This window comes from Lactuca sativa, chromosome 7 (assembly GCF_002870075.4).
Source record: "Lactuca sativa cultivar Salinas chromosome 7, Lsat_Salinas_v11, whole genome shotgun sequence".
NCBI lineage: Eukaryota > Viridiplantae > Streptophyta > Magnoliopsida > Asterales > Asteraceae > Lactuca > Lactuca sativa.
This window is the reverse complement of record NC_056629.2, coordinates 56,667,932-56,780,345: the sequence shown is the minus strand read 5'-3', so window position 1 is coordinate 56,780,345 and position 112,414 is coordinate 56,667,932. Positions and strand designations below refer to the sequence as shown.

At 34.7% G+C, this 112,414-nt stretch overlaps 5 protein-coding genes and 1 long non-coding RNA gene across 8 annotated transcripts; 3 read left to right on the top strand and 3 right to left on the bottom strand.

Moving 5' to 3' along the window:
* Positions 1-25,099: 25,099 nt before the first annotated feature.
* Positions 25,100-27,971, top strand: LOC111883853 (glucan endo-1,3-beta-glucosidase 13). Its single transcript, XM_023880183.3, has 4 exons — positions 25,100-25,476; positions 25,717-27,009; positions 27,519-27,549; positions 27,681-27,971. Exons 1-4 carry the CDS (start codon positions 25,422-25,424, stop codon positions 27,817-27,819), a joined length of 1,518 nt encoding a protein of 505 aa, XP_023735951.1. The 5' UTR covers positions 25,100-25,421; the 3' UTR covers positions 27,820-27,971.
* A 4,565-nt stretch (positions 27,972-32,536) lies between these two features.
* On the bottom strand, positions 32,537-34,192 carry LOC111883871 (profilin). The gene is made up of 4 exons (XM_023880199.3): positions 33,948-34,192; positions 33,047-33,184; positions 32,810-32,953; positions 32,537-32,708 (listed from the first exon to the last, which is right to left on the bottom strand). The coding sequence occupies exons 1-3, from the start codon at positions 34,068-34,070 to the stop codon at positions 32,819-32,821; spliced, it is 396 nt and encodes a 131-aa protein (XP_023735967.1). The 5' UTR covers positions 34,071-34,192; the 3' UTR covers positions 32,537-32,708; positions 32,810-32,818.
* A 10,594-nt stretch (positions 34,193-44,786) lies between these two features.
* LOC111883755 (uncharacterized) lies at positions 44,787-48,127 on the bottom strand. 3 transcript variants are annotated; one of them, XR_002847521.3, is made up of 8 exons: positions 47,824-48,127; positions 47,513-47,741; positions 47,369-47,410; positions 46,843-46,969; positions 46,417-46,576; positions 46,141-46,201; positions 45,026-45,197; positions 44,787-44,951 (listed from the first exon to the last, which is right to left on the bottom strand). It is a non-coding gene; the product is annotated as an uncharacterized LOC111883755 (long non-coding RNA). The 3 variants fall into 3 exon arrangements; XR_002847522.3 differs by having other exon boundaries at positions 46,417-46,969; positions 47,841-48,127; XR_002847520.3 differs by having other exon boundaries at positions 46,417-46,969; positions 47,824-48,126.
* A 362-nt stretch (positions 48,128-48,489) lies between these two features.
* On the bottom strand, positions 48,490-50,470 carry LOC111883917 (profilin-2). The gene is made up of 3 exons (XM_023880246.3): positions 50,123-50,470; positions 49,665-49,802; positions 48,490-48,821 (listed from the first exon to the last, which is right to left on the bottom strand). Exons 1-3 carry the CDS (start codon positions 50,399-50,401, stop codon positions 48,687-48,689), a joined length of 552 nt encoding a protein of 183 aa, XP_023736014.3. The 5' UTR covers positions 50,402-50,470; the 3' UTR covers positions 48,490-48,686.
* Positions 50,471-52,631: 2,161 nt separating this feature from the next.
* LOC111883812 (uncharacterized) lies at positions 52,632-54,126 on the top strand. The gene is made up of 4 exons (XM_052765698.1): positions 52,632-53,172; positions 53,278-53,442; positions 53,498-53,532; positions 53,785-54,126. The coding sequence occupies exons 1-4, from the start codon at positions 52,632-52,634 to the stop codon at positions 54,124-54,126; spliced, it is 1,083 nt and encodes a 360-aa protein (XP_052621658.1).
* A 14,302-nt stretch (positions 54,127-68,428) lies between these two features.
* Positions 68,429-70,709, top strand: LOC111883844 (phosphatidylglycerophosphate phosphatase PTPMT2). The gene is made up of 6 exons (XM_023880173.3): positions 68,429-69,142; positions 69,596-69,718; positions 69,810-69,903; positions 69,980-70,062; positions 70,148-70,237; positions 70,322-70,709. Exons 1-6 carry the CDS (start codon positions 68,933-68,935, stop codon positions 70,577-70,579), a joined length of 858 nt encoding a protein of 285 aa, XP_023735941.1. The 5' UTR covers positions 68,429-68,932; the 3' UTR covers positions 70,580-70,709.
* The last annotated feature ends 41,705 nt before the right edge of the window (positions 70,710-112,414 follow it).

Here is a 112,414-nt window from a genome sequence, read left to right as displayed (position 1 = left end):
AGATGCGCTTAAGAGTGAATGTCATAATCCTAGCAGATGCGCTTAATAGTAAATGTCATAATCCTGACAGATGCGCCTAAATGATAATATTTGCAGATGCGCCTAATAGATATCATTGGCAGTCGCACCTTAAGTAACAATGGAATTTGTGTATATTCCTTAAAGTCAATCTTTAGGAATGAATGAATGAAGGATAAGTGATTCTTAGGGTAAATCCTTAAGAAATAAAGGAGACAATGGGGGTGGGTAATTGGGTTGATGGTTTGATGATTAAATATAATATAATATTTTATTGTGGATTGAAAACCCTATATGTCCACCAGGCTCCCAAGCCTGACCCACTCAGTTTTCTTTGTATTACAGGTAATGGCACAAGAGTATAAGTCGGATGGCTTGACGAGAGATTTTGTATTATAGACCAGTAGTTATAAATAACTATTGTAAGGTCTGTATTGTACTGTTTATGCTTTTGGTCTGTATCGAAACATGACATCTCGAAATTTTGTTATTTAATGAAAAATACATTTCTTAAAGAAAAGTTTTGATAGATTCTTATCATATTTTGTTTTGGGAACAAATTCCGCAACTGTTTTCTTTAAAAATATTACTCTGATTTTAAAACAAAGCATAAACAAATTGGTCTTTTCTGGCCTTGAAGTTGATGTCACGGATAATGACGAGTTGGATATGAGTTTTGTTGATAGTTTGTACTCGTCTCCTGAAGATATGGAAACATTATTTCAAATTTTTGGTGATGATGTTCAAGAAACAATGCCTCTAGTGCTTAATTAGACTACCGGTACTTCAAATCCCATGGATACAACTTCAGGGCTTCCTCCCCCGAATGTTGAGATTCCTACATATATGGCGTCTGCGAGTGATCCGCTTGAGACTCATATCTTTGTGCCTTCATTGAAGAGAAGAAGATTAGATCCAAGGCTAGGGGTACTGATTCAGGATTTGGTGCAACCTATCCAACCTATACTGACCACCTCAACCACGACTTCAACACATGTTGTTGAACCTGAGCTTAATCAACCTAAAACAACTTTTGAAGCTGGAAGCTCTTCAGCCCCTGAGAATGTATCCCCTACAAGGCCTGAGCATGATATTGCCTCAGAAAGGTTTGTTAGGTTCGTGGCCGAAATCAAGCAGATCTTCCTTCTCGTGGTAAAGGTATATCCATAGAGGAAGGCAACTTGAAGGGGGATGATTCATCTAATCCAGAGCTTAGGAAAGAGATTGTTGTGCTCAAACAGCAACTGATCGAAAAAGATCTTCTAATTGAGGACCTTGATGCTCGTCTCTCGGTGCTTGAAGCTGAAAGTTCTTTAAAGACTGATCAAATTTCTGCTCTTCAACAAGAAAACACTCAAAAGTCCAAACAAATTTCTGATCTCCAGATTAACCTAGGTGCTCTTTCAGCCGGCTACTTTGATATGAAGAATAAACTTATCGTTGAATTTGGAGATAAGTTTCAATCGGTGGCGGAAGACCCTAGTGTTTCACAAATTCCTTCAACTGATCCATCCACTTCTCAAATCTTTGAGCAGATTGATAACAGACCAGTTAGAACCACAATGGTCGTTGACCGCTTTGAGAAGGAACCGGTTCAAGCTCCACCCATAATCACTATCAAGCGAGGAGGGAGAACGGTTACGTCTCAGAAAAGAGGATGACTGCTTTTCATGAAAATTACTGATCAGAATATTCACGGTGATCATCCTCAATTAACCGTGACCGACCTTGAAAAGAAAAAGTTCCAGTATAAATATGGAGATAGGTCAGGAGTCTGTATGTGAGGTTATCACGATAAAATCAATTGTTGGCTGGTCAAGAGGAAGAGCAAAACAGTGGAGTACTACAAACATCAAAATGACTTCTCTTCGCTTACCAAGGTGGATCTAACATAGTTGTATGTTGCTCCGTTCTACAATCTGTCACAACTAGGAAATTTGATGCTTCGTAAACATTGAACAATGATAACATGGTGATTAAAACTTGAAAGCATGTATGATGATTATTCAATGACAACAAAATTTCATCAAACAATCTATACAAATACTTCAAATAGTCAACAAAGAATTGGAAACCCTAGAAATCCCAGTTTAGGTCCATCATGGACTAGGATTTCCTTATTGGGCCTAATGGGCCAATAAGCTTCCAAATTGACTATTTTGGGCTTAGAACTCTTATGGGCCCTAATTGGACCCACATTCATGAAAATTAACATTTTGGACCATAAAGGATCTAAAATGGACTAGTTTATCTCTAATGGGCCTTATTGGGCCATAACAAATCTAATTAGCCCAAATGGGACATGAGACTCATACTTTAACTTATTTTGGGCCGTGAACCATCTCCAAAGACCTATTGGGCCGAAAAATCATCAAAATGGGCCATAATATGGATTTAAGCACAAAAAAGCTCAAATTCTTTCTTTCTTCTCCCTCTCTCGGCCCAACTACAAAAATAGGGGGAAAGAGTTGACTTTTATATGCCACCTCATATTTGTCCATTGGAAACCCATGCACAAATCCCATACTTCCATGCATGTCAACTCATTTTATCTCTTCTCCCCTCTCGTCTTCTATCCTCAGCCGAACACATAAACACACACACCTCTCCCTAAAAATCTCCTTAAACACTCTCAAAGAAACCAACTCTTCATCCTACATTAAAACCTTCGAAAATTCTAAGGGCTTAAAGAAGGATTTCATCCAAAGATCACTTCAAGTTCATACTAGTGGTAAGATCTTGCAGACATATTTCCTTCTACGCTCATTCACTCTTCTTACCACCTTAATTTCTTGATCATACTTACTAAAACTCATCAAATTCGAGATCCACCCCAGAAAGCTTGCTAGGGCCGAAAATAACATCAAACTTCTTCCATCTCTTCTTCAAAACCGAAACACCAAAGCTAAGGTGAGTTCATACCCCTCTATTTTCGGTTTTTACAAGATTTATGGGGGAGAATACAAGTCAAATGTGTAGATATATGTGTTTTGTACGATATGTGTGATTTCTTGAATTTGTTTGATAAATATGTGTGAAAAATCATGATCTAGCCGATATCCTTAACCATGATTAGGATATATATATATATATATATATATATGTGTGTGTGTGTGTGTGTGTTCTAAGGCATCTTAGAACATGTTATTATCAAGACCAAAGTATTATATAAGTTCAAAATAAACAAAACAAAACACAAACCAAATTATGAACCATTTTTGACAAATAAGCAAAAGAGGGGAAATAAATGTCATTTACGGTTTTATAAGGGTCAAAAAGGTCAAATAAGTTAAAATATGAGTTATTATAACAATCTTGATTTTTAAAGGACTAAAAGTGTAAATTTTAGCCAAATGGGCTAAACCTTGGGCTTTTCAGCCTTTAGGCCCAAAATTTCGAAAAAGGTGTTTTTCAAGGGGTTGAAATGGTAAAATTCTCAAAACAAGGGGAAAAAGAGTAAACAAAATTAATTCAGGGGATTAAAATGATATTTTTCCAAACAAGGATAAAAAATGTAAAGATTTTGGATTTTGGGCCAAAATTGTAAAAGTTGCAAAAAGTTTGGGCTTTAACCGAAAAACACTTTTCTGGAAGGTCTTAAACTACCAAAGAATAAGTTTTGAGCTAAAAATATCACTTGAACAAGTCTATGGGTCAAAAGTGTCAAGAAAATGGATTAAGGGCTTAAAATGTCTTTTTTTTTATAAAGGACTAAAACTGTCATTTTTACTAAAGAAGGGATGAAAGGGTTCAAACCAATATTTTTGAGTCAATTATTTTATTTTTAAGATATTGAGTCAAAAACATCAAACTACAACTTACGAAAATAGAAACACGAATATACATGTAATTCTAAATATCGTTATAAGTAACCGATCGGCTTTGTATTGTTACGAATCTAAAAATCAATCTTTCCGACAAATTATGCAATACCTAAAACAATTAAATATTCAAATATTTGGCTTGAAAGCTCCAATCATGCTTGTTGGGCCTTTGTGACCCATTAACATGACTTTTGGGCCCAAAGGATAATAATAAGTGTTATTGGGCCTTCTATGACCCAATTTCATATTTAAGGGACCCTCAATGGCTTTTAAGTACTATTGAGCCTTAGTGGCCCATTAGCATTGCTAGTAAGGTCCAAGTAAATCAAATGCGAAATGTGCCAACGTGCCCTTCGTATACCCAATAGCCATAAATAATATGTGGGATTAGTAGGACCTTGTAATCCTCTTCTCCTCGTTTATTAGGCCTACCTTCAATTCAGTAAACATATACAAGTCGTTAATCAATGGTAATCAAATCCATGTTAGATTTATTGAGTAATAGCGGGCGGCACCTCTATGGGTCGTCTGTAGTCTGTAGTTATAATCAAAGTCTCCTAAAGGGAGAGCGAGAGTTTGTGTATAGATCTATACGGGGGTGACTCCCCCACACCTCAGTTGTTCACTACAATTAGACTCGGACAGTCTAGGGTGACAAATTCTTAAGAACAATTTTGGCGTTCGTTCGAATGCCAAGACGGACGAACTAGTCATTATCATGCATGGTTATAACGACTCACATAAACAACTCTAACACTATCCGAGTAATCAGGGAAAAGTCATAATCATTCGTTGTGACGGTTTAACAATTTGAAACAATTATATCTTTTGATCGGAAAACATTGGGTTTTTCGAGGAAATCAGCACCATTCATTTGTACTTTTCAATAACTATAATGCAAAATTTTTTATTTATACACGCTTTGAAATCATTAATGCATAAACCTATGGATATTCACACTTTGGTATAAACAATTGTTTTTTTCAGAAAATATCAGATTTTCTGGGTTTTAAACTACACAAAACATTTTCATAACAACCATGCTTATGAACTCACCAACATTCCATATGTTGACGTTTTCAAAATAACTTGTATTCTCAGGTAACAGGTAAGCTGAGGAGTAATACCAAGTACGTTTGGGTGTTATGCTTTTGAAAACTATCAAACAATTTATGTTATGGATATGTAATGTTTAAACAATGTACATTATGCGAACAATGTAAGTTGTAATATATTGATGCATGGTGATGTTTATGTTATGATTCATGTATATTCATTATGATGATATTCAATTTAAGTCACGCGAGCCCTCAGACGTTTCCACCGTCTGGTTCAGGGTGTGATAGCAGTCCCTCCAATAATCCTCAGGCAACGACTTTCAAACTTTTTCTGGAAAATCAGGTGAAAAGAGGATTTGATGGTATGAAGACTGTTGAATCATTCCTGAAAACTTCTAAGCATGTGTTTGATCCTACCACCAAGAAGAAAATCAAAACCGTCATGTGGCCTCCTACAAGCAGTTGACAACGATTATTATCATTAAAACTTTTGTAATGGATCTTTGCGCAACATGCTATACTGGGTTTATGATGGAGCAACGGCCTCAACAGTCATCAAGTTCAAAAATGGTTCATTCCGTCTAATTGATAAGAGGGGTCTTCTGCAATTTGGTAAGGAGGACATTCACACGTTGGCTGGTCATCAAATCATTTGTGAGCAAGAAGTTTTGGAGCCAGCTGCTAAAGAATTTACTAGCATGATCTTTGAGATAATTAACAAGAGTATGTGGCTAGGTGCAATGGGGAGATCAGATGTGTTGGTCATTGAGAAGGATTGAACTTATGCTAGCCTCAAACTAAGGGGGAGATTGAAAGGCTATTATCTCGTGGTTTGGGCTAGGCATTCATTTGTATAAGTCATAAGGTTTCTGGTCAGTTTTAGATGTTTTTGTCGTGTTTACGGCTTCAATGTGTGTACGGCCGTAAACCTGTTTACGGCCAACCTTCCCCTATATACAATGCGTGTCAAATTCTTGTCAGGTTGTTGGCAAATCAGTGAATCTTTATAGTTTACGGTCCCCAAGGTGTATCAGACGTTTATTTGATTAATATAACGTGTGCATGTTTGGATTGATTCTATTCTTCTACTACATTCTTACTTGATTGATTGGTGTTTGTTTGATTACTGTTGGATTTATTGTTTTGGGACTTACACCAACGATCAACCCTCCTCAACACGACCTCTACGAGCCACTAGGGACATCGATACCGCGATCCAAAAGGTTGTCCAAGGTAAGCGATAGCTAACAAATGAAATTACCAAAAAGAATATTTTATAAATTACTAAATTATTTAAATTTAAAATATAAAACTTATTTCCCTTAAAAGCCATTTCTTATACCACTAACATCATTATGCAATTAAATTTAGAGAAGTTTAAAAAAATAACATTTATGAACAAAATTAACCGAAGAGAATAACTAAAATTTTAAAGGTTTAAAAAACAACTATGGAGTTTGGAACTCTGTTTTTTTTCTACTATGACATAAAGGTTTTTCAGTATATAAGGGATCCAAGACATTAGAAGTGGGGGCACATGTCCCCGATGGCTAAAAAATTTACATATAAATACTTCAGTTATTTAAAATTTTACTTTAAAACCCTTTATAGTTTTGCAAAAATTCAAAAAATGCCCCAACAAAAAAAATATTAGAATCACCCCTGTAACCTGTTATATGAATATTATGAATAATAGAGCAGGACATTCCAAATTGACTTCTCATACGTTTTGGATTGATCTTTATTCCGAATAGAGATTGCGAACAAGTAGACAACTGAATTCATATTTGTTTTCTTTATATAGTTTAAAGTTTTATTATTCTTGTTTTGTATTCACTGCACCATTATTATTAAAAATGAGTTCATATAATCAAATTTATAGAGTCCGTGTTTATAGTGATTAACCTATATTTTCACATATAATGATGTAGACTTAAACCCATCCCGAAAACTGATTAACCTGGATCTTTTCAAGGGTTTTGTCCCGTTGTTGAGGGGAGTTGAACGATGACAACCCTATCGAAGTTGGTTTTCTGGATGTGATAGAGGCGATTTCCAACACTTTTAAGGGGCAACGTACAATGGATATCTACAAGGAAATAAGTGGTTTGTGGTTTGTCGTGGGTGGAGTTTTGATCAGACTATATGGAGGTTCCAAACTTTCATCTACGGTTGTTCTAGCTAAAAAAAATAGTGACGGATAGTTATTCGGTAAACTTTAACGAACCTTGATGTTGCTCAAGAGACTTTCAATACTCATTCAAGAGGTTACCAACTAAAATAATAATAATAATAATAATAAGTTAAACTGAAAAAATAGCCGGTTGGTTTTTAGAACTTTTTATAAAGAAAAACATTAACTTGAAACTAAAATACATTTTAGACCAAAATTTTAAAAGTTTACTAAAATTTCTCCCTTTTATCATTATAATAAATTGTTGATCTTATCCCTTTTGTTAGGTTGTCCTTGTCATGTCACGTGCCTATCATCCACAGTATGGAGGTTTATCTCTTAATAAATACCAACAAACACCATCTTCAACCCCACATCTATTCAGTGTGACTGAGAGTAAGATTAAGAGTGAGATGAAGAACGACGGGAAAAGTCTCAGATCTGGTGGAAAGTACGGCCAAGAAGCACGCAAGGACAGGAAATCCGCCACCGGCATCAACGGATCTCCGAAGAAAGGAGGTCATGGAGGTAAGTTCACTTGGTCAGGCGATTCTAATTTCTCTCCGGCTGAATTAGGAGGATTTGATCGAGCTGTTAACGATGATGCCATCCATCCTAAGTCTAAATCTGATGATCTGGAGTAGATAGACAGCAGAGCTTTGATCGAGGAAGATTTCATCGCCACTTGTGAACGGATATGTAAATAGAGTATGGACGCTATTGGCTTACGAATAATAATTTTCCTTTTCTGTTATCGTATGATTTGATGATCTAGGGTTTATGTTCGAATCTATAGTTAATCGTCATCATGATCTGATCTGATCTGATCTGATCTTCATTTCGTTTCTAATTTGTAGACGTGATTCTGAAAATATCAGTTGATGAATTCCAGAATTCCTTCACTATTCATCTTCCTGTAAGCTTATAATCGGATATGAGAAGATAATTTCGGGAAAATTGAGCTAAAAAATACTGATGCTTAATCTTGTACGTTGATGATTGAGATCAGCGTACTTTTTTTTCTATTTTTAATTTGTAGCATGATTCTAAAATATACCACGTATCTATACAGAAACCAAAGGTATCAGCTATGTAACTTTATAAATATTTTAAAGAGAAAGATGGCTTAGATAAACATCACGATGTAATTTATTCAATAATCACAAAACTACCAAAATGGGTGGGTCCTAACTAATAAATTGATTGCATTTTCTGTTTTGTAGTTGATTTATAAAATGTCTTTTGATGATTTGATTGTCAAATTTCAAAAAACATGAAATTAACGGAAATTTAAAAAAAAAAAAAACTAAAAGATTCTTTTATGTTACAAGATAGTAACTTGTCGGCTTTAATGCTTTATTTTCAATTAAAACCATACACACATTTTAACAACCCTTGATGATTAATGAAATTTTCTGGTGGGTCAAAAAAAATTAAAAAATAAGATGATGGATCTAAAAAAGACTTTTCACTCCTTAACTTTGAGTTATTTGGACTCGGTTCTAACTGAAATGGACTTTGGAAAGAAATGGTGTTATGGATAAATGGAATTCTTAGATCCGGTTCTTTTTAGTTGATGGATCTCCTTGCATTTCACAATGAGTTAGATAAAGCGACTTTTTTTTTTTTTTTTTTTGTTTTTTTTTGTTATCTTTTCTTATTCATCATGGGGTATACATTGTTATGGAATTGGCCATGAAAAAACATATTTTAAAAGGTAAGAGACTTCCTAATAAGGCCCGACGTCATCACATTAGATGTACGTCAACGATGTTTTGTTTATTAGAGGATGGCCAATCTTGAACTTTAATTAATCTTAAGAGAATCCTTAGGTGTTCTTATTAACATCCGGTTTTAAAGGTTAATTTTATTAAAAAGCGAACTTTTTGGATTTGACATCGATAACTTGGAATTAACTCGAATGACAAATCTTTTTAATTGTGAATTTAGTTCTACTCCATTCACATGTCTTGGTGTCTCTATTATTGGGGCAAATATGAAGTTGATTAAAAGTTGGTCCACGATTGATCATCGTTTCAAGTCAAAAGACCGTATTTGGATCCCTCCATATATGAACCATACCAATTCTAGCTCCACATGTCATTAGGTCTCTGATCATGAATAAAACACTTCAAAACCCATTTATCAAGTTCATGCCTTAATAGGGGGAAAATGAAACATGCTGTAACTCTATATTTTTAGCCGTTTTTACAATATTAAGGTGATCTCAAGTAAATGCATCGTTAAAGATCTTTTACAATCCAAGGTGCAAGCTTTTTATAGATGTTAATTCATACAATGACTATATGTTCATTGATCTTTATAAACCGTTTTGTTTGTCTTCTCGTACAACAAGAATCCATAGAAAATTATATCACAAATTCACAAAATGACAACTTTAGGGATCTTTTTAAGTCGTATGTGCGTTCTCTACAACTAAATTAATATATATATATATATATATATATATATATATATATATATATATATATATATATATATATATATATATATATATATATATATAAGATATGTAAAATATGTAAAATCAACGATCATTTAATAAGTTAATCGGATATACAAGGTGGTTCAAGACGGTGGACAGAATGGGCTACCGCCCATGGCCCATCCTTCCAAAAGGCTTTAAAATTTTCGATTTTATACGTTAATAACTATGTAGAAAGAATTCTTTTTTCCTATTTACCAAGCTTAAAATTCGTGAAGTATGTTTTGAACGAAGAAGTAAATTATTGAAAGTCCAAAATTTAAAATAAGATGGAACGACACCAAAGCAAGGGAATAAAAAAATTTGGAAATAAATCATCTTTTGACCCTATAGAAGCAAACAATGGTGGTACATCATCTAATACTAAGTTACTACAAATATAAATAAATTGTTTTTGTTCTTAAATGTTGCCTTCAAAATTATATTCGATTATTTTTATTTTTGTTTTACATCTCCATTATGAATTAATAGATTAAATATAGTTCAATTTTTGGATAAGGTTAATCATTTGTGTAATGTTTGTTGGCATTTAATTTTACTTCTTATCTTTCTTTATTATGATATATTTCATTCTTATCAGAATATGTCATTGATATGTGGTGGTGTTTTTAAAGTTGTTTCAAATTTCATTAAGATTTGGATATGATAGTAGGACGATGAACTTATGGTCGTTGTTTCATTTCATACCTATTTTTTGGAGTCGCTTTATAAGCAAATGAGAGACTTAAGAACTAACAATTTCTTTTCATGTTTTTCAATAATAAAAGTAGTAGATGATTTATAACATTCTAACTTCTTTTTTGTTTTAAGCTTAAAGACCAAGCTCGTAATTTATGAATGGTTTATGTTCAAGAACAACACATATAACACATTGATAATATGTATTATTTATAGTTATATATTCTATGAGATCTAAATTTATCAATAAGCCTTCGTTTTTCGATTTCAACATGCTTTGTCATGATTCAAAACAAATAACTCAGATACTTATTAAGCCTTATAGATTGTTTATCAAAAGAAAAAAAAAATTGAAAATGTGTTGTAAGCGTCCAAATTTTATGTGATGATTAGTTTTGAGCTTAATATCATAAATTTTGTTTCTAGTTAGCGAGTCTTTGAGTTGAAAAAGATAAACAATTTATTTATTAAGGCATTTAGTGAAAGGGAAATATATAAGACGATGTCGAAGTAACTTTCTGTTTGGAATCGAAAATTACTCTAAAGTTGATATTTAATTCAAAATTTACTTGACTTTGTTGATGGTTTGACTTATTTAAAATTTAGTGAAGTATATATCAATAAATACTGGAATTTTATTAAGTTTCGTCTTCGAAGATTTATTTTCTCTCCCACCCTTAGCGCAAAATATATTTGCAACCGGGTATACTCAACAATATATGTTAATATATGTTAGATCATCATTGTCGTACACATTGTCTTCTTTAACAAACATTATTGTTGAATTTCTATGTCAAATGCTACTTTATTGTTGAATTTTTAGGTATTGGTGTAAAACATTTATCATGTAACTACAACTTACCGAATATCCTTTCACAATCGAACATCTCAGACAATAAAGGCTTATTAGAGGGTGTTATTTATAAATAAAACTTCATTATACATACTATGTGACCTAGAAATGCACTTCTTAGGATAAATTAATGTCTAATATTAGTAAAAAAAACCGTTTAACCTTTTATAGGTTTTGCACCCTCTTAGTTAATCACCATTGACACAAAAGCCCTCATATTTACATATTAACTGTAACACCGTAAAAATTAAAACAATTTTTCACATTTTCAAAACACATTTTCTATACACATCTATTAATAAAATCTCATTGTATCATATCTTTGTTCCACAAAACATTTCCCAAGATCGAAATACATAAAATCCCATGTGTGTGTACGAATCATGTCGGCGCCTTCCCGCGATCATCACTGGTACCTGAAACACATAACACATAACACTGTAAGCATAAAGTTTAGTGAGTTCCCAAAATACCACTCTAACACATATTAGCCACTCGAGGCTATAGCTCTGCTGACCCTCTGGTCAGTGTGTCCCAATGGGACCCTCCGGTCCCAACTCTCTGTGGGCTCTCTAGCCCTAACTCTATGGACCCACTGGTCCTATCTTTGGAAACTCTGAATCATGCATATCACATATCACAATAACACACATAAATAGCATACAAATACACTGGCACATAACTCAGCAGTATACTAGCACATAACTATGTTACCACTCTAGGTAAGTATAGTGAGAAGACTCACCTCGGATGTCTCGGTAAATCTCCGACTCGGTGGAAATATGGTCTAGCCTCCGCCTAATCACATAAAGTAAAATACTCTCATAAATATAACTCTCGAGACTAGACTCAACCCTCTCTTGACAAAAAGACCCCATTGTTGACCAAACCCTCAAAGTCAACAAAGTCAACAGTCAGACTTTGACCCGACTCGCCGAGTGCACTTGGGTGACTCGGCGAGTCTACGCATGTCCATTATCCCTCTAGTCTCGCATGACACGTCGAGTCTTTCCCCTGCTCGACGGGTTACACCTGGCATGAATCGCGGGGCCACCCCAACTCAACTCGCCGAGTCCCATTATGAACTCGGAGAGTTTCGCCTTGAGCTCCAGTCCTCTAATTCCCTTTGACTCACCAAGTCATTCCCCCCAACTCGGCAAGTACTCGCTGAGTGAGCTTATTGGAAACCCTAACCCTACTCGCCGAGTATGCTCTTGGTACTCGGTGAGTTCATGCCATGCTCGAGCTCAAATGACCTCCTGTGGTCAGATTCGTTCCTCTAACTCATAGATCTGGCCTCCTTAAGCAATATAAACACGTAAAGTTTGGATCTTGATGCCCATGCAAAGACCCAATGGCTCTATTTGAAAAAATGGCCTCAATATGTCACCCTAAGCTCATATTACCCAATGTCACCCCATAAAGATCAAGGGGCTTAGGTCTCTGGACCTCTTTGGATCCAGATCAGAAGCCTCAACACAAGAAGGGACCAATTGCACCATCATTCATACTCTAAATGGGCTAGAAACCCTAACTCTCAAGGATTAACACCCAAAACTGAAGAAGGATCGAATATATACCTCAGTATGAAGTCCTTAGGCTTTGAAATCCACATAATAGTACCTTCTTCAGTTTCCTCTTGCCTTGGTCACCTTCTTCTTGCAAAAACACCCACACAAGGATCAAAAATGGCCTCTTCTTCCTCACAAATGCTCTATATCGCTAGGGTTTCACTCAGGGGTCTGGTAGCCGCAAATGGTGGCTATAAGCCCCTTTAAATAGGCCTCAAACCCCGAGGATTAGGGTTTCATTAAACAGCGTGGACTTGCCGAGTCCACTAGCCGATTCGCCGAGTCTGGTCATTAACCCGGATGGAAAATCGCAACTCTACTAGGCGAGTCTAAGCGTCAACTCGCCGAGTCCCTCCCAAAATCTCCAAAAATAAATGAATAATTAATGTACCTGGAAATCTGGATGTTACATTAACATCACCACCACCTTTGCCACCAACAACAACATCTTCACCACAAAACACCAACAACCCCCGTCAACAACATCTTTGTAACACTCGATTCCATGTATGAAGTTACTTTCGTTTGTGTATGCTATTTTCTTTTGTAGGCTACAACGTGGTGAAGCCTCACCATGACGTGGCGATAAGCTTTTGGTCGCAAGGGTTTAATGACCCACCACGGCCTGCAGTACCTCGCTGGGTGTCCCCTTCGATTACAACTGGTGCACTGCAATTCCTTGCATTCTCCATTGTGATGGAAACCGCACTTGTTGCACTTGGGAAGATTACCGGAATAAGGTCTGGGAGCATTTGAAGCAGCTGAGGCTGGAGCATGTGGTGTGGCTGGAACCGGTGCGGTGACAGCATTAACTGCCACTGTCTGCTGCTTTTTAGAGGTCTCGGGGACCTGACGCCCCTTCCTCTTGTTGTTCTTCCCTTTCTTGCCATCACCTTCCTTCTTACCTTCAGTCTCCGCTGGCTTCTCACCCTTTTTGTTATTATGGTCATACAGCTTCTTCGCCAATATTTTTGCACTGTTAAAGGTTTCGGGGTTTGCAGCTATCACGTTTCCTTGGATTGGTGATGTTAGTCCCCAGATGAATCGCTCAATCTTCTTTCCTTCTTAGGTGATCATACCCGGGCATAACAGAGATAGTTCACTAAATCTCGATATGTAGGCATCGATATTCGCATTCTGCACAGTGAGGTTCCACAACTCTTGCTCCATTCTCTGAATCTCACCTCGTGGGTAGTATTCAGCCATCAACATTTCTTTCATTTCCGACCACGGCATGGAGTTGGCTACAGGGAGTGTCATGGATTCCACGTGTCCGTTCCACCAAGTGAGCGCTTGATCGACAAAAGTGCAGGCTGCGAACTTCACTTTCATCTCCTCAGGACAATCGCAAATCTCGAATACCGATTCCACCTTCTCGATCCATCGCTTCAGAGTGATCACTCCTCCAGTGCCATTAAAAGTTCGTGGTTTGGCATTTGTGAAGTCCTTGTAGGTACATGTTTTGGTGGGTCCTTGATTCATCCCGTTGTTCGAACTCCCGGCCCCTTGCCCGTTGCCTCCTCCGTTGTTCCCTTGGTGAATTTGTGCCATAGCTGCGGTGACCGCAACAGACACGGCCGCCTGGAATGCAGTGGAGTCAACTTCGGGTGGGGTTGGTCCAGGGTTTCCGCGAGTAGGTCGGCGAGGCATCTTTCTGTCATGAAACAGAAAGATGTTGAGTGTTTGGGGTTTCTGGGAGGTAGTGACCCTACTGACTAGGTGCAAGGTACGAACTTAAACACTCCATAGCATACAATTGTTGTCGCAGTGCGGCGATCTCAGCTTCGGGGGAACGGTTCTCCCTTGGGGGGTTCATTGGTGGAGCGAGGTGGTCTGGTTGCGCCTCGTCCACACACGACGTGACGTGATCCTTGTCCCGGTCTTGCCCTTCCTCGACGTCATCGTCGGTCTCTCCAAACTCGTAGTCGGTGTCTATGTATTCGTCAGGTCGGACGTCGTGTGCTTCCTCTGGATTCCCTTCTGGTTCATCTTCAAGCATCCTGTGAGCCACTAGGACTTGATGAAACTGGATACCCGGCTGATCTCCCTCCATGACGACTGGGGGAAAGTATAAACTATCGTCACCCCCGAACCAGACGGCGGAAACGTCCGAGGGCTATTGTGACTCAATTGAATACCATCACAATGAATATACATGAAACATAACATCATACATTACCAAGCATTGAAATGTTACAACTGGTAGCGTTTACATTCAGTACAATGATCCATAATATTACATGCCCAAAAGTAAATTGTTCGTTACTAATTAAAACAACAGCAAGACGTTACTGAGTACATTTTTCCTTTTCGATTTACCTGTTACCTGAGAATACAAGTATTTTGAAAAACGTCAACATATGAAATGTTGGTGAGTTCATTAGTAATGTTTGAAATATAGTGGTTTGTATTGTTTTGAAAATCACCAGAAAATCCGATATTTTCTAAAAAGAGCATAGTATAAAAAGTGTGAAGATCCGTAAGTATGCTTGTTTGTTTCTATAAATGTAAAAGTACAATTTGTAAAACTCGGTATGTAACTCGTAGGTGTATTAATTGAAAACCCTAGGAAAACCCGATGTTTTCCTAATACTTTGCATCAAATGATTTATATTTTGTTATTTTGTTGCGACGGGTGTATTCGTTGAGTTCCTGGTGACGTTGGATTAATTATGGATTGTGAATTGTTATAAACACACATTAATGAAAATGACTAGTTTACAACTATACAAACGATCCCTTAGGCATCGCTCGCACTATTCACTTAATCCAATCACCCAGACTTCTCATAGCCCCACAACCGAGGAGGAAAAGAGGGTGCGAAGCCCCCGATATTTTCCATAAGTCGTTAAAGGCTATCGTGAATGCGAAGGGCCCTTAGCCCGACTCGCATTTGGTGAATTCTCGACTTTACTAGCAGCACCAGAGGGCCCTTGGGGTCCAGCAGCACAAAGCCTGTAAAAGTCCTTTTACACGGAATTAGGTCATATAAGACCCAACTACATGTAAGCGAGTTTCCTTCGGGCCTAAAGATCATGTCATTGGGCTAGCTAGGCCCAACAAACACGATTTGAAACTTTCGGGCCCAAAGACGGTGTATCGACGTCTGGTGTATTCCCATGTGTGTATTGACTTCCCGAAATTTCCGCGTGTGTATTGAATTCCCGAGATTTCCGCGTGTGTATTGAAGTATCGTCGTGTTAGTAATTTCGGATTCATTATTGATTCGAGACCGAATCAATTCGTTTGATAACGATTTTTGGTGTTGAAGGTGTATTATATTTCGTCGATAGTCGAGGTACTAGTATTTCATCATGTCGGATTTATTGTTTAAAACATTAGAATTTTACATTTTTGCAGCCCCTTTCTTTTGGATAAATTTACACTTTTGACCCTTTGTATTCAAGAATTTCTATTTTAGTCCTTAAACCATTTTTCTTGACACTTTAGTATCAAAACTTGTAGAAAAGGTATTTTTCAGCTCAAAGTTATTTGAAAAACAGTTTTAGTCCCTCAAATGAAATTTTTCTCGGCTGAAACCCTTATTTTCGAAATTTTTACACTTTTGGCCCAAAGTAGAAAATTTTTGCATCTTTGGTCCCTTTTAAATATGAAAAGCATTTTTAACCCTTGAAATGGACTTGGAGCACTAGTAGTCCCCTGTTTTACAGAAAAATACAGTTTCAGCCCCTCTAATTTGAAAATCTCACAAATTGGGCTTTATTGGGCCGAAAAAATCATTTTTGGCCCATTATGCTTAAAATTTTCACATTTAATCCTTCAAAGAGAATATTTCCAGAAAAATACATTGTTGAAACTGTTTTGACTCATTTCATCCATCAGAATTTGTATTTTGTCATTTTGGGCTCTTTAACCTTATATTTTTAACATTTTGAGTCCAAAAATGGGATTTTTAGCCCAAGGAGTTCATATTAACCAACTTGGTTATTTTTCTAGAAATGATTTGTGTGTAATAATATGTTTAATACTTGTTTCATATATCCTAATGGAAATCTCGATTTTAAGGACTTTTTGACTAGTTTCAACACCATAATCACATAAGAACATGTAAATAAACATAGAAATCATACAAAACATACATATACTCATAGATCTACACATTTGCTTGTATTCCCCCCACAAAACTTATAAAAACCGAAAAATAGGGGGTATGAAGCTCACCTTTGGGTTGGGTTTCGGTTTTGGAGAAGATTGGAAGAAGTTTGATGTTGTTTTCGGCTCTAACAAGTCTTCCCTTGTTGATTTCGAACTTAGGGAGTTTCTAAGAGAGTGATCATGATTTTTGCATGGATTAGAAAGAGATTTTTGATAAAACAAAGAATCTAGATCATAGATCCAAGCATAATCTTACCTTAGATGAAGAATTTGTGGAAATATCTTCTTGAAAAACCTTCTAAAATTCGAGATCTTGATGAAGAGTGGAGGGAGTTTCCTTGAGAGATTTGTGGGAGAATTGTGTGTGTGTGTGTTTGGGATCGGCCGAGAATCAAGAAGAAAGGAGAGAAGAGAGAAGTGTGAAAGGATGGTGCATGGAAGTATGAGTCCTCTTGCATGGAAGTCCCTTGGATAATTGTGAGGTGTCACTCACAAAGTCAACTCCCCTCTTCTTTTGGGCTTGGGCCGAGCATGGGGAGGGTGAGAGGAGATTTTTGGGCTTTTTGCCCTTAAGCCCATGTTATAGCTAGGTTGGATGATTTTTGGCCTAAAAAAAATATAAATATGATTTTTATGACCCATTATGTTAGATTAGGTTAATTATGGTCCAAAATGGTTAATAAAATTAATCTATCTCATTCTAGGCCCAATATGACCCAAAATATTGAATTAAATGGAATTGGGTCCAATTAGAGCCCATTTAAAGGTTCTAATCCCATGATAGTCAAATTGGAAGCTTATTGGTCCATTGAGTCCAATAAGGAAGTCCTAGTCCAAAATGGACCTAAACAAGAACTTCTAGGGTTTCCAATTGCTTGTTGACTATTTGTAGTACTTGTATGGTGTATTGGATTGAAATTTTGTTGTCATAGAGTAAGCATCATACATGCTCTTAAGTTTTTGATTCTACATTTTACTTGAGTGTAGTGATTACAAGACACAAAATTTCTAGTTGTGACATAAGTGTTCAAGACATACATTGGATATGCATGTCTGGAAAGCACCGATTTTTCTGATATGTTTGGTGTTAGAAACTCTTTATGGGTCCTTTGAGCAAGTAATCTTAAGGATTGAGTGAATATTGCTTAAGCCATGTAGTGTTTTGGACCTTAAACTTGAGATCTATGCACTTTGGAGGGTTCTATTGGATAAAGTTGGAAACTTTATCCATTTAGACCTATTATGGATCAGATCTGAGTTGGAGACCTTTTAGAATCGAAGAAAATGGTTGAATGCGTTAAGCTGCTGAAAACCATGTTACCACGGCGTGGCAAGGCCACCACGACGTGGTGGCGGGATAGTCACGAATCTCTTATCGTTTTCGATACCACGACGTGGTAAAGGGCTACCACGACGTGGTAAAGGGCTACCACGACGTGGTGGTCAGCTGAATTGACTCTTCTTGAATTTTTGGCCGTTTGACCCAGTTTGACCCAAGGGGGTATTTTGGGTATTTTGGATTATGTTGAGAAATGGTCTTTTTAATGGTTAGGTGTCGGTTAGAGCTGAGATTCGGAGTCGGAGCCTCATCAGCTATTGGTTCAGATTCAGAGGTGAGTCTTACTCATTGTGTTTAGCGAGTTGTAAGCACCAATGTCGGGCCATGGTTTGTTATGTCAGGGTGCTAGATGTATGTGTGACTCTTGCATGTGTATGTATGCTTAGTGGGTGGGGCCTAATGGGTAACTTGTATGCCATTACTTGTTTTATTTGTATGTTTGTATGTTGGGCGGGGCTCGTTGTGAGAGTTAGGGCGAGGCCCGTTATACTTAGTGGGAGGGGCCCGTTATGCGAGTTAGGGCGAGGCCCGATATACTTAATGGGTGGGGCCCGTTATACAAGTTAGGGCGGGGCCCGTTACACTCATCGGGCGGGGCCCATTATATGTTGATATGTGTGGTATATGGTATTTAGGGGAAACTCACTAAGCTTCGTGCTTACGGTTTTCAATTTATGTTTCAGGTACTTCTTGTGCAAAAGGGAAGAGTTAGGGGTGATTGCAGTGCACACACGATATAGTTTTGCATTTTCATGAAAACTCTAATAATTTGTAATGTTTTGATACATTTGATCCTTTTAAAATTTATGTTGAAGTTTTGGGGTAACGTTTTTTTAACTGAAAAAATGAAAATTTTGGGTCTTATTATTGTGACGTTTCAATCTCGGACCCACCTTTTGCATTCTTCATCTCCGATCCACCATCATCACCATCGTTCACATACTGTTTTGTCTCTTCGCAACCTGATAAAAAGCCCAAAATGAAAAAACTTGCCTAAATTTTAGGCATTAATGAGTACATATTTAGACTTATGACATAATCATACATTTCATGTGAATATGAGGGCTTTTATAACAATAACCCTAATATAAGAAGTTATAAAAACACATGTTAAATATAATTAATATGACTTTTGTTGATTTGTTGCAATGAGTGCATTTGTAGACCATATATATCATGGAACTCTATTCATGAATTGTATTTTGATGACATCTTTATGATTGTAGTAATAATTTAAATTGAAGAGAATTACAAAAAATGCCAAAAATGATATATTATCATTATTGTTTTTTAATAAAAAATGAGTTTTTTTTAATGAAAGAGATATAGGTGGTATCTTTATTTTATGTTTTTTAACAAATAAATTTAAGATTTCTACAAATAAATTTAGTGTGTGTGTGTGTATATATATATATATATATATATATATATATATATATATATATATATATAATCTTCAGAAAAATACTTAAACTTTAACCTTATCAACGAATAAGTCCTCCATAATTATTTATTTATTTATTTATTTTATTTTTGCAATTTAACCCTTAAAATTGGCACTAACCGGATACAACGGTATTAGATTAAGGTGTCTAGCTCATATATAATTTATATACATTTGTAATTAGAAGCAAAGTCCTTTTTAGGTTGCCCTTATGACCAGATATCTACAAATGATATTAGGAGAGAGAAGTATGGTTTATTATATTATTATATGATTAATAAACTAATTGAAAATTATGGGAAAATAAGTTGTTAATATAGTATATGATTAATATATATTGATTGAAAATAGATAGTTGATTTATTATGTGATTAAATAAATCAATATGAGATCAATTGTTAAATAATTGATCTGTTAATTTATATGATTAATAAGTTAATGTGAAATACTTTAGAATTGATTAGTTATTAATCATAATTAATCTGGAATTAATTCATGATTAATTGAAATTTATTAGAGGTGCAAGGGTGAATTGTAATTGTTCAATGGTCGAACAAAACAGACAATTCTAGAATCATCCAAGCATGGATGGTTTTGGGAACTCTTCTAGGGTTTATGTAAGCTTCTTGGTTGCATAAAAGGAAATGGTTTGAATTATGATTAAATCTATTATTTAATCAATTCAAATCTTGTTTTGTCTGCAAGTTACCTATACTATAAATAAGACATCTTGGCTTCCAATTTCGTTCATGACATTACCTATAAACATATGAACATAATTTCTCTCATATCTCCTGTAACACCCGGTTATTTTAGGTAAAATCCATTCTTAAATTGGTAAGTTTTGTGGTGAGTTTTAAGTCTACGCAGGACATAGATAGACTCTACACGTTGCGCAGAAGGATAAAAGGTGGCAGGACTTTAATGAACTATGTAGGGAGTAGTTGAAAAGTACGCATGACGTACTCGGCTAGGGTGTAAACCCTAATATTGAGGGTTTGAGCCCTATTTAAACAACCTTAACTCTCATAAACCTTTCCAACTTCAGCCTCCATCCTCTCAAACGACCCCTTGTAAACCCCAATCTCCATTTGTGAAGTTTTGAGCCTTTTTAGTGTTTTGTGATCATCTTTGAAGGAAAGAAGCTCTTGGAAAGCACTTGAGTAGTTTCAAGCCTTGTGGATCTGGACCTTACATATCCTTAGCAACATCCAGAAGGTATAAAGTTATGAACTCGATGAATACTTTAGTAGATCTTGTTAGTTTTAATGTTTTTGTGCATTTTGGTCCCATAATCGTGGTGTAGTTGAGTATGAGCTACTCCAGACCTTATGAGTAGACTTTTCAGACATTTTGAAGTGCATGGAGTCAAAAATATGATCTTGATCCTTTCCATTCATTCATGCATGAGGCATGGGGCTTAAAATCTTGTGATAAGTTAGGGTTTTAGATTTGGACACTTTCTAGCCATGTAAAGTCATATAGTTGGAAACTTTATGATTATGGAGATTATTTGGGGTTAGATCTGAGATTTGGATGTAAGTCCTAAAGGGAATAAGCACTTAATGAGGAAATTGGGACTCGGCTGAGTACGCAAGGCGCACCTAGAGATACGTACCATTTTTGACCCCTGTAATTAGGGATGGGAATCTATGCCATGCATATAGATGGAGTACGTAGGGCGTACTCAGCCTCTGTGGATATTTGAGTTTTTGACCTTTGACTGGTTACCATTGACTTTGACCAAGTTCGACTTTAGGTCATGTAGGGTAATTTGGGTAGTAATTAGTTTGTGGATTGAGATGTGGTCCTTTCTTATAACATTCAAATTTAAGGCAATTCTCTTTTTCCCTCAAACTTAAAACCTTTTTGCATTTAGGTCCCTAGCCAGTATGTTGGGCATACCGGGCTGAAAAGATGGTCGTGGAGGCATCCACGTACGCCATGCGTATGTGGAGTACGTTGGGCATATAGCCACCTGGGACAAACCCTAATTTATAGGGTTTGAAACCTATTTAAACACCTTAAGTTGCTCTTATATCTTCATATGACCAACCTCTATCCCTCTGAACACTGAGAACGAAACCCTAGCCTCTATTTGAGTGTTTGTGAGCAATTGTTGTGATCGTGTGGTGTTTTGGGTACTTTAAAGAAGGTGAAGCTGGTTGGTGAAGCAGTGGTGGAGTTGGATCTAGAAGATCCAAAGTCTTCATCAACTTTGCAAGCTTTCTAAGGTATAGAGCTTCTACCTTCATAAATCCATTTGCTAAATCTAGTTTAGGGCTTTTTTTGGTATATTTTGGCCCCATGAGTCCTCCTTGTGAGTTTGAGCCACTTCAGGAGTTAGGAATGCTAGATATTAGCCTCTCTGATGTCCCTCGTGCATAAAAATGCCATCTTGGTGTGTTATATTGGACCATGCAAGAGATTGACCTCTTATTATGGGTCTTAATGGCCGAAAACGAGTATTGGGTCCCATTAAGCCATGCAAAATTGTAAAGTTGCCAAGTTTATGTGTTAAGACCTTAAAATGAGGTAGATATGAAGTTTAGACGTTAAGAGCTTAAGTGGTTAATTCAAAATTTGAGGATTGGCCCTCTGGCGAGTATGTTGGGCGTACTCTCTAGTACGCTGAGTGTATTAGCTCAAACGCCTATTTTCCGGGTCAACGCTCGTACGCTGCGCGTACGAGGAGTATGCAAGGCGTACGCTGTGAATTGGATTTTTAGTGTTTTGGGTCCTTTTCGGACTTGAACTTCTTTTGGGCTTTGGGCCTTAGTTGGATTTTAGGCTTTGTATCTGTTGGGACATAGTTGGACCTTAGGTTTATGGGTTGGGCCATTTTTGGGCCTTAGGGCACTATAAAGTTATTGAGCCAAACTAGTTGGGCCAAGTAAGGAAAAGGAAAATAGTATTTTACTCTAGAGGTTGAGGATGATGAGTTGGGACCCCGGTTATGAATTATGACATAATTATTAATTAGGGTTTTGTTTGAATACTTATTGGGGTGATTACCAGCTGCAACAACTTGTGTACTTTGTTATAAACAGATCGAGGTGATTTGCTCATTTTACTGTAGGATACTAGGATTGATGTGCTTGTTGTCTCTGTGACTTTTGTTGTATGCACGTATGCATGATTGCTTTATGCATGTGGGGTGAAATAGACCCGGTTTAGCTTTGAGCTGACATATGAGTTGAAATAGACCCGGTTCAACCTTGAGTTGGAATATGAGTTTAAATAGACTTGGGGGTGAAATTAATAGAACCGGTTCAACTTTATGCTGAATGCTATGTATGGCATGCAATATTTTGGGGAACTCAATAAGCTTTGTGTTTACGCTTTTCATTTTATATTTTAGGTACTTCCTGTTTGAGGGGGAAGAGATGAAGATGGTCGCATCGCACACACACTTGATGCTCCTCATTTGGTTGACTTGATGTATTTCGGATGAATATTGCCATACTATAATTTTCACTATGGTTCTGTATGAAACGTTAGGTTGATGGTTTTAATCAAATAAAAATGAAATTTTTATTTCTAATTTTTGGGACGTTACATTTCTTTTGATGTATAGGTGATCTATAGAGTTGATATTCAAAGTTTCGTTCTTTTCAACTATCATCTTGGTTTGAGGTGGGTTTCTCACTATGCATGCATGTCGAAGGCACCAAAGCTGACCTATTCGTTGTGTTATGTACTTGATGTAGGACCATTATATGATCAATTGTTACTTACATATGTCGACATATTCAGATGGTTGGGTTGAGGCTGGAAGCCAACTAACCCGAATGGTTGGGTTGAGGCACTGCTTCGTGCGGTGGACCTATAAACCCGAATGGTTGGGTTGAGACTATATGTCAACAAACCTGGATGGTTAGGTTAAGGTTATGGACAACAAACTCTATATGCATGCACTGTAATTGTATTTTCCAATATGTTGGGTATTTTGGGAAACTCATTAATCTTGGGATTACAGTTGTGGATTTCTTGTTTCAAGTACTAGAGATGATCAAGGAAAGGCAAAGGCTTGATCGTACAAATCCTCTGCAATTTTTGATTTCCACCTGTTTTGGATACTATGATTTTTGGGACATTTGTATTTGACGCTTATGATTGTGACTTAGGTTTTATGAAAATGATGATTTTATCTAAATGAAAATGAAAAAGTTTATCGTGATTTTTGGGACGTTACATATCCTCTCTCCTCCTCTTACAGGGTTTATGGTTTTGGGTGTGAGCCATTGGAGGTATCATCCTTTTGGTGCTAAGCTTTCCAAGACCAACAAACACAAGAGATTATAGTGATTTGTTTACTACAACAAATCAAAGGTATGTAACCCTAATTCTTGTATTTTTTTTATTATACTAAGGTATCATTAGGGTCCATGTTAGTTTTATCGTTCATTGTATGTTACATTCAAAGTGTATGACATAGATCATTTAGGTTGTATATGTCTTTAAGTGTTAAGTGAAATTTTGTAGTCATATAGTTTTGTAACTTATAAAACCCATCAAAGAGTTGTTTTGCAAGTGTTTACCGGTTTCAATAATTTAATAATAATAATAATAATAATCATAATAAGTGGTGGATTTTCTGTCAATAGAGCCGAAATATTGAGATTTTTTTTGTAGCTTCCCATTCTAAAATTGATTAAAAGCAAAACAGTTTTGTAACTGTTAATGTATCCCACATTGGGGCCACACGTTCTTATAATAACTATATACGTTGGAGTCACCATTATCTCCATAAAGACTCTTTTTGAGAGAATACTCTGGACTCCATATATATTTACATGATATCATAGTCGATGTCCCACATCCTTGTGACTCAACATATTGTTGTCTATCCTCATCGAACATCTCATTTTGAGGGATCACTGCAATACAATACTATAACTGATTATATCTTAGAGTCATTTCTCTCCATAAAAACTCTTTTGCTAAGATAATATTGGGCTTCATATATATTTATTGTAACAAATAAAATAAAGCTATTTTGGAAAAATAATATTAGACTCTACATATATTTATAATAGTATTTTAGAGAGGTAATTTTAGACTCCATATATATTTATCATAGCAAATAAAATAAAGCTATTTTAAAAAGATAATATTAGACCTCTACATATATTTACAATAAAAAAAATAAAATGTTACAAGATTGTTTTAGAAAGAAATTGATAAGGTTTTTATTTATAGTGAGCCTTTATATAACATTATAAAATCAAAAACTGAAATTTCTTTCCCTTCCCCAAAGGATGTTTATAATATGATTTGCAACTTCAAAAAATCCCTCCATGGATCTTTTGTCTCCATCTTTAAAAGATTGATCATGATGTTTTAAGTTTTTATTAAAAAAATATTATAGTCAATAATTAAAATTTGGTATATCTGTATTCGATTTTTATAAGCTGACAAATATATAAATTAAACGAGCATTACGTGGGGAACAGACATGCTTTTTCTGGGACAAATGCCGGAAACAAGACATTTCAATTGATTCCAATTTATAAAACCATTTGAAGTCCGATTCTTGATTTTATCTCACCAAAAAAAGAACTTGTAATCTATCGTTCGCTCGTACTGTTTGCTGACACAAATACACCAACACACTCATCCCTGGTACTTTCACTTCCTCTGTTTTGTCACCATTATCGTCTATCGAGCTCCGAAAAGCTTCAAACCCAGTGCGTATCTGTGTGTGAGAGAGAAATATAGACGTTACAACGTCTCAATAGAGGTTAAATTTATGTATTTGTAGAGACTACAGTTCAAACTTCAAAGGGTTTCGGTTTTCAAGCGAGTGAGAGAGCAGTGACATCGATATCTGGGTGTAGAATGGTAAGAGGGTTTAGATTGATCTTCGCGACTTCTCTGCTTCTCATGCTTCTGGGTATGTTTTCTTATGCACATTACTGTTTATGTACATGATTGATTTAAGTTGTTGTGGTGTTTTAAGCGTTTCGGATTCATTTTTGCTACTTCTGTTATGTTTCTGGTTATGTTTTCTTATGCACATTATGTGTTTGTGTTTATGTCTGTGCCAATTAAGCCTCTTTTGGAACAATGTGCTGTTTTGATTCGTATTTAGAATGCTAAGATTCTTCTTGTTTGTGTTTGTGTGATCTAAAAGGAATCTGCAATGGAAGCAAAATTGGGATTTGCTATGGAAGAAACGCCGACGATCTCCCGACACCGGATAAAGCCGTAGAACTCATCAAAAACCAAAACATCAATTCCGTCAGAATCTACGATTCCAACATTCAAGTCCTCAAAGCCTTCGCCAACACCGGAATCGATCTCATGATCGGAATCCCCAATTCCGACCTTCTCCCCTTCTCCCAATTCCAATCCAACGCCGACACCTGGCTAAAAAACAACATCCTCCCATACTACCCCGCCACCAAAATCACTTACATAACCGTCGGCGCCGAAGTCACCGAAGCCCCAAACAACGTCTCCGCCATGGTCGTCCCCGCCATGACAAACGTCTACACCGCCCTCCGGAAAGCCGGCTTACACCGCAAAATCAAAGTCTCCACCACTCATTCCCTCGGCGTTTTATCCCGATCCTACCCTCCATCCGCCGGCGCATTCAACAGCAAACACGCAGGTTTCCTAAAACCATTACTCGAATTTCTCGCAGAAAAGCAATCGCCTTTTTTAGTCAACACTTATCCATACTACGCATACCAAGATTCCTCCAACAACGTGTCATTAGACTACGCCCTTTTCGAATCATCCTCCGAAATCATCGACCCAAACACCGGTTTACTCTACACAAACATGTTCGACGCCCAAATCGATTCAATTTACTTCGCGTTGACCGGTCTAAACTTCAAAACAATCAAAATCACAGTAACCGAAACCGGTTGGCCTTCAAAAGGCTCCCCAAAAGAAACCGCCGCCACACCAGAAAACGCACAAACATACAACACAAATCTGATCCGCCACGTCATCAACAACACGGGTACGCCAGCTAAGCCAGGGGAGGCGGTTGATGTGTATGTGTTTTCATTGTTTAATGAAAACCGGAAACCAGGGTTGGAATCGGAACGGAATTGGGGATTGTATTATCCGGATCAAACAAGTGTTTATAATGTCGATTTTACGGGGAGGGGTAGTGTGGATGTGAATACGGGTGGGAATTTTACAAGTGGGAATGGAAATGGGAATGGGAATGGGAGTTTTTGGTGTGTGGCTTCGAGTAACGCGAGTGAGAAGGAATTGAGGGATGGATTGGATTGGGCGTGTGGGTCCGGGAATGTGGATTGCTCTCCGATTCAACCGAGTCAACCGTGTTTTCAACCGGATAGTTTAGTGTCACACGCGTCTTATGCTTTTAATACTTATTATCAACAAAACGGGGCTACGGACATTGCATGTAGCTTTGGAGGAACGGGTGTCAAAACCAACAAGAATCCAAGTAAGTTTTCTTAGGGCTATTTTTTATGATCAAGGGCATTTATGTCTTTTTGCATAGACGAGATCAGGAAAGAGACCATGATCTAGACCTATCTTGTTCCACCTTTTAATGTTTGGGGCGAAAAGTTGTAGGGTTATTTTTGATGATAAGGATGAGGAAGGGCATTTATGTCTTTTCGCACCCAGAGGAACTAGTCATTCATTGTCCTCTTTTGGTGGTTATTTGGACAATGGAGGACATTTATGTCTTTTTGCATAGACGAGAGATATATAACTGAGGAAGGGCATTTATGTCTTTTTGCACTCAAAAGAACTAGTCATTGTCCTCTTTTGGTGGTTATTTTGGACGATGGAGGACATTTATGTCTTTTTGTATAGACGAGAGATATATAACTAGGGCTAGTCGACAAAAAGAAAATCAAATTTTGTCCGACACAAATCTGTCTGTTCAATCCATGTCAAACACAGTAAAATAAATTATATAATTAACGTTGATTTTTGTGTGGACAGGTTACGACAGTTGCTTGTACATGACAGCCGGGTATGTAAAATCATCAAATCGCTATCAAACATCGATAATTTTTTGTTTTTTATTTACAACTTTATTTACACATCGGTTCTTTCTCTATTAAACACTGATATATAGCTTACCAGATTAAGTAACGTTTGCAGGGGTAAGAAAACGGCTGCAAGTAATGTGACCGCAAATGCGACTTCATGGGGGCAAAAAGGGTATTCGGTTCCTAGTCCTTATTATTATTATTGTCTACTTGTAATCCTTTTTGTGTTGACCAAATTAAGTGATGTCTAAATAGACATTGTGTTTGTGGTATGTATTGAGGAGATTCCCTAGTTTTGTATGATAAGGGGGTAGTAGAGGTAGTGTGGTGTATGGTTAAGTTAACCAAATGTTGTAAACATGTACTACTATCAAATGTATCAATGTCCATTTTGCCACGCCAACTATTTTCTGTATTTTGGTTGCTAGTATGATTTAATTGGATAAATTATAATTATGTTAGTATTGGAGTAATGTAAAACATATTTTAAATTTATTAAATTTGTTGATAGAAATTGTAGATCAAGGAGGGTGGATGGGGGGTCACATCTACAATTAATGGGATGCAAGATTTCTGTCGACTTGTATGTTGGCTAACAACTAGACTTGATAAATTAAGCATAATAGTATATTTTTTAATCTTACTAATTATTATACACAATGATAAGTTATGAAAGATTTCTGTTAGGATTTTACAGGAAAAACTTAGATTGATAGATTACTATTCTTGGGGTGTGTTCGGCGTCTAAGTTTTTAGGAGCTTCAACCTTTTAGTATTTAAGAAAAAAAATCGAAAAAAAGCTTCCCATTAGAAACATTTAGCTTTTAGATAGAACAAAAAAAAAGTTCAAATTCAAACTTTATAAATTTGTAAATTGACTTCATTCAAATTAAATAAAGTGTTTTAGATAAGTCATTTGATATGATTTTATATGTTTTAAAAGCCTCCAGTTTGTTTTTGCCGAATACTTATATACAAATAAAAACTACAGTTTTTGGTTAGTTTTGACGAACTTTATTTATTTGGTCATGCCAACCACAACTTTCTCATAAAACTTTAGGAATTGATGATAACAAGTTATTTTAAATAAATTCTTATTTTAGGTAGTATATTTTCCATAAATGATATCTGATGGTAATTTGTTTTGTTATCCCAAGTGAAACCATTTCTTCCAAATTCTAATGCTTTTCCATCTACTTTCGGATTTTGAAATGACCCAAAGTATATTGCCTATAATGAACAAAAAATAAATGGTTCTATGTTACATAATAAATACACCGCATAAGATAAAATGTTAGACCTAAAATATGTTGCTATTGTGTATAATCAAGCCTAATACAATTTTCCTTAGTCCTCAAAGAAAAAGAATAACCAGTTTAACGTTTGAAGAAGCCTTGTGAAAATTTGACATTTTCTTCGATTGACATCTGATGGTAATTTGTTTTGTTATCCCAAGTGAAACCATTTCTTCCAAATTCCAATGCATTTCAAGCTACTTTCGGATTTTCACTATCCATCGAATCCAACAAACTTGACCCTTTTCAGATTACGAGTCAAGATTCTCATTGTTTCAGCTTCATCCAACTTATTAGCCTAATTAGACATGAATTTTTCTTGGATTAAATACAACTTAATGGTCAAAATTTTCAGCCTTGAGCTCTTAGGCTTTTATTTACTGTATTAAAATATTTTTTAATCCACTTAATGACGGATTTTTTTTAATTGTTAAACTAACTTATTAGTTCTTAGTAAATGAATATGACAAGTTTTTAGAGAGTTATTTTCGGTATTGAAAATTGATAATTGTTACATGGAAAGACTTAAGTATCTCTTTTTAATAGACTTTGAGAGAGTCAGAAACATATACACCACACATATTCATGCAAGTCCGTTTTTTGGATCATAAAGGGAGCATAGCCATTTCGACAGAATAAAGAACTCTTGATTAGATTGTTGAATCCTTAAAGACAAGGGTTAGGACATTGCATTTGCAGCCTCGATATGTACCTATTTCATTCTGTAATATCCATATTTACCGATTTTGTTTGATAGTTTACTAAGTATTATTTTTTTACTGTTTTTGTAATAAGTTTGTTGAATTTATACTTCTTTAATAACAACATATATTTCCTACAATAATATCATAACAACCAATTTTACCTGCAAGCTCCGAAAACACTAGTTTGGAAAAGACATCTAAAAATCACAATGGTTGAGATATTTATAAAAACCTGGTTAACATCATGCTCTTGAACGTTGGATTTTTTTATTATTTTTTTCACTGTTGTAAAAATCTCGACTAGGTCTCGATTCATTTCCGATTAATCCCTAGGCGCTACTCGACCGATTATATTAATCTCCTCCTAGCCGATTAATCCTTTGACTCTAGCTCACTGACTAGTTAATGTCGAACGTTTTTTACAACCTTGATTTTTTTAACGACGAATATAATCTACTATTTAATTTCAATTATGTGCACAACGATGACTTGATTTTTTTAACGACGAATATAATCTGCTATTTAATTTCAATTATGTGCACAACGATGACTTGAACCCGCAACCTCAAGCAGAAGAGCAACACACCTGCTGCTACTGAGCTATAAATCTTTTGGTTCTTGAACGTTGGATATATTACAAAAGTTGAACCTTTAACAAAGTAGTATATAAAATTCAAATCCTCAAGGTTTTATTTAATTTAGTAAACCAGTCACATGAATCATCATTGGGTAATTCTAACACTATTCAACTGAAAGAAACCTAACTGCCTTCAAACTCTGAAAAAATAAGGCAATTTTAGAAGACGTTTGAACAAAAACAGTCTTTCATTCCTCCAACCTAAGGGAAAAACATCAAGTCAAATTGTTTGACATTTGCGTGAATCCAATGTCCTCTTGCCGACATATCATAGTAATATGATACCTTTTTATTTATTTATTTTATCATTTTACTAATTATGTTATTAAGGGTCGGACCGGTTCGGAACTGGAACCGGTTTTCGTATATTATAAAGAGTCGGGAACCGGACCGCTGGTTCTAGCGCCCGTTCCAGTTCCGGTCCCAGTTTTTCGGTTATTTTTCAAAATAGAACCGATTCAAAATATTATAGATGATATGTTATCTTCTGGAGCTTGTAAATGATTCAATATTTAACAAAATTATGATTTTTTACATTCTAAATTGAAGTACAAACACTAAATTACATGATGAAAAAAGAATCAAGTAATTTCAACTTCATATTTGTGAGTTATGGACATTTTAAAAGCGGGACAGATTTCAAAAAACAAATGCTGAAACAGAAAATACGCAACATTGATATGTTGTCTTCGGAGGTCTATAAATGATTCAATATCTAACCAAAATATGTGTTTTTATAGTTTAAAATTAAGTAATTCTGACGTCATATGAATGAGTTATGCTCATTTAAAAAAATATGACAGATTCAAAAAAAAAAAAAATGTTACGCAGCATCGATATTCTTTCTTTTGAGGCATGTGTCTGATTCAATATCTAACCAAAACATATGTTTGTACAGTAAAAAATGAACTACAAACTCCAAATTACATGTTGGAAAAAAGAATCAAATAATTCTGACTTCATATGAGTGAGTTATGCATATTTTAAAAAACGAAAAAAATGTCAAACCGGTTCCGATTTTTAGAACCGGGACCGGTTTTCATAAAAATTAAGAACCGGTAACCGGACCTTGTTACCAATTCCGGTTTCGGTTCCGGTTCGGTTCTAATGCTCATCCCTATCCACAACCAACCCCTTCCCTTTCGTCCCTCTTCTGGATCTGAAGTGAAACATAATTGATTTATCTATTTCTAATTACATTACATGTTTTTAGGGATGACAAAAAAACCCGAACCCGACGAGAAAACCCGAATCCCGAAGATTTTGGGGCGGGTCGGGTCACTCTTATCGGGTTTCGGGTCATTATCGGGTTTTTTGTTCGGGTTCGGGTCAAGGAGTGGGGTATGCATGCCCCGACCCGCCCCGACCCGAAAAATTATATATATATATATATATATATATATATATATATATATATATATATATATATATATATATATATATATATAAAATGAGATTTCATCCCTCTAACCCATTTCAGCCACCCGAAGACTCTAACCTTCAATCCCATCACGTATTCCCAATTTTTCACTATTGTGATGAATTTAGTTACGATATTAGACTTTAGTAATTTCTATTTGGTTCACTTATGTTAAGAACTTATTTGTATTTTAAGCATTTGTAAGGTTTTAATTTCTCAATTGTTTCATTGTAGTTTTCCTAATTTTTTTTTGCCACCATTTTCGGGTCGGGTTTCGGGTCTATATCGGGTTTCGGGTTTCGGGTCGGGTTCGGGGGATATTTTTAGCCCCGACGGGGCGCCCCGATAAGAAACCCGTCGGGTTTCAGGTCGGGTTCGGGGACAAATATAAATATCGGGTTCGGGTATGGGATATGCCGCCCCGCCCCGCCCCGAACCAGCCCCGTTGCCATTCCTACATGTTTTTGCCCATTTTCGAGTTTCGCATCATAGACAGTGCAATAGGCCCATATAAATGTAGGCCCACTTTAAAAGCCCAATACACTATATGCAATTTTCTTTATAAAAGAGATTCAAAAATAACTCAAAGACATCCAAAATAACTTCATCACTTTTTTCATAGTTCTTTGTTGAAGATTTACAGCAGACAATCAATAACGAAACTTAACACTTCAGACCTAAGATTTGGAACTATAGTTTATATTTAGCCTTAGATATAAAATTTTCTGGGTTTTCTTATTTGGTGTCAATAAAGATAGATTTGGAAGTTGATGCTAAGGTATGTTATATCTTTCCAAATGCAGATGGTTTGTTTAATGTTTATATCACCTTTTAAGACAAAGTATTTAACTAAATTGACTTGTGGAATGGTGAAAAAAATAATAATAAGGGGAATAAACTAATAAAAGCATAGAAAACAAACAAAAATATGAGATTATAATAATAGTACATTCAAAAAAAAAAAAAAAAAAAAAATCCACCAAAACAAGTATCACACTTAAATCATGATGAGGGTAACACCACTAGAAGTTTAATCAGTCTTCATATACTGTCACACCTTAGTTACTCACGTATCATTTCCCTCCTGTAATTACCATCGTTAGTCACATTAACAAAAAGCAATAATAATAATAAAATAAAAATAATCATCCTGAAGAAATTGAAATAATAAAAATTAAAACATACCAAAGCAATCTAGAAACCCTGATCCACAAGGTAATCACCAAGCCTTTCAACAATCAAGTTGCATTGACCTGGAGTCATTGGCTCATCATAGATCCCAATGATCAAAGCCATTCCGGTCTTCTTAATTGTAACCCCTCCTGGTCCCTGGAATCGGAATCAGAGTTGGAATCACAACCATTTAATAGAGACAAAAATTATGACCTAACATTTGTGACTCTATAAAAAAGATTTGATCACCTTTTTGCCTCGAATAACAACTCCTGATTCACCTTGAATCACCATATACTTGGTCCCACCAATGTGTAATCCAGTTGGAGCAAGTGTGCCAGGCTCATTGAAGTCATTGATGATACCAGTTACTTCCTCTGGCTTCACCTGTTTGTTTCATCATCCAAAGAGATAGATTATCAGTGATTCAGTTCAACAAACAAAGATCTGGAGTTAAAAAGGAAGAAATAAGCTTATGAATTGCACTCAAGATTCAAGAGTATTGGTTGATTTGGTAGACAAAAAGAAACAGTGAGTATTTTCTTTTTCATTAAAACTTACTCAGATCTAGAACCTTTATATCCTTCAGAGATCAATTGTTAAAGTCAGGTTTATATCTATCCATGGATCAGTGAATAAAAACTAGGTCCAAATTTAGTTATTCGAAAGCTCAAAAGAAGCTATCATGTACAAGTTGAGCAGTAGATTGCAAAGATCGACCATGTATGCCCTAACAGCAATGAACAACTTATAGTACTAGAAACTGAAACTACAAAGCGATTGCAGCCATCGCATCATGGATCGCGAAGCCAGATCAACAACTCAACTATTTGAAACAAATCGATTGAACTCGAAAAACTCGACGAATCTGAATGAAAGGACTTGAAACTTCAGAAATCGACACTATAAAACGATTGTAACCAACGCATCAACGATCGGTAAATCAGATAAATGAATTAGCCGCTCAAAACACAACGATTAAACACGGAAAACTCAACAAATCTAAATTCAGATTTAGGCAGTATCGATATGGATCAGATCCGCATAGTTTTTGTGATCGAGCAAATCAATTGAAGTAAAACTTATGTAATGAGCAAATGAATTGAAGAATAATGAAAATTATACATAAATTGGTGGATTGGAAATGAACCTGAGGGAAATTGGCGGATTGAGCCCAGATGCTGCCGTCATGGCCGAGGATAGCGGCAGCAGAGAGGTGGTTGCCTTCGATCTCGCACATCAAGTGGTCATCGACGTAAGCTTGCCACGACATGTTATCCGATTATCTCTCGATCTCTCTCGGTCGACTTCCGAATTTTTCTGTCGTTGAATGCGCTTCAGCAGAAATCGTTGGGACGGAGATAAATAATTAAATATAGCGTGGAAACAACGAAAATGTGGTGTGCAATTATGAATTTCCACATAAAAGCTGATCACCACCTATTGTGAATTGACATTCATACCCCTACCTTTTGATCGTTTATTTTTGAAAATTTTACAAAAATAGCCTATTTATTTATGACTTAGCAAAAATGGCAAAAAGTTACGATTTATCCAAAAATAGCCAACGAAAACAAAAAATCCAAAAATAGCCAACGAAAACATAGATGAGTCAAAAAATCTTAGATGACATATAGCTATCTACGGTTTTTTATCAAGTCGTCTGCAAATATACAAGTCATTGATGCACCATCTATGCATTAAAGACATGTACCATTACAGATGGTCATGTCATCTACGGTTTCGTTTTTTTTTATTTTGATTTTCGAAAAGTGCTTATACATTACTTCTAAATTTCAATGTATGATACAAAACTATCTATAAGATCACTCAAAATATTTATTTTTGGAACTTCTTCTTTCCGTCATCAAAGAAAGAATTCTCGTATCCTTAATGTGAAAAATGAGTTAGATTTTTTTAGGGTTTAAATATATTGGATTAGTGGACCAAGAAATGCGCACGTAGGCCATGATACTGCAACCCATGTGATGAAACCGTCGACAAGTTACCATGTCAAATGACAAAACCGCAGACGAGTTGATGAAACCACATATAAGTTAACGAAACTGTAGACGTTTTAGTTTCATCTATGGTTCTGATGACTATTTTTGGCTAAGTCATTAAAAAACTATGTTATTTTTCTAATTTTCTCTTTATTTTGATAAAATTACACAATTGGTTCGTTTGGTTCATGAGAACTAGCATGATGATAACAAATATTAAAACGTCTGGTGGTTTTATTTTCTTGCATAGTTGTCATTGTAGGTTTATTTTTTTTCAAAATTGACATGAAGTTACTCCTTTACCCTAATTTGATTATTTATTAATTTTTATTTCTTATTAATTTTACAATAAACTAATATTCATTAAAAATAACTCCGTCTCAGCCTCACCCTAACCCTAAAAGATACCACCTTTCCCTATTTCTCTCTAAATAAATTTATCTTTTCCTCCTCTTTCTCTGTAAAAAAACCTATCTGTAACACCCCGATGTCAAGAAAATTTCAATTTCAACCCTATGTTTGAATAATACTGCATTTTGGCCCTTAGGTTTGAGGAAAGTTACTAGATTGGCCCACAGTGGCAATATAATAATTTTGAACAGGATTCGTATGTTGAGCGCACGTTGTGTATGTTAGGCATACACCTTGTACGCGGGCGTACGTGAAGAAAGTGCAAACCCTAATTTTTAGGGTTTGTTCCATACATAAACACCATTATAGCCTCAATTCTCATTAATTCATCAGTCTCCCTATGTGAAAAACGACCCCAAGCAAAACCTAAGTGAGAAAAGTGCATTTGAGCCCATTGGAGTGTTTTGGATGTGTTCTTGAAGAAGAAGAAGGTAGTGAGAAGAGCTTGGAGCTTGGAAACATATTGGATCTGAGATTATCTTCTTGTTAAATCTTATAGATTTAGACATTTCTTCCTTTAAGACACTTTTTGTCCAAAATATGGTGATTCTTGAGCATGACATGTTCTTGACCCAATAAGTCGTCCTTTCAGACCTTCGGAGGGGTCTTAAGTCATAAAAATGTGGTCTTGATGGTTAGTTTTGCTCCATGCATGCTATAGAAGGTCTTAATGTATTAAGATGTTGAGATTTTGTGTATTAAGCACTTAATGGGCATGCAATGTCATAAAGTTGGAAATTTTATGACTCTTGAGGGTATTTTGGCTTTGGATCTGACTTGGGACGTAAAAATTTGGAGTATTAAGCTCTTAATAGGGAAAAGGGTTGAACATGGCGCGTACGCTAGGCGTACCAAGTGATATGTTGAGCATATGCAGTTAGTGTCCCATAGTTTGGTCTACCACCGAGTACACCCCACATACAGAGGAGTACGCCTAACATACTTGACTGGGTCGACTCGGTCGGGTTGGCTCGACTGGGTGACTCGACTAGGTGTTGACTTGACTTGTGACCGTTGACCAAGTTTGACCAAGGGCATTTTGGGGAAAATATTATTAATGGATAATGTTTTGAAATTTAGGATTTGGGTTGACCCGATGTGACATCCCCAAAATCACGGCCAGAAAAGACCGGTTTGTTTATGCTTTGTTTAAAAATCAGAGTAACATTTCAAATAAAAGTGTTGCGGAATTTGTCCCAAAACAAAATATGATAAAAATTTATCAAAAGCATTTCCATAGAAATGTATTTCATTAAAAGACTTGGGATGTCATGTTCGTACAGATTAAAAGCATAAACAGTACAATATAAGCCTTACTACATTATTTCATATCTACAGGCCTATATCCGTAATCCCTCGTCCAAACATCATAACTATGCTCAAGCGCCACTACCTGTAATACATAAAACTGAGTGGGTCAGGCTTGGGAGCCTGGTGAGCACATAGGGTTTTCAACCCACAATAAATAAGTTTATTAACTTCATTAAATTAAACAAACCCGATTACCCGTTCCCGTTATCCTCACATTACGTCCCTAAGCATCTATCATAAGGGACCTATCCTAAGGATTATCATCGGGACGGACACTACTGCTAAGGGGATTCCTTAGCAATAAATGTCCTTAAGGCAACCATGTGGGGGATGAAGTACATCTGGTGAGCACACAGTTCAAATAAACACACAGTTCGAATAAACACCTATACGTTGCGAGCTTGCTAGTGTTCCATTGGACTGTCTAGAATAGTCCGTGGTCATCATCTATAGTCTGCTAGATGACTGGATCATCAATAACATCTATAACGAGGCCTCTCATCGTTTTATCTTGTCACACAGCAACTATTACATCTACCCATGTTTTACCCAACACATTTTGTAGATATAAAATACATATACAGTTTAAATCATTGAAAACATGTATAAAACGTTCATCCAGCATAGATAGCAAGTATTCAGATAATATGCACACATAGCACGTAATTTATATAAAATGCTTCATATCTATGTGTAAGCTGAAAGTAACTATGCACTCACTTGTTAAAGTGATGATTCCAAAATCGGGCAGCGCTTGCTTCTAACGATTCTATTTTCCTTCGACGAAACCTAGCATTATTATCGCTAAATTTTAGTTTAATATTTACCGTGACCAACTATTAGTCTTAGTATTATTATTATTATTATTATTATTATTATTATTATTATTATTATTATTATTATATAAGCGTTAAACAATATTTTCCAACCATTATGTACAGACAGGGGCCAGACATAAAACACCGGAGGGCAGGACCATTTTGGCATATAACACTTCTGAAATCCAACAACCCTATGCGGCCCTTTAAACCAGATTCCCCGTACCGCGAGTAGTTAAAAAAAATATTATAACGACACTTATATAAGTTATAATAATAGCTCAAATATTTATTATAAGTTCATAATAACAATATTAATTTTAAATATAAGCTATATTAAAATAAGGTAAGCATAACTTACTTACAAGGGGGTTTTAGCTAGGAGTCGGGCTCTGCAGGGGCAGAACTTCGTCGCTGAATCTTTCTAAGAAAGATACGTGTAACGCTTCAGCGCTCACCTTACTATACTAAACTACAGAAAGAGAAGTCGAATCACGAGGGACCGAAATGCTCGGGGGATAAGCAGAGAAAAACTCTTGAATCAAGAGAATAGTGCAAGAAATATCAGAGCCCAAGACTCTTATTTATACTAATTGAATTTTCAAAAACTACCCTCCATAATTACTTAATGACCTTTTAGTTATATAAACAACTAAATACCCCTCTATAATACTATTTTAAATGGATTTAATGATATTTGTACTAAACTAACGTCGAAAGAACTCAACATTAGTCTTATAATGACCGCATCGTCGATACCTTTCTAATGATATATACATATGTATATATATGTGTACGTATACATGATTTATACTTTATTTTAATATGTAAATATGCTATTATAATTTGTAACTCGTTCATACGAACTCCGTTTTTGACGTTCTTTATATCCACGCGTAGGTGGAGACGTACTCTACAACTTTCGTTTAGACTCCGTCGGCTAATCTTGACTTTAGCTTTGAAGTTATATTTTTAACAGGCCGGGACATGATTGGTCCATTAAAATCTCATAACTTCTTTATTCGATGTCCATTTTCGTCTGTCTTTTTATCGTTACGCTACTAATAACGAGATCTTCGATTCTCGTTTAGGTTGTGTCGGCTAAAAATCACTCGATCTAATATTCGAATTTCGGGCTGTACACTGCTATTCCGAAACTTCGAAAAATCATAACTTCTTCATACGAAGTCAGATTTGGGCGTTCTTTTTATCGATGTTCTTAGTTTAACATATTCTATGACTTTAGTTTAGATCGCTAAGGCTAAATCTCGCTCTATCTTAAATTCACTATTTACGCTTCCCGGTATCGTGTCGGTTCTGTCGCAAAACTTCGACGGGTCATAACTTCTTCGTTATAACTCGGATTTCGGCGTTCCTTATATGTACGGAAACCTTGAGACATATTCTACAACTTTATGTAGAGATATCGGGCTAATCTCACACTTTAATTTTGACGCTTATTTTTATTCTCTATTAATTATACATTTATAATTAAATAATAAACACATAACATACATAATTCACATAATACTCAAATATTTCATTTTTATTATTTCAAAAAGAGTTACAATAGTTGACCTAGACTATTACATTGACAAAAATGCTTAGCCGTGAAACCCGGGCGTTACAATTAGGTGGGTTAGACCTGATCCCACATCGGCTTGGAAGGAGAACTAAACACTCCTTATAAGGGTGTGGATACCTTCCTTGTCACAACGCGTTTTAAAGCCGTGAGGACAACAGATCCCATAAGAACTCTGCAGTTAAGTGTGCTCGGGCGGGAGTAGTACCGGGATGGGTGACCCCGTGGGAAGTCCTCGTGCTGAGTGGCCCAAAGCGGACAATATTGTGATACGTGCCAGAGGGGGATGTTACAAATGGTATCAGAGCTAGGGCACGGGTCGATGTGTTCGACGGGGACGTCGAACCCTATAATGGGGGGTGAAGGTGGGTTAGACCTGATCCCACATCGGCTTGGAAGGAGAACTAAACACTCCTTATAAGGGTGTGGATACCTTCCTTGTCACAACGCGTTTGAAAGCCGTGAGGGCAGCAGATCCCATAAGAACTCTACAGTTAAGCGTGCTCGGGCGGGAGTAGTACCGGGATGGGTGACCCCCTTACGTGCCAGAGGGGGATGTTTTAAAGCCGTGAGGACAACAGATCCCATAAGAACTCTGCAGTTAAGCGTGCTCGGGCGGGAGTAGTACCGGGATGGGTGACCCCCTGGGAAGTCCTCGTGCTGAGTGGCCCAAAGCGGACAATATTGTGATACGTGCCAGAGGGGGATGTTACAAATGGTATCAGAGCTAGGGCACGGGTCGATGTGTTCGACGGGGACGTCGAACCCTATAATGGGGGGTGAAGGTGGGTTAGACCTGATCCCACATCGGCTTGGAAGGAGAACTAAACACTCCTTATAAGGGTGTGGATACCTTCCTTGTCACAACGCGTTTGAAAGCCGTGAGGGCAGCAGATCCCATAAGAACTCTGCAGTTAAGCGTGCTCGGGCGGGAGTAGTACCGGGATGGGTGACCCCCTTACGTGCCAGAGGGGGATGTTACACCCGATATTTGGGAGTAGAGTATTGATAAGCTATTCGTCAGATTGTGAGGTGAGTTTTTCTCATTGTACTTACGGGTCGAAGGCACCAAGACCGACCTATTGGATTGATATCCTGCTATACCTTGATCTATGATATGTTGAGTATGAGATAGATCTGTATGATTATATGATAGTTGTTGATATGCATAAACCGGTATATATGTAGCACTACCTGTGATTTATGGCTGCATGATTGTTTGTTTGTTGAATATGTTTGTTTTTTGTTATATGTTGACATATTGTGTTGGGTTGAGACTTTACTGCTATGTGGGTGAGTCAACAGACCAGGGGTATTCCAGTCCGATAACTGAGTGGAGCTGAGGGTATTCTAGTCTGATGACTGAATGCACCCGTTGTATATTGGTATTCCAGTCTGATGATTGAGTGGACCTGTTGTATGTTGGCATTCCAGTTCGATGACAAATTGGGCCAGGGCTAATCCAGCCTGACGACTGTAGACCTGTGGGTACTCCAGTCCGATGACTGATTGGACCCATAATGCTTGTTTGTATATGATATGTGCATTGTGTGGTGGTACTTTGGGGAACTCACTGTCACACCCCAAAACCGGAACGGCGGAAACGTTCTAGGGTGGATGACGTCATGTCAAGTATCACAACACATGCATTATAGTAATCAAAGTACAACAAAACATTGCATTATTAGTAATAGTTTTACATGGTTTACATTACAATACATCAAAGTAATACAAGTAAATATAAGTAAGTACAACATGGTACTAAGCTATCTTCATCAACAGCTTCGGGGATGTACCTGTCTAATGCTGACCTGAGAATACAAGTTATTTGAAAAGCGAGTATCAACATTTTTACAAATGCTGGTGAGTTCATAAGCATTTAGTGACATTTTATTCAAATAACTTTATATAAGTAGTAGTTTTCAAGTATACAGTGAAATAGTGTCCTTTCCAGAAAATCCTATATTTTCTATTTAAAATGCAGTCCTCTACCAAGACTGGTTAGAGTTATGTGGTAAAAAGTAGTTTTCCCTTATACATTTTCATTTTCAAAATACGTGATTTGCTTTTTAAGAAAGTCCGAGAATATCAGGGAAAATAACATATGCCTCAGCAGTGAGGACTGCTGACTAAGGCAAAAGGAATCATAGACTCCAGGAGAGTATCGAATGAACGACACGCCTGACTCAGTCTAACAGAAAGACACACAGACCCCAGGCGGTACCAAATGGAAGGTACAGCTAGTAAGGTTTAAAATAGTGAACACAGACCCCAGACAGTATCAACTGAATGATACGTCTAGCAAGGTCTAAAACAGTGTGACTCCGAGAGTGGGTTCCAGCATACAGTGTAAATTGCTGGCGAAAAACCATTACCTTAAGGCCATGAATTATAAGGTAACCTGGGATACTCGTAACCATACTAACCGACACTAGAGTACCTGACGCCCTACAAGCGTCTAGAGAATATGGCATTTGTCACCCCTTGGCTTGGTAGGCCGTGGACTGTAGCTAGCAGTCAGGGTGCGGGGGTGTCAATCCCGTATAGATCTATACACACAATGTCCGCTCTCCCTATAGGAGACTCTGGTTACCAACTAGACGACGGAGAAGGCCGTGTCCCGAAGATGCATCCCAAATAGTAGGTAGTGTGTTTCCAATACAGTGTTGAACTAGGGGTAGAGACTCATAACTGAACTGACTAAAGTAAACCCATATGTCTATGCTTGTGTACATAATATATAACTAATGAATCAAACGACCTTCAGATGGACATCCGATCCCACCAGACCACATCTCAACGAAGAAAAGGAAATAGGGCGGACCAGCCTTCCTAAGTCCTTCAATCATTACTTATATGCATCTAAACAAGCACAGGCATACATCTAACTACGCTTGAGTGTGTAACAAGTGGAATCATATCGTGAAGTATAACCGAATCGTATGGAATAACCGGATCGTGAAGTATACGTGTACAGTGTGGATTAATCGTATCGTGATAAATAACCGAACAGTGTGAAATAACCAAATCGTGATGTATAACCGTACAGTGTGGAATAACCAGATCGTGAAGTATAAGCGTTAACTGATATAAGTGTATCACGAAGTGGAAGTGACAACAAGTGAAGTAAGAGCGTCTAACATGTATAAGCTATCACAAGTATAAGCGAAGTATAGGTAATAACAGGTATAAACGCATCACAAAGTGAAAGCGTTATCAAGTAGGAACTTTAACTAAGAAGGAGTATTAAAACATGGAAGAAAACCTTTATTCTTGAGAAAATCACGACAGGGTATTCTGTTGTAAAATAAGTTTGAAAACCTTTGGAAATCCTTTGGAAAACTCTCATAAATCAGTTTTAAATGAAACATTGATAAAGCAATATAAGTAAGAGATCTGAATAAGTGGAAACATTTTAGAAAGCCATTTATAGCATCATACTCGGTAAAACAGTTAACAGTGTGGTAAATCCTTGTGCATGCGGGTTATCAATCACATGTGATTGATATGATAACTGGCATGTTTAACTTGTATTCCCCCTATAAAACATGTAAAAACATTTAAAAGGTTTATTCAGGGGTATGAACTCACCTGATGTAAGTGGATCCGACAAAGGTGCCGGTTGGGTGCTCGGTGTCAAGTAAAGACTTGGACACACTTAGTGACCTATTTAACATATGATAACATATGTTCACATACAATTAATACATTTAATACTAATTAAACAAGTATACGCTTCCTAAGTGCGAAAACACTTTTAATTAAGCGTTAGGGGTGTCCCGAGTAACTTTTAAGGGTGTGTAATGATGCGTGGGACTTGGGAATTGAGTTTACTCTTCTCCTTAGGGAGTTTTCGGCCTTAAACACCCCATACCCATGAGTTTACGGCCGTAAACTCATGGAGGAGGTTTTTGAGTGTTAAATGGCTTACTACAAATTAAGGGATGATGCTAGGTTTTGTTCTTGGGCAATAGAAAGGGACTAATTCAAACATATGGGTTATTTGATGAGTTCACGGCAGTAAACTATGAGTTTACGGCCGTAAACTCTCACCCACACAATCATAAATTGTTTTGAAGGGAAAAGGTAAAGCATAATTGGTTCAACTCATTTTTACAAGTCATGGGGTGAGTTTGGGGCACCTTTTAACCCCTTTGTAGGAGTTTACGGCCCAGGTACCCTTCCATGAGGGGTTTACGGCCGTAAGCTCCTTATGGAGTTGTTTTAATTAAGTTTAAAGTCCCAACTTGTTGGTGGTTGATTCTAGGATTTAATCCAAGGCCATTGGGGGTGTTGAGGGCATTTCTAACACTCAAACATGAGTTTACTCCCCATGAAGAGGAGTTTACGGCCCAAGCATGTTCTTGGGCAGTAAACTCATGTTTACTCTTCAAAAACTCGTTTCAAGGTGTTCTAAGACCGAATATGTAAGCCTAAAAGTCATATCTAAGCCTTAGGGGCAATTTGGAGGGGTTTTGGGGCTTAAAAACCCCATTAAATGGTGTTTACGGTCCAAAAGTGTTATTGGGCCGTAAACACATGATTTTGTCCCTATTTTATGTTTTAAACTCGAATTTGTAGGCTAGATAAGTTATACAACGAGTTAGGATAGTTTACCTACTCGTTTGGGGCTCGAAACGGACGATTTTTAGCTCGAATTTAAGTTGTAGAGAGAGAGAGTGGGGAGAGTGTAAAAAGTCTCTAATGGACTCCACTCACCCTTATATAGGGGTTGAAGTTGGGGCTCAGTGGGATTCTACCCGATACTGCCGTTATACGGGGCTTTTGGTCGCACCCGATTTAGTGGTCGTAATAATAAAAACTAACTTTTTCTAAATTAGTATGGAAATGTAATTTAAGTGTTTTCTTTTACTTTATTACGACTATCACGAAATAAAACATAAATAAATAAAACATTTATTTATATGACGACCTCTTATTAACGGAACTTTTATACAGTGGAATATTCCGTTAACGGTAACGGGGTAATGTAACGGAATAACTTTGGGTTGTCACACTCACTAAGCTTTGACTTATAGTTTTTGGTTATGGTTTCAGACACTTAAGAGGATCGTGGCAAGGCTACATATATTTTAATAAAAAAAATCAATGTTTAACAAACCATAGCAAAAAAAACATGAGATTAATTATTGCATTAGGACGCTATGTCACAATCAAAACTTCACTAGATTCCATATATCTCACATGTTTTTGGATGATTTATAAAGAATTATTTTTGTTAACATAAAAGACAATATTTTTATATATTAGTTCCACAAAATACATAAAATACTTTATCAAATAATTCAATGTTTTATTCAAACTTGGATGTGCACTTCAGTTCTTCCTCGGTCTCTCAAATCCAAAATTAACCATACCTCCATCTATAGAGAATCATTCTGAGTTTGTTGAAAACCATTGACGTGAGAATGAAATTGATGAATCTTTGAGACCTTTTGAGAGCAAAAGAGGTGAGAAGGATGAAAATATTCAATCGATGTTAAAGCTTTTTCTTGTGGAATAATGAAATTGAAAGACAGAGGCAGTAGAAGATTTGTGGAAAGCATCTATCGGTGTGAATGGGGCAAGCGGATGAGTATATATATATATATATATATATATATATATATATATATATATATATATATATATATATATATATATATATATATATATATATATATAACTAGCCGTTTACCCGCGCTAAGCGCTGGGCGGAAAAGAGTTTCTTTCGGAAGATAGTTTTAATGTGATGATTAGTTTCCTTTAGACGTGGGCTTTTCATTGCGGCCTTTTAGTAGACTATTTTCTGTCGAATACTTCATTTCAACGGATAGTTTCTTGCTGGCGGCATAGTCATACAATACGACAATAGTTGAGTCTACATTTGGAATTTCATCTAATAGTTCATACTTGATTTTACAATATATAAGTAACAGCAATCTGCAATCATGTAGTTTTGTATATTTATAACATGTCCAATATATAAAATACATCAATCTGCAATCATGTTGTTTCATCTATTAGCCCTGCATTAAACATCAAATGAGCATCTAAGATACATATTTGAAGAAATTGTAAAATAATAAGTTGTTGATTGTACCTTGTTAGTCACATAAAACTTCTTTGTACACAACGTTTGATGTGTAGATTCCATCATTATCAAACGTTTTTTTCCGGCTTTACTAATACATTGATATTGACACGTGATATTCCTTTGGACAACGCCACATAAAGTTGGCCATGTGAGAATATCGATTCTGGTAGATAAACACCTACATTTGGAATTCTTTGTCCTTAAGCTTTATTGATTGTCATAGACAAAGTAAGTTGTATTGGAAACAAAATAAATATATATAAAAGGAATATAGAGTTGACAGCAGAAACAATAATGGCTGGGATCTCACATTCAAGCTTTTGTGAAATAGTTTATATGTGATATTTTGGTAGACTTTATTTGGTTTGTGTATATAGTTCCCCTATCCATAGTACGAGTATATATTTTTATTTTTTGAAACTTTTTGTTTTACATATTTCAAGTTAGGATTTAATCTAAAAACATTAATTTTTCCAGTAGTTTGTATCTTAGATTAAAAAATAACATATAAAATAATATTATACTTTTATAACATCAATATATATTTTAACTTGTCCTTGAAATGACCAAAACTTTAAAATTATATGGTAATCTTTTGAAATATTACACTGTATATTAAATATATATTAAGCTAAATTTGAAAAATATAAATCTATTTTATAATATGAATCTATTCAAATAATTAGATAAAGACCATATATGTTGGTCCATTATTCCAACACCAAACGCCTTTTCTCATTTATATATTACAATTTAATCATCAATTTATATTTATAACATTTATAATTAATGCGATTAGTATATAATATTTATATCACCAATTTATTTTTGGAGGCCACTTTCTTTTTCAAATATGAGATAATATTGCAATTTGTAACAATAGGCTTTTTTTGGTTTAAATCTATTTTTCTGGAATGTTTAAATAATTAAATATAACGTTTTTTTATTATTAATATATCAAATTAATTAATAATTATTAACTTAGACAGATTTTAACTTGCTATTAGTTTATGTATTGTACATAGCAAACGAAAAGGCGACAAAGAAATTTTCAAAAATACCCTTGGGATTTCATTTTTATAATCAAATGCTGAAAAAAAAATATTTAAAATGGAGCGTACCTGGAGTAATGAAACTGCAATCATTGGGATCCATTTAAACCTCTTAAACCTCTAAACATATCTGTGCATGAAAAAAAAATGTATTTCATTAATTTGGAGTAAATATTTTAAACAGCAAAATGAATGGGGACCTTGTACGTAATTTACTTTTTGCACTTTTACAAGAACATTGCTTTTTTATTTTTACTTTAAAGTTTGGGGGATGAAAAATGAGTCAATATATTTAATGATCATATTTGATTGGTTCACCAATAAGTAGAATGAATAAATGCATACCGTATCAGGATCCATTATTATCAGGTAAGATGACTAATAGAAGCTCCAATTCATTTCCTTTTAGCCTGTTCACCGAGACATGATAAACATGCCTTAGTGCTTTCTCAACATGCTCAAGCTTGGCTGTATAAATTGATATCACCGGGTCTGGATTGAATTCCTATAGAACAATTAGGGTAAAATAATCCTCTGCTTATTTATGAGTGTGAGTGAAGAAAGACTAATAATACAAGTTTGACCGAATAAAATATAAAAGGGAAAAATACAGAAAGTTACCCTCACCATTTTATCGATTTAGCCACTTAGTAATTAATCCATTATACTTTTTAGACAAACTTTAAAAAAAAAAAAAAAAACTTTTCTTGATTACCAGGTTTTGAAAAAAAAGAAAAAATGCATCTCAATCTCTCAACACACATCACCTACTTTCACCATTATATCTATCTCGCCACATAAGTATTATTTTAATGATTATTGTCATAATAGTTGAAGTTCAGGCAATATGTTGACAAAAACCACTTGAAAACCAGACTTTTCTTCCTTCTTGCTCCAACTGCATTATTCCAAAACAAGATTTAACAATCAGTATCATGTTTAAAGCTTCTAACAAGAGAAAATAAACCATTGTAAAGACTCAAATATCAATAGCATTACATTGCATTCATAAATCAATAATTATCATTGCACAAGAATCAGAAAACAAGGGTTCTTATAATTAACTCAGCTCTAGACTATTGATAGATGAAAAGCACATATTCAAAATCCAAATTCATGACCATACGAATATGATAGTTACATTTTTATTTGTAAGACATAGAAAGAATTAAACTTTTGTAAGATTCATACAAAGATATAATGCACAATAAAAGGTTTAATCGATCTTTCTACGTATATCCTAATAATCAAAGAAACAAAAAAAAAAAAATTGAAAGCAAAATGATCATTATAATACCTTAAATGTTGCTTGGGTACATGAACACTCTGACCCTTGACCCTGAAAAGCAGAAACAATAACACAGATTGAGATGATTTCTTAACACGCAGAGCTAAAAAACAATATTATGCAACAAAAATGTCAATCGCTAGTGATAATTACCATGGATTTAGGAAGGAGATTGGAAGTGATCGTAGCAAGAACAATACGGGTGTTCACATGAGGGCTGGTAACTTTCCCCCAAATGCACCGCTAGTGTGATCCGTTCTTCTTGACCTTGGCTTTGTAGACGTACGTCATACGTTTCCCTTGATACCATGATACCTCCTCTTTCGTGTTCACTCCTTCGATTTGAACCAACGATGTGTTCGAGTACTGGTTCAATTTCCACCTAACCAAAATCATTAATAACAACAATAAACCCTCAATTTCCAAACTTGATTTTAATCAAAAAGAAAGCAAAGCAGTCGCACGCAGGTAGGTTGCAGACTTCGATCGTCGTCGGCTTCGTCTTCCCGCATCTCCATCGGCGACGTGTCAACGCTCGTTATACCCGGTAACTTCCAGAACACCTGCAAAAGAGTTACAATAGAAGAATAGATTAACAGAATTTAGGGAGATTGTACAGAAATCTTGAAAGTCCTAAACCCAGAGAAGAAATGGAGGCGACGTCTTTAGAAGGTTGTGGCCATGTGGTGGCAGTGATTAGTGGTTTGATGACGGCTGTTGTTTGTAGAGGAGATTAGGGTAACATCGGAGATACGGTATTACCGTGTACTACGTATACGATGTCATTAAGCTTAATATTGTTGTACGCTTAATATTAATATTTATTGTACCTCTTAATTTTCAAGAAATGGGCAATATGTTTAATAATATAGTAAAGATAACATGAAATAGTAACATATTATCTTTTTATTTTTTATAAATATGGGCAACGTACTTTTTTGTTTTACTTACAATAATAACGTACTTACACCTTTCTACCGATTGTAGCAATTTTAACATCAAAAACCAATTGCTTTTTTACTTACGTGGCATTTGAGTCTACAAGAAACTTTTCTTTAAACAATTGGTTACCTATAATAGCAACGTACTTACAATTTTCTAACGCATATTCAAAATGAAATCAATAGAAATACAAAATGCAAAATTTTGAAATGACATCAAACTTATTGAGAGTGTGATACAATGAAATACACATATAATTTGTTTTATAACAAGGAATTGGAGATCAAAAATTCAAAACTAATTCACATTCTTTCAAGGAAACCGAAAGAAAAGTGTTCACGCCATATAATTATTGAATAACGAAGAGGAGGTGAATGAGGTTTGTTTACATGCCCTGGTCAACGAGATAATCCCCCAACCTCTCCACAACCATGTTGCATTGACCGGGATTCACAGGCTCATCATACAGACCAAACACCATGGCTTGACCAGTCTTCTTGATGCATATTCCACCCGCTCCCTACCAAATACCAACATACTTTCATTTATTTGTTTATTATAAGGGTTTTATGTAGAAAAGTCTCGTTATTTTGGAAATTTTTTTGATAAATTCCTAAATGTTTTTTTTTTAACAGAAAAATCCTATTATTTTGGAGAAACCACACAATTTGTCATTTCCTGTTAAAAAAGGGTTTTTTCGTTAATTTGGGCAAAATGTTAAATAAACGGCACTTTTTGTTAAAAAATATATAGTGCTTTATCAATATTTTTCCCAAAATAATAAGATTTTTCTGCTTAAAACTCTTTATTATAGCATCATACTTTCATCTATTCTTATTACAACATTGTGAATCAAAAAATCAACATATTCAAAAGTCATAACAATGTCATCCATATTCAAAAGAATTTTCACTGTTATAACTTAGTAAAGTTTCGAAAATATCATGTAAAAAAAATAAAAATGGAAATATAATGGTGTAATAGAAATAAAGGTTAATTTGATAAATGACGTTATATATTATGATTTTCCATATCAAAGCTCAACTTTTTTTTTTCTGAAAAATACCACATATTTTCTCATTTTTTTCGATTAGGCCTTTTTTTTTTTCTGAAAAAACTTGTCAAATGTGAGGGTGTTTACGGATGAAAAATAAAAGTTGAGGGTCTTTTAGAAAAAACTAAAAGGTTAGAGGGTTTTTTTTTGGAAAAAAACAAAAAGTTGGAAGATTTTTTTAGAAAAAAACGAGAAAATAAAGTCCTTTTCAGAAAATAAAATAAAACTGAGGTTTAATCTTAAAAAAAAAAAAAATACTATATAAGGTAACCCTAGAAAGAAATGAAAGTAGGATGCTGTATTTGTCACCTTCTTTCCACGGATGACAGCTCCAGCTTCTCCTTGGAGTACCATGTACTTTGCACCACCCAGGAATAGACCTGTAGGAGCAAGGGTGCCTGCATTATCGAATTCATTACAGATGGCTTTCATCTCCTCGGGTTTAAACTGCAAAAACATAATCAATGAGATATAGAAAACCTGAATCATTACAAGGAAATACATGAATCAGCAAAACAGAATCAGTCACCGAGATCTTGTTCGAATTAATACGAGTTATTATGCGCAAACGATGATTACATGATCAAATTTGCAAATCGTTGATACTTGATACGACAATGATATAAGCGGATCAAGTAATCAGATCGTGTAAATCGTAGAATCATCCAAATCAACATCGAAAAACCAAACACTAACGAAATCGAATACAATTTCACAACCTAATTCGAAACAATCGAAGGAGAAAGGGGGGGAAATTAAGAAATGACCTGAGGAAACTTGGCGCTCTGGGCCCAAACGGTGCCGTCGAGTCCGGTAATGGCGGCGGAGCTGAGATGCTGGCCACTGCCATCGATGTCACACATCAAATGGTCATCAACGTAAGTTTGCCACGACATTTTGACGACGATTACGTTTGTTTGATTCAAATTGCGAGATTGGAAGATGGAAATTGGGGTTAAATAAAGAGATGTGAATAGAAATGATGATGGTGATGGTGTGGTGTGGTGGTGAGGGCGAGCGGTCTTCTCTCCGTCCACTGCTTCCATCCATCCATTCAATCACCGCCATACCCGCTCGCTCGCCTTCTTTGCAGGAACTACCAACCTTTAAAGTATTGTATTTCATCACGAATATGAACCTATATAATTTTGGTTAAATAGATTTTATACTTCATATTTTTCATATGCATAAGTATTAAATATTAAACTTTTTTTTTTTTGTGTATATTTATTTGTTTATTTTATTTATATTATATGTATATGTATATGACCAGCTGCGGAACTAACATGTTGGTAAGAAATCTATATACGTTTGTGGGCTTAAGGAAAACTCAAAAATTCTAAATCATAGCCCATTAAATTACATTATTTAGCCTACAAAATGAAAAGGCTTATGGATGGTGGAATTAGTACTCCCCCAACCAATTTGCTCACAGACTCTTCCACTAGCAAGAAAACAAACATTAGTTATTTACTTTAATTTTTAAAGATTTATATTTTAGTTTAATTTAGTTGTTCACATTGAAAAGCTAAAATTAGATAATTAGTTGTTTACTTGTTAGTTTGTTATTTTGTTAGTGAAATTATGTTTAAATCTTTAATTGTGTTTGTAGGGATTCATTTTTTTAAAAGAAAATTGGATATTGGTAATGGTAATCGTAATGAAAGTGGTGGAGGAAAAAGACATCAACATTAAACACAACCACAACCTACTTCACCAAGTTTTGATATTAATAATATTTCTTATGACCCAAAAAATATACCACAAATTACTTCCTATCATTCAAATCAAAGGATTGAAATACTGAAAGCATATTAGATTAACTGATCTTCTCAACCAAAAGGTCATGACTCTCCATCAATAAAAAATGGTGATAAGAATAGACGTTTTGTAAATGAATGGTTTGATAAATTTAATTGGTTAGAGTACAACACAAAAAAAAACTTATTGTTTATGTTGTTACTTGTTTAAGGACATTGTAGGGCAACAAGAGGGGAAATGTATTTGCGACGGGAAGCTTTAACACACAGGAGTAAAAAGAAATCAATGAAAGATCATGGGGTTAATGTTGACAATCATCACAACAAAGCAAAACAAAAGTGTGAAAATCAAACAATATATTAGTGAAGATTTTCATAAGCAAACCAAAGTTGAGGCATGTAACTATCAAATTTGAGTACGTGCTACAATTGATACTTGTAGATTTTTATTGAAAAATATGATGTTTTATGGTCATGAGGAGTCTGATGGATCTCATTGTAGAGGCCTTTTCATTGAAGAATTATTTGTCTTTTAGGAACTTACTGATTGTATTTATAATGTTACTTTAGAAAATGTTACAAAAATGAAAAATTAACATCTTCGGAGATTCAAAAAGAAATTGTCAAACGCATTTCGAAAAAGCTAATCAAGTCCATTTGTGAACAAAGTGGTAAGAATGTGTAAACTATATTAGTAAACAAGTCTAGTGATGTATCCAAGAAAGAACAAATGGATAGGATATGATGAAGCAAGTAATATTCATGGTGCATTTAACGGTTTGAAAGCATTGATATTGAAAAATAATCCTTTGGCTTATTAGTACACTACTTTTTTCACACTGACATCAATTAGTGGTTATGGTCGTAGCAAAGAACCACGATGGTGCTCATGATTTTTTTTGAGAAATTAGCTTTGGTGATTAACGTGGTGTGTACTTATTGTAAAAGAAAATATATAATACGATAGAGTTACACGAAAAAGGTTCAAAAAAATTGTTAATGGTGAAATTGAGACCAAAAGTGGGTTAAATCAAGAGACTTTTTGTTAAGATAACGATTACAGAATAAGATAAAGATTACAAAATATATTTAGAGTTAAATGTTTTTGGATTGTAATTTCCTTTCATTGTATTCAGGATTCTGTTTCTCCAGAATTTCTTATATGTAGGTAATCTTCAATTAAATAAAATCAATTCACAGTTTTCTATCAAAACTTTTCTTGGTATCAGAGCCAGGTTTTGCTGAGATACTCAAACTCTAAACCATGATCAGTGATACACCACCACCACCAAAGATAGACACGAACTCACCATTCTTTCTTGGTCCCCAAGATAAACCTGGTGATTATAACAAGATTCAATTGAAAAAATTATGACGAATGGGCAGGAGAGATCGAAACTGCCTTGTAGGCAAGATGGAAGTTCGTGTTTCTTGATAGAACAATTGTTGCAGCAGAAGCACCATACACACAGTCCGACTGGTGCACTATTCACGCCATGTTGGTATCTTATAGATTATGAACATAATTACACCAGAAGTGAAGTCATCCTTGTCAAAATACAAGGATGCAAAGCGCTTGTGGGATACTCTCAAAGAACGATTTGCTCTTGTCAGTGGTCCTAGGATTCAACAACTCAAGGTTTCAATTGCAAGATGTGAACAAACCAAAGGTATGATTGTTGCTGCATATTATGGTAAACTAAAAACTTTGTGGGAAGAATTGCACAGTCATGAACCATTAATCACATATACTTGCTATACACGGTGCACTGTTGGTCGAAAACATGAAACCCGTCGAGAAAAAGACAAGCTTCATGAGTTTCTGATGGGGTTGAATGGTGAGTGTTTTGTACAGATTCGGTCAAACATTCTGTCACAAGATCTTTTACCCTCTCTCAATAGAGCATATCAAATGGTAATTCAAGATGAAAGGGTAAGAACCATCTCTAATGTAACTAAAGAAAAGCCTGAAGTTATGAGCTTTGCAATTCGAACAAGCAAAAAAGGTCGAGACAGAAACGATCAAGTTGACAAGAATAAATGCTATTGTACACACTGTAAAAAGAACAGTCTTGAAATCCACCAATGTTTTGAAAAACTTGGTTATCCATATTGGTGGGGAGATCACCCTAAACCTGATAGTAATACATGACGTGGAAAAGGCTACGGAGGAAGTGGACCTCGAGCAAATGTGGTTGTCGTTGAATATATAAGTTTTGGATTTAGTTCAGAAACGTTTTTAGCTGCACAAGCATTCACTGCTGAACAATTGAAGGCTCTCGCAAGTGTGTTTGGTAATATGTCATTCTCGAATGATCATTTGTCTGGTAAGTTTCATGAATTTTACTTGTGTGGTCAAAAACATAAAATTTGTTTGTGTAGGAAGCTCCATGGACAATTATGGATCATTGATACAGGTACGTCAGATCATGTAACCAAAAATCTCAATATCACGTCCAATGTTAGAAGCGCTTGGTGCTTGGTCGGTCTTCCTGATGACAAGAAAGTTGGAGCAACACATGAAGGATCTATCAAACTAACATATGACATCACCCTTATTCATGTTCTTTTATGGTCCTCAGTTGAATTGCAACTTGATTTCTATGCCCCAACTTTGTCATGATCTCGATAGTATTGTCATATTTAATTCCTCTGTATATGCTATATAGGACCAAATGAGGGCGCTACATGGAATGGGAAGTAAACAAGATGAACTCTACTACTTTGAGGAACCAAGTTTAGTTAAAGCAATCAAAGTAAATAAAGACGATTCTTCTTTTTCATTGTGGCATAGCAGAACGGGGCATCCTTATGAGAAAGTACTAAAATATCTTCCTATGACTAGTAGTAGTAAAGATTATTTGAATAAAGCGTGTGAAGTTTGTTTTAAGGCTAAACATCCTAGAGATCTTTTACCATTAAGTGAACATAATAGTAATCAAAATTTTGAAATAATTCATATGGATTTGTGGGGTGCTTACAAACACATGTCCTCTTGTGGTGCTAAATAATTTTGACCATTATGGATGATTTCTCACGTATTGTATGGGTTTACCTAATTGTTGATAAAACCAAAGTTTTTCATATGTTCATGAATTTTGTTGCCATGATTGAATGTCAGTTTTCTAAAAATATTAGATTGTACGAAGTGATAACGAAACTGATTTTAACTGCTTACTTGATTACTTCTCTGCTTCTGACATCTTGTTTCAAACCTCGTGTGTTGGCACTCCACAAAAAATGGGAAGGCGTAGAGCGAAAACATCGACATATTCTTAATGTTGCTCGGGCGTTATGATTTCAAGCAAACTTACCAATTTATTTTTGGGGTGAATGCGTTTTAGCAGTAACTTATTTGATTAATAGGAAAACTTTTAGTGTTCTAGACTATAAGACTCCTTATGGAAAGTTGTTTGGTTACCCTCCGTCATACGATGAAATTCGTGTTTTTGGATCCTTATGCTTTGTTTATAACCAAAAGTTAAAAGGAGTCAACTTTGACAGTCGCAGTCGTAAGTGTGTTTTTGTTGGGTGTCCTTTTGGAAAAAAAAAGGTTGGAAACTTTATGATCTTGAAAAACAAGTATTCTTTGTCTCACAAGATGCTGTTTTATGTGAAAACACTTTCCCTTTTCATGAAAATGAAAAAGTACAACTCAACGTTTATCTAGTGGTCGATCAGATGAAGCGGTTGACATGGATTTTGCGGAATTTGACAACAACCATACAATACCTTCAACATCTGTTGTTTTAGATTCTTCAAACCATGAAACAACCAATACTCTAGATAACGAGCCTTCTCCCATGCCACAATTGGTGGTTGTCGAAGCCAACAAAATTAATAACCCTAAATCTTGTATACTAAAATAGTGTATAGTGGTAAAGGTCTCGAATCCGCGGAGATTGGTTCAATTTAATAACTCTATGAAAACCTTCTTTTGTAAAAATACTTGTAAAATGAAAATAAAAGTAAAAATGGGGGTTTTGATCTTTTGAAATACTTGAAATAAAACTAAAGTTAAACTAAGATTTAAGTGGACAATTCAACAAAAACAAGAGTTTGATATAAACTCAATAAGAGAAATATGGTTGACTTAAGATTTCCTCACTTGAACAATTGATGAATATATCATTAGAATCCAACGGTGCAATACTTGTTTTAAATCTTTAACTTGGATATAGCAATCATATAGAAGCTTGAGATCACCTAGACTTTTCTTAGTTGTTAAAATAGTTAGAGAAGCTCGTAACAATTTATTTAGTTAAAGTCATAATTTCCATTAAACATATAATTAGTGAAAATTAAAAGTCACCAAATCCAAGAGGAATCAAATGCTTTCACTCCCGTATTGGAGAAAATGTTTTTTTGATTGTGTGAAGTGAAAACTAACACAAGAACCACTTGTTGCTTGCTAATTTGAGGATCTATTACTTAATCAAGAAATTAGCTAACTAATCACTACAAATACATTTAAAATCATGAATAAAAACATACAAGTAGCAAGAAGATGTTAAAGCATAAAACATTCTCATAAAGATCCAAGAACAAGTTCATGGAGTTTTTCAACATTAACTCAACATTCAAGTGATTTCACCAAATTCAACCAAGATTAGTTTAGCCTAGCATGGCTAAACTCAAGAAAACAAAATAAAGGTTAAAAGTACCTAACATGTAGCAAGAATCAATAGCAAAATATGGTGTTTTTGATGTTCTTTAAGTGCTCCAAAAGCTCCCAAAACTCCAAAGAAATCACCAATTTTCGGATGTGAAAACCAAGTCCCAAAAGAATCCCACCAAACTTCCTCAAATAGAAGCCAAAAGTAAAATCACGAAAATACCCTTGTAGGAACCCATGCAGGCCGCATATTATTCTTGTGAGGGCCACATAAACTGACTGCGAATGGGCCATTTCTATTTGTTGAGCCTGCACTGCTTTAGCCCACTGATCCAACTCTTCTTCATTATATTATAGCCCACTAATCTTCTAGTTTTATTTAATTTGAGCCCAATTTGACTTCTCCAAATCCTCAAGAGCTCAAATACTCGATCGATCAATCAATTCCCAACTCAAATATTTCTTCCATCTCCTTTTAAGCTCAAGCCCATGTTTCTTCAATTCTTCATTTGACCAACAAGCCTAAGGATTGATCATATCCATAAGTCTTTTAGCCCATGATTCTTCATTGTCCTCAATGCTTATTTGAATCTCGTAATCCCGAACATCACTGTTCCATGTTAGTCTTCTAAAAATCTACAATCATACTCTAAAACTAGAAAGAACCCGATTAAAGGTAAAAAAAAATAATAAAAAGAGGAAATATCCATATAACCTAAATTAAGTTAGATGATTTATGCTAAAATAAAGTAGGAAAAGAAGTAAATAAAATGAAACTATCAACACTCGACTCTAGGATCAGATGACTCAACCAGTGTTGACATAACAGAGTCACATATTGATCCTAATGCTAATGCTGATGCAATTTTAGATAACACCAGTGAACTCTGGGGGCGTGGAATGTGAATCAAAACACCCTCGGTTCTTCTCAAAGGCTATGTTGCTAAACACATTACACACGAGAGTCCATCATCCACAACGACTTCCCTTCCATGACACACCTCAGGTAATCCTTATCCTTTAGTATACTATGTTAAATGTGATCAGTTTTCTATGTCATATCAAGCCTTTCTAGCGGCTATCCTTGCGCGAGATGAACCAAAATATTTCAAGGAAGTGGTAAATAGGGGTGCAAACGAGCCAAGCTACTCGCGGGCTACTTGGGATCGGCTCGTTAAAAGCTCGACTCGAAACCGGTTTTAAACGAGCCCGAGCCGAGCTCGAGCTTAATATTAAGCTCGTTTATTAAACGAGCTCGAGCTCGAGCCTATGTCACTAAGCTCGATTAGGCTCGCGAGCCTAAACGAGCCTTTATATGATATAATTTATTATTATTTTCATATATAAAATAAAAACATATTTGGGAAATTATGGATTTCGGGTATTAGTAAACGAGCTTCTTAACGAGCTTGAACCGAGCTTAAGCTTATTTAGGCACATCAAACGAAAAATGAGTCGAGCCCGAGCCTGAGCCGAGCTTTTATAATTCTTTACGAGCTCGAGCCGAGCTCGGTAAAAGAAAGCTCAAATCGAGCCGAGCTCGAGCTCGAGCCTCGTATAACTTAAACAAGCCCGAGCCGAGCCCGACCAGGCTCGGGCTCGACTCGGCTCGTTTGCACCCCTAGTGGTAAAAGATGAAAGATGGAAAAGTGCAATGCAAGAAGAAATCAAGGCATTAGAAGATAATGACACCTGGACTTTGGAACCCTTACCTCTTGGAAAACATGCATTGGGAAGTCAATGGGTTTATCGGAGAAAATACAATTCCAGTGGTACTCTTGAACATCTAAAATCTCGTCTAGTTATTCTTGGCAATCACCAGATTGAAGTTTGGATTATAATGAAACTTTTTCCCTAGTCGCCAAGATGACAACTGTTCATGTTTTTCTTGCCGGTTCTACTTCTAAAAACTAGCTACTCCACCAAATGGATGTTCATAATGCTTTCTTACATGGAGATATAAACGAGGAAGTGTACATGAAATTGCCTCCGGGGTTTGAGTCATCTAACTCAAATTTGGTTTGTCGCTTACGGAAATCATTATATGGTTTAAAACAAGCGCCTCGTTGTTGGGTTTCAAAGCTTTTCACTACTCAAAAATCTTATGGTTTTCTTCAATCCTATTTCGACTATTCCCTGTTTACTTACATCAAGAACGACTTTCAACTAAATGTCTTGGTGCATGTCGATGATTTGATCTTTTCCTGTAAGAACTCAGGTGTTTTACGTGCTTTCAAAACTTACTTAAGTGAATGTTTTCAAATGAAGGATTTGGGCACTCTCAAGTATTTTCTTGGTTTCGAAGTTGCTCGAATCTCTTTTGGATTATTTCCATGCCAACAAAACTACACCCTTGATATCATGACCAAGACATGCTTATTGGGATCCAAACCCGTATCCTTTCCTATTGAGCAAAACCATAAACTCGGTTTAGCTACCGGAAGAACACTCACCAGAATCTTACAGGCACCTTGTGGGTAGACTAGTAAACTTATCTGTTAATAATCCTAACTTGGCCTATTCAATGCATGTATTATCTCAATTTATCCAAGCACCTTGTCAAGAACACTAGGAAACGGATTTACTGGTGGTTAGGTATCTTAAAGGCACCCCGGGTCAAGGTATCTTATTAAGCTATGATAGTAATTTGTCTATAGAAGGGTGACGCGAAACTGATTGGGCTTCGTGTCCTGTCACTCGACGTTCGTTAACAGGATGGCTCATTTGTATTGAACATTCTCCGATCTCTTGGAAGACAAAGAAGCAACATATCGTCTCAAGATCATCAGCCGAAGCAGAATACCGTGCAATCGCAAACATAACTTGCAAACTCAAATGGCTCAAAGGTCTTTTACTCAGCTTAGGAGTTCACCATCCTAAAGCTATTCATTTGTTCTGTGACAGTCAATCAGCTATACATATTGCTGAAAATCCGGTACAACATGAATGCACTAAACACATCGAGGTCGACTGTCACTTTGTTCGTGATGCTCTTCAGGACGATTTGATCGACATTTCATATGTTCATACTACTGATCAATCGACAGACTTCTTTACAAAATCTCTTGGCAAAAGCAATTTGATCATCTTCTTTCCAAGTTGGGCATTTTGGATCCACATGCTCCAACTTGAAGGGGGGGGGGGGGGTGTTAAGATAACAACTACAATATAAAATAAAGATTACAAAATATATTTAGAGTTAAATATTTTTGGATTGCAATATCCTTTCCTTGTATTCAGGATTCTGTTTCTCCAGAATTTCTTATATGTACGTAATCTTCAATTGAATAAAATCAATTCACAGTTTCCTACCAAAACTTTTTAGATTTCCCTTGTTCTAGCCGGAAATACAAGATGGGGCACACATTATATAACAATAACAAGTTTGAAGCATTTGTTTCTGGAGGTTATCAAGGTTTTTAATTATGTTGAAGAGAAGTGATATAGTTTACATAATCAAAATCAAGAATACAGTATGTGCCATATTTCAAGATGCTTTATTTAAACTTGACATTGGGGATTTTTGGTGTCATGGATGCCTTGTCAAGACATCTTTCAAGAAAGGATCAAGATAATTTAGAAGCGACTTCTTTGGTGAAAGTGACAATGAAAACGTTGAAAGCTTTAAGAAATAATCGGTTATGTAAACTATATTCCTCCTCTTCAACATAATTAAACACATTTAAAACCTCCAAAAAACAAATGCTTCAGACTTGTTATTGTTTTATAATGTGTGTCCATCTTGTATCTCCGACACGAACAAGAGAAATCTCTTGATTTAACCCTCTTATGGTCTCAATTTCACCATTACTAATTTCTTTTTGAACCCTTTCCATGTAAACTCTCTCATACAATATATTTTCTTTTACAAGAAGCACATACCACATTAACCACCAAATCTAATTGCTCAAAGAAATCATGAGCATTATCGTGGTTCTTTGCTACAACCATAACCACTAATTGAAGTTGGTGTGAAAAATAGTGTACATAATATGTCAAAGTAATATCTTTTAATATCAATGCTTTCAAACCATTAAATGCACCCTACATATCACATGCTCCATCATATCCTTTCCATTTGTTCATTTTGGATATATCTCTAGACTCGTATACTAATATAGAAATTTTTTTTACGTATGCTAATATAGAAAACAAAGTTTTACCACTATCTCACAAATATACTTGATGATTCTTTTGAAAAGCATTGAACAATTTCTTTTTGAATCTTCGGAGATGCTAATTTTTCATTTTTGGGAGCATTTTTAAAGTAACATCATAAATGTTTTCATTATGTTCTCGAAGGAAAGATAATTCTTCAATGAAAATACTTTTACAAAGAGAATCATCTGACTCATCGTGACCACGAAAAATAACGTATTTTTCAATAAAAATATACAAGTATCAACTTTAGCACGTAACCAATTTTGATAGTTACTCGCCTCAACTTCGGTTTGCTTATAAAAATCTTCACTAATAGATTGCTTTTTCTTTACTATATTTTCACACTTTTGTTTTTCCTTATTATGATGACTTGCAACATTACGCATGCTTCAATGATTTCTTTTTAGTCAAAGTTTTAAAGTCACCCGTCACAAATACATCTCTCCTTATTGTTGCCCAAAATGTTTCCAAACAGGTAACAACATAAACAGTAAGCTTTGTTCTATTTTGTGTTACACTCTAACCAATTAAATTTATCAAACCATTCCTTTACAAAACGTCTATTCTTATCACTAATTTTTATTGATGGAAAATCATGAAATTTAGGTTGAGAAGATCCTTTAATCCAATATTCTCTCTTTATTTCATCCCTTTGATTTGGATGATAGGAAGTAATTGTCTAATCCGCCGGGTCATTAGGAAGATTATTAATATCAAAATTTATTGAAGTAGGTTGTGGTTGTGGTTAAAGTCTTTTTCCTCCACCATTTTCATCGCTACTATCATTACGAACATCCGGTTTCTTTTAAAAAAGAAATCCATTGGAACCCTACAAACAGAAATAAAGATTTAAATCTAATTTCACCAACAACATAAAAAATTAACAACTGAACATATAATTAGCTAATTTTAGGTTTTAAATCTGAATAATAAAGTTAAACTATGTGACAACCCGAAAGATTTGGATCAAGCAAGGTCTAGATTGTAACCATGTGCAAGTGAATTCACAATGTAACCTTGTTGCAAATAAACTCTTAAAAGCCATAAGGGCATTAGTGGTATGGGTATGTATATAAGTTCACACAAACACACACACACACACACACACACACACACATATATATATATATATATACCTTAGGAATCATATTTATAACAAGCTCTTGAAAGTAAACAAACTATAACAAGTCAAGACAAAATCAAATAGTTGAAACATAAATCATGAACTAATACCTTGCCTTATAATCTTAAGCCTAGGACCCCACCTATTTAATGTTTAGGAAGTACTAGACCAAAATCACCCCCTTAGCGGGTGATTCAAAACCGAAATCACTATGAGGGAATGAAGTAAGACCAAAATCCTAAATCCTAGAAAGAACTAAGGCCGAAAACTCCAAAGGTAAGTGCATTAAGGTCGAAAACTCTAAGGATGAGTCCACTAAGGCTGAAATCACATTAGTGGGGGAAGTTAGGACCGAAATCACAAAGGAAATGAAGTGATTTCGGTCATGCATGGCCGAAAACTCCAAGGTAGTCCATTCTAGAGTGATTCTAGTGGGATACAAAGGATAAGGTTTGACTTTAAGATGTGATATCTCACCAGTTTCCTATGCAAAACAATACACAACATATATCAATGTATTAACCCACAGTTAACCAAGTAAACATCACATCACCTTCCCTTCCTTATATTTGGACGACATCACACCCAAACTCCACCACTCTTCTATTCTACTTCCTACTAATCTCCCCTTATTCTCTCAAGAACAAACCTAGGATCTTCCAAGTTCAACATTCCCCAAGTATCATCCTTAGATTTTGGTAAGTATTTTCGAGATTTCCTAGTGATTCTATACATTTTTATGTTGGTTTCACTCTATTTACACACATTAAAATGTGTTAAAACCTTTAGGATAACATTATTCTCAAAGAAGTTCATCAACTTCATTCAAGAGTTTAGGCTTGAAATCTTCACTTCATCACTTCAAGCAACCCACAAACCCACTCAAGGTGAGTTCATACCCCCATATTTTCAAGCCTTTTCATGTTTTTAGGGGGGGGGGGGGGAGGGGATACAAGTAAAACTTTGTTTATCACACAAATATTTACATGTTTTCATCTTTATGTTGAAGATAAGATATTATTTGCATAACATATGGTTAATACTAATTTTTGTATAATTATATGTGATATATATTAGTTTGAATTGCAAAACTAACAAAACAAACCTAATCTATGCTATAAAAATCATAAGAAAATTTTGATTCGTAAAACTACATGATTTTTGGAAACTTTTACTAAAAGACAACCTCTCTAGCAAATCTAGTTACATTATAGTCATTTACTATTTTGGTGGGTTTCAACCCAAAAATATTATATTTTGAATTCATATTTTGACACTAGACAAGATAAAAACCTTACATTTATATAATAGAGTATATAAATAGTCTTAACAAACACACAAGATAAACTATAATTGATATAGTTTGGAAGTCACAAACCACACTTTCATTTCAGAAGAACCATATAATTATTCAAAGGTATAATTACTTCATCTTACATTATCATTTTACAAGGAAAAGATACAAAGAAAATACCTACAGTTATAGTTCATATTAAAGAAAATATCGGATTTTCTATAAGTAAACAAAAATTCATTTTACACGAAAATGTTACAAATCCTTCTCACACAAAAATGCTTATGAACTCACCAACTTAATTGTTGACACTTTTCAAAATCACTTGTATTCTTAGGAAACTAGTAGACATGTATTCAACCCTTCTTGAGGACCAGCGTCATCATTTCATGTTTTCTACTTTTCAGTTATTTGTATTAACTTTTGGGCAAACAAAGTTTGTAAACAATGTAAACTTAAATTCTCAATGTGTGAATGTTTGCGTTGCTATGTTTCATTTCTATTCAATTGTTATGATATTGTACATGAAGTCACTCCATCCGCCCCTAGACGTTTCCGCCGTTCTGGTTTAGGGGTGTGACAATCTAAAATATTAAAACATTAAAGATTAAAGTAAATAACTAGTACTTGTTTCACTGTTGCTAGTGGAGGAGAAGTCGGGCCATATAGCCACTACAACTAGCTAAGTTGTGAGAGTCTGTGAGCAAGTTGTGGGATAAGAAGTCAAGGCGCCACACTACCTTTTTGTTGTCGATGACGTGTCGTGAACAAGGGGCCAGGAGAAAGTAAAATCATTTTTTCCCTTTGATGAATTGTTGTTAAGTGTTGACCTTTGTGCGTTTTATGTATGTAGTGAGCTATTAACTCCATCGTTCGTCTCGCTAATTCCACCATTTATCGACCTTTTAATTTTGTGGAATAAATAATTCATTTAGTGGTTGCTACTTGGACAAGGAATTAGAACTTTAAACTTTTCATTAAGCCTGGTAGTTGCACCTTTTAAGTCCAGCTGGTGCACCATATATATAGAAAAAGGTCCAATATTTTTAGTACTGATGGGAAGAAAATGAGCGGTATCATGTGCTACCCCTTCCAACTTGTTAGTTTTGTCACTGGTGATGGCCCATGCATAATCGCAATGCTAGTTTATATACATATATGATGCAATCTCTTTTTTAATATATGATTCTAACCCTTTAACTTTGGGCATAACACATCAACTTCCCAACCACCTTTTGTTATCATCGTATAACCCTATACATAAGTCCATTGAAGGTTTATGGACCATAACTATTACCAAGGGGAATTTAGGGGATCTTTGAAGGGTATACGACATGGGCGACCACACACGACCCACGTCATAAGGGGGCCAAAAATTATATATATATATATATATATATATATATATATATATGTGTGTGTGTGTGTGTGTATTTATAATTAAACAAAAATATTTAGATGATTAGTTAACTCCAAACAAAAAATCAGAAAATTATTTCATATTTTATTTCTTTATTAGATAACTAACAGAAAAAACTAAATTTGCAGATGGTGGTTAACAAAAATATGTATTTTGGTTTAGATAATACTCATAGATATTAGTTATCAAAACTGGAGTTGTTAAAGTTCTATTTACGGTCCACAATGTCATAATAGAGACTTAATGTATTGATAATAATAACTATCGAGAACAATATATTGGAGAGTATTAATTATGAAGAGTTGGTGGCCAAATTTGCTTCCAAAATGTTAGGAAAGCCTTATGATTCATGTAATTATATATGATTATATATCGTAGTATCATTCTTTTGTTATGATTATACATCGCAAATTTCCCACCATTAGGAGGAGAAAAGAAAACCCAAGAAAAGCATGTTCCATGGCAAGAACATTTTTTTATCATATATTAACCATCGCATAAAGCGACATGAACTGAAAGTTCCAAAGATAATGCATTTCCAAAAAAATGGAAAATCAATTACCTGATTCATTTACTGACACAAAAAGGGTGAGTAATCATATATACCAGTTGTTAATGCTTTAGCTCGAATTTAAATTCCAGATAAACAATTTGACGATAAAGCCACTCAAGAATCTAAAACATGCATGAAACGTGGAAGACCCTTTCGTTCTAAGGATAAAAATTCCTGAAAAAGAAGTGGATCACAAAATATACTTGATCATGATGAAAATGTTTTTAGAGAAACAAAAAAATATCATAACTTCCCCAATAGAGGAAATAAATGATATTAATAAAGAGATCGCAATAAATTATAGTCAAACAAATAGAGTATATGACCAAAAGGAAACTAATAATATAAGTACAATATTTTCTTATTTAATTGCATGTGATTTTATAAATGGTGATCCCGAACCACAATCTATCATTAAATGTCAAAAGAGACATGCTTGGGCTAAATGGAAATAGGTTCTCTTAATAAGAGAAAGGTTTTTTTGGGGTCATTATTCTCACCTAGAGTTATGAAACCATTAGGGTACAGATGAATCTTCATACAAAAAAAAATGAGAAGGACGGCATTGTAAGATACAAGGCTAGGCTTGTGGTTCGAGGTTCCTCTTAAAGGTTTGGAATTGATTATGAGGAAACATATTTTCTTGTAATCGATGAAACCACTTTTAGATATTTAATCAACCTAGTAGTATCTGAAAATTTAGAGATGCGTCTTATGGATGTTGTTACAACTTACTTGTATGGATCGCTTATATGAAAATCTATGAAGGATTAAAGTTTCCCGAAACATTAAGTGCAAAACCTAATGAAATGTATTCTATAAAACTATAAAGATATTTGTATAGGTTAAAGTAATTTGGACACATGTGTTACAATCGTTTAAGCGATTATTTGGCAAGTAAAGGTTATAAAAATAACACTATTTGTCCATGCATATTTATTAAGAAAACAACATCCAAATATGTGATCATTGCTATCTATGTTGATCATCTAAACATTATTGGGACGAATAAAGAAATCTGTGAAGTGATTGAACTTTTGAAGAAAGAATTTGAAATGCAAGACCTTGGAAAAACCAAATATTATCTTGGTTTGCATATGCCTAATGGAAAACTTGTGCATCAATCAAATTATATAGAAAAAGTCTTAAAACGTTTCAATAAGGAAAATGTCAATCCTTTAAGCACTCCAATGGTTGTTATATCATTAACTATTGACAAAGATCCATTCGTCCATGCGAAGAAAATGAAGAAGTTCTTGGTCCAGGAGTACCATATCTTAATGTAGTTGGGGCTCTTATGTATCCTAATAATTTTACTAGATGTACCATTTCTTTCGTTGTAAGGTTCATTTCATCCCCGACAAAAAGAAATTGGAATGGGATCAAGCACATTTTCAATAGCTTAGAGGAACTACTGATTTAGGGTTATTTTATCGTAACAATTCAAAACAAGGATTGATTGGTTATATAGATGCATGTTATTTGTCTGACCCTCATATGCCTAGATCTCAAACTAGATACATATTCATGAATGGAGGTACTGCATTTTCCCGACGTTCTCAAAAGCAAACACTTGTTTCCACATCCTCAAATCATGCTGCAGTAATTGCACTAAATGAAGCTAGTAAAGAATGTGCATGGTTAATATCGATGAAAAAAATCATTTTAACTTCATGTAGACTTAATAAATATATATGGCCAACTTTAGTTTATGAAGATAACTCAACATGTGTCACTCAAATGAAATAAGTATATATCAAGAGCGACTGGAATCTTCAGAGAACATGTCTATGACTGATTTTTCCCTTTACGAACCTTTTTGTGCCTTTAGGCACTTCCTACTACAATCTTTAGAAATCATGTCCATGGCATTAGAATGCGACATGTGCATAACATATAGTGTAACAGATAACTAAATGAAGGGGAGTCAACTATACACTACACTCTTTTCCCCGTTGCTAGAGTTTTTTCTCATTATGTTTTCTTTAACAAGGTTTTTTTTTATCGAGGCAATACTTCAAATTTGAACCCTTATCTAAAATGATTTCATCCAAAGATGAGTATTCTAACTTATTGAATGACATCATTTTCTACCCCTGATGTCAAATATGTGTAAGAGTTATTATCAACTCTAATGACAAATATGTCAAATATGTGTAAGAACTCATTACTTATGTCTAGTGAGTTTACTAGTATAAATAACACAATTGTATATGTAAGCGACATCAATTTGAATACACTTTATAAGTAATCAAATTCTTTCCAAATCTTTCTTAAAAATTTAATTTAGTTTTATTAACCTTGTTTTAATAAGTTATATATATATATATATATATATATATATATATATATATATATATATATATATATATATAACACCTAATATTATAACAACCAACACATTTCATGGTTGATATGACAATATGATGGGATGTAAAAAGGATCCTATATGATTGTGATGTGGTGGAATGTGGTTACCATCATCATAATCATATTTTTTTTTTCTCTCCATATCTTTCTACCTCTCTACATTAATCAATAAAAAATATATGTTATTTAAATAATCAAAAAAATAAAAATAAAAAGATATAGTGATATGTAATAGTTATATACGATCTTAATTTGGTTTTGTGATGATGTGAGAATGACATGGTGCCACCATATTTATGTTTAATGATACATCATGCCAATACCGGATAACCTAACATAATTTAGATAACTAAATATATACACGAAATCAAATTTATTACTCTTTAACTATGTTATTAGCCGCGCGTTATAGCAATGCTATAGTGACACTATAATGTTTCGTGATGGTGAAGAACCACTGTTTTCAGTTTAGCTCTTTCGATTTGCGGTAACGCTATTAACGACACTATTGACTACTATTTACCGTGATAACCATAACCGATATAGTGTCGCTACAGGCGCTTTTGCATTTTCGTTCACATTTAGGCCATTTGGTTGCTTTTAAAAAGAAATTAGTTGTGGGCTAATTATATGTTAAATCTATTTTTTTAATGAGCCCACTATACTTGCATTTAAAAAAACCTGAATAACTAACCTAATTAAAAGCAACTACCAACAACTCTCTTTCTGTACTCACGGCGACTTGAGCTGCTATGGTCAAACTCGATTAATGTTTTTTGTAAATCGACCCACACCTGCAAGGTTGCGACTTGGTACTTCACTCCTTAAATCGAACACGATGACTTGAAGAGTTGAGCAACATCTTGACTTCGATCTTTACTCTCCTTTAATCGACCTCCACAATCCACAACAACAACTTCCCTCCCTCAATCGACTTCTATAATCCACTTCGCAGTACCAGGTATGTAATGGTTTCTTTAATCCTTTCCTTTCTAAACACACACTACAATAAACAATTACACAGACTTCGACCTGATGTGAATCTGTGATTGTCAATGCTTCAATTACTCACTGTGAATCTATGTTAAATGTTAAATGTGATGTTTCCTATGAGTTATGATCTTGATCAGTTAAATAGTTAGGAAATAGGAACATTAAGGAGAATGATGACTGAATAATACTAACGAAGGATGGGCTTCAAGACTTTGTGGGTGGTGGTGATGGCCTTCTTTGGTAAGATTTGCGAGAAGCAATGGGAGGGAATGCATATGCTTGACCAAATACTACGAGCAAACGAGAGTGTTATAGAGACGATGATGATGATATTAGAGATGCGGGGAACGATCTCGATGGAGATAATGCCTTAGATGATGTTGACTCGGAAGCCGAACCCGTGCAATACGATTAAAATCTATTTAACATGTTGACACCATTTAGTTTCAATAATACTATATTGGAATAATATGTTATGTTTTTGTATGACTTTTTAGGTTTTATGATATTAATTCTATATAGACTTGTAGTATTAATACTCAAATATATAAATATAAATTAACATAAATTCTATATCAATATAATATAAAATTATAAATTATACATAATATTAAAAAAACATTATACCACCATTATATCACCGTGATAACCATGATTTCAAACGACCATTTTTGGAATTTTGACCGCAGTCTTATTAACTAAAATTTATAAAATAATGAAACTTCCTTCAATTATTTTTCCTTATTAAAGTTGTAAAACCTTCGATTATTAGTGTCCATTGAGTGATAGAGTATTGAAACTGCAATATACATCGCGTCACGGCATATTCCCATAAAGATAACAGGTAATTTCGTAATTAAACTGAAGTCGAATGGCAACAATATCCAAATCCTACACCTTCTTTCTTCTTCTACACCGAGAGTCCGAGACTACCAACACTCACACCCTTTGATTCCTCTTTCCATATTCCCCAAATCTGCATCTCCAGTCAGATTCACACTTCATTTTGTACAAATTCTTTCCAATATACCAAATCCGACATTAAATACTTTCCTATCTCACTTTGAATCGATTCATTTATTCCCGGATTTGGTAAATATTCTCCATTTATAGCTCAATTTAATATTACCAGGGTTTTCGTTCACTCTTCAGTTGAAATGTTGCGTGGGCTCTCTAAATTCGTCTTTTAAACGGGTATAATTACGTCTCCGTGTATAGTTGAAGCGATCGGGTTGATTGAGAGGGTTACCGTTTTGGTTTTGTTTGAAGTTTGGTTGCGATCTGTGACATGAAGATCGAGGATTTGGAGGATTCATCTGATGTGAAAAATAATCAACAAATTGTCGATTATAATTATAGTCGGCAAATTGTTACAGTGGATGCGAAGAGAGCGTTGGTTGGAGCTGGTGCTCGCATCCTGTTTTACCCCACGCTTCTGTATAATGTTTGTCGTAACAAGATTCAAGCTGAGTTCAGATGGTGGGATCAAATCGATCAGGTTTGTGCTGTTTTATTGCATCCTGCTACATCAAAGATGTTATATGCGATTATTTAACAAAATTTGTTTCGTTTTGAAGCACAGAAACCTAAGTAGATGGAATTTTATATGGATTTTGTGTGTGTCGTAGTTTAATTACATCAGTAATCGAACTTAACAAAGAGTCAGCTTGAAATTTAATGGTGGATATGTTCTTCATGTGAACTATAAGATCCTAATCAATAGAGTGGTTGACTATTCAATAGCTTAGCTAACAGCTAACTGGTGAATTAGTTGAATAACTTCTTGAGACAACCAAAGAGTGTTTGACCATTTCATAACTTGGATTACTTGTGAAGTAGAAGAATATATCATTCATTCACTTTTTATTGATGATTCAACACTTAAATAGATAAAACTACTGTATGAAATTTGATTTATTATCTCAAACCTTTTTGCTTTTCATATATCTAGTTTCTTCTTCTGGGTGCTGTTCCATTTCCAAAAGATGTTCCAAGATTGAAGCAACTTGGTGTTGGTGGTGTCATCACCCTCAATGAGCCTTATGAAACTTTGGTTCCTTCGTCTTTATATTGTGTAAGAACTTATAAAAAAACAAAATATTTACATATGTAAACAATTAATTCCAGATTTGTTTTATACATTATGCATTTGTCTACTTTTTCAGGCTCATGGTATAGACCATCTTGTTATTCCCACCAGAGATTACCTATTTGCCCCTTCATTTGTTGACATTGATCGAGCAGTAAATTTCATTCACAGTGAGTAAACTCTACTTTCCTGAATCTTTTAATATTAACTAAATGTGTCTTATTTATTTATTTTATTTTATTATAGAGAATGCAACAAATTGCAAGACTACATATGTACACTGCAAAGCTGGAAGGGGTAGAAGCACAACAATTGTACTATGTTATTTGGTAACATCACTTAAACTTGATGAATAATGTAAATTTTGTTTTTTTTTTAATGTAAGGGTAAAATGGTCATTTGTGGAACTTTTAGGTGGAATACAAGAACATGACTCCATCTTCAGCACTGGAATACGTACGATCTAGACGACCTAGAGTGCTCTTAGCTCCATCTCAGTGGAAGGTTAGCTCTTTATTTTTTTCAAGGGTAAAATGGTCATTTGGCGTAATACACAGACAAATGAAAGTAAATTGCTATTTTTCACAGGCAGTTCAGGAATACAAGCAGTGGCGATTAGCATCAACTGCCACGTCATCACCATCATCAGGGGATGCTGTTTTGATCACGAAAGCTGATTTGGAAGGGTATAATGGTCAATTACAAGGCAAAGAATTGGCACTTGTTCCAAGAGTAGCAAAAACAAGGCCCATGATAGCAAAACTATCATGTCTTTTTGCATCTTTGAAAGTTTCTGGTGGATCTTCTTTAATGAATATGAAGTTAACTGAGGCCCCAGCTTGTTAGTTACTCTGTTTTTTTTATAAAGAGGATCGAAGAACAAAAAGGACAATATAATATAATATATAATATAATGTGTATATATATATATATATGTTTGTTTTCTGTTAATGAAAACGTATTGCTTTTTGTGTTTGTTTGGGTAATCCAATTATATATATGAAGTAGAGTATCTACAATGCATAACACCATTTTTACACCAAAAAATATATTTTCCTTTTGTGACTGATATAAATTGTCTCGAAACACTATTTCTAGTAATTAACTACAATCTTTTTATTATAAAGTAGAAATGTATAAACTTGAAATTTGAGGGGCCAAAATTTTCAAGTATCAATTGAAAGTTTGACTGTAAATGAATATATTCTTTTACAACAAATGATGCAAGAAATACGGATACAATGAAGTGAAAAATGTTGCAAAAAACAGGATTTGTAGTGGTGAGGTATCGTGTTTGATGTTCGTCTTACTTATTAGATGGAACATGGTTAGGTGGTTGTTTTTTTTTTTTTTTTTTTTTAATTTTTTTTTTTAATTTTTTAATTTTTATTATTAATGTTGTTTTCTGGGTGGATAGATTGGTGTACATAAAAGTCGTGTATAAGTTAATGGATCATGTGTTTAGCTATTCACGCCATCCAAATTGGACCAATATGTTGAATTTATTTTAATTGATGGATGAGTGTCGATGTGACTATTTGAAAAAAGAATGACAAAAATCATTATCTAAAATCTTTGTAGCAGATATAAAATTTTGACATTTTATTATTGTATTTACAATGATATTTGTATAAAAAAAAGTTATTATCACTGTAGTCCAACAAACTTTAGTATATTGATTTAAATGGTCTTTCGTGACTATTTTGTGCATTTGAAAGGCACGAACTTGTATTTTTAGGTTTTAAAAGGTCATTTTGAAAAATTTGAAAATGTCATCCGGTGACACCCATCCTAATCAACAGCTTTAGATGCCAAATCAATTACCACATGTAACATCTAATGTAAGTGAAATAGTGTTGATACAGTCGGTGAGTCTTCTCCTAAATCTAGACACCATTCAAGTACACCTTTATTTCCTCATCTTCTCGATTGTAATTTTTTGTTGCTGGAATCATAATTTCGTTCTTTGATATGCAATTCATTAGGGTTTGCATCTGATTGTGAGAGATGTTAGGAAATCGGTGGCAAAAGAGCTTGTTGGTTTACAAGAGAAACTTGATTCATTAACATTTATAAAATCTGAAACTCCAAGTGAAACTACAGAAGAATCTCAAGAAGATGATGGTGGAAAAAATCAGAAATACCGCTCTTAAGCCACAAGTGGAATGGCAAAATGAAGAAAAGATCGACAAGCTTAACAACGATCACAAAGTTGAAGCTGCAGATCCTATACACGATATGAAGCCGGAGCAACTGGTTGAATAGATCTCCAACGAGCTTAATATGTCAGCAAAAGTGATTTTTGACCGATTCAAAGATCATGAAGCACAGACGGAATCAGTAGGTTTAATTTTTTTTTCTCTCTATCGAATAAGAGATTCATGAGATTTGATTTTGACTCTGAACCTTGATAAATTGAGAATTACGCTTAGAGTAGGTACTTCTCCATCACCAAATTACCCTATATCATTTGATTTTCTACATCCTTTGTTGTGATTATCATCGACCACCCATAGACCACCATCATCTTGCAGATCTGATGAAGACCCATACAGATCTGCAATTGCAAATCTGATGAATTTGATTTCGTTAAAAACAAAAAAACGAAGTTGGAGACACAAACATGCAACTCTAGGATTTAAGATCAAATAAAATATTTAATCGATCGATTTCTTTTTCTTTTTTTTTTTTTTTACTTTTATTCTTGTTTATCAATGGTGGACTGGTGGTGTAAGGATTTGAATATTGATCCAGAATCAACGGTTTTTCTAACAATCAATCTTTTTTTTTTTTTTTTTTTTTTTTTTTTTTTTTTTTTACCATGGTTTCAGGTGTTCATCAATGGGTTCATCAATAGTGTACATACCTGTTTCGGACCTTCAACAGGCATGGCTTCAGCCTCATCAATTGGGGGAGAGAAAGAAACAGTAATGGTGTTCGGTAATAGACGATGGAGATTGTGATTTCTTGCTTTGGTGGCATAAGGGAGGAGGGAGTCATTCCCTCTCCACCCACTGAACCCAGTGAACGCACCTTAGTTGTATTGTATTTTTTTAATTGAGTGGGTTGAGAAAGATAGGATTTCCGTGTGTTGTGAATTGGGAAAGATGAAGAAAAATGAGAGACAAAAAATAATGTAACAATGGGTTAGTGGGTTGGGAGGGAATGACTCCCTCTTCCCTAAGATGGATCAGGATGGTGGTGAGGGATGGATAGTGATAGTGGATGGTGGGAGATAGATGATGGTGGTAGTGGTGGGAGACTAGGAGGTGGATGACAGGTGGTGGAAATGATCGGTGGTTGAAGGATCTTCATGAACATGAACATCATTATAGAATATAAATAAAGCCTGAAATTTATTTAAATATTTATAATTTCACTCAAATTCAAGGATAATCAACCACCTAGTCACAGTGGAAATCTTTGTTCTTTGCTTTTAAATCTCTGATTACAATCTATTTAAGGGGATTCTGTTGCCGACGATTTAAGGAACCCAAGTATCTGCTGTCGGCTGAAGGTGTTGGAAGGTGGGTGTTCTTCAACATGAATGTAACACCCAGAATCAGAAAGACCAAGAAAAGAAAGGAAAAACTCTAAGTTAAGAGTCAACTCGTCGAGTCCAGGGAGGAACTCGACGAGTCGGAGCGGGATCCGGGGTATAAAGTAAGTGACTGACTCGGCAATGTCGGCTAGTGGACTCGACGAGTCTGGTCTGGGCGAGAAAAACCCTAATCCCAGAGGTTGTGCCCTATATAAAGCACATTATAACCCACCCTCAGCCTCTTTACTCCCCTTTTGAGTTCCAGAAACCCTATAATTGAGTGAGCTTTCATTATTTGAGAGAATAGAGCCTTGGAGGAGAGAATCTTGGGAGGGGCTTGAAGATCAAGGGCCTTGCTGCAAAGGAGTGGTGTAGATCCGAGATTTACTTCAGTTGGAGCTTTCATTTGAGGTAATAGTCTGTTGCTTGGGCTTATGTGCATCTAGATCTATCTTATGTTTGAGTTTTGGGCATTTTGAGTATGGATGAGATCTATTTCGAGTTTGGAGTAGATCTGAGGTTGCTACCTCAGATCTAGGTTGGTAATAATCCAAAAAGTCATAAAGTTTAGGCCAATAAATTGTTGGTGAAGCCCCTTTGTTACAAACCCTAGCCCTAGAGTTTTCTAAGCCTATAACTCCTTGGTTACACGTAAAGTTTGCCACTTTACGTGGGGGTTAGGCTCTAGAGGAATGGATCTATGGATTTGAGCCCCTGCATGGCTCGGAAAGCCACTATATGGATTAAGAACTGAAGAGACTCGGCGAGTCACATGGGTGTACTCGGCGAGTTGTATGAACATGAGCATGGACTCAACGAGTTGGAAGAACAACTCGACGAGTCTGTTCTTGGACTCGACGAGTCAGATCGCAGAACCCCCCCCCCCCCCCCCCCCCCCCCCCCCCCAACCTCTTCTAGTTAAGACGCAGATCAGTGAGTTGGTCAGGATGGGACTCAGAGATCGTTGAACTCGACGAGTCTTGGGGTGACTCGACGAGTTAGGTCGTATTTTGAGAGCTTCTGAGTTTAAGGACTCGGCGAGTCGAGTCAATTGGAAGGTTGACTTTGACCAGGACTTTGACTTTGACCAGAGTTGACTTAGTTTGACTTCTAGAGTTCAGTTTGAAACTAAGTGTTATATTGATATTAGTAGCTTGAGGAGCTAGTGGGGCAGCGGTTCAAAGAGTTGTCGGACAGCAGCTAGAGGTTTATCAGCAAAGTTCAGCAGTGCGAGGTGAGTCTCCTCATTGTTTGTATGGGTCTACGGCCACAATGCCGACCCATATAGTTTTGTATGATAGGAAGACCCGGGGGTTAGCCCTGAGCATTATGTGTGAAAGACCAGGAGGCGACTCCTGGCACACAGTATGTTAAAATGTATGATAGGAAGAACTGGGGGTTAGCCCTAGGCAATATGTAAGAAAGACCAGGAGGTGGCTCCTGGCGCACTGTATGCTATTGTGTATGGAAGACCAGGAGGTGGCTCCTGGCACACTATATGCGAAGTAGCCTAGTAGAGTAGTATATATAGTTGTCTTTGTGATACTTGCATGAAAGACCAGAGGGTGGCCCTTGGCACTTGTCTGTAAGACCCAGGGAGTGGCCCCAGGCTTGACCAGGAAGACCACGTGCGGCCCGTGGCATAACCACAAGACTATGTTTGGCACATAGCACCTTGGCAAGACTATGCTTGGCACATAGCACCTTGGCAAGACTATGTTTGACACATAGAACCTTACTTGATTATGGATATGTTGGTTATGTATGGCTCTTGGCTATGTATCGCATGTATGGATCAGTTGGTTGTATGGTATATGGTATCTGGGGAACTCACTAAGCTTCGTGCTTACGGTTTTCAGTTTTGGTTTCAGGTATTTTGTTTTCAAGGAAAGGAGCCGGCTCGATCGCAGCGCATCACACTATGTTTTCCACATATGAGATTTTTGGGATTACACTATGATATGGTTTTATGATAAGATGTTTTGATTACTGACACTTTGGGTTGTCATGAGATATTATAATGAATGTTTTTGTACTGATGGTTTTATGTAATATCTTATTTAAAAATGAAAATTTTAGTCTTAAATTTTGGGATGTTACAATGATCATATAAAGTCTTCGTGGGTATAGTTGGTAAAATGAGATGAGGGTATTATTGTCCATATATTATGTTTCAGAGGATGGATAATTTGTGAGGTGGATTTTAATTTAATTCTTATAACTTATGAAAAAAAGCATGTCATCAATGATATCTTGGGTTTTTTTAGCCGGTAAAAATAGACTTTATGTCCCTAAACTACCATAAAAAATTACGAGGGACCATTTAAAATAATATATTAAATTTTGTTGGACTATAATGATATTAAAGTAACCATAAAAACTAAAAAGACATTAGGAAACTAGAAATGGCTGTCAATCACATAAAAAGACTTCCAAAATATAACCGACTTATTACAATAAGTAGATATCTTAGAGGGTGTTTGGCTTAGCTTTTTAAACCCCAAAAGTTTTTTTGGAAAAGTTACAAAAAGTCAGGATTTCCTAACTTTTCCAAAAAGTTCTTTTTGCTTGTGTAAAAACTTCAAAAGAAACCATTTTGCCAAACATCTTTTGCTTTTTTTTTTCTTTTTCAAAAAGTACTTTTGGCTTTCAAAAGCCAAACCAAACACCCCCTTAATCAATTGTTATTTTACATTTTTTATATTATATATAACCTATATATTTATCGAATGTTGATTTGACATAATGAACAGTAAACATACTACCCCGCAGTTTGACAATTAATTGACCTTATTCTCAATGGGTTGGAATTTTTATAGATACGAAGTCCGCAGTTTGACAATTAATTGCCCTCATTCTCAGTGGGTTGGAATTTTCTCACTTTTGCTTCGAACCCAAGGGATTATACATATCTTTTTAATTTTACTTCTTAACCTGTAGTTACTTTTTTATTATTTTTTACCCTCCAAATTTTGTTTTAGTTTAAAGGGAGAATAACTTAAAATAGTAATATATCTTTTGATTCGTAAACATTTAATCATTGAGATTTTTTTTAATTTATATTTGTCCAATTTATTTAACGGTACACATTTAATTTTTATAACCGGTTACTCCAGGTAAGTTGGAAAAAATAACTTAACAGGGTAATATATTTCTCACTTTGTACATATTTAGTTCTTAATGTTTTTTTTGCACATTTAGTTCTTAATATTTTGTTGTTGCAAAGTAAGTCTTTATTGTTTTTGTACACATTCAATACTTAAGAACGGTTTCTTTAGGATTGTCTCACGATATCCTAAATGAGACAATCATTAATGAGATGTTCGGGGCTGTTCATGCTTTTGGTCACCGCGACCTCGATTGCTTGGTGCTTAAGTATTGTGTTCTGAACATCATAACTTCTTCATACGGTCTCAGATGTTAACGATCTTTATAACCACACGTTCGTATTTGAGTCTACTGCAAATTTTTGTTAGATTATTCTTGTTAAAAAGTAATATATTTTTACTTATGATATTTATATACATGTGTCATTTATGAATATATGTATGAACGTTTTTTTATAAAGAACGCGTGTATATAAAGGTTGTAAGTAAAAATATATTTCTTTTTAACGGGAGTAATCTAAACGAAGATTATAGTAGACTCGAATACGAATGTTTAAATATAAAAATCTTAAAATTCGGGATCGTATGAAGAAGTTACTATATTCAGAACACAAGACCTAAGCACCAAGCAATCGAGACCGCGGTGACCATAAGCATGAACAACTTAGGACATCTCATTAATGATTATCCCATGTAGAATGTCGTGAGAAAAAGCTAAAGAAACCGTTCATAAGTATTGAATGTGTACAAAACAACAAATACTTATTTTACAACAAAAAATATTAATGACTAAATGTGCAAAAAAAAAAAATATTAAGGACTAAATGTGTACAAAATAAGAAATATATTACCCTATTAAGCCATTTTTCCGGCTTACCTGGAGTAGCCGGTCATAAGAACTGAATGTGTATAGTTAAACAAGTTGAATGACAAATATGGAAGAAAAAAACTTAATGACCGAATGTGTATAAATTAAAAACTATATTACATTTTTAAGTCATTATCCCTAGTTTAAAATCTTGACCATTTCATATATTTATTTAGGGTAAATTATACCAATCGTCTTTCGTCCATGTGCTAAAGCACACATTTTGTCCTTATTTCAAAAATTAACTCGGACCGTCCCTCGTTTGGTTAAAATGTGCACATTAGGTCCCTCGTAGACATAAAATGGCTATCTTGCCCTTTTTTCATTTATTTTTCAAGTTTACAATTTATCTTATCATTTTTATTAATTATAATTCTAGAAAATAGAGCGGTCCTTATATCATGCCTGGGACCTCAATACATCCGCCAACGACCACCCAATACCTTCAACAACCACGTGTAACAAGCTTCACCGACGATCCCATATCCACATGTCACACCCCCAAACAAGAACGGCGGAAACGTTCGTGGGTGGATGACATCATGCGTAGTATCACAACAATTGCATCATAGTAATCAAAGTAAACACAACCATTACAATATAATATGAATATTTACATTTGTTTGATTCGGTGTTTGTATACTTCAAAAGTATAATCAAAATAGAAAGACGTGACTCTATACGCTCCGTCTTCTCAAAACTCCAAGAGGTACCTGTCTCACTGATTCCCTGAGAATACAAGCAGTTTTGAAAGAGTATCTGCATAAATCTGGTGAGTTCATAAGCAATGTTTTTGTAATGAAAATCTGTTGATGACTCTTGTAAAAATGTTTGCATGGTTCCAAGAAAATCCAATATTTTCTTTAGTAAGAGTGAGATAATATCAGTTCCATTTATAACCACTTAGTTCATGCTAGCCACGTATAAAACAATATTGAACTGACAGTTGATTATGTGGATCTGCCCTAAGTCCACAACCAAACAAGGAATAGGAAATAAGGCAGAAACCACACATTCAACAGTCTATCCAATATGCTCCATACGTAACCCTGATGCCTAAACTAAGGAATTATAGCATTAACTATGAATGTTTGTTACTTTATTATGTTGTAGTATAGAAAAACATTAGTTTGTATTCTAGTTACTATCAACCGCAGTGTGTGTGTATTCTTGTACTCAAAACCTTTGTATAGTATGTTCTGTTTGAAAACCCTGGCTACTACCAATATGTAAAGTCTGTTCTGTTTGAAAATCCTGGCTACCACCAGTATGTATAGTAGTTTTATTACTTATAATAAAACCGTGTATTGTGTCCTTGGAAACTCTCTAGTGTAATGCATAATAGTTCTATTAATGAAAAATAAAACTAATGAAGAATGAAATTCTATAAATAAATGATTAGCTTATACTATTGTGAGTCGTATAACCATGCTTGATATGACCTAGTGACCTTTACGACGTTCTTCAAGTGTCGGTTACATGACATTTGTCACCCCAGGCATGCCTGCCTAACTGTAGCTAGCAGTTCAGGTGTGGGATTGTCAGTCCTGAATAGATCTATTCACAAATCTCACGCTCTCCCTCCAAGAGACTCTGGTTATACTATGATAGGATTTAATTATGTACACCTAAGGGTACAGTTTTGAAGTAGAGTCTCACAATTCGGTATAATCTAGTTTACATGTAATTCTGTAGTGTTCTCTTGTATTTGGATCCGTTGTATACTGTATAGAGCAATAATTATACTTAAATAATTATTAAATGTTGTACTCCTGTAGTAATGTATATCATAAACTAAATATGTCGTAGTTTATATGTTTACCCATGAATGTAATCTGAATTGGTAAAAGCTGTGTATTGAATTCCTCAAACTATACCCATTATAGTTTACTTGAAATGTTATGTACTTGGTTTGGAAATTGTTCTGAAAACCATGAAATTGTATTTCCAAAATAAGAGTGTCCCTTATGCTCAACATAGTACAAAAGGGATAAAATATCTAAATATTTTATAAAACGTGGAAATCGTTTGACTATATTAATTTCATAAGTTTAAAACTTGTTAAAATCATTTGTATTGTATCCCCCCCTGAAAACATTAAAAATTGTAAAAGCGTAGGGGTATGAACTCACTGTTGTTATGTGAAAGTGTTGACTGGAAACGAAGATCCTCGGGTTGTTGTACGTGGCACTTAATGGAATACTAATATCAATAAATACATATATGCATCTAAATTAGCGATTTCGTCAGGTAAAGTGTTAGAAAAACACTTGAGTTTGGTTAAGGAATGTTATCGGGACTTGATTGAATCGAGGAAGCGAGGTTTTCACTGCTTAAGAGACGTGTACGGCCGTGAACAGTGGTATACGGCCGTAAATAGGGTGTACGACCGTGAACTCTTCTTTGAGGGGTGTACGGCCGTACACTCAAGAACAAGGGTGTTTGATTTCGAAGAAAATGTGTTCCAGATGCTCCCAATCGATTCCAAATGACGATTTTTGATGTTTTTGGAAGAAAAGAGGTGTTTTTAGTGTGTATGGTCAGAAGTTCTAGAGAGAGAATGAGAGAGTTTTCGGCCAAGAGTGTTCAAATGAGGGTGAGGGTCCTGTATTTATAGGCTAGGGGTATGGTCGGTGGTGGGGTCCACCTAACACCAACCGTAAATGGGTGTGTGGCCGTACACGGGTGTGCGGCCGTACACTCACTTAGGCCGAAAACTGGTTTGTTTTTTTCAAGGACTTCGGGTTTTCGCGTGATTTGGTTCCGACTCAATTATATAATTTTAATTATATAAAACTAGATTATTTCCTAAACCATGAAGTTTTGACGGAAACTTATTAAAATTCACATTTTATTAACGGAAACGGAAAAAGGTTCGGGTTGTCACACCATAATCACGGTGTTGAAAAATCTCAACAATTTAAGATTTCCTTTCTGAAAAACAAACCCTAGTGTAACATTCCGTTTAAATAAATAAATAATAAACCTTAAAGTCGTAGTAAATTATCAGGGTGTTAGCGTGGGGAGTTGAATTGTAAAGAATTCTGGAAGCTGGGGGCAGCTTGGTAACTTTTGGACTTGAAATGTAAAGAAATTCGTGAAGCAAGGGCTCTTTGGTAAGTAGTGGATTTAAATTGAAACGAAAAGAGGGGGAGGGAACGAAAGTGTAAAATTGGTTAAAAGTTTGATTTTTTGGGGACGAGGATTTAATCCTATCACCCCACCCTTAACCTCGTCTCATATTTTCCCTAACCCTAACCTTAGAAAACGTTTTCAGCCGCCACCCTTGCCGCCACCTCCCTAACGCCGGTGTGAACCACCGAAGCCAACCACCGCTGTAGATTCCGTGGCCGACGAAGACGATCAACGTAAGTTGATGTCATGTCAGTCGAGGAGATTGAAAGACGAAGTCCATGCTGTCGCTGTTGTTGTTCTCTGTTAGAGGTCATACACCTTTTCTTCTCCGCCTTTTTTTTCCTGTCGTGTGTTGCTGCCATTGCTCTGACTACCGCATGCCACTATGAGGGTGGCTGAGTTCGTGTGTGCGTATTTCATAGTTGGGGCTCGTATGTCATGTGTGTGTGTGTGAGTGTGTGTTTTGTTGCTACAATCGTGAGGTTTGCATGGGTGTGTATTTGGCTGCCCGGAAAATGAGAAGAGCCACCATGGTGGTTGCCGCCGTGTTGCTTTTTCTGCCGCCACCAGCTACTGTGTGAGGTGAAAGTGTGTGTAATATTGTGTGAATGTGCGTGTTTTAATGTGTGATGTCGTAAGGACATTTTTTGGCTTGAAAATCAAAGAAAACCCACCACCACCTCCTGCTGCCGTCTGCCACCCTTTTTGGTGGTTGTATTGGACATTTCTTCTTGTATTTTTTTGATGCTAGTGTGTGTATGTATGTATAAACTGTTATGTGTGTCGGGTTGTTGAACTTACCACTTGAAACCGCCGCCGTGTGTGGGTGGCTGCCGCGTCGGACCGCTGCCGACCACCACTGCCCGAGGTGGCAATGGGTGGTGACCAATTTATTAAATATTTAATTATCCAAACATCTAACCTTAGTCCGAGTGGCACAATTTTGGGGTTGGAAACCCTAATTAGGGTTTAGAAAACCCTAATGTCAAGAAAACCCTAGTTTTTAGGAGTTTTGTCGGGACCCGCTATTAAAGCTATTAATTGAACTTTAAATAATACCTAATAATTCTATAATTAACTTAATGTGACATTGGACTCAATGAATTAAGTCCTTAAGGGGTTATGTGTGGAACACTAACCTTAGTTATCATTTTATGTAAAAAACCTTAGAATCGGGGAGCTCTATTTGGACAATGACTGGGCACGTATTTGGGTTGTTGATTGAATTATTATTTCACCCAAGAATGAATAAGTCAAACCTAAACCAGTCATACCCCTAAGTGATTAAGTCCTTAATGGTTTAAGTGTTCTTACTTAACCCTAATGGTCATTTTATGTGAAACCCTAATCGTCATTTCATGTGAGGTGGTCACTTTTGCAAGTGACTATGACCTATGATCAGGTATTGAATCAAGTATCTTCATATAGGTGATTGGAAGTGAGTTGAAGCTGGTAGGGTTCTTCGTTGCTATAGTGGTTATCTACACATATATCAAGGTGAGTGTCGCCTTACTGTACCCGTGGGTCGAAGGCACCAATGCCGACCCACTAGTTTGGTTATCTGCTAGTAGAGGGATCCCCTAGTTTGGTATACTCATCAATGGACATGTTGCCCTTTTTCAATGTCAGAAACTGGTTCTCCAGTTCTAGCATGTTTTGGGCTGAGCAGAACTTGCATTTAAAGTGTACCAAGAATTCTTCCCATGTCATTCGTAATGGCTTATTGGGGCTTATGGTCTTTCCCAAAGTGTTCCACCAACGAACCGCCCCACCCCGAAACCGACGCACAACATAAGTGGTTTGTAGCTTGCCCTTGCAACCATATGTTATAGAAGCTAGCTCCATTAAGAGATCTAATCCATAACTCCGATTGGATCTTCTTTCCTAGTAAAATTTGATGGTTTGCAAGTCGTAAAGTCTTTATACTTGCATTCCTTCCTTTCAATTCCTTCATCATGGTTATTTCTTCTAACCACTTGTGGTTCGACTTGACTAACAGTTCTACTATAGTTTCCTTTTTCTGACTATCCCTCATTCAGTTCAGGTAGCACAACTGGTATAGTAGGTTCGTCCCTATTATTATGCAACATTTATCTCATCTCCTCCCTTTGTTCGACCATCATAGCCCGAATCATTGCTTGGACTCCTGCCATTGTGATTGTATCGGGTGCAGCTGCTACCTTTGGTGCATGCTCAATCACTCGCGGCTCAGGCTGCAATTTTCCATTAATGTTTCCTAATCTACTACGAGTTCTCACCATGTCGATCTATACACCCAAGAAGATGTTCAGTGTACAACTACGAGAATTAAGATAGGGAAAACTTTATTTACGATATGCTTATACATCTCCTTATCAAGTTACATGCTAGTTCTAATACTGTAATCGAACGTTTAGAAATCTAAATATATAAAGTTTCTAGATCTGGTCGGCAAAAGACCATAGATCCGATGAAATAATGACATCATAAAGCATATAAGGCATTTGATAGCTATACATAAATCATTTAGAACATAAAAACAATTTAGGTATCTTTCCTAAAATAAGCTAGTGCTCGTGTCTATTTAGGTATATTTTCTAAATACAGCAGACACTCATCTCACAATCACCACTTAGCATTGTAATTTTAAGTCTAGAAATCCTACAAATTCCTAGTTCACTTAAACTAATGCTATGATACCAACTGTGACATCCCCAATTTCACGGCCAGAAAAGATCGATTTTTTTAACGCTTTATTTAAAAATCAGAGTATCCTTTTGAAGAATAATATTGCGTAATTTATTCCCAAAACTATGATAAAGATATTATCAAATCAATTCCAAAGAAATGTATTTTAATTATATTAAAAACATTGGGATGTTAAAGTCAATATAGTACATAAGCATAAACAAAAATAACATAGTCTTTACAAGCATCTATTCTTCTAATGACCTATAATCCATAGATCTCTCATCTGTTCATCACACTTGTGCTCTTGTGCCACTACATGTAATATAAGAAACAGAGTGGTTTAGGCTTGGGAGCCTGGTGAGAACATAAGGTTTTTAACCTACAAGAATTAAAATCTTTATTTTCATCAAACCATTCAACCCAATTACCTGTTCTTGTTATCCTCACTTTCTGTCCATAGAACATCTAATTTAAGGGACCTAGCCTATGTATTATCTTCGGGATTGACAATAATTCTTAAGGTATTTCTCAGCAATATATGTCAGTAAGGCAACCATAAGGGGGATGAAGTATACTTGGTGAGCACGTAGTTCAAAAACACCTACAGGTTGCGAACCTGCCAGCGTTCCACTAGACTCTCTAGAATAGTCCGTGGTCGTCATCTATACTCTGCTAGATGACTGGATCAGTTTTAAAATTAAGGCCCCTCATTATTTATCTCATCTTTTGTCTACCATTTTTACCCAACATATTTTTAGGTATAAAATACATATACAATTTAAATCAAATAAAACATGTATAAATCGTTCATCAAACATAGATATCAGGAAAACATATACTAGGCACATATAACATATAATTTATATTAAATACTTCATATTTATGTGCAAGATGAAAATAACTATGCACTCACTTGGTTGCTAAAGATAAAAAAATATTTCGTTAAAAATTTACTTTTTACGATACACGGAGTCGTGCCAGTTTAATCGTGAAACTTTGACGGTTCATAACTTCTTCGTTATAAGTCGGATTTCAGTTTTCCTTATATCTCAGGAATCCTTATTACGACTATTTCGAATTTCTTCAAAGGTATTGGGTCTAATTATTATTTTATTTGAGACGCGTATTTTATTCCTATTTTATTATATCATTATAAGTATGTATATTGCAAATTATTTACACATAAATCACATAATACTCAAATAATTCTTCTTCATTACTTCAAAATAGGTTATAGTTGTTGACCTTAACTATTACATCATAATAATAATGCTTAGCCAGAAACGCGGGCGTTACAAAACTCTTTGTAAGTTAAGCTACGCTTACTAGGCTTTTAAGTGTAACTTATATTTATATTCATAGTTGTTATTATGAATGTAAAAATAAGATTTATCAGTAATGCTAGTTATAATACTGATTGATCTACTTACGGGAGAGGTGTCTAGAATGGTCACATTGACTTGGTTGTTGGATTTCAGAAAAGCTATATGCTGAAATGATCCTTCCTCCTAACTGCCTTGCCTAGCTGATCCTTATTTGATAGAACTCTTAGTATTTGTTCGGATAAATGAAATATGTAGCCTTCATTACTAGATTCCCATAGGGACTAATAAAATATAGTAATATGGCTTAATACTTGTTCGACGCGTTCCCCGCCGGTTGGATCGCCGATGAAATCTCCCAGATAACTGCTAATCTTCTGAATAACTGTCCAAGTGAGTTACCTCACTATACTATGCATTACAATACATATCCATGTGTGTTAGGTTGTAAGAGCTAATAGAGTAGAGCCGATAGTACATTTCCTCGATGCTCAATATTAGTATGCTCAAAGTTAGTAGTAGAATGGGGAGTATAGCCTCTATATGCATATGTTAGTAGAGTCTAAAGGTGTAGTCTCCATATGTGTAATATGATTATGTACGTTAGGTGGGGCCCTTTAGGTATGTTGGGCGGGGCCGATTGTGTAGTTTGGGTGAGGCCAATATATATGCTCTTTCAGCAGGGCTCATTTATATGCCTATTGGACGGGGCCCGCTATATGTATTGTGGTATATGGTATTTTGGAGAAACCATTAAGCGTCGTTCGTATTTAGTTGAATAAAAATGTTTTTCAGGTATTTCAGTGATTCGTGAGAATGACAATGTTTGATTGTACACACGTGCATGCGCAACATGTTTTTGCATATTGTAATTACACTATGATATATTTTAATAAATAAAAAATAAAATTAGGGTTGAGAATAAGGACATTACATAACTACATGTACTGATTTGTTATACGCATATTTACCGAATTTGTTATGATTCATGTTTTAAAATAAAAAAAAAATATCAGTTTACTTTGTATTAAAAATTTGGGCGTTACATAGTAGGTTATAACCTATGAAAATGTAGATTTTCCTAGGTCCTACTCTGTGAAAATATATGTTTTAGCAAGTATCAACTTGCGAAAATCTAAGTATTTGTTTTTCGATAATCTATTTTTTTTCCATATAAATTTACAATGGTTTTATTTGCTTGTTTCTAAACATTTTTATATTAACATAGCGTGTGTTGCAATTATATAAAGAGTCTTTAAATTCAGAGGCCGATGGCGGGAAAGTTAGAGAGACCATACATGTTTAACATGAAAAAAGTTGGACTTATTTCGCACCACAACGTTCAAATATTGGGCCGACGTACCTCATGTGAAGTGGGACCCCTTGTTTTTTCATTTGTTGATGTTGCACGGTTGTTTTTTCAAATGAGCGGTTATGATTTTTAGTTGGCAAATGATATATTTATTTGTTTCAAGAGGAATTTTATTTGATAACCATGTTTAATTTTAGCAGTTGGTATCCGAACGTCAGTGAGGAAATTAAAGTTGTTTCTCATCATTCTGGAGGCGTTGTTTTTCATATGAGATTACACTTCTTTGTCATTCTGGAGGCTCACATACACTTATATTTAACAAGAAATTTTACTATATACCGAAGAGGAAGTGGTAACAACTTGTTTGTTGTTCATTCTTTGTGAAGGGTTTAAAGGAAAAGAGCAGATTAAAAAATTTAACGGTTGATTGACTTTCACTAGATGATGACTTGCGTAATTAGAATATGTCTGAAATATACAATTAATTTGTAAGGTTTAAAAAATCTATTTTATTTCCTTGTATGATAGATATGCATGGGGGAGTTTTTATGGACGCACAGTTATACTGAGATGCTAAAGGTTTTTAAGAAAGTAGATGCCTATACAAGTCGTCTCACATTTGGGGAAAACTCCAAATCATTACAGTATATATAGTTTCTTTGCTTCTATGTTTCTACTCAAGGTATGGTTTATATATATATATATATATATATATATATATATATATATATATATATATATATATATATATATATATATATATATATATATATATATATATATATATACTAGTTTATAACCCGTGGTTTTCACGGTTACAAAATTAATTAAAGTTTCTAAGTGAGAATTCAAAAATTATTAATTAATTAATTTTAAATAAATTATTAATTAAATGATTTTTTTTAGTTATATAAAGTTATAATCGTTAATTTAAATAAATGTATGAAATATTATATCACGTACAATTTGTATTAATTTTATTATAATGCTATTAATTTAATTTAATTAGAATGAGAAATTTAAAATTTGAAATTTGAAATGGAGAACTAATAAATTGACAAGTGGTATGCATTAATTAGGAAGCCTAATATGGTGACACATGGCAAAAAATGAATAAAATATGTATTAATTAGGATGCCTAATAGAATGACACATGTCAAAAGGAGATTAAAACTATTCTTTTACTAGTTTATAACCCGTGAGAACCACGGTTACAAAATTAATTAAATTATTATAGGGAGAATTCAAAATTATCAATCCATTATTTTAAATAAATTATTAATTGAGAGATATTTTTTAGTTATATAAAATTATAATCATTAATTTAAATAAATATGTGAAATTATATCACTTTATAATTTGTATTAATTTTAATTTAATTTTTTTTCTAATGTAATTATATTAATGTAATTAAAGTGAGAAATTTAAAATTTAAAGTTTAAAATTGAGAATTAATAGGTTGATAAGTGGCATGCATTAATGATGAAGACTAATAGGATGACACATGGCAAAAGTAGAATAAAATATGCATTAATTAGGAGTCTTAATAGGATGACACATGTCAAAAGGAGATTAAAACTATTCTTTTATTAGAATAGAGATTAGAATAGGGATATATATATATATATATATATATATATATATATATATATATATGTGTGTGTGTGTGTGTGTGTGTGTGTGTGTGTTATAGAAATTAAAAAATAGTTTTTGATTTAAATTGTTGCCGATAATGTTTGTTTTCTTTTAATTTATTTATAGTGGATCATGAATCTCTTGCTCGGTCCCCACAACCTTCCGCGCCACGATGGAGGAAGTTTCATGACCCAAGACGAGGAGGAGGTCAAAACATCTTTGACACCCTATAAATCTTATTTTCTTTTAATTTATTTATAGCATATCTTGAATCTCCTGATTGATCCCTACAGCCTTCCCCGCCATGATGGAGGTAGTTCCAGGACCCAAGACGAGGAGGAGGTTGAAACATCTTCGACACCCTTTAAATCCATTTGTGTAACCATTTTCATCTTTGTTTGACATCCCTCTCGTTCTCTCCCTCTGTTGTTTCGTCCCTCTTTCACCATGTCAGCTAACACATTTCTCTATAGAAGATTACAAACACAATGTGGCTTTGTGTTTGAAATCGTGTAATGAGAAACTGATGCAGGTTGATGATGGATAACAAATCTTTACTTCAATTTGGATAGATAAATTGGGAAACACTTGAGGTAATGAAGGACAAAACACATTCCAAGGTCATGCGATTGACATTAACATTCTATTATGAACAAAAATCTACCAGTAATGCTCTTATTGGCTCTATAAAAGATGTTTTAGGATGTTTTGAAGAAAAATTAACATCTCGATATATATTTTTTTAAATAATGTAGCATTTTAATATGTATTTAACTTTTTTTTCTTTAAATATAAAGAAAAAATATTTTGTTTTATGTCAGAATGATACTTCATAGATATTTATGTTTGATATTTTGAAGCTTAATATCCTCATGAGGTGTTCACACAAACATATTCCCTGGTTTGATTATAGGGAATTTGATTAATCTAACTAAGGTGATTTTTTTTAAATAACCTCTTTTTTGGAAAAATAATCACTTACTCAAGAATTTGCATTCCGGAGTAGTTAAAAATGTCAAGCCAATATTATAGCCCAATTATATATATATATATATATATATATATATATATATATATGTATGTATGTATATATATTGTGTGTGTGTGTGTGTGGGGGGGGGGGGGGGGGGGGGCATACATTGGCATACTAGAGATAATATTCCGGATAGTTCTCATTCCAATTTTTTTGCAGCCATAATATCGAAGCTTATTTTTGTATTTTATAACATGAATTCAACAAACCAGGTTAGTTTTATTGATCATGTACTTGCATTTAAGTTAATAAATGATTTTATGTACTAAAAAAATGCATAGAGCTAATCTGGAATACATAGAACTAGTCAGATTTGCATAAAACGTGTCTGGAACGCATAAACGTGGTTGGAATGACATATTGCATGTATATTTAATATTACTTTTAACAACTATGACCATATACGTAACTTAAAATCTATTAGTACCACTTCATAGAGAGGAAATAAGTGTAGATTACCTACTGAATATGATTTTGGCATACATAATAAGTGTCCCGAATGTGAAATAAGTGTCCATAATCTGTAGAACTAATCTGCATTGTTTGGAATAAAAAGAACGTATGCTAAATGTCTCTTAGTTGTTTTTTTCTTTTTGTTTGTCATATTGTTAAATTAAGAAGTAATATTGATTTGCATTAAACTAACACGTACAAATTAGCCCGTTAATCAGAAAGGTGTGTTAGAAGATAACCCTAATTAATTTCCTAAGTGTGTTGCTAATAAAGTGGGATTTACAAATGAAGAAAATGTATACCATCTAAAAGAGTTTTCAGAATTGGTCCCGAAAAAGGTAATCTTTAATTAAAAATATATTTTTTTTATAAATATCTATTTTTTATAATACTAAAATTAAACATTAACTTTTTGTTGGATTCTTTTTGCAAATCAAAAATCAGATGTGGAAATAAAAACATCACACATTAAACCACCAAGGGCACCCATAAAATAAGATGGAAACATAGATGATGTTAAAGACTAAATTGAAAGCACATAGAACTCCGAAATATTGGACCGCGTCAAGTTTAGATAAACCTGTTATTTTAGACTAGTTACAATTTTATAATTTTTGTTATGGATACATTTTATAATGTTTGGTCTTATTTTGGAACCAATTAACTTTATAATACCTCTATATACTTTTTAATCACAGTCTTCGACATCCAATGAGTCGACTGATGAGGATGCACTGCTAATAGAATATGAACTACTACTCCTTGAGGACTACCAACGAGATATTGTTGTTATGACGATTTTAGAATTGATTTTATAGTTTCAACATACGAAAAAGCTAAAGGTAATATTGGAAATCCCATTGCAATGTACGAAGAACATAGAAAACTAGTCTTGGATAATATGCAGATACTCCTAATTACAATGTCTGAAGATATTTGACGGTTTGTAAACACAATAGACATCATTAAAGAAGCACGTGGGACAGGAGCAAAAATAGAAGAATGATTGCAAATGTCTGATACAGTGTTCCGCATAATTGATATCGTGTTCTACCTAACTGAATCCTACATGGAATTGAAAGATCTTTTATGCTAAAGAGTCATTATAGAATGATATTGTGAATAACATATGATCCTATAGGGTCACACATTATAGCAAGTTACTACCAATTGATTATTTATTATTATATTTGATTATTAATAAATATCAACACTTGTATTTAATCGGAAAAAAATTATTTTATGAAAATAATACTTACCAATATGTTGGGAATTATTATTTTTAGGAAATAGTAATAAAGAGAACAAAATTAGAAATACATCATATGGTATGAGTGTTAATGTTGTGTACAAACTTTTGGACACTTTAGGTAACCAATTTAGTTTCACCTCAACTAACTAGTTATGGGATAAGAAAATCACACTTGGAATTGTCCCCCTAGACCATAAAGCCGAGTTTTTTAAGAGCATGGGTAAAGATTGCATTTTCAATTGTTTAATACATAATGCCATGATTGGAAAAAATTCTTTCACCTTTACACTTTATTGTCTTAAATTTATGCTTTCAATAAGCATAAAAGAAAGGCATGAATGAGATTTGGAGCTAGTTCTTTGACTTGGCCTTTTCTTCTTCGTTTTTGGTAATAACCTAGAGCAATAAGCTCTCTAAGGGCTAATAATTTTCAAAGTCACATGCTCTCTCTTTCTCACTTACTCTATCTCTCTCTCTCTCTCTCTCTCTCTCTCTCTCTCTCTTCCCATTTCTTCTATTTGGTGCTAGAAATGAAGGTCCTAAAGTTTCTATTCTTTAAGCACTTATTTGGTACAATTCTTAAAACTTAAGAACAACTTTATACAAGTGTATACTTGCATATTTTGGTGGTTCAATCTTGCTTAGTGGATACATTAAGATAACTTCTCTTTTGGAGTTTCATGCCACACTTCATAAACTTCCAATCTCCTATGAGAATCAAAGACTTCAAAGGTTGTAATACTTAAATTTATATGGTTTTCGTCTTTTTTCCAAAATTTTCAAGTAGATCTTTTGGTTGGAATAAAACCAGTTTTGTTTTGTTCAAAATTAAAGTCATTCATTGCAATATTTATGTTTTTGAAACAACATTTACATAAAACCCCAATAATTGGTATCAGAGCCACCTTGCAAGCTTAGATAAAAATTTTGATTGTTAGGATAATCTTGGTTTTTGGAAAATATGGATAACTTGTTTTTATTATAAAATAAGTTCATACATATTTACTATTACAACTTTATAATTGTTATTTTATGTGACAAAAATTTTCTTGCATATTTTTTCATCAAAGTTGTCTTAGAAAAATAAAGGTTGTTTTGTATGTTAGATATAGTTTAGAATGCATAAACAAGCCATGAAACTTATTTGTTGTAACACCTAGTTTCCATGATGTTTCTGATTTAAGAATAGCAGGTCATAATATAATCGAGGAAAGGTCTCGAGATTCAAAGGAATAGAGTTTAGACCCTATCAGATATTGATAATATTGGTTAAGTAGATAAGCCCTGAAATTGTGCCTTGAGGCAAAGTGTAAATGGGAAAGGTGATAACTCGAGTTTCTTGCATGAATTAATGATTTAGTTAAGTATGTTTTTAGTCAAATGTAACTAGATATAATTATGGAATTGTCAATACCTTCGTATGCATATAAATATCGTTGAAAACGGAGTTGAAACGAAGAAATTATGACTATTTGAAGTTGGAATGGATTTGGGTGGAAACCCGTCGCCACAAGGTGGAGAATTATCCTCCATGGCGTGGCAATCGCCACAGTGTGGAGAATTATCTTCCACGACGTGGAAATCGCCATGAAGTGGAGAATTGTCTTCCACACAGTGGAAGCTGGGCAGGCCTAAGCCCATGATTTTTAGGATTTTCAATGTATTTAAAGGTAAGGATCCATGTTTTAGGGCATTTTCTCAGCCTCCATCTCAACTAAAACTATTTGGGAGCAACCTAGCCTCCCTCTTCATGATTTGAGCTTCTCCCCTCTTTTGGGCGCTTTTGGTGGTGTTTTGATGAAGCTTGAAGATCAAGAATTTTTTTTGCAAGGAAAGTTGTTTCAAGTTTGGATCCGTAAAAGTCACTCCATTTATGGACTATTGTGAGCATAAAGTTCATATATTGCTTTTTAGTTCTTTAGATCTTGGACTTCTTGGACTAGGAAAGTTATGAACTTTTTCCTTCCCTTTAATCCATGCTAGTTATTTTGGTCCTTTAGGTCATTTTGGTATATTAAAGTTTAGATCTTGAAAGTTTTTTGTAATATTATGAATAAAGTTGGAAACTTTATCCATCTAAACATCATGTTGATTCAAATCTAAAAGTTGGAGACTTGGACTTAATGAATTAAGTTGAGAAAGATGCATTCTTATTCCCTTTGAGACTTAAAGTCTGGATCTTGGAGGTTTGGATCATCCTAATGGATAAAGTTGAAAACTTTATCCAATGTGAATCTATTAGGCACAAAAAACTAATGTTACAAGCCTTGGACTTTTTGGATTAAGCTCTTAATGAAGAAAAGCTTTTCAAACTGAAACTACAACGTGATCAAGGAAGGCCCATGACATGGTGGCGAGATTCATCACGACTGTTTTGTCCTGATTTGGCCACGATATATCGAAGAGCTTACCACGACATGGTGGTCCACTGAGTTAACTTTTTCAATTGACTTTTAACCAGTTTAACTTTTGGTCAAACTTGGGTAGAATTGAATATTTGGCTAAAGAATAATCTCAGTTTGGCATTAGGTAGCTTGGGTCAACTGTTCTGTTGTTCAGGTAGCTATTAAGCTTCTGTTGAGTAGCTCAGGTGAGTTTTTCTCACTATAGTATGTACGATGCTAGATTGTCTTTGTAACTCTTTCATGTGTGTTGGGTTGGGCCCATTTTATGGGCGAGGCCCATTATGTGGGCGGGGTCTGATATGTGGACGAGTCCTGTTTTATGGGCAGGGCCCATTAGTTCTGTGGGTGGGGCATGATGTTATGTATGGTACATGGTATATTGGGGAACTCACTAAGCTTCTTGATTACGATTTTATGTTTAAATGTTTTAGGTTTTCTGATATTAAAGGAAGGGCGTGACTTGATTGCATCGCATCCATTAGAGATTTCCGCACTTAATAACTCTTATGTCTATACTCTGATAATTTTATTGAATCAAATGGTTTTATTTAAATCTTGTAAGTTGTAATTGGAACAAATGCTTTTATTTTAATGAAAAATTTGGGGTTGAAAATTGGAATCTCCTCCACGACGTGGGATCTTATCAGAAAACATATTTCACTCACCATGACGTGGTGACTTCTCTGCCATGACGTGGTGATTGTTCATAGATTTTTGTTCTTAAAATTTGTTTGCCTCGTTGCTTGCCCCTTAAGTTATATATCTTGATTTAGCTCAACATGCAAATCTGTAAATTTTACTAAAGTTTAAAAACATTATGCTTATTGGTTTAATTAGTCAATTAATGGTTTAATTAATTAAATAAAAGTTAAAGAATTAGATCTTGATTGATTGTGTATATATATATATATATATATATATATATATATATATATATATATATATATATATATATATATATATATATATATATATATATATATATATGACATTAAAATATGAACATTGCGTCCTCGCATGTTTGAAAACATTGTCAGTATCATCATGACTAGCTTCATTTACTCTAAATGCTAACATTTAATGAGGTCTCTTCGACTCCTAATGAGGCTGGCTTTTAAGTGGCATTTAGTGCTCCCCACCCTCACCGCCATCTTGTGTTTTGTGAGTAGAGTTACCGAAAGGGTTTGATAGGAGACTTGGTTTGTTAAAAGTATTTACCTTATAAGTATTATAACAAAATCCCATTTTATATAAAAATGTGAATCTTATGCTTCCCATGGAATTACGCCTTATCGTATATTCTTTTTGGTGTTATGCATGGGTGGTTTACCGACATGTCAAATGGGAATTCTCGAACTAAGGTATATGGTAATCGCAATTCTCAAGCTTTACTTGAGTCGAATATAATGTAACTTCGCATGGTCATTTCACCATTTGGATTCATGATCCATGGCTAATCCAATCATGAATGCTAAATGAGCATAAGAAGAGATTAACATGCTATTGACATAGTTGTTTTAATTAGGAACTGATGCAGTTGTATCCAAATGATATCTTGAAGAATGAAGGAGTAGTTGATACCTTATCTAAGGGCCAACATTTGATTATATCAGAGTTTGGAAGTGGCTTTGGAAAGCACACTTTGCTAGTTATTCAAAGTCTATATTAGAAATTATAGTTGATGACTTGTCCAATTGGGAGACTGTTGGAATAGGTGTCCAAGGTCATAACTAAATTGGTCAACGTCAAAAATAAATTGGTATAACTTTCTTGAATAATAGTAAAGTTCTTTTTGGATTGCCCTCATAACAATAAATAGCTAAGAATGGTATTAAGAGAGAGAAAAAATGATTTCTTTATTTATTATATGAATAACAAATTAATTAAAAGTAATTGGAATTAATTAATTATTGATCATAATTAATCTACAAATAATTTGGAATTAACTGGATCTAATTAAAGGTGCAATGGTTGAATTGTAATTGTTTAATAGTTGAACAAAAGAAGTAATTCCAGAACCTACTATAGTACTATAGGGTGGACAATTTTTGGGAGGTCCTGGATGAGATTTTGGAAGCCTCCTGATAGCTGATAAGGATAAGGACTTGAATAAATTAAATTTAAATATTTAATTATTCAATAAGTGCTTATCTTGGAGATTCAATAACTATAAAAATGACCCCTTAGGTCATAAGTTTCGTGCCTTATGCCTTACAGAGATTGAATTTCTCCTCATCTCTTCTCTATTCCTTTCATTCAAGGATTTTAGGTGCGATCCATTAGAGGCAGCCATATTTTTGGAGCTAGCTTTCTAATGATCAAAAAGGGATTCAAGGATATTACCTACTAGGGCAATATCAGAGGTATGTAATATTAACGTGTTCTATTACATCTAGGATTTCTTTTAGTTTCATAAGTAAGTTGTTATTAGTTGTTAAAAGACATAGATCCAATAGGTTTCATGTACCCTTAAGTGTTAAGTGATTTTCCACATGTATATTGATTTTCTAACCTATAAATTACATCATAAGATCAAGGCTAGAAGGAGTAAGAGATTCTTTTAAAAGAATACATATACGGATATCCATACACATTTAGCAAGGATTGTTATAAAAGATTTTCTTATACTCATGTCATTGACTATGGTACTAATCATACTCATGACATTGACATCAAACGTTTTCATAAGTAGCTATGATCAGATCAACAAGGATATTATTTATTATGACTGCATATTCTTAATATGAGATATAGCAAATAGATTTCAAGAAAGGTCATTTTTCTTAATAGATATCAACTTGAAGATATCTATATAACTTAACCTGGAGGTTTTATTAATCCATGTTATTCTAAAATAATGTATAAGGCTTAAGATCCACTTGTGGATATAAAGAAAACATCTCAAGGTTAGAATCCTCATTTTAATATATACATACAAGGTATACTTTCATAACAAAATGAAGATGACATTTGTGTTTACTAAGAACTAGTGAGAGCATAGTAAACCTATCAATGAGGCGGGTTTGGAGCAAATCACCCTTGATCCAAACCCTTTAAAAATTGTAAAAACATGGCATTCCCCGATCCAATAACCCTGAGGGTTTTGACTAATCGAATCCATACCCATATCCACCGAATCAACAAATACCATATCCATTAACCTAAACCTTTTTCAATATTACAATTTCACAATTTTGACGTGTGCCACAAAGTAATATTTATCAAAAAAGATAAAATGTATACTTAAACAATATGTACATTACTTAATACTCAAAATCCAATACAATAAGAATTACATTTTACTTAGACATAGACTTACATACTTTATTGTTATATATATATATATATATATATATATATATATATATATATATATATATATATATGGAGTCGGTTATAAATAAAGTGAATCGATAATGATCCATACCCAACCCATTTAATAAAAGGGTAAACTGGTAAACGAATCGAAAATTGAAATCCAAACCCATATAATTCTTATGGGTTTGCAACGAATCAAGGTCAAAATTTGCTCCATTGACAGGTCTAGATCATAGTGATATTCCTAATATTGTATGAATAAGACATACTTAATCATCAGAGATTACATTTCGACTATGCAAGGCTTTTTCACCTTGACACCGAATGTTTTTCGAAGATAAAAAACTTGGGAATGACAAGATATATTCTTGGAATGTAAAATCTAGAGATAGATGAAGATGAATGCTAAAGTTTTAAATTCTTTATGCATATTTTGACAATATCTTAAATGAGATTAAGATAGAAGATTCCTTTGGAGGATTCTTAGCATTGTCACGTGGCACTATTTTGAGCTAGCCTCAAAAGGCCATAGTAGATAGGTTTGAGCTAGATAAAATGATTATATTCAGTTTTCTTGGTAAATGAATCTATCACTTATGCCATATTATGCATAATACTAGGTACATGATTGTGACATCTACATATCAGAAGATACCAACTGGATGGCTATAAGAGTATTCTAAGAGTATTTAAGAAGAATTTAGAGAATGTACATGAGATAATCAATTTAGAAGAAGATCTTTATGTAAAGAGCTACACAAAATGCTAACTTCAAAAACAATATATATATATATATATATATATATATAATTCGTAATTATATATATATATATATATATATATATATATATATATATATATATATATATATAATTACAAATTTAATTGGATTATGACTTCATTACAGAATGAAAAGTAAGTTTTATAGGAATAAGGTCGAAGCAAAAAAAAAATTGCATAGTCTACTAAATAAGAATACATTACTACTTCAGAAGATAAAATCAAATATGCTTGGATGAATTAGATCATTAAAAAACTAGGTTGATTGCTTCCATCCATGGATAACCTAGAAATCTTTTATGACTATTAGTGTATACTTAATCAAGATAAGAAACTTTATGTCACATCAGATCACCAATCATATTCTCCAAGATATTTGAACATACTTAGAGTAAAGTAAAATATGGAGATGATCGTATTTGAAAAATTCACATAAATTATATTTAGTCGGCCCATTAATAAAGTTCTTCCCTTTTAGCTAAGTATGAGTGGTCACACTTCAACTATAGGACTTCATTATACTAGAAATTAGATTTTGATTTGAATTTAGTTTTTGGATATTGGAACATTAAAACAAAAACTATTATACTGTTTTGATATATTGAGATATGATTATCACATCAATAATTTTTGTGTTCTTATTAACATGTTTAATCCATGAATAATCTTATTATTCTAAAAGTTCATAGTCGGTTATAACTGTGGGAGAAATTATGCAGCAAGACTAATATGATTTAGATTGGATGACTCTCACCAGTTGACATTAGACATGTGGTTGTAACCCAGATTAACAGTTACTTGTCATAGAACTAGTACTGAATGACCAGCATCAAGATCACCTAATAAATCTTTGTTTTGAGTGATACTTGATCAAAAGGTACTCTCTTTGTATCATTAACATTTGAGATACATATAGGGACTTGAGTGTAGGGAGTGTTGTGTTTGATATGGTCAAATGCTGATCCTTAAACGAGTAGTTATAAATGCCATTTTCAGGTATGGTGTGAACTATGCAAGAGGCTTATGTTGTCAACATTGGATTTTTTTTCCTCTTATATGTTGTAAGTTATACATCTACTGCGGTACCAAAAGTTGAACACCAAATGAGATTGATTGCGATCTAAGTCTCATGTTTTACACGATGTCTGTAACAAAGGGATAACTGATGAACTTACTGTGACATCCCCAAATTCATGGTCATTTAAAAAAAATTATTTTTGCTTATTTGAAAATAAGAGTATTCATTTTTAGGGACTAATATTGCGGAATTTGTTCCCAGAAAACATTTTAAATACATTATCATAGCATTTCCGAAGAAATGTATTTTGTTTATATTAAAACTTTGGGATGTCATCGTCAATACATAAATATAAGGATAAATAGACCTTACATTTATTTACACTAATGATTTACATCTCCTTGAATCTCTCAATATAATGTAGCTCCATATCGATACATGTGATACAAATAAACTGAGTGGGTCAGGTTGGGAAACCTGGTGAGTACATAGGGTTTTCAACCCACAATAATAAAGTTATTATGTTTCATCATCAAACAATTGACCCAATTACCCATCCCTATTATCTTATTTATTTCTTAACGATCTACCCTAAGAATCATCTATCATTCACCCATTCATTCCTAAGGATTGTCCTAAGGAATAGGCATGAAGTCCATTGCTGCCAAGGTTTATTTAACAGGAACTAAGTCCACAACTGCTGATATTATTTGTTAGGCACTAAGTCCATAGATGCCAATATCCATTTATAGGGAACTAAATCTATAGCTGCCAATGTTCATTTGTAAGGCACTAAGTCCATAGCTGTCAATGGTCATTTGTAAGGCACTAAGTCCATAGTTGTCGGGGTTTATCTATTTCGCACTAAGTCCATAGCTGACATGGTTTATCTATCAGGCACTACGTCCATAGTTGCCAGTGTTCATCTATATCATCTTTCATCTCTTGTCATTCATCTACCCATCTTTACCCAATATTTTTATAGGTGTAAACTACATATACAATTTAAATCAAATCAAACATGTATATTTTGTTCATCCGACATAGATATCAAGAACACAGATAATATGCACACACATAACATGTAATTTATATTAAATACTTCATATCTATGTGTAAGATGAAAGTAACTATGCACTCACCTGTTAAAGTGATGATTCCAAACTTGGGCAGCGCTTCGCTTCTAACAATTCTATTTTCCTTCGGCGAAACCTAATATCATTATCACTAGATTTTAGTCTAATATTTATAGCGACTATTTTCGAGCAATATTGTTTTATAAGTGTTAAACAATACTTTTCAGACACTATGTACAGACAGGGGCCAAACATGAAAAACCGGAGGGCAGGAGCGTTTTGGCATTATAGTACTTCTGAAATCCAACAACCATATGCAGCCCTTCAAACCAGATTCCCCGTACCGTGAGTACTTAAAAGATATTATAATAACACTTTTTTTTATTAAATTTTAATATATATATATATATATATATATATATATATATATATATATATATATATATATATATATATATATATATATATATATATATGAAAAGTGAATATACCCTTAAGGCTATATAAGCTTAGGTACCCAAACTCACTATGTTATGTCATTTTGTATCATACAATACATTCTAATTGTTCAATGTTCTTATAATTTAACTTCTGATTTTACTTCCAAAATTCTTATAAATTACACATTTATCTTCCTCTTACATAATTTTTATTTTCAACTACAATATATATAGCATAGTAGGTGTTCGGGAAAATATGTGATGTAAGAAAAATATAATAGTGAAATTTCGAATATCTTGAAAGTAAATCAAATTAAGGTTGAAGTTTAAGAACATTATAATGAATATATCAAACAAAATGATGTATTATGGTGTGTTTGGGTACCTAAGCTTATATACCCTTAAGGGTATATTCACTTTTCCATATATATATATATATATATATATATATATATATATATATATATATATATATATATATATATAAGCTTATATACCCTTAAGGGTATATTCACTTTTCCTTATATATATACATACATACATACATACATACATACATATATATATATATATATATATATATATATATATTGTTTATAAGTTTATAATAACGATATTGAACTTAAACATAAGCTATACTTAAAGAAGGGTAAGCATAACTCACTTACTAGGAGGTTTGCCTAGGAACCGGGCTCTGCAGGGGCAGAACTTCCGAGCTGAAAAGCTCTTATTCTTAGAGCCTTATGGCGCTCCGGGACTCGCCTCTTAGCACTTGGGAAGTACTAAGGCTTGGGAGAAGTTTAGAGAGATGTTAGAGAGAGATAGAAAGGTTATGGTGTGAGATTTAATGGCAACCCTCGCATGGTATTTATAGGGAGCCTGGTCCTTGGTACGCAGGGCGTTCCTCAGAGGGACGCTGCACATTCCTAGTACGCTACACGTACGAGGGGGCACCTGTCATCTTCCGAATCGAGGTCCGTAGGGAGCAAGAAAGGGCTTGGATCGTGCCACGTCACCCACTTCACATCAGCCCACTTCCGACTTCTAAATTCCGTAACTTTCGCTTATGATCTCCGTTTTCGACGTTCTTTATATCCATGCGTCGGTGGTGACATACTCTACAACTTTTGTTGAAACTTCGTCGGCTAATTCTGAATTTATTTATAAAGTTATATTTTAATAGGACTTGACTGGTATAGTCCGTTTTCATTTGTCTTTTTATCGTTGAGCTCCTATTAACAAGATCTTCGATTCTCGTTTAGGTTATGTCGGCTAAAAATTGGTCAATCTAAAGTTCGAATTCTCGGCTATGCACTGCTATGCTAAATCTTAGAAAAATCATAAGTTCTTCATACAAAGTTCGATTTGGACGTTCTTTTTTTGCACGCTCTCGGTTTAATGTATAATACAAATTTCGTTTAGATCACTAAGGCTAAAAATTATTTTATCGCAAACTCACTTTTTACGATTACCGTTGACGTGCCGGTTTTGCTGTAAAACTTCGACGAGTCATAACTTCTTCGTTATAATTCGGATTTCGACGTTATTTATATGTACGGAACCCTTGTGACATATAATATAATTTGGTTAAGATTATTTACTCTAAATAATCTTCTATCAAAAAGTCATTTTTGACGCTTATTGTCTCTAAATTGACTAGCCTGAATCTGCAGGCGTTACACTTACCTTATACATCAGATGGAGCTTTAAGCTTTTAGGGATTGGATGTTGATGAATGACATTATTTGTCGTATGTTATTGGGGGAAATGAAATGTTTCTAGATGTTCACAACTATCTATATAAATCTATGATGGTCTTGTGCAAGTAGGAGATTGAAAGATCTTATATGCCCAAGAGTCATTATAGAATGATATTGCTAATAACATATGATCTTATAGTGTCACACCTTATAGAAAGTTACTACCAATTGATTATTTATTAATATAATTTGAATATTAATAAATATAAACACTTATATTGAATTGGAAAAAAATATTATATAAAAATAATACTTACCAATATATTGGGAATTATTATTTCTAGGAAATAGTAATAAAGAGAACAAAATTAGTAATATATCATATGGTATGATTGCTAATGTTGTGTAAAAACTTTTGGACACTTTTGGTAACCAATTTAGTTTCGCCTAAACTAACTAGTTATGGGATAAGAAAATCGCACTTGGATTTTTTTCCCTCTAGACCATAAAGCCGAGTTTTGTAAGAGCATGGGTAGAGATTGCCTTTTCAATTGTTTAATACATAATGCCATGCTTGGAAAAAAGTATTTCACCTCTACACTTTATTATCTTAACTTTGTGCTTTCAAGTAAACATAAAAGAAAGGAATGAATGAGATTTGGAGCTAGTTCTTTGACTTGGCCTTTTCTTCTTCTATTTTGGTCATAATCGAGAGCAATAAGCTCTCTAAGGGCTACTAAATTTTAAAGTCATATGCTCTTTCCTTCTCTTCTTCTTTCTTCCATTTGGTGCTAGAAATGATGGTTCTAAAGTTTCTTCTCTTTAAGCACTTATTTGGTATAATTTTTAAAGCTTAAGAACAACTTTAGACAAGTGTATACTAGCATATTTTAGTGGTTCAATCTTGCTTGGTGGATAAATTATAGGGAACTTCTCTTGTGAAGTTTCATGCCACATTTCATCAAATTCCAATATCCCATGAGAATCAAAGTCTTCAAAGGTTGTAACACTTAATGTAACATCCCAAAATTTAGGACCAAAAATTTCATTATAAATAAGTTGTTATAAAAAACAATAGTATAAAAACATTCATAATATCATCACATGTCAAAGCCAATATGTCAATAATCAAAAACACGTAATCATAAATCAATATCATAGTATAATCCCAAAGATCTCATGTGCAAAAAACATCGTGTGATGCCCTGTGATCCTGCCGGCTACTTTCCTTTTGAAAAAGAAGTACATAAAACAAAAACTGAAAACCGTAAGAACGAAGCTTAGTGAGTTCCCCCATCATACCACATACCATACAAATAACATACTGTCAGGCATATCTGGGTGCCCGACCTACCCCTTCGGTCTCTTTCAACCGGTAACCGTGTAACAGCCCGGATTCCCAGGTATTATTCATTTATTTATTTTGGTGATTTGTGAGGAGACTCGGTGAGTTGGAGCCTAGACTCGCCGAGTATGAGCGCGGATTTGGACGCGGGTTCGCGTCCGGACTCGGCGAGTCCAAGAGTGGACTCGGCGAGTCCATGCTGTTTAATGAAACCCTAATTTCTCGGGTTTGAGGCATATTTAAAGGGCCTTATGGCTGTCATTTGCACTCATCAGTCCCCAAAGTGAAACCCTAGAGCGATTGAGTGATTCAAGTGAGGGAAGGAGCCATTATTGATCTTGGAGTTGTTGTCTAGCAAGGAAAGAGGAGATCTAGCCAAGAGGAAGCAAGAGAGGGGTGGATTCTTGAAGATTTGAGGTCCAGAACATCACAACTGAGGTACAATCTCGAATCATTCTCTGTTATTGTGATGTTCATGTAGATTTAGGGCTTTTGAACCCATTTGTGGCTAGATCTAGTGTCCTCATGGTCCCTTAGCGAGTTAAGGTCCTGGATCTGGACCCATAGAGGTCTAGAGCACCTCCTTACCAAAGCTTTATATGCATCCATGGAGGTATTGGCTTGGGATCAATGTATTTGAGGCTAAAACACCATTCATGAGCTATTCAATGCTTGATGAGCATCAAGACTTGGACTTTACGTGGTCAATAAGATTAAGGAGACTGGATCTATGAGTTAGTGAAGCAGATCTGACCTCAGAAGGTCGTTTGGGGTTGTGCATGGAATGCACTCGCCGAGTCCATTCCCCAGACTCGGCGAGTTGGTGCGGGTTGTTCAACGATTTCGAACCAGGGGTTGGGTAACCGAGTCGGGTGAGTGACTCGGTGAGTCGGAAGAGATTCAGAAGGATCGGGTTCCCGTAGGAACTCGGCGAGTCCACGCCAGACTCGGCGAGTCAGGTTGACCGTTGACCAGTGTTGACTGGTTTGACTTCGTAGTGTTAGTCAGCCAGAGTCGAGGTAGTATTAAGTAGAAATACGTTTGTGTTGTAGGAGGACGATAGCTCGGGAGATCGAGCACTAGTGGTTAAGAGATTTACAAGTTACCGAGACACGCGATGTGAGTCTTCTCACTATACGTTACCTTGAATGGTATTATGAGTTGACCAGAGGGTATTATGTGCTATGTATGAGATTATGTGCTATGTATGAGATTATGTGCTATGTGTTATATGTATGCTGTATGATTGTGTAGACCGGACCAGAGGGTCCAACGATTCTGACTGGGCCGGAGGGCCCAATGAGCTGTGACTGGACCGGAGGGTCCGACGAGCTGTGGGACTGGAGGGTCCCGCTGAGACATCTAGACCAGAGGGTCGGATTTAGCCTTGAGTGGAGTATTTGTGGTATGTGGTATTTTGGGGAACTCACTAAGCATTTATGCTTACAATTTTTGTGTTTGATGTCTCAGGTACTAGCGAGGACCGTGGGAAGGCGACGACTTGACACGTACACACACACCGATGGAGTTTATTATGTGTAGAGATCTTGGGATTTGTTTTTGAAAACAGTATTGATTATGGATCTTGATTTGTGATGTGATACGTTATGTGATTTTGAAAAAGAAAAATTATTTTGAAAATTTACGATGTTACAAACCGCCTAGCATATCTGGGTGCTGACCTACCCCTTCAGTCTCTTTCAACTGGTAACTGGGGACTATTTCACCTCGTACCACTACCACATAATATCCTAGCATATACACATATATCACATACTTCCTAACATATCTGGGTGCTGGCCTACCCCTTTGGTCTCTTTCAACCGGTAACCGGGGAATATTTCACCCTTACCACTACAGCATAATAACATAGCATACTAGCATATAATGCATAACAAATAGTGGCAAACCAGAAAATTATCACAAAGACAATCATCTCAAACATAATCACCTACTGGTGGGCCGACATTGGTGCCTTCGACTCACCTCTAATGGAAGGTAACTCACCTAACATTGCTGATGTCCGATGGACAAAACTCAAGCTGTTGGATGACAGATTCCCGAACTATCAACATCAAAATAACACCCAATTAATAGTTGGATTCCAACGCGTAACCATAAGTCCATGCTTGGGGTAAAAGACTACTTTACCCCTAACTTAGCTTTATTGAAGCCCAAGACCCAATCCAAAGGCCCAAAAGTCAAACTATGAACCAAAACCCAACATATGGCCCAATTTTCCAAATTGGGCCCAAACCTTTACATTGTCTTACCCTAAGGCCCAACCATTTATTCCAGTCCATACATTTGGCATTCCAATGGTGCAATACCTCATAATCATCAAAGCCAGTTATGGCCCATCTATTGGCCAATTTTCCAAATTGGGCCCAAACCCCTCACATGGGCCTTACCCTAAAGCCTATCCAATATTCTAGTCCATATGCTTGTTCTTGGATGGACCACAATAGCCCAATCACCAAAGCCCAATAGAAAGTCCCAACTTAAGGCCCAAGCAAGATTAGGGTTTTCACATGAATTGGCGATTAAGGTTAAGTGTTTCTTACTTAACCCATTAAGGACTTAATCCATTAAGTCCATTAATATACTAGGTCAATCATATAATGTGGTTGGGCATAATACATAATCCCAATCTGGTCATCCAAAATGCGGGTCCCGACAATCTAAAACCCATATATCAAAAATTAAGGTTTTCTAAACCCTAATTAGGGTTTACATTCCAGTCACAACCCAATTAGTCCAAAAGCTAAGTCTTTAGATCAATTAGGGTTTCATTAGGTCAACTATGGTTAAATAAGTCGATCACCACCCACAACCACCTCGGGTAGTGGTGGTCCACAACGGATCACGGTGGTGGTTATGGTTCTAGTACAATTATGTCCAAGCATCCTAAAAGCAATCTAAACACAAGCAAAAGCACAATGCCACCCAACACGACGAATGGTGGCGGCAACCACCACCTCACGGTGGTGGTTATGAGTTTCTTGATTATTCCGACACCCATTACAATTATACCATGCATTAACCTAAAATAAACACACACAGCCACCTTTATGGTGGCCGACGGTGGTACAAGGTGGCAGCCACCACCTCACGGTGGTGGTTGTGGCTTTTCTCATGAATTCTAGCCAAGCAATACCACCCACGACACACACATAACAGAAATGCACACACATGCACACCCAATTTTGTTTGCAAAATGCACCCAGCCACCCACCTGGTGGCGGCAGCAGCGGGTGCTAACGGCAACATGAGAATGGGGGAGGGGATGAGAAGAACACGATAGGGAGGTGGCGGTTAGCCGTCATCGGGAATAGCAACAATAGCCTAGCGTTTGGTGACGTGAATGGTGACAGAACAGAAGAAGAGGCGAAGAAGGTGGCGACTTCCACCGGAAACAGCAACAATGACACCCCGGGTGTGATCTTTCTGATCATCAACTGCCATGACGTCTAATGGTAGCTTTTGTCTTTAACGGAATGGCACAACGATGGGGGAGCTCGGTGGTGCAAGGTTACTACGGGAGAGATGGCGACAGCTGGTGTTTGCATTAGGGTTAGGGTTAGTATGGTTGAGCAAGGTGACGGGTTTAATACCTGTTCATATAAATTTTTTTCCAGTGTACACCTCTGGTCCTTCCTTCTCAATTTCTTTTAAATATTAGGCTACAATTTACAAAGCAGCCCCCGGCATCCGAGATTCATAACATATCAAGTCCCAGAAGTTACCATATAGCCCTCCATGACATATTCTTTTCAACATAGGTACATAATTTACCCTTTTAGCCCCAGCCATCCAAAATACTTTCATATTAAGTCCCAATAATTTACCAAGTCGTCCTTGCCTTCATAAATATTTACTAAACCAATTCGGAACTTACACTTTTAACCCCCAACTTCTAAAATTATGACATTTAACTCCGCGAAACCAACACCCCGCTAAATTATTGTTGATTTTAGGGCTACTATCCATTTATTAATTTGTCTATTTATTTATTTAATAAACGGGGTGCTACACTTAACATGTTATGGTGGTTGTTTTCTTTACAAACAATGAAAGTAGATCTTTTGGTAGGAATAAAACTAGTTTTATTTTGTTTAAAATTAAAGTCTTTCGTTGCCATCGTTGTGTTTTGAAACAATTTTTGAATAAAAACCCAATAGGAGTTGTTTGAAAATTATATAGACACTGCTAGTTTGCCCTGTATGCAAGTTCCAAGTTATCTTGCAAATGAAATATAATTTTAAATAATGTAATTCCATTTTAAACATAAATATGAAAAATAAATGGTATGTGCTACCATTTATGAACTTGATCTAGTAGTTTGTAAAAATTTAGCATATAATATCCTAATGACGAAGAACAAAACCACAAGTCAGTCTATGAAACCGAAGATGAGACCCCATATGCAGTTTTGTACTTCAAAAATGGATTTTTTTTTATCTATGGTTAATTTGTCTTGAATTTTTGCAGCATGCAAACAAAATACTACATGCGAGTGTTACAATAAAAGCTTCATGTCATAAACTATGGGAGATCCTAAACTGTTAAACGAGTCGCGTCATCAACTATTTGGGTACCACATATGACAGTCAATGCGTTACTGATTTATGGTTTGTTTCTCCATCAATTATGCTCCACTGCTGAAATGGATATCGAAGAACAGATATACTTTTATATATGAAGATATGGGATTTCATTTGGTGCTGGAAATTTTTTCTTGCTCATTGGTTTTTCGGTTTGGAAGGTGTCCATAAACAAAAAATGAAATTGAACATTTTTATAAAATATGGACAAGGATATTTTTTGTTTCGAGCAAGGGTATCCCCAAAATGTAAAAACACTTCACTAAGCATAAAATATGTGTAGAAAATTTATATCTGGTCAGCACTTTGGTACTGTTTCTGATGAAGATGCCATGAAAGCTTATTTATTACAAATTCTGAATAGTGCATTTCTTGGAAAAGAAAACAAAGATAAAAAGAAAGAATTCCTATGGGTGATCGAAAACCTAAATGACTTGAATCAGTACGTTATTTATTTATTAATTAAATATTAACTAATTTATTTTAGTATTTAATATTTAATATTTTATATTATAGTTTTCTTGGGGTGGCTATTTATGACGTCATAGTTATGGAGAATTGAGTATGATATTTACAAAATCAACGACTATGTAAAAGAAAATACATATAAGGTGCTAAAATATACTGTTTGAGGATGTGATATTAATTTTTCTACGAAGTCTGTTGGTATGTAATATTAATTTTGTTTCTGGAATTCATATCTCTAACAATCTCATCTCCATGATATACTCTTTTATAATTTCGATTAGCAAAAGAATTTGCAGATGTCGAAATATCGAACGTTTCAGGTTAATTAAACACAAATCTTTAAACATGATTTTCCTGGATTTTTGCAACTTGAAAAACTAATCCGTTTTGGTTTCTGAAATCTTTGAACTAAACTCTATCATTTTTCATTGTCAGAAAAATTATTTAATATCAGGATCGATGATACAAAAATCAAGAATAACAGTATTGTAATATTTTAATGTCACAAATGTGACATTACCCATTTTAATGTCATACGTCATACATTTTGACACAAATATTCCACCACTAGATTTAAACCCGTGGAACTCCACGGTTTAAAAATTGAAATATAATTATACTTTTGATAGTGTAAATAAAAAGATACCAAATTTTAGAAATAATGAAGAATTATAATATTGTAATGTAATTAACATGAATATATCAAATGAAACCTTACGATAAGTAGCAACCTACTTTTTAAAGTTAATCTATAATAGCAACCAACTTTATAGAATAGGTTGTGATAAGAACTTGTTCATTTTTTTGTTATTTTTCAAATTGGTCCTTTTGACATGATTTTTTTTGGTAAATACCAACCAACTTTGTATATAGCAATCAACTTATTACAATCTACTTAACATTTTCATTCTCAATACCACTTTAACAGAATGTAATTTTCATTGATTTTAAATAGATTTGGCATTATAATAACTTCAAAAACCAAAATATAACATTTAAAACGTAGGTGTAAAAATATATTAACTGACTTCACAAATTACTTCATTGCCCACATGGAGTTTGAGAGACTCCTCATTAAATTTAGCAAGATAAATCACATAGCCACCACCATAAACTATAAATTAAGGCATTCAAATGATCCAGATAGGCCTTTGAGTACTCCATTGTCAAATATAAAAAAACCCAATAAACCATGTCAAACTTCGAAGTATTAATTGTTGATAACAAATAAGAGTAATTACAAAAATGGTATGAAGTATGCAGTTTTTATTTTTACTAGGTTTAGCATAAAATGGAACTTTTTTGCAATTTTGGACCTCAGTTTTGAACCATATGTCGTTAACTTTAACAACTCTTCTCTTATTATTTTTTTTATTATTAAAAAGGATCTCAACACTATTCCATCAACAACGATTTCAACTAATTACACGTATAATACTTTAAAAAATGATAATATAACACAAACATGAAATAAATTAATCAATTTTCTTTTTGTCTCCAATAATGAATTCAAATTTAGAGTGTAGGTATTTAAACAAATTCAAATTTAACATGAAAATTTTCTTTTTCTTTTTATCTCCAAGATGTTTTATGATTAAAATTATGTATGAATTTGTTATTTGTTGTAATAAGTTTCCGATATGTCTGACGAAAAACTACTCAAGGTTTATATTTGTACTAATTTAATAAGAAAGATTACTTTTATTGTTTGGATCAAACTACTACTTTTACATATAAATAAATAAGTATAAACTTTTTACATAAAAAACAGAGTCTTATTTTTCTTAACTATCAAGTAATGGATTATACAACATTGGTTACTTAAATATTCTCTTTAGCAGGTGCGATGTAACATTGATTCAATTGATTGAAATTTTAGTTTTTTGATTAGTTGTATGCATGAAAAAAATACTAAAGTAGGATCATTAACAACATGTTTATATTACTGTAATCATACTAATTATATATTTTTACTAAAGCATGAAAAACTATTTAACAACTTATTCCTAACAATTGAAAGAAAAACATTATCAGTACCACAAATAAAAAGGGTTGAAACTTAAATTTAGATAAGAACAATACCATCATGAAGATGATTTATATTTCTTTCTCTAATTCAAATTACGGATTCAAGAATCTTTTCAAGCATGTATCATTGTAATATGGTAAACTACACCCAGAGAGTTGACTAATAACAGCTTTTTGACTTGTTGACCTGCAAAGATTATAAAAACTATTCAACTATTGAAAAGAAACTGTAAATGTTGATTCAAATTTGTAACATTGCATCAAGTGGTTTACAAAATGAAAATATAATTAGGAATACTGATGCAATTAACATTGGCCTCAGGGTAGGTATGAGACCAGTTGACATACATATGAGTTATGTAACAATTATCATGTACCCATATTTCTCTTAGACATTTAAGATAACACCTTTATGGCACTCTCTAAATCGTCAAACTTTGTATAAAATGGCACCAAGAAAATCCACAATCACATAATAAAGATTATCAGTGGCAACGATGTATGTATTAGAAAGATGAACATGAGCTAAAAGCTGAAAATATAGTCACGTGAACTAAAAAATAACATAATGAAAACCATAAGTGGTTCAAGATTTTAGAATTAGCAAGGAAGTTTGTCTGAAAGATGAACATAAAGAAGACCCATCAAATATTCAAACTGCAAGACCTAAAACTATATAAAGTAAAGTGCTTTTAGTTTTTCGTACTTATGGTTTCATGTATGCATTTCATCAAACATATGTACTGCAAAAACACACAACATCAGAATTAAATACATTCAACTAATTATATTGCCTCAAATATGAACCATTAAGGGAGGAATATTATGTTTATGATTATCTCAACATAAACTCGAGCTATACACAACGATCTGGAGAGGATAACGTCCTTTCAACACCACGACCCATAATATGTTGTGGCTAGTTGAAGGCATAGTTAACTGCCTCATGACTTACTTCCTGATTAATGACAACAATAATTAACACCAAAAATTAGGTAAATCCAAAAACCTAGCAAATTAAATAAAAATAAATGTACAACCAAGAGCAGTAATTGAGTTACCTGATTCGATAACCAAGCAGAATGAACAGCCTCAGGATTCCTAGAAACGTTTAGGTTATTGGCGGTTACTAATGCTATGGTAGTGAGACAAAGCGATGGTGGTGGTGGTAATATCAACTCTTCATTCTATGGGATTGCAACATAGAATAGGGTCGGAAAGATAGAGTTTGACGCCAGCGTAAATTACAAATTTTGTGGGTGTTAGGGCTTAGAGCAAAAGAGATGGGGGTACATGAATTAGAAAGCGAAGCAGATCATGGCAATGTCCATATATGCTCTTAGCATCTGTTCAACCAAAAAAACAAAAGAAAAAAAAATTGCGGTGCGTATGTACGTATGAGAGACGGTAAGGCAGGGAAAAAAGAACACCTAGGATTGATTCGAAGTATATATGAAATAGATAGGCTATCCAAATCAAATTTGAAGGAGATATCCTTCCTGATTTCTTGATGATTCTTCCTGATTTTATGGGATGCGCTATTCAAAAATAATGAAAGTCAATTAATTAATAGCAATGAATAGGCCGGATTTAAAGTCTATGTAATTTATAATAGCAAGGGCAGTTTCGGGATTTCACTTTGAATAAGAGGTGTTGAGGAGTTGCCACGTGGCATTAGAAGTACTGTTTTATTATAATAGAGGATGTATTACGGCCTATTCTTTTCACATAATTTTTATCCCTTTCTAAACCATCTAATTTTCAAAAATACCCACAAATGGATAGCCAATTAAATCAATATATCAATATATACCCAAATACATGTACGATATGCATCTTATTACTCAAATCCTTATACTTTTGTATATAACTAATGCAATATCTTTATATTTGATTTTGGTATACAAATAAGATTATATAAGAATCTACCAAATATATACACAATTATGGGCAAAAAAAAAAAAATTTTTTTTTTTGACAGGTATTAGTTTCTTCCAAATTTCAACCTTACCCAACATTTCACACAACTCCTTTTGTTTCGGTTGACAACCAAGTTATAGATAGCTTGCACATTTTCCTACCTCTCCACTCATAATATTACAAAAAGTAAGACTTTTCTTGTGTTTTTCATCCAAAGTACACTTAATTTAGAAATAAAAATGGGCAGCCATCGGAGCTTCTTCAACGGTTCCTGTTCAATATATATATATATATATATATATATATATATATATATATATATATATATATATATATATATATATATATATATATATATATATATATATATATATTTATATATATATCAAGAAGCTTCAAGGAGGCTACCAGAGCAGCCCCCGTCGCACCCTCCTCTTCTTCCTCCTATCGAAGACCGCAGCCAAACACTCCCACTTGAGCCTCTACAGCTGTTCGTCTTCCTCCCATTGGAACCCCTCCTTCCTACTTTGTTTATGCAAGCAAATTAACATTTTATGTGAAAATACAAGTCTAGTTTATAAAAATGTTATTTGACAATGTAACATATTGTTACAAATAAACTAGTTTAAACTTTTCATATATATATTATAGTTATTTTATCGCAAAATAACTAGTCCACATAACAAATGCTACATGATACAAAAATATATGATTTTGTGTGACATTGTATGTCATAAAACTTTGTAGTATTTAAAAGGTTCAAGCTATTACTGTGCATGTATATTTATTTGTTTAAATACATAAAGTTTATACATGTAGATATCTTCATTACATTGGAATGTACCTCTTTATAAAAGCGAGTACATTACACTTTTACATACATAGCAAACATACTCGGATTTTATAAACTTTATACAATGGAATTCATTATGCCTAGTGACTTATCCACAAATAATTTAGGGCTGAGCTATTCACATACCTTAGATAAGGGTTTTTTAGTGAGACTATATTCATTAGTTGTAACATCCGGATTCCCAGGTATATTATTTTTATTCATTTATCTTGGAATTTGTGAAGGGACTCTGTGAGTTGGTGCTTAGACTCGCCGAGTAGGGTCGCAAATTCTCATCCGGATTAATGACCGGACTCGGCGAGCCCGCGTTGTTTAATGAAACCCTAATTCTCGGGTTTTGGAGCCTATTTAAGGGCACTCATAGCCTCCCATTGCGGCTACCAGTCCCTTGAGAGAAA

What these genes read in the sequence shown, in the direction of transcription:
- LOC111883853 (XM_023880183.3), top strand. Translation starts at nt 25,422, where the DNA reads ATGGTAAGAGGGTTTAGATTGATCTTCGCGACTTCTCTGCTTCTCATG. An exon ending in CAAAACCAACAAGAATCCAA is followed by an intron (nt 27,010 to 27,518) that starts GTAAGTTTTCTT and finishes TTGTGTGGACAG; the next exon opens with GTTACGACAGTTGCTTGTAC. An exon ending in TGCTTGTACATGACAGCCGG is followed by an intron (nt 27,550 to 27,680) that starts GTATGTAAAATC and finishes TAACGTTTGCAG; the next exon opens with GGGTAAGAAAACGGCTGCAA.
- LOC111883871 (XM_023880199.3), bottom strand. Translation starts at nt 34,070, where the DNA reads ATGTCGTGGCAAGCTTACGTCGATGACCACTTGATGTGCGAGATCGAA. An exon ending in AATCCGCCAATTTCCCTCAG is followed by an intron (nt 33,185 to 33,947) that starts GTTCATTTCCAA and finishes TGAAACAAACAG; the next exon opens with GTGAAGCCAGAGGAAGTAAC. An exon ending in TTGTTATTCGAGGCAAAAAG is followed by an intron (nt 32,954 to 33,046) that starts GTGATCAAATCT and finishes TTCCGATTCCAG; the next exon opens with GGACCAGGAGGGGTTACAAT.
- LOC111883917 (XM_023880246.3), bottom strand. Translation starts at nt 50,401, where the DNA reads ATGGAAGCAGTGGACGGAGAGAAGACCGCTCGCCCTCACCACCACACC. An exon ending in AGAGCGCCAAGTTTCCTCAG is followed by an intron (nt 49,803 to 50,122) that starts GTCATTTCTTAA and finishes ATGTTTTTGCAG; the next exon opens with TTTAAACCCGAGGAGATGAA. An exon ending in CTGTCATCCGTGGAAAGAAG is followed by an intron (nt 48,822 to 49,664) that starts GTGACAAATACA and finishes GGTATTTGGTAG; the next exon opens with GGAGCGGGTGGAATATGCAT.
- LOC111883812 (XM_052765698.1), top strand. Translation starts at nt 52,632, where the DNA reads ATGAACATAATTACACCAGAAGTGAAGTCATCCTTGTCAAAATACAAG. An exon ending in CTCGAATGATCATTTGTCTG is followed by an intron (nt 53,443 to 53,497) that starts GTAAGTTTCATG and finishes TTGTTTGTGTAG; the next exon opens with GAAGCTCCATGGACAATTAT. An exon ending in ATTATGGATCATTGATACAG is followed by an intron (nt 53,533 to 53,784) that starts GTACGTCAGATC and finishes TATGCTATATAG; the next exon opens with GACCAAATGAGGGCGCTACA.
- LOC111883844 (XM_023880173.3), top strand. Translation starts at nt 68,933, where the DNA reads ATGAAGATCGAGGATTTGGAGGATTCATCTGATGTGAAAAATAATCAA. An exon ending in CAATTGTACTATGTTATTTG is followed by an intron (nt 70,063 to 70,147) that starts GTAACATCACTT and finishes TGGAACTTTTAG; the next exon opens with GTGGAATACAAGAACATGAC. An exon ending in TAGCTCCATCTCAGTGGAAG is followed by an intron (nt 70,238 to 70,321) that starts GTTAGCTCTTTA and finishes TATTTTTCACAG; the next exon opens with GCAGTTCAGGAATACAAGCA.